The sequence below is a fragment of the Lolium perenne genome, chromosome 2, assembly GCF_019359855.2.
Source record: "Lolium perenne isolate Kyuss_39 chromosome 2, Kyuss_2.0, whole genome shotgun sequence".
Classification (NCBI taxonomy): domain Eukaryota; kingdom Viridiplantae; phylum Streptophyta; class Magnoliopsida; order Poales; family Poaceae; genus Lolium; species Lolium perenne.
In genome coordinates this window covers 162,074,593-162,218,771 of record NC_067245.2, presented here as the reverse complement: position 1 = coordinate 162,218,771, position 144,179 = coordinate 162,074,593, and the positions used below count along the sequence as shown (strand labels likewise).

Genomic DNA, 144,179 nt, shown 5'->3' with positions numbered 1-144,179 from the left:
TTCTTACCCTTGTTGTAGAATTTCTTGTTGGGAGCCTTTGACACTTTGCTCTTGTCCTTGGGAATGAGCATACCACCACGAGTTTCCCTATGCTCATAGGGGCATTGGGCGATGAAATGGTTCTTGTCACCACAATTGTAGCAAGTTCTTGTTTTTGGGCCCAATCCCTTGAACCACTTGAGTTGTTTCTCTTGATATTGACTTCGTTGGCCTTGTATGGATCAACCAAAAAGGTCTTTGCATGGAATGCCATGTGGTAATTGTAGTGGTATTCCAAATCTTCCGGATAGAACATACTCCAAGATGCCCTATATGGTTCTTGTGGGTTCACTTCTTCCACAGGATTGACTACCAAGGCAAGGTTGGTCCATTTTGACATCCCAATAGCTCGATTGCGAGAATCATGAGAGTTTTGCTCGAGCACCTTGAGAGCTTGCAACTCGTGCACTGCTTGTTGAGAAGTGAGAGAGGAAAATCATTCTCTCCCAACTAGAGTCTTCACATCAATGGGTTCAAACGACATCATGCAATCAATATACTTATCCTTGATCCAAGAGTCATCAATGTGTTTGGCACCCACATTCCGAAAAGCATCGGCAACAGTGATAAGTCTTCTATACATGACTTCATGATCTTCATCCGGTAGCCTCATGAATCCTTCGACTTGATTCCGAAGGGCATTATACTTGTTCCTTCTCATGTTATCACTTCCCAAGCAACTAGCGGCCAAACCATCCCAAGCTTCCTTGGCGGTGGTGAAATTCCGAACCCGAGACAATTCCTTTGTCCCCACACTAGTTTGAATCATGTGCAAGGAAATGTCGTTGAGTTGATTATCAATCGCTTCTCTTCTAGTCAACTTGCCGGGGTTGTAAGGCTTGAACCCTTCCAAGATGATTCTCCAAAGTTCATTGGAGGCACTGCGAACATGAGAGCAAAACTCAAATTGCCATGTATCAAAATCTTTATCATTAAACTTAGGTGGATTTCCCCTAGTGTTTATATGAGGATGGGGAAGCGGAATGTCGGGGGAAAGGAAAGATGGAGGCACATTATGGTAGCTTCCACCATCACTTGTTGCCTCAGGAGAAGTAGTGGGGAGTTTATTAGTTTCTAAGTTATCACTCTCCAAGGGTGAGGTAGAGGAGGGTAAGCCCGAAGCATCTCCCTTTTCTAACCCACTCTTGTCCCGAACCTCTAGGACGGGGATGACGGCGGGAGCCCGTGGCAAAAGCTCGGAAATCATTTTTCCCATGATTTCCATTTGAGCTTCCATAGAGGACCTCAAGGATGTTTCCATCGACTTGAGATCATCCGTAGAAATTGGCTTTGGGGCCCCTTCCGAAGGTGCGTCACACGGCATACTCTTAGGCGGTTAAGCTCGAAATAAGAGCCGAGGCTCTGATACCAATTGAAAGGATCGTATGCCGCACCTAGAGGGGGGGTGAATATGTTCTAACCAATTTTTAGTTCTTTTTCAATTTCGGCTTGACACAAAGGTAAATTATCTAGATATGCAACTAAGTGAATTTACCTATATGACAAGGTCAACGAGTAAGCAAGATATAGCTACGAAATATATAGAGAGAGATAAAGGATAGAGGTAACCGAGAGTGGAGCACGCGGAGACACGGAGTTGATTCCCGTAGTTCCCTTCCTTTGCAAAAGGTACGTCTACGTTTGGATTAGTGTGGTTGCTACGAAAGCCAAACCAACTCCACGAAGGCTTCACTCAGGTCTCCGGTGAGCAACGCCACGAAGGCCTAGCCCATTTCCACTAATGGATTTCCTCGAGGCGGAAATCGGGCCTTTACAAGGTTCTTGGGGCACACATCCACAACCAAATTGGAGGCTCCCAAATCTGTAACAACACAACAATCAACAACAATACATCAACAACAAACAACTAGAGATTCCAAATAGGAACACTAGCAAGAGGGCCCTCAAGCATATGAGGGGGAAATGTAAATCTCTTCAGTGAGGATGTAGATCGGGGTCTTCTCCTTCGAATCTCCAAAGATTAAGAGCTTTGGATGGGTGGAGGAGGAGATCTTGCAAATCTTGTGTTCTTTGAGGTGGCTCTAATGGTGGTGAGGCTTGGCAGAATTTGAGCAATGATTGAGCAGGTTGGAAGGAAGAAGAAGGGGGGTATAAATACCCCTCTCAAAATCCAGCCGCTGGGAGCTTTCGAGGGCCGGATAATCCGGCCTAAGTTGGGGTCGGATAATCCGACCCCCCCAAAATATCTGGCCCTAGGGAATTTCCGGTCAAAAGTCCGACCAAAAATCCGGCCCCATGCCAGGGTATTACTGAGCCACATCGCCTCAAGTCCTTAGCCAAATTTTGGGGGCCGGATATTTTGCAAATATCCGGCCCGGATTATCCGGCCTGGTAAAACATTGTCAGCTTCCTTTTGTCTTGTATTTCCACACAAGATACTCACAAACATGTATATATGTAATCTCTGCACCACTTCATCAAACATTAGTGTATCCCATATATTGACATCAAACACTCCAAAACATAATGTGAGAGATGTTCTTTCAATCTCCCCCTTTTTGGTGTTTGATGACAATATACGGATTTGCAAGAAAAACATTATAGAGAACACTCATGTTGGCAAAAAATAGAGGCACTCCCCCTACATGTGTGCATACAAGTAATTTTCATTTGAATACAAATGCACAACATATAGGTGCGAGGTGCCTCAACACAAGAGATATCCAACATGAGCTCAAACATGAGACATAGGCAAATATATAGATGAGACAAGGTGAGAGAGATCACCTTTTCCCCTCTTTCTCTCTCTGTCTTTTTCACCAAATTAGTATCAAATCTAGAGAAGCTTCTATTTCTGCCTTTTGGCCCTCGTTTTTTGCCCAATATAGCAGCAAATCTAGAAGCTAGTATATGATAAATTCACAGCACCATAACCAGAAAACTAAGTATAATAAACAAACTGCATACAGCAGTGAAAAGCAGCCAATAACGTTGTTAATGTTCACGACAAACTAAGCTGGAAAAAAATACAAGACGCACGCAATGTATGGCCAACAAGAAGATTCCTCATTGCTCATATATTTCTTCATCGCCCCATTCGTGCATTATCCCAAGGAAATATTCATTGAACTCCTTCCGTCTGCAGTGTGCGGCCAATACATCCTCCAGACGGTATGGCATGTGTTCATTTCTTAGACCGTAGTTTCCCATTCTATCCACATATCGTGGCCACTCATCCCAGGCCTTTGTATCATGAATGTACTCTCTGATATAACCCAAATCGGCGTAGTAGATGCAGCCAGGTCGAAGTGTCTGGTGTACTCTGGTGTCGACGGAGATACACCGGATATAATGCACGAAGAAGGCATGACTGCCAATGTTACTGACCGGATGGAGAGAGCGGCTCTGAGTGTCCACACGGTACACCAATGGTTGGTCCTCCAAAAGCATGTTGTCCAACAACACAAGCAGCAGATCACCATCCGACTTCACAAGATAGAACTTGTCATTTCCAAGTTGTGGAAATGAAATTAGTGTCTCCATCTTGACAGTGCTCGCGCGCTGCTGCAACTGTACATTGGTGCACACTATTCTTCCGAACTCAAAATTGTCCACAGCTATTGCATACAGTTCACCATTGAACGGGGTAATGCAACGCAAACCATGGTTCTCGATCGAAAAACTTACATCTCCCCAATCTTCATATATATCCTTAGTTGGAGTGCTCTCATCGACCCAACTAATTTTGTTCGGGTAATGTGAGCAAACGAAGACCATAGTCGGGGATTTGATTACAGTGACTGAATCCAGAAAAACAGATGGCATATGCGCCTCAAACATAGTGTTCGATGCCTTTGTGAGTGGGTTCAGAAGCCGTATCTTGTGCGGCGGGTTCTTCTGGGCAAGCACGATGACGCCACGGCAAAAGCCGCCAAAGTAGTATCTAAAATATATTGATGAAGATAATATTCAGCACTAAGATTGAAAATAAGAATAGATTAACCCTATAGATATGGAGGAATTTGGAGGAATTTGAACCTTGCACGAACTTCCGATAGATCTATGGTGACGTAGCGGGATGTGCCGAGTTGGAGGAAGGTGAACTCAGCGGCGCGTGGAAGGGCGTGGTCTACCATGATCCATTCATGCAGGTGCACGTCGGGCTCAGGTAAACCTGAGCGCCAATTTCTACATACTTTCCTCATAGCAGAGTAGGCGTTCGCGTACTCCTCATTCGCCAGTAAGCATTCGCCGATCTTGTGAAGTGGTCCGTCACCCATGAGAGAGGCCCAGCTCACGGAGGCGCCGCGCTTGGATGCGCCGCCCTCGGAGGCGACGGGCTCGGCGGCGACGGGCTCGGAGGCGACGGGCTCCGAGGCGGCGGGCTCGGCGGCGATGGGCTCGGCGGCGACGGGATCGGAGGCGACGGGCTCAGAGGCGACGGGCTCGGAGGCGACGGACTCGGCGGAGATGGGCTCGGCAGCGATGGGCTCGGATGCGATGGGCTCGGAGGCAACGGCCTCGGAGGCGACGGGCTCGGGGGCGATGGCCGCCGGCGCATTCTTCTTCTCCATCGCCGGCAGGTCTCGTACGGCGGTTGGGGTTTTTCCTTCGATTTAGAGAAGTTGATGGGACGTGAGAGGCATGGTTTCGTGCGTGAGAGAGAATAAGACGTATTGTGTGCATGTGGAGGGAGAGAGGGGCTTACGCGTCCTAAATGCGACCCGCGTCCTACGCGTCCAGTAGTGCACGTTTGCACCGCGACACGCGTCAACAATGGCACGTCTTCCACTTCTGCACCGCAACACGCGTCCTCGAGTCTAACCCTGGAAATTTAGATATACTCAGGTATACCCTCGAGTCATATACTAGCATTTTTTGTGTGCTCAGTTTTCCCCTTGAGTGCTAATACTGGCTAGTGCAATATACTCAGTTTTACCCTCAAGTGGCTGGTCAACAGAGAGTCAACAAATGGGATTAACCAGTTAAATGAGTTATTTAATGTGCAAAAAATTCCGAAAAAGAGTGGCACTTACTCATGGAGTCTTTACCACAAACTGCCACTTCTCAAATCATAGATAAATCATAGATAAATCAAGTTTTACCACAAATTGCCACTTCTCAAATCACCTAGTAGCTATGAAGGTGCATGGTTTTCCACAATAAGCCCTACCCAAAATAGCTTTCCCCAAAATATACTTTGTCGGAATGAGGCCATAATTTTCACACTCATGTATATTTGTATTTCAAATAGTTTGAGGTAGGCCAAGATGGTTTTCATTGTACAAAACACGCATTTTTCATTTTTTATCTCATATTTGAATCCCTTAGTCTGTTTACTACTCACTTGCCCTTGATTTCTTGATACTGCCCAACATTGCCCTGATTGGTCTAGCCCATGTCACGCGGATCGTGCCCGTCGACCGTTGATCGTATGATTTAACGGGCAGGATAACCCCTATCTCTCTCTGGTCGGGGCCACCACCCTCTCTCTCTGTCGGCGGTTAGCTTCCACCCTCTATGTATTCTAAAGGGCGGTTACCCAGTACGCTAAAGTTTGGTTTTCTGCATTATTTTTCACGAGCTAAATTATAAACTATTTTAGGCATTATTTTTCACGCAAAAAATGATAAACCATCACAAATTTGTACTTTTCACGCAAAAAATGATACACCATCATCCATTTGTTGTAGCCATTACTTTTCACGCAAAACATGATACACCACCACCAATTTGTTGTAGCCATTACTTTCCACCCAAAAAATGATACACCATCACCCATTTCTTGTAGCCATTACTTTCCACGCAAAAAATGATGAACAATCACCGATTTCTTGTAGCCATTATGGTAAAATGATAAACTATCATGAATTACCATTTCTTTTAGGCATTACTTTTCACGGTAAAATGATAAACTATATCACGAAGTTCCATTTCCATCAAGATAGTCTGCATTACTTTTTTGTTGAGATATACTCCCTCCGTCCACAAATAAGTGTACTTTTAGCTTTTGTACTAAGTCTTGACCAACCATAAATAAAAAAGTAGCAACATATATGATGAGATTTTGGTATAATTTGAAACTACATTTCAAAACGAATCTCGGGATACTAAATTAGTGTCATAAATGCTACTACTTTTTCCTATATATGTGATCAAAGTTTAAAAAGTTTGACTAAACACAAAACCTAGATGACTACCCCCACAACGGTCATGTCCTCCTTAATTTATTGTGTAAACCCCCACAACGGTCACCTCCTCCTTAATTTATTGTGTAAACCCCTACAACGGTCATCTCTCCCTTATAAACACCCACAACGGCCATCCCTTGTGTCAATAGGTTCTGCCTCTCTCTTCTTCGGTCACATACACTTGATCCATTGCCATGGCTTCCACGTCTTGGACGCGAACCGGAAGGGGAAGGGGCGGCCGGGGTGGTGGATCATCATCATTGCCACCACCACCATCAACACTGCCATTGATCATAGAGGAGTTCTTCATAGTCGTCTATGAAGACCCTTTGGTCAAGAAGGTACGTACGCGTTCCCACATATATGATGCATGTGATTAATTATGGGCATGTTCTAAAAAACCTTTAATTTCAAACGATCGACGCTCGATCTCTTTGCAAGCACTCCCAAAAAAAATTGCGGACTATCTTGACGGTCAGGAGCCAGCTAAGGTGTATCTGCGAGCAGCTGACTGTGGTCCTCGTCTCTGGACCGTGGAGGTCCTATTTGACGGTCAAGGCCGGATGTACCTCGACGAGGGCTGGGAGAATTTCGCCATCGCGCACGGTGTGGATTTCGGCTGCTTCGTACACTTCAAATATGAAGGCTATGATGTGCTCACAGTGAAGGTGTTCGACGGAACAATGTGCAGGAAGTACTACTACTCGGACGACGAAGATACTAACCATGAAAGCGACGACGACGTGAAGCCATGCATCCATCCCCTTTAGATAAGGGGATTATGACCAAGAATATATATGTAGCTTCATATGCATCGATTTAGAGATCTAGCTATTTTTCTATATATTATGCATTTAAAAAATTATATCGCAATTTCCACCATGATTCGAGCACCACAGCCTCCAAATGATGCCGATATCGGCATGGTCAGAACGGCTATGCTCGCCGCCACTGCTAGGTCACCGTCGGGAAGCACCATGTTTAGCATAAGATTCACTTTAGATTAAGCTGCGAAAATAGTCACCTGCCATTGGCTGAGGCGGCCCCACAGAGTGGCTCTATATGATATTCTCTAAATAAATAGACGACCCCAGTGGTCATTGGCTGCGGAGGCCCCACAGAACGGGAATATATGATTTTCTCTAAATAAATAGAAGACCCCACTGGTCATTGGCTGCGGCAGCCCCACAGAGCGGCAATATATGCCTTTTCCTGAAAAATATACGACCTCACTGGTCATTGACTGTGGCAGTCCCACAGAGCGGTTATATATGTATTTTCCTGAAAAATAGACGACCCCACTGGTCATTGGCTGCGGCAGCCCTATAGAGCGGCCCCATTTGTCATTGGCAGCACCGCGTATACTATCAGGAAATAAAATGGCCCACGCGTCAGCGACAGATGGATGGCTACCCGTCAGCATGAGACGGTCAGAGAGGAACTGCCCTCTGTGCAGCCCCACCCGTCAGATTAACGGTAACGGTAAGGTCTCTGACCTGACGGCAACACTCCTGTCCGAGCGTCTACGAGGGGTTTCAAACTGGAGGGAGGAGAAAACTGAGGAAAATTTAAGAGGCTGGGGAAAACTGAGCACAACTAACGAACCAGGGGAACGAAAATAGAAATCCCTAGAAAATTTAGGTATGAAGCTATAGAAGCAAGAAAAATATTTGATCATTATGGTATGCTAGGATCAAGCATAGATATTCTAAAATTATTTGGTAAGGTTAGTAAAGTTAAACTAGAGGAAATCAATATATTAATACCTCTTAAAATTTCAGCAGTGCATGAAGCTTACGATAGGAATTTTGATTGGATTGTTCCTGAGAATTTATTTGATGAAGAAAGTAAACCTAAAAGTGCTGAGAGAGGAACTTCAAAAACCACTATAGATAGCATAGAATTCCTGGTTGAAACTACTTCCATTCCCGATCTTAATGATTTCTCTCTTGACAATACTTGATTTGCACCCTTTCTGCGCCTAGCTCAAAGGCGTTAAAGAAAAGCGTTTATGGAAGACAACCCATGTTTTATTTCTGTTATTTTTGCTTTATTGAGTCTTGAAAGTTACTGCTACTGTAATAACCTCTCCTCATCATTTTTATTTCGTTTTTGTGCCAAGGGTAGCCTCTAATAGAAAGAAAGCAGTGTTTGGGGTATTTGCAATTCTGAAACAGATTTTGTGCTGGTCACGAAAAATTCTTAAATATCGCCAGAACGTTATTTTGAGCTGCAAATTTTTGTGCTTATGCCCCAGTATGTTAGCTAACTTTCGTTAGTTTAGCGTTTTTCGATTTGAGCAACAAAAATATTTTTTTAATTTCGATATCTGCTTGTTGGTCTGTTTTGACAGATTTCTGCCATGTTTTGCATTTGCGTCTTATGCTTCGTCTTTTTGAGTTCTTTTGTGAAAAATAGCTTTGGGAAGAAGTAGCTACAGTAGCATATGTTAAAATGAGTATTTTATATGTGCCATTACTGAAGCCTTGCTGGTTTGATATATTTTTATTTTTTGCACTAATGTTGCTAATCAATTGTGCTGAGTTTTGTGTGAAGGAAGTATTCAAGTGTAGGGAGAGAATAATGATGCAATAAAATGAAGCATGGAAAAGATCTCAAGTTTGGATATGTCCCCTGGCCCCCCTAAGAAATATCCAAGAAGTACAAGCGTCAAAGCTTGGGGATGCCCAAGGCATCCCCTCTTCATCAACAAAAAGCACCAGGTCATTTTTCAACACACTATATTTTTATTCCTTCATGTGATATGTGTTATCCTTGGAGCGTCTTTACTTTTTCCTGTGTGTTTACTTTCAATAAAGTTGGATCCCATCATTCATGTTTATTTTGGAGTGAGACACGCTCCACCACTTTGCATATTTACTTTGGAGTGAGACACGCTCCGCTGTTTTGCATATTTATTTTGGAGTGAGACACGCTCCACTGTTATGCATTTTGCGTTGGAGAGAGACACGCTCCACTTTTACATTTGTTTGAGTTTCAATAGCTCTCTGGACATTTACTTGTTTTTCATATATGAGAGTTGTTTGGTTTCATTTGGTTGGCGTTGGAAGCATGAAAAAAGTTTTATGTATATGTGATGCAAATGGAAGCATTTTTAGACTATGGCATAGTTATTTTTGCATATCTTGCTAGATGTTCTTCGCATGATGAGCTTGTTAATTATGTTTTCATTATGGTTAGTCTCAAATACTGAGAGTGTTTAGTGTGCCATTGAAGGTTTCATTCATTGTTTTTAGCATACAATACAAAAGCATAATATTGTGGTATCTATACCCCTGCGAATGTTTTTATTTGGGTCGACTTGGCACATGTTTTGCAACATGTTATGACTACATTCCAGTCAATTCTTGCCTCTATGGCCATTTAGTTTGCAACTTGTGTATCACTTTATGCTTTTATTAATATATTTTGTCGATGTGCATGATTATGGCCATTATGCTCTCTTAGTTGGTCGCACCCGGTCTTTTTCTAGCCTCCATTTGTATGAGTATTTTATTCATGATCCAACCACCAAAAACCAAATATGCCAAAGTGTCCACCATATCTACTTATATGTGGTATTTCATTGCCATTCCATAGTAGTTTCCTCGTGTGCTACCTTTAAAACATTCAAATAGTTCCTCGTTTTGTGACATTGTTTTTAGCTCATAAGGAAGTAAATTAAAATTGTGGTTGTCGTCTTACATGCTAGTTAAGTAACTCAAAGACTCGCGAGCTTCATCTTGCTTGTCACATAAAAAAAGTATATAAAAAAAGAAGAGCTGGTTTGACCACAACTTCCAATAGGGGAAGAAAATAGAAAAATTATAAGAATAGGGCACTCCTCCATGGTTTGTGATTGCTTGGTCGGCACCCGAGGATTCGGTTAGCCATGGTATGTGTAAGAAAAGGTTGGGAGGAGCGTCACAATTTTATAAGTAGTATAAATGAAAAGAGGCTTCGCCCAAATATTTCGGAACCGCTCTCAAACTTGTTTAGTATGGAAGATGAAAATAGCTCTTTTAACTACTCATTGACATGAACAACCACCTCTCAAAAGTGCATTTTATACTCTTGTTGTTTCAATAAAAAGCTCTAGCACATGAGTGATCTTACTTGCCTCTCAAAGAGAGACCTTCTTTTACTTTTATGTTGAGTCTCCACCTTCTAGTTTATGCACCACTTATGAGAGCATAATTGTCATTCTTAGTTTTATGTGCATGGTCCCAAGATTTTATTGATTGATTCATAATTATGGTATTTCTTGTTCAAACTTTTTGTTTCTATTCATCCTTATAATGTTTTAAAGGTGTCCAAGCATTTATGTTTTGCTTCCACTTATGGGACAAGCTGAGTACCACTTTATTATGTATATATGCTATGCTCTTGACAATCACTTTGCTTTCCATGCACGCTATACATTGTCTTTTGTTTGATTACTATTCATGTTTTAGCATGGGTATTAAGTTTCATTGTTTGATTATATCTAGCATGCTTATGTTAGGATTCTATGGTTCCAGCTATGTTTGCTTTTACAATTAGATTGATCAAAGTAGTGTGACAGCATGTCACCTAAAAAATTATTTGTTTGTTATCACTTACCTACTCGAGGACGAGTAGGAGTTAAGCTTTGGGATATTGATACGTCCCAAACGTATCTATAATTTTTGATGCTCCATGCTTGTTTTGTTACAATTTTTATATGTTTTATGTGCATTTTTCCACACTTTTTAGCATTTTCTGGGACTAACCTATTAACGCAGTGTCGTAGTGCCAGTTCCTGTTTTCTGCTGTTTTTGTGTTTCAGAAAAGTTGTACATGAAAGTTTCTCGGAATTGGACGAAAAAAAGCCCAGAGTCTTATTTTTCCGGGACAAAGAAGGAGCCAGAAGGACAAGCGCGAGAGAGGTGCCATGTGGCAGTACATAGAAAAGGCGCGGCCCCACCCTTGGCCATGCCTGGCCCATATACTGGTGCCTCGTCGCCTCGTTTGCTCCGTCCTTCCGCCTATTTATTCCTCGTATCGGGAAAACCCCAGGGACCCCAGCCTCCATCCACGAAAAGTTCCGACGCCGCATCAACCAAAACCATAGTTCGGGAGGGTTCCGCAGTCCATCCCGGCACCCTGCCGGAGAGGGAAATCACCACCGGAGGCCTCTACATCATCATGTCTTCATCCGAGGTGATGCGTGAGTAGTTCTCCACGGGACCATGGGTCCATAGTGGTAGCTAGATGGATGTCCTCTCTTTGTTGTGCTTCATGTATAGATCTTGTGAGCTACCTAACATGATCAAGATCATCTATTTATATTTGCTACATGTTGGTTTGATGTGGATCCGATTTATAGAGAGATTGCTTTGGTTGAGATTATGTATTATGTTATTATGATCTTGCATGCTTTCCGTTTCTAGTAGATGCTCTGGCCAAGTAGATGCTTGCGACTCCAAGAGGAAGTATTTATGCTCGATAGTGGGTTCATGCCTCTATTTAACCATGGGAAGTGACCTTGTTCTCTACGGTTGTATATGTGTTGTTGCTACTAGGGATAAAATAGCGGTGTTCTATTCAAGGGTAGTTTCATCGTTTACTTCACACACATTGCTTAAAGCGATAGTCCGTTGCTTGCAACTTAATAATGGAGGGTGCCGCGGATGCAATCCTGAAGGTGGATTATCAGTCATAGATGCAGTTGGATTACGGTCTATGTATATTGTTGTAATGCCCGCATACTTTCATACCATGTATTCTGCACCAACCATTAGCGTATAATATCTGTTTGTCAATTGTCCATCTGTAATTTTTTACCCAGCATATTTACTTTACTGGGGAGACGCCTCTAGTGAATTGTGGACCCTGGTCCTTCTTCTTTTAATTGCAATCTTCTACATTATTTTTTGTTCTGTTATCTGCAAAAAAATCTTTTCCACACGGTTCGTTTAATCCTTTGTTTTCAGCGAAACCAGTGAGCTTGACAACCTCACTGAAAGTTGGGGACAAAGTACTTGGTTGTTTGTTTGCAGGTATCCACGCCGCTGCTGATGCCGGCAGTGCGCCCTGCCACGAGTTGGTTCGCAACACCTCGGGAGAGAACGTTTTTCTCCTACTGATCGATAAACCTTGGTTTCTTACTGAGGGAAAACTTCCTGCTGTGCTCATCATACCTTACTCTTGGGGTTCCACTCGACGTTGCGCATAAATTCTCCTTCATCAACTCCGCGCCCAGCACTACACCAGCCCCCTGATACGTCCAAAACGTATCTACTTTCCCGAACACTTTTGCTATTATTTTGCCTCTAATTTGTGTGTTTTGGATATAACTAACGCGGACTAACGCTGTTTTCAGCAGAACTGTTCTGGTGTCTCGTTTTTGTGCAGAAATCCAACTTTCAGGAAAATCCTTGGAATTTATGCGAAAGGTCTTATTTTTCCAGAAGACTCACGGAGCCAGAAGGGCAAGCCAGGTGGAGGCCCGAGGGCCCCACACCATAGGGCGGCGCGGCCCAGGAGGGGGGCGCGCGGCCCTAGCGTGTGGCCCCCTCGGCCAGCCTCCGACGCCCTCCTCTGGACTACTTAAGAGGTTTCGATCTAAAAATCGCGACCAAGAAGTCGAAGTTGCCAGAAACCCTCCAGAACGCCGCCACATCGCGAAACTCCGTCTCGGGGGCCAGAAGTCTCCGTTCTGGCACTCCGCCGGGACGGGGAATTGGAGGAGATCATCGCCATCATCACCACCGACGCCTCTCCATCGACCAGCCATGTTTCCCTCATCCATGTGTGAGTAATTCCCCCGCTGTAGGCTGAAGGGGATGGTAGGGATTGGATGAGATTGGTCATGTAATAGTATAAGATTGTTAGGGCATAGTGCCTAGTGTCCGTAATTGGTACTTTGATGATATTGTTGCAACTTTTTATGCTTAATGCTTGTCACTAGGGCCCGAGTGCCATGATCTCAGATCTGAACATGTTATTGTTTCATCATGATATTCATTGTTTTATGATCTTACCTGCAAGTTGTATACACATGTCGCTGTCCGGAACCAATGGCCCCGAAGTGACAGAAATCGGGACAACCGGAGGGGATGGTAGTGATGTGAGGATCACATGTGTTCACGGAGTGTTAATGCTTTGCTCCGGTACTCTATTAAAAGGAGTACCTTAATATCCAGTAGATTCCCTTGAGGCCTGGCTGCCACCGGCTGGTAGGACAAAAGATGTTGTGCAAGTTTCTCATTGCGAGCACGTACGACTATAATTGGAACACATGCCTATTGACTGCTTTGTACTTGGACACCGTTTTATTATTATCTGCAAATGCCCTGCTTTGATTATTACATGAGTTTCTCTCATCCATGCAACGCCCGTTATCCGTCCCCGTGCCTACAGTATTTTAATCCTGCTGTTTACTATAATTACTACTGATGTCTCTGTTACTCTGCTGCTGTTATTTCACTACTGCTACTGCTATAAAACGGTTACTACTGATAAACTCTTGCGAGCAAGTCTGTTTCCAGCTGCAGCTGAATTGACAACTCCGCTGTTAAGGCTTTCAAGTATTCTTTGTCTCCCCTCGTGTAGAATCAATAAATTGGGTTTTACTTCCCTCGAAGACTGCTGCGATCCCCTATACTTGTGGGTCATCAAGACCGTTTTCTGGCGCCGTTGCCGGGGAGCATAGCTTTATTTGGAAGTTCACTTGGATTGATATTGTTCGCTGCAAATTCTCCATCATGGGTAAACCTCGCGATCCTAAAGTCGCCATATTACCATCCACTACAAGAAAAGGTACAACTCTGAGTACCTCTGCTACTCTTGATTCCCCATCTGTGATAAGTCAACTTGTTTCACCGCCGCAAGCTTCACTTGCTGGTACTTCTGCTGAATCTGAAAACTCCCATAATATTGATAATGTTTCTGCTGTGCTTGATGATAGTGGTTCATTGGGATCCTTTCTAGATGCTACAATTGCTAGGTCTAGACAAATTGAAAATACTGAAACTCCTAATGCTGCTACACCTGTTAATTCACCTGAACTTGATTATTCTAGTGATGATCCTGATGAAGATTATGTGGAGCTTAATGATGATTTTATTAATAGATGCAATGCTACTGCTGAGGCAAGTAAAATTAAAAAGTTTCTCACACAATATACTGTTAGACATAAGCTATCTCCTGATCCTAAATTTGCCACATCTCCTATATGCATTAAAGATAAAGATTATGATTTTTCCCTCGATCTATCTCATATAGCTATTGTAGAGAGAGCACCCTTTTGTGGTACTGAAAAAGAAAGTGCTGTAGAACACATGATTGAACTTTCTTCTATGAGTAGCTTGTTTTCTGATGATGTCAAGATGCGTACTTACTTTGTCGCTAAATTTTTTCCTTTCTCATTAAAGGATGATGCTAAAGCTTGGTATAATAATTTTCCTCTGGGTTCTATTAAAAGTCCAACTGATTTGCGCGATGCTTTCTTTCAAAAATATTTTCCTGCTAGTGCTCAACATATTGCTTTACAGAAAATTTATAGATTTGACCAGGGAGATGAAGAGAAATTGCCTGAGGCTTGGGCAAGATTTTGTTCTCTTATCAGAGCTCGACCTGGACATGATTTAGAAAAACATGATTTACTTGATATATTCTATAGTGGACTAACCGTTGAGTCTAGGGCATATTTGGATAGTTGTGCTGGTTGTGTTTTCAGGAAAAGAACTCCAGACGAAGCTGAAGAATTATTGGCTAAAATAGGCCGGAATTATGATGATTGGACTACACCTGAACCAACTCCAACACCAATATTGAAGAAGAGGGGTTTAATTAAATTGAATGATGAAGATATGAGGGAAGCCAAGAAGTCTCTCAAGGAGAAAGGTATTAAATCCGAAGATGTGAAGAATCTACCTCCTATAGAAGATATATGTGAGATAATTCCCCCTTCATCCATGATTGAGGTAAATTCCCTTCAACGCTTTACTAGGGAAGATATTCCGTATTCAAAACCTCCTGTTCAATGCTTAGATGAGTTTGACAATTATATTGTTAAGCAAGAAAATTTTAATATGAGAGTAGAGAATCATCTAATGGAAAATTCTCAAGCTATTAGCAATTTGCATGATATAGTGGAGGGAACCTCCAATGATGTTAAGATGCTTGTTAAACATTTTCAAATGATTCAAACTCAAATTGATCAACTCACTAAAGTGCAAAATGACTTGTTAAAAAATAATTCTAAAGAGAAACATGCTTATGAAGTAACAACTAGAGGTGGTGTCTCTACCCAGGATCCTCTATATCCTGAAGGGCATCCCAAAAGAATTGAACAAGATTCTCAACGCATTGAACCTAGCGCTCCTTCTAAGAAAAAGAAGAAGAAACATAAAAATGTTGTAGAATCCTCTGAACCTGTTAATGATCCTAATAGTATTTCTATTTCCGATGCTAAAACTGAAAGTGGTAATGAACATGATAACAATAATGATAATGATAAGAATGATGCTTCTGATAAAGAAGAGGTTGAAGATGAACCTGAAAAGCATGCTAAAAATAAAAAGTATACTAAAGAAGATTTTATTGCTAAGAAACATGGTAATGAAAGAGAACCTTGGGTGCAAAAGCAAATGCCTTTTCCTGCTAAGAAATTAAAATCAAAGGAAGAAGAACACTATAATAAATTTTGTGATTGGATGAAACCTTTATTCTTGCAAATCCCTTTGACTGATGCTATTAAATTGCCTCCTTATTCAAAGTATATGAAAGATATTGTTACTAACAAAAGGAAAATCCCCAATGAGGAAATTTCCACTATGCTTGCTAATTACTCTTTCAATGGCAAAGTTCCAAAGAAGTTGGGTGATACGCGTACAGCACGCGTCCGTTGGGAACCCCAAGAGGAAGGTGTGATGCGTACAGCGGCAAGTTTTCCCTCAGTAAGAAACCAAGGTTTATCGAACCAGTAGGAGCCAAGAAGCACGTTGAAGGTTGATGGCGGCGAGATGTAGTGCGGCGCAACACCAGGGATTCCGGCGCCAACGTGGAACCTGCACAACACAACCAAAGTACTTTGCCCCAACGAAACAGTGAGGTTGTCAATCTCACCGGCTTGCTGTAACAAAGGATTAGATGTATAGTGTGGATGATGATTGTTTGCAGAAAACAGTAGAACAAGTATTGCAGTAGATTGAATTCGATGTAAAGAATGGACCGGGGTCCACAGTTCACTAGTGGTGTCTCTCCCATAAGATAAATAGCATGTTGGGTGAACAAATTACAGTTGGGCAATTGACAAATAGAGAGGGCATGACCATGCACATACATGATATGATGAGTATAGTGAGATTTAATTGGGCATTACGACAAAGTACATAGACCGCTGTCCAGCATGCATCTATGCCTAAAAATTCCACCTTCAGGTTATCATCCGAACCCCTTCCAGTATTAAGTTGCAAACAACAGACAATTGCATTAAGTATGGTGCGTAATGTAATCAATAACTACATCCTCGGACATAGCATCAATGTTTTATCCCTAGTGGCAACAGCACATCCACAACCTTAGAACTTTCTGTCACTGTCCCAGATTTAATGGAGGCATGAACCCACTATCGAGCATAAATAATCCCTCTTGGAGTTAAGAGTAAAAACTTGGCCAGAGCCTCTAATAATAACGGAGAGCATGCAAGATCATAAACAACACATAGGTAATAGATTGATAATCAACATAACATAGTATTCTCTATCCATCGGATCCCAACAAACACAACATATAGCATTACAGATAGATGATCTTGATCATGTTAGGCAGCTCACAAGACCCGACAATGAAGCACATAAGGAGAAGACGACCATCTAGCTACTGCTATGGACCCATAGTCCAGGGGTGAACTACTCACTCATCACTCCGGAGGCGACCATGGTGGTGAAGAGTCCTCCGGGAGATGATTCCCCTCTCCGGCAGGGTGCCGGAGGCGATCTCCTGAATCCCCCGAGATGGGATTGGCGGCGGCGTCTCTGGAAGGTTTTCCGTATCGTGGCTCTCGGTACTGGGGGTTTCGCAACGAAGACTATATGTAGGCGGAAGGGCAGGTCAGGAGGCGTCACGGGGGCCCCACATGCTAGGGCCGCGCGGGCCCCCCTTGGGCCGCGCCGCCCTACTGTGGCGGCGCCCCGTGGCCCCACTTTGTCTCCTCTTCGGTCTTCTGGAAGCTTCGTGGCAAAATAGGCCTCTGGGCGTTGATTTCGTCCAATTCCGAGAATATTTCCTTACTAGGATTTCTGAAACCAAAAACAGCAGAAAACAGCAACTGGCTCTTCGGCATCTCGTTAATAGGTTAGTGCCGGAAAATGCATAAATATGACATAAAGTATGGATAAAACATGTAGATATCATCAATAATGTGGCATGGAACATAAGAAATTATCGATACGTCGGAGACGTATCAGCATCCCCAAGCTTAGTTTCTGCTCGTCCCGAGCAGGTAAACGATAACAAAGATAATTTCTGGAGTGACATGCCATCATAACCTTGATCATACTATTGTAAGCATATGTAATGAATGCAGCGATCAAAACAATGGTAATGACATGAGTAAACAACTGAATCATATAGCAAAGACTTTTCATCAATAGTACTTCAAGACAAGCATCAATAAGTCTTGCATAAGAGTTAACTCATAAAGCAATAATTCAAAGTAAAGGTATTGAAGCAACATAAAGGAAGATTAAGTTTTAGCGGTTGCTTTCAACTTGTAACATGTATATCTCATGGATAATTGTCAATGCAAAGTAATATAACAAGTGCAATATGCAAGTATGTAGGCATCAATGCACAGTTCACACAAGTGTTTGCTTCTTGAGATGGAGAGAAATAGGTGAACTGACTCAACATAAAAGTAAAAGAAAGGCCCTTCGCAGAGGGAAGCATTGATTGCTATATTTGTGCTAGAGCTTTGGTTTTGAAAACAAGAAACAATTTTGTCAACGGTAGTAATAAAGCATATGTGTTATGTAAATTATATCATACAAGTTGCAAGCCTCATGCATAGTATACTAATAGTGCCCGCACCTTGTCCTAATTAGCTCGGATTACCTGGATTATCATCGCAATACATATGTTTTAACCAAGTGCCACAAAGGGGTACCTCTATGCCGCCTGTACAAAGGTCTAAGGAGAAAGCTCGCATTGGATTTCTCGCTATTGATTATTCTCAACTTAGACATCCATACCGGGACAACATAGACAACAGATAATGGACTCCTCTTTTATGCATAAGCATTCAACAATTATTAATTTTCTCATATGAGATTGAGGATATTTGTCCAAAACTGAAACTTCCACCATGGATCATGGCTTTAGTTAGCGGCCCAATGTTCTTCTCTAACATTATGCATGCTCTAACCATTTTAGTGGTAAATCTCCCTTATTTCAGAAAAGACGGACATGCGTAGCAACTCACATGATATTCAACAAAGAGTAGTTGATGGCGTCCCCAGGAACATGGTTATCGCACAACAAGCAACTTAATAAGAGATAAAGTGCATAAGTACATATTCAATACCACAATAGTTTTTAGGCTATTTGTACCATGAGCTATGTATTGTAAAGATGAAGAATAGAAATTTAAAGGTAGCACTCAAGCAATTTACTTTGGAATGGCGGTGAAATACCATGTAGTAGGTAGGTATGGTGGACACAAGTGGCATAGTGGTTGGCTCAAGTATTTTGGATGCATGAGAAGTATTCCCTCTCGATACAAGGCTTAGGCTAGCAAGGTTATTTGAAACAAACACAAGGATGAACCGGTGCAGCAAAACTCACATAAAAGACATATTGTAAACATTATAAGACTCTACACCGTCTTCCTTGTTGTTCAAACTCAATACTAGAAATTATCTAGACTTTAGAGAGACCAATTATGCAAACCAAATTTTAGCAAGCTCTATGTATTTCTTCATTAATGGGTGCAAAGTATATGATGCAAGAGATTAAACATGAGCACAACAATTGCCGAGTATCACATTATCCAAGACATTTTAGAATTACTACATGTAGCATTTCCCGATTCCAACCATATAACAAATTAACGAAGAAGATTCAACCTTCGCCGTGAACATTATGAGTAAAGCCTAAGGACATATTTGTCCATATGCAACAGCGGAGCGTTTCTCTCTCCCACACAAAGAATGATAGGATCCATTTTATTTAAACAAAACAAAAAACAAAAACAAACCGACGCTCCAAGCAAAGTACATAAGATGTGATGGAATAAAAATATAGTTTCACTAGAGGAACCTGATAATGTTGTCGATGAAGAAGGGGATGCCTTGGGCATCCCCAAGCTTAGACGCTTGAGTCTTCTTGAAATATGCAGGGGTGAACCACCGGGGCATCCCCAAGCTTAGAGCTTTCACTCTCCTTGATCATATTGTATCATCTCCCTCTCTTGACCCTTGAAAACTTCCTCCACACCAAACTCAAAACAACTCATTAGAGGGTTAGTGCACAATCAAAATTTACATGTTCAGAGGTGACATAATCATTCTTAACACTTCTGGACATTGCACAAAGCTACTGAAAGTCAATGGAATCGAAAAATCCATCAAGCATATCAAAACAGGCAATGCGAAATAAAAGGCAGAATCTGTCAAAACAGAACAGTTCGTAAAGACAAATTTTATTGAGGCACCAGACTTGCTCAAATGAAAATGCTCAAATTTAATGAAAGTTGCTTACATATCTGAGGATCACTCACGTAAATTGGCATAATTTTCTGAGTTACCCACAGAGAATTAGGCCCAAATTCGTGACAACAAAGAAATCTGTTTCTGCGCAGTAATCCAAATCTAGTATGAACCTTACTATCAACGACTTTACTTGGCACAAAAATGCAACAAAACTAAGATAAGGAGAGGTTGCTACAGTAGTAACAACTTCCAAGACTCAAATATAAAATAAAAGTACTGTAGTAAAAACATGGGTTGTTTCCCATAAGCGCTTTTCTTTAACGCCTTTCAGCTAGGCGCAGAAAGTGTGTATCAAGTATTATCAAGAGACGAAGTGTCAACATCATAATTTGTTCTAATAATAGAATCAAAAGGTAACTTCATTCTCTTTATAGGGAAGTGTTCCATACCTTTCTTGAGAGGAAATTGATATTTAATATTACCTTCCTTCATATCAATGATAGCACCAACAGTTCGAAGAAAAGGTCTTCCCAATATAATGGGATAAGATGCATTGCATTCAATATCCAAGACAACAAAATCAACGGGGATGAGGTTATTGTTAACGGTAATGCGAACATTATCAACTCTCCCCAAAGGTTTCTTTATAGAGTTATCAGCAAGATTAACATCCAAATAACAATTTTTCAATTGTGGCAAGTCAAGCATATTATAGATTTTCTTAGGCATAACGGAAATACTTACACCAAGATCACATAAAGCATTACAATCAAAGTCATTGACCTTCATCTTAATTATGGGCTCCCAACCATCCTCTAGCTTCCTAGGAATAGAAGCTTCGCGTTCTAGTTTCTCTTCTCTAGCTTTTATGAGAGCATTTGTAATATGTTTCGTGAAAGCCAAGTTTACAGCACTAGCATTAGGACTCTTAGCAAGTTTTTGTAAGAACTTTATAACTTCAGAGATATGGCAATCATCAAAATCCAAACCATTATAATCTAAAGCAATGGGATCATCATCCCCAATGTTAGAAAAAATTTCAGCAGTTTTATCACAGGAAGTTTCAGCAGTTTTAGCAGTTTCAGGCAGTTTTTCGCGCTTTGCATTAGAAGTGGAAACATTCCCAACACCAATTCTTTTACCATTATTAGTAGGAGGTGCAGCAACATGTGAATCATTAGCATTACTAGTGGTGGTAATAGTCCAAACTTTAGCTATATTATCTTCTTTATCATTTTCTTCTTTCTCCCACCTAGCACGCAATTCGGCCATCAATCTTATATTCTCATTAATTCTAACTTGGATGGCATTTGCTGTAGTAACAATTTTATTATTATGATTTTCATTAGGCATAACTTTCGATTTCAAAAGATCAACATCAGCAGCAAGACTATCAACTTTAGAAGCAAGTATATCAATTTTCCCAAGCTTTTCTTCAACAGATTTGTTAAAAGTAGTTTGTGTACTAATAAATTCTTTAAGCATGGCTTCAAGTCCAGGGGGTGTGTTCCTATTATTGTTGTAAGAATTCCCATAAGAATTACCATAGCCGTTGCCATTATTATAAGGATATGGCCTATAGTGTAGGATAACGTTGCATAGAAAACAAAAATTTTCCTACCGCAAACACGAAATCCAAGTCAAGATGCAATCTAGAAGACGGTAGCAACGAGGGGATTATCGAGTCTCACCCTTGAAGAGATTCCAAAGCCTACAAGATGAGGCTCTTGTTGCTGCGGTAGACGTTCACTTGCCGCTTGCAAAAGCGCGTAGAAGATCTTGATCACGATCGGTTCCGGCGCCACGAACGGGCAGCACCTCCGTACTCGGTCACACGTTCGGTTGTTGATGAAGACGACGTCCACCTCCCGTTCCAGCGGGCAGCGGAAGTAGTAGCTCCTCTTGAATCCGACAGCACGACGGCGGTGTCGATGGCGGTGGAGAAGTCCGGCGGAGCTTCGCTAAGCTACGCGGGAGATATGGAGGAGAGGGGGGCGGCTAGGGTTTGGGAGGGGGTGGCCGGCCACTTCAAGGGGGGCGGCCAGCTTGTGGTCTTGGGGTGGCCGGCCCCCTCCCTTGGCCCCTCATTATATAGGTGGATCCCCAAGTGTTGGTGTCCAAGTCTTCGAATAAGACCCGAACCAAAAACCTTCCATAAGAGGGGGAAACCTAGCCAAGCTAGGACTCCCACCAAAGGTGGGAGTTCCACCTCCCATGTGGGGGGGTGGCCGGCCCCCTAAGGGGAAGTCCACTTGGGACTCCTCCCCCACTAGGGTTGGCCGGCCATGGAGGTGGAGTCCCATGTGGACTCCACCTTCCTTGGTGGTTTCTTCCGGACTTTTCTAGAACCTTCTAGAACCTTCCATAGAACCTTCCGCGATATTTTAATTCACATAAAATGACATCCTATATATTAATCTTATTCTCCGGACCATTCCGGAACTCCTCGTGATGTCCGGGATCTCATCCGGGACTCCGAACAAATATTCGAACTCCATTCCATATTCAAGTTCTACCATTTCAACATCCAACTTTAAGTGTGTCACCCTACGGTTCGTGAACTATGCGGACATGGTTGAGTACTCACTCCGACCAATAACCAATAGCGGGATCTGGAGATCCATAATGGCTCCCACATATTCAACGATGACTTTAGTGATCGAATGAACCATTCACATATAATACCAATTCCCTTTGTCTCGCGATATTTTACTTGTCCAAGGTTTGATCTTCGGTATCACTCTATACCTTGTTCAACCTCGTCTCCTGACAAGTACTCTTTACTCGTACCGTGGTATGTGGTCTCTTATGAACTCATTCATATGCTTGCAAGACATTAGACGACATTCCACCGAGAGGGCCCAGAGTATATCTATCCGTCATCGGGATGGACAAATCCCACTGTTGATCCATATGCCTCAACTCACACTTTCCGGATACTTAATCCCACCTTTATAACCACCCATTTACGCAGTGGTGTTTGGTGTAATCAAAGTACCTTTCCGGTATGAGTGATTTACATGATCTCATGGTCATAAGGACTAGGTAACTATGTATCAAAAGCTTATAGCAAATAACTTAATGACGAGATCTTATGCTACGCTTAATTGGGTGTGTCCATTACATCATTCATACAATGACATAACCTTGTTATTAATAACATCCAATGTTCATGATTATGAAACTAATCATCCATTAATCAACAAGCTAGTTTAAGAGGCATACTAGGGACTTCTTGTTTGTCTACATATCACACATGTACTAATGTTTCGGTTAATACAATTATAGCATGATATATAAACATTTATCATAAACATAAAGATATAAATAATAACCACTTTATTATTGCCTCTAGGGCATATCTCCTTCAGTCTCCCACTTGCACTAGAGTCAATAATCTAGATTACATTGTAATATACCTAACACCCATGGCATTCTGGTGTTGGTCATGCTTTGCCCTAGGGAGAGCTTTAGTCAACGGATCTGCTACATTCAGATCAGTGTGTACTTTGCAAATCTTTACTTCTCCATCTTCGATGTACTCGCGAATCGAGTGGTAACGCAGCTTGATATGCTTCAGCCTATTGTGTGACCTTGGCTCTTGTGCATTGGCGATGGCACCCATGTTATCACAGTAAATGATTAATGGGTCCAATGCACTAGGAACCACACCGAGCTCTACAATGAACCTCTTCATCCATACCGCTTCTGATGAAGCCTCTGAAGCCGCTATGTACTCTGATTCTGTTGAAGACTTCGCCACCGTGCACTGCTTTGAGCTTGCCCAGCTTACTGCAGCACCATTCAATATAAACACGTACCCAGATTGTGACTTAGAGTCATCAGGATCAGTGTTCCAACTTGCATCGGTGTAACCGTTTACAACGAGCTCTTGGTCACCTCCATAACAAAGAAACATATCCTTAGTTCTTTTCAAGTACTTCAGGATATTCTTGACCGTTGTCTAGTGTTCCATTCCTGGATCACTTTGATATCTGCTAGTCAAACTAACAGCATGTGCTATATCCGGTCTAGTACATAGCATGGCATACATGATAGATCCTACTGCCGAGGCATAGGGGATATTACTCATCCTTTCTCTTTCTTCTGCCGTAGCCGGTCCTTGAGTCTTACTCAATACCTTGCCTGGTAACATAGGTAAGAACCCTTTCTTACTTTCGTCCAGCATTCTAAACTTCTTTAGAATCTTATCCAGATATGTACTCTGTGATAGCCCTATTAGGCGTCTTGATCTATCTCTATAAATCTTGATGCCTAATATATACGATGCTTCACCAAGGTCTTTCATTGAAAAACTATTATTCAAATAACCTTTAACACTGCTTAATAGTTCTATATCATTCCCGATCAATAATATGTCATCTACATATAATATCAGGAATGCTACAGAGCTCCCACTCACTTTCTTGTAAATACAGGCCTCTCCATGACACTGTATAAACCCGAAGTCTTTGATCACCTTATCAAAGCGTCGGTTCCAACTTCTTGATGCTTGCTTCAGTCCATAGATTGAACGCTGAAGTTTGCATACTTTGTCAGCATTTTTAGGATCAACAAAACCTTTGGGTTGTACCATATACAACTCTTCCTCAATGTCTCCATTAAGGAACGCCGTTTTGACATCCATCTGCCAAATCTCATAATCGAAAAATGCAGCTATTGCTAACAAAATCCTCACAGATTTTAGCTTCGCTACAGGTGAGAATGTCTCATCGTAGTCAACTCCTTGAATTTGTCGGAAACCCTTTGCGACAAGTCGAGCTTTATAAACAGTAATATTACCATCAGCATCTGTTTTTCTCTTGAAGATCCATTTATTTTCGACAGCCTTTCGGCTATCAGGTAAGTCTACCAAAGTCCATACTTTGTTATCATACATGGATCCCATTTCGGATTTCATGGCTTCTTGCCATTTGCTGGAATCTGGGCTCATCATCGCTTCTTCATACGTCGCAGGGTCCTCATCATTGTTATCCACAATCATGACATTTAGACAAGGATCATACCAATCAGGAGTGGTACGTTCCCTTGTCGATCTGCGAGGTTCGATGGTTTCCTCGTTCGAAGTTTCATGATCATTATCATTAGCTTCCTCTGTTGCCGGTGTAGGCGATGCAGTACAAATTCCAGATCGCGCTACTCTGATCAACGAGTATAGATTCATCAATCTCATCGAGTTCTACTTTTCTTCCAGTTACTTCTTTAGTGAGAAATTCTTTCTCAAGAAAGGTTCCGTTCTTAGCAACAAAGATTTTGCCTTCGGATCTGTGATAGAAAGTGTACCCTATAGTTTCCTTAGGGTATCCTATGAAGACGCATTTCTCCGCTTTGGGTTCTAGCTTGTTCGGTTGTAACTTCTTTACATAGGCTTCGCAACCCCAAACTTTTAGGAACGACAGCTTAGGTTTCTTATTAAACCATAATTCATACGGTGTCGTTTCTACGGATTTTGATGGTGCTCTATTTAAAGTGAATGCGGCTGTCTCTAATGCATAACTCCAAAATGATAACGGCAAATCAGTAAGCGACATCATACTACGAACCATATCTAAGAGAGTTCGATTACGACGTTCGGACACACCGTTACGTTGAGGTGTTCCCGGCGGTGTCAATTGTGAAAGTATTCCGCATTTCTTTAAATACATGCCAAACTCATAACTCAGATATTCACCTCCACGATCAGATCGTAGAAATTTAATCTTCTTGTTACGTTGATTTTCTACTTCACTTTGAAATTCCTTAAACTTCTCGAAAGTTTCGGATTTATGTTTCATGAAATAGATATACCCATATCTACTCAAATCATCTGTGAAGGTTAGAACATAACGATAACCACCGCGCGATGCTACGCTCATTGGTCCACATACATCGGTATGTATGATTTCTAATAAGTCAGTAGCTCGCTCCATCATACCAGAAAATGGAGTCTTTGTCATTTTTCCCATTAGACATGCTTCGCATCTATCAAGTGACTCAAAGTCAAGTGATTCAAGTAATCCATCAGTATGGAGTTTCTTCATGCATTTCACTCCAATATGACCAAGACGACAATGCCACATATAAGTAGAATTATCATTCAATTTAATTCGCTTAGCATCTATGTTATGTATATGCGTATCACTACTATCGAGATCTAACAGAAATAAGCCATTCTTTTGTGGTGCTCGACCATAAAAGATATTATTCATAAAAATGGAACAACCATTATTCTCAGACTTGAATGAATAACCGTCTTGCATTAAACAAGATCCAGATATAATGTTCATGCTCAACGCAGGTACATAATAGCAATTATTTAGGCTTAAAACTAATCCCGAAGGTAGATGTAGAGGAAGTGTGCCGACTGCGATCACATTGACCTTGGATCCGTTTCCAACGCGCATCGTCACTTCATCTTTCAGCAGTTGTCGTTTATTCTTTAGTTCCTGTTTCGAGTTACAAATATGAGCAACCGAACCAGTATCAAATACCCAGGTACTAGAACGAGAACCAGTGAAATGAACATCTATAACATGTATATCAGATATACCTTCTTTCTTCTTCTTGACAAGGCCGCTCTTCAGATCAGCCAGATACTTGGAGCAATTACGCTTCCAGTGTCCTTTCTCCTTGCAGTAATAGCACTCAGCATCAGGCTTAGGGCCATTCTTAGGTTTCATAGGAGGCGTGGCAGCTTTCTTGCCACCCTTCTTGAATTTTCCCTTAGACTTGCCCTGTTTCTTGAAACTGGTGGTCTTGTTGACCATCAACACTTGGTGCTCTTTCTTGATCTCAATCTCAGCAGCTTTTAGCATGCCAAAGAGTTCAGGTAACTCCTTGTTCATGTTCTGCATATTGTAGTTCATCACGAAGTTCTTGTAACTTGGTGGCCGTGATTGAAGGACACGATTAATCCCGATCTGTTAGGAATCACTATTCCCAAGTCACTGAGTTTCTTCGCATGCCCGGTCATGGCGAGCATGTGCTCACTAACGGAGCTGCCTTCTTCCATCATGCAGCTGAAGAAATGTTTCGATGCTTCATAGCATTCCACGGCCGCATGAGTCTCGAATATAGCTTTCAGCTCATTCATCAACTCATGAGGATCGTGGTGCTCAAAACATTTTTGAAGATCGGATTCCAGACTGCACAGGATGGCACACTGAACTTGAGAGTACCGAGTTTTCCGAGTCGCGTAAACAGCTTTTACTTCATCGGTTTCAGTTTCTGCAGGAGGGTCACCTAGCGGTGCATCAAGCACAAATTGCAGATTTCCGCCAGAGAGGAAGATCCTCACATGACGGAACCAGTCGGTGAAGTTGCTACCGTTGCTCTTAAGTTTCTCTTTCTCTAGGAACTGATTAAAATTGATTGAGGACGCCATCTCTACAACATATATTTGCAATAGTTTAGACTAAGTTTATGACAAATTGAGTTCAAATTTTAATTCAACATAATTAAAAATCTAGGTGAACTCCCACTCAAAACAATATCCCTCGCATTGTCTTAGTGATCACACGAACCAAATCCACCGCACCTAAACCCGATCATCACGAGAAAAAGTGTGATTTCAATGGCGAACACTCAAAGTGTTCATCATATCAACCATATGATTCATGCTCTACCTTTCGGTATCACGTGTTCCGAGACCATGTCTGTACATGCTAGGCTCGTCAAGGCCACCTTAGTATCCGCATGTGCAAAACTGTCTTGCACCCGTTGTATGTACTTATTGAATCTATCACACCCGATCATCACGAGATGCTTCGAAACGACAAGACTTGGTAACGGTGCTACTAAGGATGAACACTTTATTATCTTGAGATTTTAGTGAGGGATCATCTTATAATGCTACCGTCGCGATCTAAGCAAAATAAGATGCATAAAAGGATTAACATCACATGCAGTTCATATGTGATATGATATGGCTCTTTTGTCTTTGTGCCTTTGATCTTCATCTCCAAAGCACGGACATGATCTCCATCATCTTTGGGCATGATCTCCATCATCGTCGGCGTAGCGTCAAGGTCAATGGCGCCGTCTTCATGATTGTCCTCCATGTAGCAACTATTACAACTACTTTGAAATACTACTCAACATGAAATTTAAAGACAACCATAAGGCTCCTGCCGGTTGCCACAATACAATAATGATCATCTCATACATATTCATCATCACATTATGGCCATATCACATCACCAAACCCTGCAAAAACAAGTTAGACGTCTCTAATTTGGTTTGCATATTTTACGTGGTTTAGGGTTTTCGAGAGAGATCTAATCTACCTACGAACATGAACCACAACGTTGATACTAATGTTTTCAATAGAAGAGTAAATTGAATCTTCACTATAGTAGGAGAGACAGACACCCGCAAAGCCTCTTATGCAATACAAGTTGCATGTCGAACGAGGAACAAGTCTCATGAACGCGGTCATGTAAAGTTAGTCCGAGCCGCTTCATCCCACTATGCCACAAAGATGCAAAGTACTCAAACTAAAGATAACAAGAGCATCAACGCCCACAAACCATTGTGTTCTTCTCGTGCAACCATCTATGCATAGACACGGCTCTGATACCACTGTAGGATAACGTTGCATAGAAAACAAAAATTTTCCTACCGCAAACACGAAATCCAAGCCAAGATGCAATCTAGAAGATGGTAGCAACGAGGGGATTATCGAGTCTCACCCTTGAAGAGATTCCAAAGCCTACAAGATGAGGCTCTTGTTGCTGTGGTAGACGTTCACTTGCCGCTTGCAAAAGCGCGTAGAAGATCTTGATCACGATCGGTTCCGGCGCCACGAACGGGCAGCACCTCCGTACTCGGTCACACGTTCGGTTGTTGATGAAGACGACGTCCACCTCCCGTTCCAGCGGGCAGCGGAAGTAGTAGCTCCTCTTGAATCCGACAGCACGACGGCGTGGTGTCGATGGCGGTGGAGAAGTCCGGCGGAGCTTCGCTAAGCTACGCGGGAGATATGGAGGAGAGGGGGGCGGCTAGGGTTTGGGAGGGGGTGGCCGGCCACTTCAAGGGGGGCGGCCAGCTTGTGGTCTTGGGGTGGCCGGCCCCCTCCCTTGGCCCCTCATTATATAGGTGGATCCCCAAGTGTTGGTGTCCAAGTCTTCGAATAAGACCCGAACCAAAAACCTTCCATAAGAGGGGGAAACCTAGCCAAGCTAGGACTCCCACCAAAGGTGGGAGTTCCACCTCCCATGTGGGGGGGTGGCCGGCCCCCTAAGGGGGAGTCCACTTGGGACTCCTCCCCCACTAGGGTTGGCCGGCCATGGAGGTGGAGTCCCATGTGGACTCCACCTTCCTTGGTGGTTTCTTCCGGACTTTTCTAGAACCTTCTAGAACCTTCCATAGAACCTTCCGCGACATTTTAATTCACATAAAATGACATCCTATATATGAATCTTATTCTCCGGACCATTCCGGAACTCCTCGTGATGTCCGGGATCTCATCCGGGACTCCGAACAAATATTCGAACTCCATTCCATATTCAAGTTCTACCATTTCAACATCCAACTTTAAGTGTGTCACCCTACGGTTCGTGAACTATGCGGACATGGTTGAGTACTCACTCCGACCAATAACCAATAGCGGGATCTGGAGATCCATAATGGCTCCCACATATTCAACGATGACTTTAGTGATCGAATGAACCATTCACATATAATACCAATTCCCTTTGTCTCGCGATATTTTACTTGTCTAAGGTTTGATCTTCGGTATCACTCTATACCTTGTTCAACCTCGTCTCCTGACAAGTACTCTTTACTCGTACCGTGGTATTGGTCTCTTATGAACTCATTCATATGCTTGCAAGACATTAGACGACATTCCACCGAGAGGGCCCAGAGTATATCTATCCGTCATCGGGATGGACAAATCCCATTGTTGATCCATATGCCTCAACTCACACTTTCCGGATACTTAATCCCACCTTTATAACCACCCATTTACGCAGTGGTGTTTGGTGTAATCAAAGTACCTTTCCGGTATGAGTGATTTACATGATCTCATGGTCATAAGGACTAGGTAACTATGTATCGAAAGCTTATAGAAAATAACTTAATGACGAGATCTTATGCTACGCTTAATTGGGTGTGTCCATTACATCATTCATACAATGACATAACCTTGTTATTAATAACATCCAATGTTCATGATTATGAAACTAATCATCCATTAATCAACAAGCTAGTTTAAGAGGCATACTAGGGACTTCTTGTTTGTCTACATATCACACATGTACTAATGTTTCGGTTAATACAATTATAGCATGATATATAAACATTTATCATAAACATAAAGATATAAATAATAACCACTTTATTATTGCCTCTAGGGCATATCTCCTTCATATAGTTGTTACTAGAATTGTTCCGATAAGCATTGTTGTTGAAATTATTATTTTTAATGTAGTTTACATCAACATGTTCTTCTTGAGCAACCAATGAAGCTAACGGAACATTATTAGGATCAACATTAGTCCTACCATTCACAATCATAGACATAATAGCATCAATCTTATCACTCAAGGAGGAGGTTTCTTCGACAGAATTTACCTTCTTACCTTGTGGAGCTCTTTCCGTGTGCCATTCAGAGTAATTAATCATCATATTATCAAGAAGCTTTGTTGCTTCACCAAGAGTGATGGACATAAAGGTACCTCCAGCAGATGAATCCAATAGGTTCCGCGAAGAAAAATTCAGTCCTGCATAAAAGGTTTGGATGATCATCCAAGTAGTCAGTCCATGGGTTGGGCAGTTTTTAACCAAAGATTTCATTCTTTCCCATGCTTGGGAAACATGCTCATTATCTAATTGTTTAAAATTCATTATGCTACTCCTCAAAGATATAATTTTAGCAGGGGGATAATATCTACCAATAAAAGCATCCTTGCATTTAGTCCATGAATCAATACTATTCTTAGGCAGAGATAGCAACCAATCTTTAGCTCTTCCTCTTAATGAGAAAGGAAACAATTTTAATTTTATAATGTCACCATCTACATCTTTATACTTTTGCATTTCACACAATTCAATAAAATTATTGAGATGGGCAGCAGCATCATCAGAACTAACACCAGAAAATTGCTCTCTCATAACAAGATTCAGTAAAGCAGGTTTAATTTCAAAGAATTCTGCTGTAGTAGCAGGTGGAGCAATAGGTGTGCATAAGAAATCATTATTATTTGTGGTTGTGAAGTCACACAACTTAGTATTTTCAGGAGTACCCATTTTAGCAACAGTAAATAAAGCAAACTAGATAAAGTAAATGCAAGTAACTAATTTTATTGTGTTTTTGATATAGCAAACAAGATAGCAAATAAAGTAAAACTAGCAACTAATTTTTTTGTGTTTTGTTTTAGTGCAGCAAACAAAGTAGTAAATAAAATAAAGCAAGACAAAAACAAAGTAAAGAGATTGGATTGTGGAGACTCCCCTTGCAGCGTGTCTTGATCTCCCCGGCAACGGCGCCAGAAAAAGAGCTTGATACGCGTACAGCACGCGTCCGTTGGGAACCCCAAGAGGAAGGTGTGATGCGTACAGCGGCAAGTTTTCCCTCAATAAGAAACCAAGGTTTATCGAACCAGTAGGAGCCAAGAAGCACGTTGAAGGTTGATGGCGGCGAGATGTAGTGCGGCGCAACACCAGGGATTCCGGCGCCAACGTGGAACCTGCACAACACAACCAAAGTACTTTGCCCCAACGAAACAGTGAGGTTGTCAATCTCACCGGCTTGCTGTAACAAAGGATTAGATGTATAGTGTGGATGATGATTGTTTGCAAAAAACAGTAGAACAAGTATTGCAGTAGATTGAATTCGATGTAAAGAATGGACCGGGGTCCACAGTTCACTAGTGGTGTCTCTCCCATAAGATAAATAGCATGTTGGGTGAACAAATTACAGTTGGGCAATTGACAAATAGAGAGGGCATGACCATGCACATACATGATATGATGAGTATAGTGAGATTTAATTGGGCATTATGACAAAGTACATAGACCGCTATCCAACATGCATCTATGCCTAAAAAGTCCACCTTCAGGTTATCATCCGAACCCCTTCCAGTATTAAGTTGCAAACAACAGACAATTGCATTAAGTATGGTGCGTAATGTAATCAATAACTACATCCTCGGACATAGCATCAATGTTTTATCCCTAGTGGCAACAGCACATCCACAACCTTAGAACTTTCTGTCATCCGTCCCAGCATTTAATGGAGGCATGAACCCACTATCGAGCATAAATACTCCCTCTTGGAGTTAAGAGTAAAAACTTGGCCAGAGCCTCTACTAATAACGGAGAGCATGCAAGATCATAAACAACACATAGGTAATAGATTGATAATCAACATAACATAGTATTCTCTATCCATCGGATCCCAACAAACACAACATATAGCATTACAGATAGATGATCTTGATCATGTGAGGCAGCTCACAAGACCCGACAATGAAGCACATAAGGAGAAGACGACCATCTAGCTACTGCTATGGGCCCATAGTCCAGGGGTGAACTACTCACTCATCACTCCGGAGGCGACCATGGCGGTGAATAGTCCTCCGGGAGATGATTCCCCTCTCCGGCAGGGTGCCGGAGGCGATTTCCTGAATCCCCCGAGATGGGATTGGCGGCGGCGGCGTCTCTGGAAGGTTTTCCATATCGTGGCTCTCGGTACTGGGGGTTTCGCAACGAAGACTATATGTAGGCGGAAGGGCAGGTCAGGAGGCGTCACGGGGGCCCCACACGCTAGGGCCGCACGGGCCCCCCTTGGGCCGCGCCGCCCTACTGTGGCGGCGCCCCGTGGCCCCACTTCGTCTCCTCTTCGGTCTTCTGGAAGCTTCGTGGCAAAATAGGCCCCTGGGCGTTGATTTCGTCCAATTCCGAGAATATTTCCTTACTAGGATTTCTGAAACCAAAAACAGCAGAAAACAGCAACTGGCTCTTCGGCATCTCGTTAATAGGTTAGTGCCGGAAAATGGATAAATATGACATAAAGTATGCATAAAACATGTAGATATCATCAATAATGTGGCATGGAACATAAGAAATTATCGATACGTCGGAGACGTATCATTGGGCGACCCAGGTATACCTACTATTCCTTGTTCTATTAAGAATAATTATGTTAAAACTGCTCTATGTGATTTGGGAGCCGGTGTTAGTGTTATGCCCTTTTCTCTTTATAAGAGACTTTATTTAGATAAGTTGATACCTACTGATATATCTTTGCAAATGGCTGATAAATCTACTGCTATTCCTGTTGGTATATGTGAGGATGTTCCTGTTCAAGTTACTAATAACTGCTTGATATTAACTGATTTTGTTGTGTTGGAAATGCCGGAAGATGATAATATGTCTATTATTCTTGGGAGACCTTTTCTTAACACCGCAGGGGCTGTTATTGATTGCAATAAAGGAAAGGTTACTTTTAATGTTGATGATAAGGAGCATACCGTCTATTTCCCCAAGAGGATTGATAAAGTATGTGGAGTTAATACTATTTCTAATGTGAGAACTATCAAAGTGGGGACTATTGATTGTCCTATATATGAGCCTAAAGAAGGATATCAAAGTCTTATGATTGGATCCATATCAATACAATTCAAGGTAACATGATTGATTTGAGGTTTATTTCTTCTTATGCTATGTAAAAATTATTCGGTGGCAAGACTTGATCAACCTTGTTAACGAATACTTTTTATATGCATAGAGGAGGTAAACAACATCTCTTTCTTCCTCCACTTGCTTTACTTGCTGTAGCACTTTTGATTTGCAAAGTTCCTTAGTTAATTAGAGATTTCAAAAAATTTCCTGTCCAGTAATAATAAACTTAATGCCCAGAAATGTGCATTTTTCAAAGTTTTCAAAAATTCACAAAAATTATACCGTTGGTCCTATTTTTCGAAAATGCACCTGGGAGCACCTGGGGATGACCAGTGGGGCACCCCAGTGTGGCACCCCATAGGCCGGCGCGGCCAGCAAGGGGGGCGCGCCACCCTGGTGTGTGGGTCCCCCTTTGCCCCACTTCAGCATCTCTTCCTCCCACACACTTCTCTCTCCCGAAAAAATCAACACCAGCTTTCTCTCACTCGCGTTTTTGCTCAAGAGCTCAGGATTTCTCGATCTCTTTGCTCAGCTCAGATTTCTGTCTGAAATTTGGCACATTTGCTCTCCGGTATGTGACTCCTCCGATTATCCAAGTAGACTTTTGTTTGGTTGAGTATATCTTGAATATTTTGCTGCTGTAGGTAACATGTTTAGTGAGCTTGCATGCTTGTTCTAAGATGTATAAATTAGTTTTGATGCATGATTAGTACTCTAGCAAGTTCCTATAGTAGTTTCCCTCAATTATATGTCATCAAATCAAATTTTATATTGTTTGTTGAAAATTTCAGAAAATGGAGTGGAATAGACATCAACTAAACCAACAAGAATTGGAGGTGCAACAAGTCATGAGAGTGAACCACGAAGAGGGAGTATACCCCTCTTACTACCCGTGCACAGATTTCATGAGAAGTGCAGGAATCTTGGGAGACGTTCAGAATCTAATTCCTCGTGCAGGGTTGAATGATTTTGTTGACGGAGAACCATGCCAATATGCAAAATTGACTATGTCTGTTGTGCAGGATTTTAAGTTCAATTGGTCGCAATCTAACCCCATGGTTCAGTACAAGATTTATAATAAAACTGTCAACTTGCCATTCAATGATTTTTGTACAGCAATTAGAGTACCGCAATGGGGATCATGCGAGAAGATAAGGGGATCGCCGCGAGAGCTCTTAAACCTCTTCGAGATGATTTGTCATGGAAGGAGTTTCTCAGAGGATGGTGGTAAAATCAGTAGCATTCAATTCCCAGCTATCCGCTACTTTGCTTATTTCATTACTAAATGTGTTCTTGCTAGAAAGAATGGTAGTAAATTATCTATTCAGGATTTAGCTTTTCTAGCTGCTGCACTGCAAAGCAATAGGGCTTATAATCTGGGTGCATTGATAGCCTACAGACTTGCTACTAACCGTGAGAAAGGCGGAATTTGTGGAGGTCTCATCGTCTCTCGTTTACTAGCCTTGCATGGTGTAGAACCTCATCATCTTGATATTCAACTTTCCATAGAAAAACTTGACATAGTCTCTATGATTAAACATGAATTTGTTTCTGATTCATCTAATTTGGGTAACCTGTTCTACAAGATGACATTTTATAAGAAAGCTTGGAGAATAACTAAGAAAACTGAAAACATAGTAAGATTACCTGCGCCGGTTCTATTTAACCTTGATTCCAGGGAGGATTGGTCAGTCACGGAAGGTGCGTTGAATGCGTACATAGAGGGGGAAGGCCATCATGCAAGAGATGACACGGAGGCGGAGGAACACCTCGACTCGTCATCCGATGCAGCAAGTTCCTCACATCAACATTTTGGACATGTGGAGCCTCCACGCTTCTCTTCTGCACGGGGACCTCACTATGACTACGCCATGCGGGATCCACCGGCGCGGAACAGCGACCCTCGATGGGTTGAACTCCACTTAGGCCAAAAGCCTAAGCTTGGGGGGAAGTATACCGGCATCACTCATTCTTTGCGTATTATGGTTGCTGGATACTTGTATATACTTGTTTAGTTTCTTTGAGTGGTTTTCTAATGAGAGGAAGATGATATTTGGGGAAGTGCTGCCTGAAAACAGATTCTGGGCGGTTACCAAAAAAATTCTCAAAAATATCCAGAACGATATTTTGCGAAGCCAATTTTTGTGCATGTTCCCCAGGTTGTTATCTAACTTTCATTAGTTGAACACTTTTCGATTTGAGCAGTGGAAGAATTTCTTAAAAATCGAGTACTGTACTGCTGTCAAGTTTGACGAATTTCTGCTGCTTTGTGTTTATGTGACTTTTCTAGTTTGCCATTTCTTGTTTTTTGCTTTGTTTCCTTCCCAAAACACAAAAAGACCAAAAATATTTCTGTTGTTTCTCTTCCTCATTTGTTTGCTTTGGTTTCTTGCATTTATTTTGCTTTATTTGCTATTGTTAGTTTGCTACAAGAAAACCCAAAAAGATTTTGCTTTGTCTGCTTGTTTCCTTTTGTTCTTGTTTCCAATTCGAAAACACCAAAAATATTTGCTGTTCTTCTTTGGTTTGTAAAGTTCATTATGAGTTGAATGGTCTTCGGTGGCTGGAGCGTGGTTTTCATTTCATATTATCCAAGCTACACAAGTGAAAGGCAATAATGATGATCTACGACAATTGGATTGTGGTGAGAGGCTGGTATGAACTCTATTTGTTTTCATTTTTTTTCATATACTCATCCATGTGAGCATGCTTAGTTGGTTCATGTGAGGTATATGTCATTTAAGAAAGTTTAGTAGTTCATGATCTCTCATGTTTAGCTCCAATTTATTAATATGAGTAGCATGTCATGGATGTTTGCTTGCATTGTTTTATTCATAAGTAGGTATGACATTGTGGTATCCTCCTCTGAATAATTCATTTGAATTAACTTGGCACATGCTCACGCATGCATATTACTGAACAAAAGTCAATTAATCCTCGATGATTTACATTGCTTCAGAGTTCTTGTATCACTTTTATGCCTTAGTTAATTTATTTTGCCGCAAGCATGATTATGACAGTGACTGCTCTCTTGATTTGTCGCTCCCTAGTCTTTTGCTAGCCTTCACTTGTACTGAGCGGGAATGCTGCTCGTGCTTCCAAACACCTGAAAACCAAGTTGTTCCAAAGTGTCCACCATAAATACCTATGCATGGCATTTCAAACCATTCCAAGTAAATTCTCATGCGCTACCTTTAAACCTTCAAAATGCTTCTCAATTTGTGTTAATGTTTCATAGCTCATGAGGAAGTATGTGGTGTTTAACTTTCAACCTTGTCATTTACTCTTGATGGACTTTCAATACGGACTAGTGGCACATCCGCTTATCCAATAACTTTGCAAAAGGAGCTGGCAATGGGGTTCCCAGCCCCGATTAATCAAACTTCATTAATAATTCTCTTCACATGTTTTGCTCTGATTCATCAGTAAGCAACTTAATTTTGCAAATAGACACTCCTCCATGGTATGTGATTGATGGAAGGCATCCGAGGATTCGGTTAGCCATGGCTTGTGTAAGCAAAGGTTGGGGGAGTGTCACTCATAATAAAACTAAAATACGTGTGTAAACAAAAGAGAAGAGGGATGATCTACCTTGCTGGTAGAGATAATGTCCTTCATGGGAGCCGCTCTTGAAAGTCCGGTTGGCGAGGTAGTTGGTGTACCCATTACCATTCGTTGACAACAACAAACACCTCTCAAAATGATTTTACTCCTGTTTTAAAAAGATGAAAAAGCTCTAGCGCATGTTAATCCCTGCTTCCCTCTGCGAAGGGTCAATCTTTTACTTTTATGTTGTGTCTCCATCTTTTCTTTGAGCACTTTCTTGAGAGCACAACTGTCATTCTTAGTATAATATGCTTGTCTCAAAATATGATTGATTGCGGTATAACTTTGATGCTTTTATCTTTGACAATCACTATTTCTAGTCTTTCTATGAACTTCAGAGGTGCCTGAGCATTTATGTTTTGCTGATCAAATATGGGCAAGCGAGATACCATTCTATCATACTCTTTTATGAAAATTGCAATCCTGCTTATAGACATGATTCATGATGCTTATTATTAATTGTTGGTACCTTTCCATGATTGAAATAGCTATTAGATGATCTTACTTGCATGTATCTTATTATGAACTGCCTAAGTGTTAGCCATAGCATGAGAATATTTACATCATATGAACAAATGTGTTCGTGAAAGTTCTTTTATCGCTCAGTTGTTAACTGAATTGCTTGAGGACAAGCAATAAGCTAAGCTTGGGGGGAGTTGATACGTCCAAAACGTATCTACTTTCCCGAACACTTTTGCTATTGTTTTGCCTCTAATTTGTGTGTTTTGGATACAACTAACGCGGACTAACGCTGTTTTCAGCAGAACTGTTCTGGTGTCTCTTTTTGTGCAGAAATCCAACTTTCAGGAAAATCCTTGGAATTTATGCGAAAGGTCTTATTTTTCCAGAAGACTCACAGAGCCAGAAGGGCAAGCCAGGTGGAGGCCCGAGGGCCCCACACCATAGGGCGGCGCGGCCCAGGAGGGGGGCGCGCGGCCCTAGCGTGTGGCCCCCTCGGCCGGCCTCCGACGCCCTCCTCTGGACTACTTAAGGGGTTTCGATCTAAAAATCGCGACCAAGAAGTCGAAGTCACCAGAAACCCTCCAGAACGCTGCCACATCGCGAAACTCCGTCTCGGGGGCCAGAAGTCTCCGTTCTGGCACTCCGCCGGGACGGGGAATTGGAGGAGATCATCGCCATCATCACCACCGACGCCTCTCCATCGACCAGCCATGTTTCCCCCATCCATGTGTGAGTAATTCCCCCGCTGTAGGCTGAAGGGGATGGTAGGGATTGGATGAGATTGGTCATGTAATAGTATAAGATTGTTAGGGCATAGTGCCTAGTGTCCGTAATTGGTACTTTGATGATATTGTTGCAACTTGTTATGCTTAATTCTTGTCACTAGGGCCCGAGTGCCATGATCTCAGATCTGAACATGTTATTGTTTCATCATGATATTCATTGTTTTATGATCTTACCTGCAAGTTGTATACACATGTCGCTGTCCGGAACCAATGGCCCCGAAGTGACAGAAATCGGGACAACCGGAGGGGATGGTAGTGATGTGAGGATCATATGTGTTCACGGAGTGTTAATGCTTTGCTCCGGTACTCTATTAAAAGGAGTACCTTAATATCCAGTAGATTCCCTTGAGGCCCGGCTGCCACCGGCTGGTAGGACAAAAGATGTTGTGCAAGTTTCTCATTGCGAGCACGTACGACTATAATTGGAACACATGCCTATTGATTGCTTTGTACTTGGACACCGTTTTATTATTATCTGCAAATGCCCTGCTTTGATTGTTACATGAGTTTCTCTCATCCATGCAACGCCCGTTATCCGTCCCCGTGCCTACAGTATTTTAATCCTGCTGTTTACTATAATTACCACTGCTGTCTCTGTTACTCTGCTGCTGTTATTTCACTACTGCTACTGCTATAAAACTGTTACTACTGATAAACTCTTGCGAGCAAGTCTGTTTCCAGGTGCAGCTGAATTGACAACTCCGCTGTAAGGCTTTCAAGTATTCTTTGTCTCCCCTCGTGTCGAATCAATAAATTGGGTTTTACTTCCCTCGAAGACTGCTGCGATCCCCTATACTTGTGGGTCATCACCCCCCAAGGCCCATGCGGCTGGATCAAGTGGATAAGATAAAATCCCTTGAAAATAGGGACTTAACTTGGGAGGAACGTTGCCCCCCTTTTTTGGCTGACCCTAGGGCTTGGAGGAGGGTCCAAGGCAGCCCCCACGCCTATATAAGAGGGAGGGGAGGGTTGGGGCGCATCACAACATCCCCCCAAACCCTAGCCGCCCTCTCTCCCTCCTTCTTCATGCGTAGGCTTGGCGAAGCCATGCAGGAAATCTCCTCCTCCACCACCACCACCACACCATCGTGCTGCTGGGATTCCGAGGGGATCTACTACATCCGCTACCCCGCTGGAATGGGGATTGGGCTTCATCATCGACACCGTACGTGTGATCGAGTATGGAAGTGCTGCCCGATCACAGCACTAGAAAGGACTGCAACACGAACCAGAGTTCGTCAAGTGTACATCTACATCAACCACGAGATCTGATCTCGTTAATACTTTGGATCTACAAGGGTTAGTTTCTCATCTATCTCGTTGCATAGATCTCATAGATTGGATCTTGGCTTTTCCATAGATTGGATCTTTGTTTTATTCGTTCTTGCGGTAGAATTTTTTGTTTTCTATGCTACGAACCCCTACAGCCTTCACACTATTCCTTAGTAATAAAACAAAAACATGATAAACTCTAAAAATAAGTATCTTTTATTTCAAGTCTTTACTCATCAATTTATAAGATATTCCAGTTAATTCAAAACCCTAATAAGTACCTTGAGTGTGACACCATGCTAAAAGTGCACCACATCAAAAATAACTCACACAAAATAAATCAACACCAGTGTCGGGGTTATGCTAGGGTTTACGAAATGCATAGCATATCTTATGCATAACAACATCTTGCAATTATTTAAACATTATCCTTACCGGACGATGCTGCTATTTCCAGAATTTGGAGTTTCACCAAGAGTAGAAGCTTTTGATTGCACTCTACCACGATCACAAGGCAATCATCACTTGCTCATGCCACTTGGTTTTTCTCATCAAATTAATTGCAAAGTACTATTTGTATCATTCCTGCATTGAAAAACAAGTACTACTTTTACAATTATGAATATGACTATATGGTGGATGATGGAACCAGGGTTTGAGTGATGGTGGAGGTTCCATTGCAGCTGAGTTTATACTCATCTAGGATCAACAACAAATGTCGTTCAGTGATTCGTTCGATGTATATTACGCATTAACCATGAGATCTATAATGGCTCTGGAGAAGTCAGATGTAACTTTTTTCCTTTCGCATATGAACGGACACTAGGCCTTGCTGCAAGTCTGAGAGGCCCAACGGTTGGGATATCCTTTAAAACCCCATCCGATAGGATGACTGTTGTCTTTAGTGTTTATGATGGATTGTAACGGGCTGACTCGAGAATTGATAAGAGAATCAATCGGTAGCCAGTGGTTTACAAAAGGGTGGGTATGTGGGGTCGCAGAGAAGGACAATGATTGGCTTGGATATTATATTGGGCCCAACACCAAGGAAGTTTGGACGAGCTCGAGACTCGGTTGTCAACGAGGATAAGTTCTCTTATGGGAAAAGTACGCACTTGTGCATAATGTATTGAATTGTGGCTTGTCACTCCTGGTTTCGGATGGAACTGCGAACGCGGTAGGAAAGGAACTCTGTGAAGTTCTAGTCAACCTGTGAAGACTGACGGATATAGCTCTTCTGAATAAAATCAATCTTTTGAAAAAATAATTATGAAAGCTTCATTTACCACTCTGAGGGATGTAATACTAGTGGAACGGTGTTTCATTGGTGTTATATCAATAACTTGTATACTACAACATGCAATGGTATGTTGGGTCATCGTAGCCTTTATATTATTTTAAAGATATTAAATATTACAACTCATGTGTCACATAAAGTGGCTACAAAAATTAACCATCGAAATAATAAACATGATATGCCTCTATGTAGCGTGTATCCTTTTAGAATGCAGCCAACCACCCTGGTTGAATATAACCTCTACAACCTCCATTAGACGATTAAATCCAATATCCATAGGTCCTCGCAACTCTACATGAAGGAGGTAAACATGTGTGAATCGACGAGGCATCCCTGAGAACAACTTGATTTTTTTAGTTTTGCAACTATGTTTAAAACTACATCATTTTGGTAATTTCAAATTCCCCAAACTAAATCACATACTCCCACACGAATGTGAATCTTAGTTTCCTTATAGATCATGTTTAGCCATTTACCACAAAAATTAGTAGCATTAGCCGGAGGAGGGATGTTATAAGTAAACTGCACTACTCTCCAAACTAGAAGAGAGAATGGATACGAAATAAAAGTATGATCAAACATTTCCTTACAACCAAAGAAAACACAATCTGTACACTCATTCAAATTTTTTTTTGCAAGGTTAGCTTTGGGTTGATAACAACTTCTTATAAAGGGACCACATCAAGATATAATCTTTAGTGGTACTTTAATGATCCAAATGTATCTTTTAAGAAAAGCAATATCCCCATTTATATAATCGGCATACATAGACTTAATTGAAAAGATCTCATTTGTAGTTAGGCTCCATTTAAATTTATCCAATTCATTAGTTAAAGTTACTCATCTTCCTCTATTAGTCACCATTTTCAAACTATATTTTTTGGAGGAATAAGATCATATAAGATCTGATATCTTGGCACTACACTATACTTCTGGAGGAATATGCATGAAATCTGGGTTACCCGCCTCTTGGCACTACACTACTAGAAAAACAACTAACCACAATATCGCTAACAGTGACACACTCTAGTTTTGGTGCACCACTGCTATGTACCAGTGGCGCACCACAAACCTGTGCGCCACTGGAAAAACTTAGCAATGGCACACCATTACTTGTGGTGCACCACTAGTAAGTTTGGGCATGGATTGAAATTTTGACACACTTCGGTGCCTCATGCTACATGTGTCAAGATGGGCAAATTTTGGCCCCCCTTATCAATGGCGCACCATGGCATGGTGCAGAGCTGCTAGTTGAGATAGAAATGGCGCACCATGCCATGGTGCACCGTTGGGAAGGGGAACCAAAATTCTGCCCACGTCCTCTGGATCGTCTTTTTAGTTTTTTAAAAAATAAAAGAAAATGATAAAAAATTTAAAAATAAAATCGTTCGAGATGTCCATGTGTTAGGTCATGTAGTTGTAAGAAAAATCAATAAACATAAATTTTGACTCTTTTTTGCAAAATCGCCTCATGCTTGGGTAAAACGGCTTTTCTGGTTGCATACAACCTCTGATGAAAAAAATTCATATGAAATGTATCTACGGAAAATTTTACATCCGATTTTTTAATGATTTTTTGGATTCTTCAAAATCAAAAAGCAAGTAGAAGTTTTTTTCTTTTAGATTTCGATGGCAATTTTAAGAAAAAAATATCAATGGTGCACTCGTGCGCCATTAGGAAGGAGGAGAAAAAAATCCTCTCCGGTGGGCTCTCCCCCTCCTCTCATCCTTCCTCTCTGGCCGACTCTCCTCCTTCCTCTTCGACCTTCTCACCCTCCTCCTATCCTCCTATGCCCCTCTATCCTCTCCTCTCCTCCTTCTCCCATTCATCATCTCCCTCCTCCGGCCTATGGCTAGGTTATGAGTATGAACGTGAACAGAACAAATAATTCGGACAATAAAAACAAACAAAAAATTTAAAAAATTCCATATCTAGATCCAGATTTCAAAAATCAGCAGTGGCACACCTATTTTTTACTAGTGGAGCACCAGACAGCCCGTAGTGGCGCACCACATGGTGCGCCACTGGTTAGCCAGATACTAGTGGCGCACTACATGGCGCGCCACTACTACTTTTAGCATAGGTGCTCTAGTAGTGCCGCACCATGGTGCTCCACCACTAGCCTTTTTTTGGTGCGACACTGATTGGATTTTTCCTAGTAGTGCTAGATCTTCCATTGGACGTGAGAGTAACCAGAAAGGACTACGACGAAAAAACCCTGACACCATGGCGATGGGTTTTCTCCTTTCGTTACGGTGTGGTAAGGTTTTTATACTCCCTCCATCAATATGAGGCACATTTTCGCACGGTCTTTGACAATGCAAAATTATATAGTTTTAGAATGCATCTGACAAATCTCTTTTATTTCACATATATTTATAAATTTTTTGTAGACATATTGTTGATACAAATTAGAGTAAAAAAAATTTAAGTTGTCAACCAGCAAAATTTAAGAACTGTCTTAATTTTTGGACGGTGGGATAATAAAGAATTGGTAAATACTATACATCGTGGTCCGATATGAAAAGAAACAACGGACTAGCATCTGGCCATTCGTTCGCCCAGACGCATCGAACGTCTCGTGGTTGGGCTATATAATGGCATGCACCACACCCTTGCTCGAGCCCTAATGTTGCCGCCGCCATGTATGTCAACTCTCCCCAGTCTCCACTCTCCATTGCCGCCGTCTCCGCTCCGGCCCTCTCCTCGACGCCGCTCGAGCTTCTTGCGGGGCGCTCGTCGATACTCCATGGTCTGTGGCCCAGATCTTGTGCAGGGGGCTTCCAGGCCGACGAGGGAGAGGAGCGAACAGCAACAGCCACATGGGCGCACGACGGCGGAGTAGCCTGGAACGTATGGCATCAACGCGAGGAAGCGTTGTTCATTGTTCTTCTCAGCCAGCTCGTGGGTCTCAACCTCGACGAACGCATCGAGCCTAGGGACGCTCCCTTCTCCACTGAGATTGTGGAATCATGTGATGCCGGACGGCCGCTGCTTCTACCGCTGGCCTCGTGCTTCTACCGCTGCCCGCATGCTTCTTCGGCAAATCTCTTTTCTTCATTCTTAAAAGTACATTCCTACATTAAAATAACAGTGCTTCCGATGGATCATATATACGCTTCTTGGAACCAATGGATGTGCTTCGGAAAATAAGACATTGCTTCCCCTCCCTGGCCAGGAATTGTACTAGTGTCACATAATCACATGTATGCTTCCTTGTACAAATTTAATTGCTCCCAAAAGCCAAAAGTAAATCACTGTATATCATCCTAAATTTCAAAGCTACCTCTGTAATAATACCATGCTTCTTGTATAAAAAATTGTGCTTCACATTTTTAACGCAAACTCTCCATCGAACTCAATCTCATATGTCCATTCCCTCCTTGTGTCGAAGAAGCAACTCCGAGGAAGAAGAAAGGCAGGAGAGATTGGCGCTATATGTGGACGTGTATTACGGGAGCAGTTACGAAAAAGAAAGGCCAGAGAGATCAGCTCCACGTGCATTACGGGAGCAGTTACCGGGGAGGTGTTTCTATGAAGCAGGCATGCAATCTTTCGCTAGAATCACCGGATAGAGCCCACCGGGCCTATTTTAAATCGTACGGTTAAGGTGCCCGCTTTAGATCCTATGGCTAAACGCTAGTCCGATGGAAAGACACAAATCGGCATCCGATTTCTAGTGGTGCCCTAAAGAATTAGCGTAGCGGTGTGTGTCCAGCTTAGTTTAGTTTGAACTTTGAACCAAGCCCAGGGCCATCTAAAAGGCCCAAGACCGAGTCCATCACTAAACCGACATCCGCACCGTCCCGACCCATACAAGCTGAAACAAACCCCCACGAAAACCCTCTCTCCTCTCCGCTTCTTCCTCGCCGCCGAAACCCTAACCTAGCTGCGCCGCGCCGCGCCGCCGCCGGCGCACCAGCCGCCATGTCGAACCCCAAGGGGTCCAAGATGCTCCAGTTCGTCAACTACCGCATGCGCGTCACGATCCAGGACGGCCGCCAGCTCGTGGGCAAGTTCATGGCCTTCGACCGCCACATGAACCTCGTCCTCGGCGACTGCGAGGAGTTCCGCAGGCTGCCGCCCTCCAAGTCCTCCAAGACCACCGGCGACCGCGAGGAGCGCAGGACGCTCGGCCTCCTCCTGCTCCGCGGCGAGGAGGTCGTCTCCATGACCGTCGAGGGGCCCCCTCCGCCCGACGAGTCCCGCGTCAAGTCCTCCGCCGCCGGCGGCGCGCTCTCCGGCACCGGCGTCGGGCGCGCCGCCGGCCGCGGCGTGCCCACAGGCCCGCTCCTCCAGGCCCAGCCCGGCCTCTCTGGCCCTGTCCGGGGCGTCGGCGGCCCAGCCCCTGGCATGATGCAGCCGCAGATCTCGCGGCCCCCCATGCCCAACCTCTCGGCGCCGCCGGTCGCGTACCCGCAGGTCGTCCGCCCGCCCATGAATATGCAGCCCATGCGCCCTGGTGGCCCGCCGCCGATGCAGATGCAGTTCCAGCGCCCGCCGGGGCCGCCGCAGCCCTACCCAGGTGGCCCGCCGCAGCAGTTCATGAGGGGACCACCCATGGGACCTCCACCAGGGAGGCCAGGGATGCCCGGCATGCCAGGCATGCCGCCTCCACCGGGGATGAGGCCCCCAATGCCACCGCCGCAATTCGGACAACCACCCAGGCACGGGATGCCGCCACCACCTGGTCCACAGCAGCCTGGACAGAACCCCCAGTAATTGAACCTTCCAGGTAAGCTTCAATGCTACAATTCCTTGCATCTTAATTCTTATTCCCAAAGTTCTTAAATTGTATTATTGATTGCGATCATGTTCTTGTATTGATGCACTTGAGATGGATGAACTGGTTGTAGTTTGCGTTCAGTGTTCTGGTCATTCTCTTGTGCAGATTCTAGTGCGTGAACTATGCTTAGCTCATGAGATCCGACTGGTTTATCTACAACTTGATAGTTTATCTTCTACGTTAGATGCATGCTAGAAGCTACCATCCCTTGTGGCTCTCCACCTATTAGTTTATATATAGTTTAATTTGTGTTCAGTTACTTGTACAACTTTGAGAAACAGTGTTAAATTGTCAGCGTTGAACATCACTTTTGTTTGCTCACTTGTGCTTTATAATGAAATTGAAATACATCAACCTTTATATGTGTGTTCATCTTTATAATGAAATTGAAATACATCAACCTTTATATGTGTGTTCATGAATCACCTATTGCTGTATCTTCAATATGAGCTTACTAGTATTAGATATTTATATCTCAAGTCATTAAAATTTTAGCATGCTAGAACTTTGATATAGTTACTGTCTCTTATTATTGATGGAAATAGAAATTTAGAATGTAGGAGCTAATACAAAAGCCTGGGAACTCTTCTTTGTAGTGTTTGTTAGGAGCAATCTGATGCTACAATCACAAATACATTAATATTTACTCGAGAAAGTGTTGTAGGCATCAAGTATTCAGTGCTTGCTTTATTTTTCTATAGTTAATTGTTGTAGTATGCCGATGAATATATTCATATGACTATTAAGTTCTCCATTACTCACTAATCATCAATCTGAATGTGGTGCTGGTGCCATATTGCTAGCTTGCTGGTTTTGCTCTTTATCGTACATTTAGTTGGTCTACTGTGAGTGCCAGTGTATCTTTTCATGCAATCTTTTTTATGCATAGACCTTTATCATTTATAGGGATAGGTCAGAGAAAGATATTGAATAACATGCTCATGCAACTCATATGAACACCTTTAACCTTCAAGAACAATGCTTATAGCTAGCCTGCAGGGGTGGTAGACACTCAGTTGCAGTCTGTTGTTACATATTTGTAGGTATAAACAGTTTGAAGTTGCATTCATTCTGGAATACAACAACAATGTTAGCATAGTTCTAGGTTTTCAACTTGACTCCTTACATTCCTCATTATATCTTTTTTATTTTGATCTGACTTCACAGTTCGGACACATGTTCACTACTGAATTTGCAATGTCCTTCCAGGTATGGTTCTTACCTATCCCACATATGGAAGATTGTCTTGAGAAGGGAGAAAAATCCTCGTCTGCGTATCACTCTTGCTTTTGATGGGAGGAGATGGACTGTTTTTCGATGCAATGTACGTAAAGAGGCCGAAGCTTGTTTTAACTGTTGGTCGTTAAGCTAGGGACATGTTTAGCCTGTTTCATTGTGTCGGGACCTTGTTGCTGGATGTGTTTGCACTGGTATCGTGGAATCTTATTTCGCAACAATTAACTTGAGATCGTAAATTGTTTTGCTTCTTGTATCAGTTTTGTTTGTTCTGACTTCTGTGTACTTGTGTGATCTACATAGGAAACTTTGCAGTGCCGTTGTGGAACCTAACTTTGATTTCCACTAGCACCAGTGATATTTTGCTGGTACCCATAACAATTTGCTTTAAACATAGAAAAATAGAAGTGGACAATTTATATCGTGGAAGCCACTTCTGCAGCTTGGTGCTAGAGTGGAATTGTTTCTGGCAGGTTAGTTGAGTAATTTTATGTGGTCAGGTTCAATGGCATAATATATTTGTGAGATCTCTATACTTGTTGGACAGCGCACTTTGGCTTACTTCCTCCTTGCTCTGTTTTTATTTGTCCCTTAGATGAACTTCCACTCTCCCCCTCTAACGCAAGGTCTTGCACAAAAATAATATCCCAAATTAAAACAGGAGTACTTTTTTTTTTTTTTTGGTTCTCACGGCTGCCCGCAACATTCATCGGCATTACTTGGTAGGTTTGTTGTAGCACCTCTCCTATCAGATAGAAATACTGTTAGTCCTGGCACCAGCCCGCCTGACAAGCATTTGTCACTAAGACGGAAGGCGAGCTCGGTTTTGAATTAACGAAGTCATCAACTGGCTAGAAGTTACAATAACGGTTACAACACACACCAGCGCAAAGCGCACACTAAACTTGCAAGAAGTTACAATAACGGTTACAACACACACCAGCGCAAAGCGCACACTAAACTTGTAAGAGAAGACAAAACAAAAAAACCGGCAAGCCCAAGTGCTAGCATGAACAAAGATGAGCGAGCCTTGTCTTCTGTTGCACCGGAGAGAGCACCACAATGTCCACACCAACAAACCTCCACCTCTCCAAGATTGCAACCCAAAGGGGAACTCGATGACGGGCCAACAGCCTAGCAAAACTTGAGGGACCAAAGGAGAGGGGTTTTGCAACGACGCTTCCAAGAAGGTGGATGACACAAGAATGCGTCATCATCGTCAGCAGGGGCTGAGGTCCCGCAAAGTTTTCACCCAGACCCGAAAAGCACCACCACTGGAGCTCGGACTAGGCGCAACCCAAAACACAACATCATCCCCTAGTGTTACGCACACCGACAACAGCTATGGCCAGACTCCGACCTAGCAAAGCCCTCCAAGACGCTAGGGAAGACGTCAGCTACCGCAACAAAAACGTGTAAGAGCAGCCGAGCAGCCAGGCCGATGTTGCATGAGGCATGCGACACCAGCTAGAGGTCCCAGGGTGATCCACAAGACACTACCAGAAAAGTTTACACGAAGCGAGGCCCCAAGGGAAGCAGATTGAGGCGGAGGGACAGAGTCCAACATTTCAAACAGGAGGGCCATCATTGGGACGCCTTCAACAAGGAAATGACATGCCTCCAACCTAAGCCCCACTATGAGCTAGCCCCAACTAAAATAGGAGTAGTTTTTTTTTTGGTTCTCACTGCTGCCCACATAATTCATCGGCATTACTTGGCAGGTAGAAAACACCGTTAGTCCTGGCAGCAGAGCCCACCTGTACGGTTCACTGGCTTGCTCCCGTGGCAGGACAATTTGACAAGCACCTGTCACTCCCAACGAAGAAACGGGTTTTGTTTCATTGCCACAGCTCTGATGAGTGATGACTCACATTGGCAAATGACATAGCGGACAAAAGCAACAAGCAATCACACAACACTGTTCAGTGACCCCAAACGCTATGTATAGCTTTTGTCCGCTAATAATCTCTATAAGCAAATGAGGAAATTCTCGCATTTTAATTGGATTGCTTTATTTTCCCTGGAGGAACATTTGGCGTGGATAAACAACTTATTCATGATTAACCCGAGAAAACTTGAGATAGTGGTCATAGGTTACATCCTCATAGTAGCAAATGACTTGTTCATTACCCGTCGTAGTTGTAACCACCTTATTTTCCATGTGAACTACTCCCTCTGTTTCATGTAACTTACCTCAATTTTATCAAAATTTGGATGTATCTAATACTAGTTATTATTTAGATATATTCAAATTTGAACAAACTTGAGACAAGTTTAATGAGATGAGTATTACATCTAATGCTTTTTAGTTAAGTCCGAGTCGGTGTTCAATTTTGCTACAACCAAAAGGACCAGACACACGTCTAACTGCCTACACTAGTAGAAAAAGGGGCTTCCGTCCAGGCCTTTAGTACCAGTTTACTTACGAACCGGTACTAAAGAGTGCATTAGTACCGGTTGCACTGCCTAGGCCTTTAGTACCGGTTCGTGCAGGACCTTTAGTACCGGTTCGTGCAGGACCTTTAGTACCGGTTCGTGACACGAACCGCTACTAAAGGGTAGACCTTTCATACCGGTTCGTCCTGCTGCCCACGCACCTCCACCCCCACCCCCCCCCCTCCCCCGCGTGGATCGCCTTTTTTGCTTTGTAAAATACAAATGAAAATGATAGAAAATTTAAAAAATAAAATGTTTTCAGATTCTTATATGTTATGCAACCTAATATTAGGTGAAATTAAGAAATTCAAATTTTGACTTTTTTTTGCAAAAAAAGTTTGAAAAATGGTAAAACCGCATTAATTTTTGCATACGACGTCGGGAAAAAAAAGTATAATATATCAAAATTATCGTGGGAAAAAGTTACATCCGAATTCACCTCGGTTTACCCGGTTAGCCAATTTTTAGATTCTCAAAATTCCAAATAAAAATATAAAAGCAGGAATATTTTAGTTCTTTTCCAGAAATTTAGAATTTATATATTTTTAATTTATTGAAAATTAAAATTAATAATTATAAGATTTTTTTAATCCCAGAATATTACTATTACTTTTAGCAAATTATAATATTTTCAAATTTTCAGGTTTTAGGTTTGGCAAATTTTTTTTAAAAATAATACAAATTAAAAAAAGTTAATTTTATTTATTTATTCAACATTATTATTACATCATTACTTTTTTTATTAAAAAAATATTAGGAATTTAAACAATAAAGAAGTGTGACATCGATCAACATGTTAATAGGATTGATATGATACTACTATCAACAACATGCGCGCGAAACACTTGTAAGTGGGACGGGAAGGAACTTGGAAGTTAAACGTGCTAGTGCTGGAGTAGTGTGATGATGGGTAACCGACCGGGAAGTTTGACCACGGGTAAGTAATTTGACTAGAGATTAAGTGTAGTTAGAGACTAACGGAAATACTAGAAATTCTGAAAACGAAATAAAAAAGAGGGAGTGAAAAAATTAAATAAAAGAGGAAGTGAAAAATAATTAGAAAAAATGGATAAAAAATTAAACGAAAAATAATTACCAAACATCTCCAGCCCCGCGGGCTCCTCCGTGCCCACGTGGAGGCACCTTTGTACCGGTTCGTAAGGAACCGATACCAAAGGTGGGAGGCTTTAGTACCGAATCTTTAGTACGGGGTTTCTCTACTAGTGCTAACAAAGCCAGGAGCAGCAACGGAGGGCTTTTTTTGTCGGCTGAAAGTCTAAAGCACATAATTGGGTTCCATATAATGGCAACACTACATAATCGAGTTAGATAATACATGAAACATCTCTAAGGGTTCAAAACCTCCAAAAGCCTTACGATCGAGTTCCTTTGAATCAAAGAAGCTCTCATGAATAAATTCTATTCTCTGCTTATATGAACCCCCATATACGAAAAATATACAGCGTGATTCAGTCATACAATCAAAAGCCTATATACGAAAAATTAACTCGAGAGTTCAGTCCTTGAAAATATGTATGAATATCTTATGAATCAAGGATACCATAAAGGAGATAGAAAAATCATGACTATGACTGTATCTACATTATATGATGCAAACTATGCTACATCGACAATTAGGTTAAATACGTGCCAATACAGTATAATTGAAAACGAAGGATGGCCAAGAAATAAAGAAGCAATAGGGCGAAGAAGCTACACACCCATTCCCAACAGAGAGATACAGCAAAGTAGTCATCCCACCAACAAAATTAAATACTTTTTAGTTTCCCCGATGTCTCTAACCACTACACTTTTTCTTCACCTATGGCGTGCTAAGCTACATAATATTTTCCCTTTGGAAATTTATGTTTTCACATAGAAGTAACTTTATTTTTCTGGTGAAGATGTAGTAGGCGACAATACTATACGATGTTAGAGCATCTCCAGTCGCGTCTCCCAAAGCGTCCCCAAAGGGATTTGGGGGATGCCGGCCAAAAAAATGTCCCAGTCGGGCCGCTTCGGTCCAGACGTCCCTCAAATGTTGTCCGGCGTCCCTAGCCCATCTCCTGTGTATAGAGTCTCTATCAGGGACGCCGAACACCACTTTTACACTTACTTTTTGTTTGGAGGTCGCGTTTGGGGGACGTGGCTGGAAAAGGGACCTCCTCCAAACGCAAATTCCGTCCGGACGTCCCCCAAACGACCAATCCGGCGCTTTAGCCGGACGTTGTTTGGGGGATACGACTGGAGATGCTCTTACATGCCTAGGTGACCATACCTTCTCAAACTAGGCAGCTGTGTGGTCCTCGTGGATATTTCATCTACTATTATGAATTTGTGCTGGATTTGTTCCTCGCATAGGGATCATGATGTTATCTGTTTGGTATTGGTGGGAGGCCGTCGGTGTATAGGCTTACGGCTAGTTGTGCCAATGTTTGTGCGAGTTTGGCCCTGCTTGTATCATTTTTTGTTTTGTTTTCCATTAATTAAATGCATAACCAAGCCTTTCCCTCAAGTAAAAAAAAATCCAGATATCCTAGCCACTTTCTGGAGAGAAAACAATATATTGTCACATAAACAGTTCACTTCTCATAAGAACAAGAACATTTGATGTGAACCACTGAAGCTGGATTGAAACTACAAAATAATTCAGTTCAGATGGGAAACCCCGTGGTATTTAATTATCATGCACATGGATGCTACTCCTACTAATATCCAGCTGTGGACACACCTATAGTAAAACCAGCTGAAATCAGGTCGGCAATCAGCCTGAAAAGCATCTGCTGCTGTGTGTTAACTTCATTTTGTCTCACGTGCATGAAGTGTGTGTGCCCTCCTAATAGGACATCTCATCCAGTACCATTCTGAATCTCTGATGATACATAGTTTTAATCCATGGGCCCCACAAAGGTTGTTGAGAAAACATGTCAATATTTATTTTTAACACAAAACAACACCAAATGAGTGGTCACCAAATCTGACAAACATCCAGGTCTTGGGTGGCACACATGCACCTAGGATTCCAAGCATATTTGCATTGTTAACCTCTTATGTGTCTCTTACCCAATGTTACAATGTAAATATGGTTGATACCTTTACCTGGAAAATCTTTCACCCATGAAGTGAAAGTGAGGATGGTTGGTGCATGTTTGCCACCTAAAGAGAAAGTGATGCTTCCATTTTTTTTAATGGTTGCATTGTCTTTCCTCCTTTAAGTAAAGCAGTGGTATTTTGTGGCAAAAACAAGCAAGCAAAGAAAAGAGGAGGTGTACAACAATCCATATCAATGTTTGATAAGACATGAAGTTATGACACGAGTAACAACACCTAAACACGCCTTTTTGCTATTTATTTCATTTTTTCATAAGAGGAATCCCCTCTTACTAAAAACACACTATCAAATTACTATCTCATTCTTCTATTTGTGTTGGTATCTTACTGTTTTATATGGGTTGAAGAATTTTGTGCACAAGTTGACAGTAGGCATTGTTCTTGCTTGATATTTTTCTTGTCATTTTAGGTCGGGAAACAACAAGCCATACTACTTCAACGTGTTCCAACAGTCGAGAAAATCAATTTAATGAATAAACCAAACGCAACTACTGATCACAATGTCATGTCCCTATCGACTGCACTGAAAACATTGATACCAGAAAACGGCAGGTTGTTACACTCCAGCTTTTTTACAAATCTATTCAACCAACCTGAAAACAACAGGTACACATTGTTAACTACACATCTCCTTTAGCGGAAACTTAAGAATGAAAACGAGATCGGGAAAATAATGTCATCCCAGGAAATAAAGCAGCCACTTCCCTGCTGAATCCTTTCTCATCGTACCACTGAATTTCTTTTGGAGAGCGCTGCTTCTCCTGAATTTCATAGGAGTAAAGGGGGAGGAGAAAGTTGTCACTGGGCTCACACCTGATTGTCCCTTTGCCAGCCTCCATTTTCCTCCAGCTCAATCATGCTGAGAGCGAAAGATCCCTATTTGTCCCTTTGTCCCATGCTTCAGCCACCCGTGATGCTCAGCGACAGTAGAGTATAGTGGAGTGGTAGACGACACTAAGCATATGATTCCCTTCACCCACGGACCCTCAAAACTTCAACCTTTTCATGCTGTTCCATGCACTTGCATTCATTCATCTTCAACAATCCGCACTGCTGCACTATTCAGATTGCAAGGTGCACTGCTGCTTCAGTGGTTAGGTCAAAGGTGAGGCTCCTTTCTTGCACTTAATTTAGGTCATCTGGTTTTTGTGCAGTGTTCGTGGTGAAATGATACTTATCTGTGGTTAATTTCTCTTGCCAGTTCTTGAAGAAAGGAATGCAAATCTGGTGAGGTTTTTTCAGTGAGACGTAGTATTAACTGTCATTGGTATCTTGTTCTTCCTTGCTTGGGGTGAAAAGAACAAGTCAGTCAGATATCCCTGTGCTGGGGCTGGACTGCACATTGTGCCACATTGTCATTCTGGTGACAAGTTGCTATCTCCATTAACTGTACGAGCCCCTCCCATCTTAACTTTTCTGGGCTCAGCCGAGTTCCGTGCTACCTGCACGCTCTCAAGCTCAAGCTCAAGCTCATCTTTTTTGCTCCCAATGTCCAAGAACTTCGGTTAATCTGCTTTGCTCCTGCACCACAATCCTAGATTAGTTCTAGATTCCTGGAGTTCTTAATCGAGGAGGCTGAAAGAGATTGGAGCTGGGCTGAAGCTGAAGGAATCTTGGGAGAAAAAAGAATGGGTGGAACTCATGGCCATGCTCTGCTCATCTTGCTGTCGGTGGCGTCGCTGGCATTGGTGCCGGGGACCACCTCGCTGCAGCCCTCGCAGACATGGTCTCTCTTCAAGCTCCGGCAGCTGCTGGCCGACCCGCCGGTGCTCGGAACCTGGCACAACTACACCGACTTCTGCTACGGCGGCGACTACAAGACCGCATCCGCTTTCGTCGAGTGCTACGAGGACAGCGTCACCCAGCTCCACATCATCGGCGACCCCGGTCCAGGCGGCGCCCGCGTTCGCCCGCTCCCAAAGACCTTCTCCATCGACGCCTTGTTCACGACGCTGGCGAGGCTGCCGGACCTCAAGGTGCTCACGCTCACCAACCTCGGCCTATGGGGGCCGCTGCCGGGGAAGATCTCCCGGCTCGACAAGCTGGAGATCGTCAACGTCAGCTCCAACTACCTCTACGGCGAGCTCCCGCGGGGTCTCTCCCAACTCGGCAGCCTCCAGACGCTGGTCGCCGACAACAACATGCTGAGCGGCGAGGTGCCGGGCTGGCTCGGAGGCGGCGGCCTGCCGCTTCTCGCCGTGCTGAGCCTTCGGAACAACACGCTTCAGGGGACTCTGCCGGAGTCCGTGAAGCAGATGCCGTCGCTGAGGTCGCTCGTGCTCGCGTCCAACAACTTCTCCGGGAACCTGCCGGACCTGAGCGGCTTGAAGAACCTCCAGGTGATCGACATGGCGGACAACGCGCTCGGGCCAGTGTTCCCAAAGCTCGGACGGAAGGTGGCGAGCGTCGTGCTCGCCGGCAACAAGTTCAGCGACGGCCTCCCCGCCGACCAGCTCGCATCCTGCTACCTCCTGGAGCGCCTGGACGTGTCGGGTAACAGGTTCGTCGGGCCCTTCCCGCAGGCGCTGCTCTCCCTGCCGTCCATCGAGTACCTCAGCATCGCCGGGAACAGGTTCACGGGACGGCTCTCCAGCAACGCCTCCTGCGGCGACAACCTCCGGTTCGTCGACCTCTCCTCGAACCTCCTCACCGGGAGCCTCCCGGCCTGCCTTGCTATCCCGGCTAAGAACTCCGACTCCAAGACGGTGCTCTTCTCGGCCAATTGCCTCTCCACCGGCGACGACTCCCAGCACCCTTCGCCGTTCTGTCGGAACCAGGCTCTGGCCGTGGGGATAGTGCCTGAGCAGGGACCCAAGAAGCATGGCGCGAAGGCCGGTCTCGTGGTCGCCATTGTCGCCGCTGTTCTTGCCGGAGCATTAGTTGTGGGCGCCGCGATCTTCTTTGCGGTGAGGAAGGCGAGCAGGCCGAAGAAGAGGCCTACCCGGAGATTGGTGGAGCACGCGTCGAGCGCTTACCCATCCAATTTGCTCGCCGATGCGCGTAAGATCATCACAACATCCAGCTGCGCCTAATATCTCTGAAAATTTGAGCAAACAAAAAGATACTCTTGCTAACTTGTTTTCAGTGGCTTTGTACAAACAGGTTACATATCTCAGACAGTGAAGTTGGGGGCTCTCGGCATTCCGGCATACAGATCGTTCTCTCTGGTCGAGCTCGAGGCTGCCACCGATAACTTCGAAGTCTCGAGTCTGATGGGGCAAGATGCTCATGGCCAGGTAAATCATGTTCTAATTGTTGCAGATTTCTTCCATTTTGGGGTAGTTGTTCCAGACAATGTCTTCTTTGGGCAGTTAGTGTTTGCTATTTGTGCCCATTAGACACATTTTGTGTACATGGTGCTTTCACTAGTTTTCTTGTCATTCAAAGTACTGCACAATGTACCATTTCAAGTGTAACATTGCGTTTAGCATATTGTTGATCATTGTACTAAAAATGGTTGTTCTATATCTAACTCTCAGATGTACCGTGGAAGGCTAAGTAACGGGACCCCAGTGACAATCCGGTCACTGAAGGTGAAGAAGAGCCAGTCAACACAGAGCTTCAACCGACACATCGAGATGATATCGAAGCTCAGGCATCGACACCTGGTCAGCGCGCTCGGGCACTGCTTCGAGTACAACCTCGATGATTCCACAGTGACGCAGCTGTTTCTCGTGTTCGAATACGTGCAGAACGGCAACCTGAGGGGCAGGATCTCACGCAAGTTTCCATCTCCTCATTGGTTTATCACTTGACAGTCTCCCATATCACTACTGAGCTAACACTGAATCATGTAACTTGCTCATCTTCAGAGGGAACGGAAGGGCGAAGGCTCACCTGGGGGCAGAGAATATCGACCACCATTGGGCTCGCCAAGGGTATTCAGTTCTTGCATGGAGGGATCATACCTGGTCTGTTTGCAAATAACCTCAAGATCACCAACATTCTTCTGGATCAGAATCAGGTTGCCAAAATTGGCAGCTACAATATCCCCATCCTATCTGAGACTGTGAAATCTGAGGTATTTTATATATTTCAGCCAAATTAAGCATCATGAACTCATTGCTGAAATGTGATCTAGTTCAGTTTTGGCTAACAAATGTTTTTGGCACCCATGTTTTGTGGATGAATGCAGGGAGGAGCTGGAAACAAGTACCATTCTGATAGGTACTTGAATAATCACCAAGTTATCTCATTTCCATTGTATACTTGATGAAATTGGTGTTACTAAAAACTTATTTTTTGCAAACTGCAACTTGCAGGGTACCCAATGGTGATAAGATTGACATGTACGATTTCGGTGTGATACTACTCGAAGTTATCACAGGCAGGCCCATCAGTTCTATATATGAGGTAGAGATATTGAAAGAACAGGTATGGTCCCTCTTAACCTTTGCACTGCACAATGGACTACTGCGGTATTGCCACACATTAATTACCTAAACCTCGCTGCACCACAGTTGCAATCGGCGTTGACAGCGGAAGGACCAAGCAAGCGGCGGAGCTTTGTTGACCCAGCAGTGAGCAAAGGGTGCTCCGACGAGTCGATGAGGACTGTCATGGAGATCTGCCTGCGGTGTCTGGCCAAGGAGGCGATGCAGAGGCCTTCGGTCGAGGACGTGCTCTGGAACCTGCAGTTCGCTGCGCAGGTGCAGGATGACTGGAGAGGGGACTCCAGAAGCAGCGAGGAGTCACCGCTCTCCCCGTCTCAGGTCCAGGAAGAATCAGCACTGTACTGACCACTAAGCAGGTAGGCTCCTCTTCCGTCCAGTGTGCCACTTGCACATCTAAATTCAGACTTCTCACACTAATATGTAACCATAATCTGAATTCTGAAATGATATGCTGTCCATGTTCTGGGGAATCTAGCAGGCTGAGAAGAATCATAGGCAAGCACGCAGTGGGGACGATGCGATGCTTACCTATGATCTTCCGATGATCATCGTGGCTGCAGGGAAGAATTAGAAAGGATATTTTCAGGCCAAGCAGCTGAAGCTGGACCTCGTGATGCATATACCCTTACTTGCATCCTGTAGTCGATCTGCACCAAGGGCCACTAGATATGATGAGTTTGAAATTCTGACTATGTAAGTAGGGTCACCGTGCTTGATTTTCTCCACCAATAGAACAAAAAGTAACATATTAAGCAATTGTAATATATTTTTGTTATGGGCTGGAATGCAAAAACAAGGGGAAAATACTTTGTAATGGTTCTGTAATATTCCAATAAAACCATTATGAGTTCAGACCTTGCGTACTAAAATTTGTAATTTGTAAATTTTCTTGCGTACTAAAATTAATCTTAAATTTTTATGTGAGAACGAGAATGGACCTGCGTTTTGCAAAGATTCTTATCGGGGTGACAATCAACATGGACAGACCTTAATAACAACATCGACTTCGTGTTCATGACATGATGTGGTCTTCAACGGTGTGGTAGCATCTCAAGTGGTGATCAAGGCGAAGATCAAGGAGGAGTTTGAAAATTGGAGGCGTGCCAAGCTCTTCCGTGGCAGCGCTTTCGACCTCCTCGGAGCCATTGCTATGGCGGCGCTTTCGACCTCCTCGGAGCCATTGCTATGCAGCGCCAGCAAATAGATGCTAGGTATTCATTGTAAACTTTTTTCTCAATGTACTATATCAACTGTAACAGCTAGTGTCCCAAATTAACTCTTATATTAAGTCAATCGGATTTTTCTAGTAACTAAGACGTCTATATACATATAAATTTAGATGAATACGAGTCACTTAATCTGGAAGTAGTATATAGAAGATAAGACCTTAATTGACAGTAACAATTTTTTAATCAAGTAACAATACATAACTGACAATGCATCTAGAGATTTCAATCCTCTAGTCTAGTAGTCTACTATGATGAACAAATAAATTGTAATGCTATTGGTAATCTGTAGACTAATATGCGGATGCGGCTGAGAAAATTATTGGTTAAGAGCTCAAGATTACTTGGCCGCGCAGTCGCCTGCCCACCGGTCGCCGCTGCAATCGCCTGCTCCGCTGGCCGCTGCTCGCCTGCTCCGCCGCAATCGTTACTTGCTTAGGGCTTCCGCGGCGCTGCCTGTTGTGAGCGTTTTTCTTATGGAAGCCTGCTGTGTGCGTGAATGCGTCTGGTCGAGACGGTGCGAGCACATTGCGGGCGTGCGGCTGTGGCCTGTGGGCTGGCAGCAATAATCCTACACCTACGGACAGTTTAGCTTACAAAAGTTTCTATGGACTGACGTGCAATCAATTGGTTGGCTGAGCTTTGATTCACCCCTTGAATCATGGGGCACGTTCTGCTATCGTAACGTTGCTAGCTGATGTCCGTAAGAAAATTCTGTAACAATTTTATGTATGTGTAGCATTACTGGGCTGGCAGTGGGCTGTATTCTGTATGGGACTAGGCCCTTCAATTACGTGACTACCAAATTTCCTTAGAAAAAATAAACAAATTTCCTCAAAATCTTGGGTATTCAAATATACCCCTGGCGAGCAGACGATGCCGTAGCAGTATGGAATAGACTCGTGGAGCTGCCACTGGTGTTGTGATACACCTCATATGGTGTATTTTCGAAAAAAAAATACTATTGCACTCAGGGGCGGAGCTCCCAGTAGGGCAAGGTAGGGCAGCCGCCCTACCTTGATTTTTGGTGAATACACTTAGATGCGCGTGTTTTTTCTGAAAATTTTGAGTGGTCATACATCGAAAACGGACTTCGTATGAGAAAGTTATGCGTGTTTCAGTAAAAACACTACGCAAAATCGATTACAGGCAAAAAACATAGACTATTTTTACCTCCAAATATAAACTCGTATTCTAGATTCAATGTGAATAATATTGCTTGTATTACAGAGATTTATCATTGAATGTACCCTAGTATATACAAGATAAACTCGAGTTATCCATTATACATACTTGTAGAATTGAAGATTTTTAGATGTTTTAAAGACAAGTAATACTTTCTCCGACCGCGTTATTACTCCATTAAGATGACATAGGGTTTACCCGTGACGACATCAACAATTGAAAGGAATTTTCTAGCAACAAAAATAATCAAAATCGAGTCGCACATTGAACGAGGGATAATCAAACGTCTTATTATTTGAATTACATCATATTTTTTAAGAAGATGTAAAGCTTTGTTGTTGAGTTAGCATTATTGGTATGTTTTTTAGGTTATACTTATAATCAAATATTTTTTGTTTTTATTGTATTGAGAAATTACTACTTTTTAGGACTATTGGATATGTGCATCATTCAAAGTTCGCCCTACCTTAGATTTTTGGGATTTCTATTTTCGTGCCCTCGGTTCCTTAGTTGTGCTCAGTTTTCCCCAGCTCCTTAGTTTTTCCTCAGTTTTCCCCAAGACCTTGTCTGAAACCATCACAGATGCTGTAACGGCCGGTTGCCCGAAGGTTGACCGTTATCTTCTGACTAGTGGGGCCACGTAGAGCCCGCAAAGACACGTCAGACCATCCATCTTTGTTTGACCGTAAGCATCGCTGTATCCCTGACCAAAACACGCACGAGTGGGGCTTCGGTATATCGAATGACAAGTGGGCCATGGCGCTGATACAAGGGGCAATACACGGGTAGGAATAGATTTTTAAACGGAGCTCTACAGCGATGGCACGGAGGAGGTGGCCTGCGGAGTGCCGAGATGAGATCGACGTCCACAAAGAACTGCATGAGGCGAGACCAGACGCATTAGATAGATATGAACTAGACGCGTTTAACCATGCAAAGAAGAGAAGAAATGGTCAACGACATCGACGACTACCTCAAAACTTTGACTGACCGTGTCCGACACGAACGCGAGCAATGTAGAGAAAACTAGTGTCTCTCCTTTCTGGCGTGTATAGATGGGTGCTAGAAGAGTGTGGTGGCGAAGGGAAAGACCTCGCGGTGGTCTGTGGCGTCCAACATAGCGGGGCGGCGTGGCCGTGCCCACATCGGCGTGGATGCATGTTCGGCATTGGCATCAACATGTACGTTCGGCATTGGCCTCGGTGGTATCTCTGGTGTGTCAGTGATCGAATGAGGGGACGGGATTGAGGGTGCATCCCGACGGTGACCTAGCAGTGGCGTCGAGCATAGCCGTTCTGACCATGCCGATATCGGCATCGGCAAAGTTTGGAGGCTGTGGTGCTCGAATCAAGGAGGGATTTGTTTCTTGTACGCCAAAAGTGATTTGAAACAAGTTTCGTGTTGAAGGTTAGGTAACGAAAGTTTGTAACTAAGCCCAAAATTATACTAGCGCCATGGTGAGGTTCTTTTTGATAGAGCTATACGGTTGGGCAAACTTTTTTGACACTTTTTAGATAGGGTTCCTTGTTGTTACACGTATGGCATCATGTATGGCAAATTTGGGATCATTTGGAGATGTTCGAAAAAATCACTTTGCTTAAACGCATGCCGTTTCGTCTCACTGAAACCAACTTTTCTAACAAGGTGATTTATTCTACCTCCTCTAAATGACTTCAAATTTCATACAGCTGATCTTCTATACATAGATAGATAGATTGTTTCGTTTTTATATTTTTCGAACTTTTTATTTCCCTTTATAATATCCAATTGATTTTCAGGTCAAAACCTCGAAAAACTGCATCATGTATGGCATCATTTTCGCCATAAATTTCAAATTTTGTGAAACTTTCCCTTTTAGATATTCCTTGTTGTTATAGATATGGCATAATGTATGCCAAATTTGGTTAGGTCTCACTGAAACCAGCTTTTGTAACAAGTTAGGTTTTTTCGACCTTCTCAAAAGGGATTTTTTTCTACCTTCTCTAAATGACCTCAAAAAATCATACAGACGATCTTCTATACAAAGATAGGTAGATTGTTTCGTTTTTACATTTTTTGAACTTTTATTTCCCTTTATAATACCCATTTGTTTTCAGGTCAAAACCTCGAAAGTTAACATAACTAGATGGTGAACCCTTCCAAACTTCAAATACAGAGATAGATAGATTGGTTCGTTTATCATTTTTACCGTGAATAGTAATGGCTACAAGAAATCGGTGATGGTCTATCATTTTTTGCGTGAAAAGTAATGGATACAACAAATCGGTGATGGTTTATCATTTTTTGCGTGAAAATTAATGGCTACAACAAATCGGTGATGGTTTATCATTTGGGATTTTAGTGAAAATTAATGGCTACAACAAATCGGTGACGGTTTATCATTTTTTGCGTGAAAATTTATGGCTACAACAAATCGGTGATGGTTTATCATTTTTTGCGTGAAAAGTAATGCCTAAAAGAGTTTATAATTTTTAGCGCGTGAAAATAAATACAGAAAACCGCCCTTTAGCATACTTAGAGAGTGGAAGGTAACCGCCGAGAGAGAGAGAGAGGGGTTATCCTGCCCGTTAGATCATACGATCAACGGTCGGCGGACACGATCCGCGTGACATGGGCTAGACCAATCAGGGCAATGTTGCATGTGTGAGAGAATTTGTGGAGGGAGAGGGCAAAACTGAGTAGTATCAAGAAACCAAGGGCACCTATGTAATAAACAGACTAAGGGATTCAAATATGAGATTTAAAAAATGGAAAATGCGTGTTTTGTAGAATAAAACCCATCTTGGCCTATCTCAAACTATTTGCAATACAAATATACATGAGTGTGAGAATTGTGGCCTCATTTAGACAAAGTATGTTTTGGGGAAAGCTGTTTTGGGAAGGGCTTATTATGGAAAACCATGCACCTTCATAGCTGCTAGGTGATTTGAGAAGGCCTTTGAGAAGTGGCAATTTGTGGTAAAACTTGATTTATCTATGACTTATCTATGTTTTGAGAACTGGCAATTTGTGGTGAAGACTCCATGAGTATGTGCCACTATTTTTCGGAATTTTTGCACATTAAATGACTCATTTAACTAGTTAATCCCATTTGTTGACTGTCTGTTGACCAGCTACTTGAGGGTAAAACTGAGCATATTGCACTAGCCAGTATTAGCACTCAAGGGGAAAACTGAGCACACAAAAAATGCTAGTATAATGCTCGAGGTTATACCTGAGTATATCTAAATTTTCAGGGTTAGACTCGAGGACGCGTGTTGCGGTGCAGAAATGAAAGACGTGCAATATTTGACGCGTAGACGCCGGTCGCGGTGCAGAAGTCGAAGACGTGCAATCGTGGACGCGTGGCGCATTGCAGAAGTCCAAGACGTGCAGACGTGCAGCGGTGGACGCGTAAGACGCGGGTCGCATTAACCACCCCTTGCCTTTATAGACGCCTCCTCCCACTATCTCTGTCACTCTCACTCGCCTACGCAACGCCGCCTCTCTCACGTCCCATCATCTTCTCCAAAGCAAAAAACCCTCTCCCTCTCCCTCTCCTCTGCCGGCGAGATGGACAAGGAGAATGCCAATCCCATCGTCCACGGCGCCGTCGGCTCCAAGCGCGACGCCTCCCTCTTCGACGCCGTCCCCTCAACGGACGTCGCCGCCGTCCCCTCAACGGACGTCGCCGCCGCCTCCGCCGGTGCATCGGAGGCTGCTGCCGCCGGTCGCGGTCAGATCCCGCCGGGATGGGACCCCTACGAGCCGGTGCCGTACGTCCCGCCCCCGAACCGCTACGACACCTCCATAGAGGACCCATGGAACGAGGTAACTACGGTTTGCTTCCTTTTTTGTTCCCCATTCCTTTTTGAACCCTATTTGTGCTGGTGTAGATGAATCTGTGGATGGATGAGTATTGGGCTAATATTTGCGCCGATTTTATTCCATTTTGCTTTGATCCCTCCTTGATTTCGTTCAAGATTTGGGTTTCGGCCGTTCGGTTAATTTATGCAAGTAATAATGGGATCTCAATCAGTTAATTTATGCAAGTAATCATAGGATCTCAATCAGTTATTTTATGCACGAATCAAAAGATATCAACCGTTTAATTTTGCAAATAATCTGGAATGTGTTCAAGTTCAGATCTGGAATCTGTTTCTTTGCCTATGATGAATCGGTGGGCACAGATTTTTACAGGGAGGGTTCAACGAACCATTTCTGTGTACAAATCTGTTGTGCATGAGCTTTGGTTCGCTTACACCGTCCCTGTAGACATATAATCGTGTCCACTCTAACTGAGGCTGCCTCTGTTTTTCCTAACTTTGATATCATGCACGTTTGCAACTCATTCACTAATAAATTCCCGTTTGATATGGATCAGCTGTCTGCAGCAGCGACGTCGGCGGCGGCAGCGAGCACCATGACGTCAAGACTCGCCGGTGCTGCGGAGGCTGCAGGTCGGCCGATATGTCTCCTACCTCGATGTCGCCAAGGGTGTCTACAGGTGCCCCTTACGCACTAGGAGGCTCGGCGGCACTGACTTCAAGCTGCGTCCTCACGCATGCCGAGAACATCGGCCACACCAACCCCAAGGTCGGCGCGTCGGTGAACCCCAACTCCTTCCGCGCCAAGCACTTGGCGCTCGGCATGCACCTCCCGCGGCATCCGGCGGGTGGAGATCTCCGGCGGGCGCATGCCTCCGCTCAAGCCCAAGGCTCCCAAGGGGAGCAACAAGTGGAGCGAGAGGCGGATGGGGTAGGCGGAGTCCTGGACGTGTCTTGCTGCTGCCTCCTCCATTTTGTTGTTGGGATCCCTTTGTTGTTAGCTAGGGATCCCTCGTTGTTATGTTGTTAGTATGATGGTGCTGTACTGCTGTGAAGAACCTCGAACCCTACTATGTTTGGCTGCTGAATGCAGCTTATTATCTATATTATCTATCCCTATTCTACTATATGACCTTGTAAATTTATCGTACATTCCCTGTAGATTTGCTTCTAGATTTAACTACATACATATGGACCAGATGGAGTACTAGATTGGGCTCCCTACTAGATTTGCTGCCATATTGGGAAAACAACCAGGGCCAAAAGGCACAAATAATAATTGAAGAAAGACAGAAATGCAAGCTTCTCTAGATTTGATACTAATTATGTGAAAAAAGGCAGAGAGAAGGAGGCAGAAAAGGTACTCTTAAAAGGGAAATGCCAATGGCCGAGAGAGACAAAACCCAGCTCCTGCTCACGTGCAACCAAACGCTATCTCGTCCTGTCCCACGCGGTCCCTTTCTACCAGCCCCACGCGATGCGGGCCCACACGACGCGGCCCCACACGTCAGCGCGGAGCGGTCAACTTAACGGGAATCCTGCCGTCTGAGCTGCCTTCTGCGGGTTTCAAACAAGCACTTGGGGAAAACTGAGGAAAAACTAAGGAGCTGGGGAAAACTGGGCACAACTAAGGAACGGAGGGCACGAAAATAGAAATCCCTAGATTTTTTTCGTCCTTCGCCACTGATTGCACTCACACTTTAGAAGGTGTCTGATATAAAAAATTAGTTCTACAAGGGTGTGACATGTTGGATCGGCTAGCAAGTTTGGATAATATTCAAGAAAAAACTCAAGATGGTGGAATGAAAAACACAACAAACTTTCAAATCAATCCACGAGAGGAACATTACACACAAAGATATCAAGAAAAGGGAAGAATGGGAACCCTAAAATGCTCGGTCAATAGCCGCAAGAACTTTGTTCGAATCTGAGCGCAAATCCGACGACAATTGTGTTGTGGGGCACACACCCCATGAAAACGAATTCCCTCTTATCGAATTAGATACCACAAAATCTAATGGAAAATTATCATTATATCATTAGATTCGTCCCATTCTCATCCACCTCATGTGCCTATAATACACTGCTCACACATGGCAGGAGAAGATGAAAACATGGCGACGGAGGATGGCTTGGGCGATGATGGTGGTGAGGACCGCGGAGAAACCCTCCTCTCCTACATGGATAGAGGAACGAATTTGACCTCAAAAGTAAATCATAGAGGCAACAACTCTCTAGTTTTCGAATAGTCATGCCCTCCTAGGACGAAGAGTTCACATCCCGTATGTACATGTACGTCAAAGAGGGAAGGTCAATAGAGCTGATCCCAATGGAAACGACCATTTTGAACCAATTTGAAGATGAAGTATTTTGCTTGGAAGCTCCTAAAGATTTGTATGCTTTGTCTCCCGGTTTTGGCACTTCTTTGTTGCACCGCAAAGAGGGTAAGGGTTGGGAAAAATTCTATTTTCATGTGGGCTTCCTTTTTTAAGCTGACCAATTATGCATTCCTGAGTCTCACCATCAAGAACCTTCAAACATGTTTCGCACACAATTAAAGTTGGCCTCGTGAGCTTGTAAGAGCAAGAACAATAGTAGAGCTAGCAGCTGGCTATATAAGTTGGACATGTCATCAAGAGTTAGCTGTGTACAATAGAGTTGGATGTAAGGTTGTCTACTGGGTTAGTACATTTTCTCCCTTTCTCTCTTTCTCTTTCATCTCATTTAATGCATTTTTCTAGGAGCATGTGTAGAGGTTGGCTCTTGCATGAGAGCACACTCCTACTCTTTTTGCTTATCACTCTCCTCCACATAGGCAAAAGTGTCATGTAAGCTGGCTTATAGCCCAAAACTGGCTTTCTTTGGTTCATGGGATTTTCAAATGAACCAACTTGAAATCCTATGATGATTTTCCTACAATCGTTGTTTGATTCAAAGGATCAATACACACGGGAAATAACCCCATAATAATCTTATAGTGTAAAGTTCGTAGGAAAAAAACATTAGGTTTAGATCTCATGAAAAATTTCTTCACCACAATCAAAGGGAATTGCTGTTTCCATATGATTTAAATAGACATGGCATCTAAATAGTCGACTAAATTTTTTTCCCTACTGACAATTTTTTTAGCAGAGTTTCCATGGATTTCCTTGAATAAAAATGCCCTGAAATCCTTCAGCCGATGAAAGTGGAATCTTATGTGAATTGGTAGTCGAGATGATCTAGTAAAACAATGAAGTGTGTCTGCATGGCCGCAAACATCTCCCCATGCATGGCGCATCTACCTCTGCTGCCGGTGCACCATGTGTGACTACTCGATCCACAAAACGTCACGCGCACGGTCGGCCCCTCCCGTCCTCTGCTCGCCCCATGGCCCTATAAGAAAGCGCGAGGGTGAGCACAAGGGGATCATCAGATCAAACACACGCAGTAGCTGCGAAGACACGCTCACCTAGCAGTCAGTAGACACCGCCGCCCGCGCCACAGCATGTTCACCGTGAAGCCGTCCGCGACCACCACGGCGGCGGCAGCCCTGCTTCTGCTGCTGTTGTTGGCGGTGGCGGCGAAGTCGGCTGAATCGGCAGGCCAATGCGGGACGTTGCCATCATCCTGCAAGCACGCGGTGACCAACTATTGGATCGACGCGGCGCAGAGGACATGCTGCGACGGCCTCTTCAATTCCCCAGCGGAGTGCTATTGCGAGGTCGTCGCGAGGATCCGCGCGGAGGGCCTTGACGTAGCCACCGTTTCGTGCCTCGGCGACGCCAGCTGCCCGGGGAGCAGCAGCCTCCGTGGATCCGACGACTCCTCTTCCACCGCCTGATTCTGGTTCCGGCAGCCGGCGCCGGAGTCCGTTTCTGTTTCCCCGCGTACGTGCGTTTCCAGCTCAGTTTGGAAGAATAAGAGTTAAGAACACAGGTCGGTCAGGGTCCCGGTCTGTGAGTCTAGCTAGCGCGCTGTTTCAGTTTCTTCTTACGTGATGTAGGGACAGATTGTGAACTTGTAATCCAATCGTGTTCGTGTCCTTCTGCTGGCTGTTGACTAGTGTTTTTTTCAGATATGTTATATTGTGTTGCCATATCGGCTCGGCCGCACTCAAGTTCGATCAGCCTTCACAAACCGCACTTGATGTCGGCAAAAATCTGCACTCCCTTATTAAGGCAGTATCAGTGGGAAATGGCAACTTAGTCGTAGTTGCTTTCTTTCAAATCTTGTAAGGAGTTTCTATATATTATCATCCATTCATTTACACATATGTAAAATATAAGATATTTTGTTGGTACTGTTGAGATCTTGTTTTGTTCAAAGAAATTTCATAGAAACTTTGGTGGATTCAAAATTTTCCTATAAAGCTTATTTGGTTCGTAGGATTTGAATCCATAGGAATAGTTTCTATCATCAACACTTTGCATGCAATTTCATAGAAATGTTTCGCTTGGGTTCCAACCTGCTTATGGTAAATTTTCTTTGTTTCTACAACAACTATGGTAAAAACACGAGATCCTTCACAACGATATTGTGTTTCTCGGGATGCAACAACCCACAACATTCAATGTAAGCTACATTATCAGTTCATGTATGACTGAACATGTCACGACTTCTATTTTCTACATTTTGCAAACCAAACAACTCTAAGGTATGGCTGTGCGCATATGGAGAGACTGAGAACCAAAGGATTGAAAATAGAAGAATGTTTAATATATAGCTATTGAGAAATTCGATTGCTATCTCAGGTGCACATCCTAGCTACACCACCCCGAGGACACCGCACCACGCAAGACAGGAGGCTGTGAAGGTCACTTTCTCGGCTTCTTCCCAAACCAACCGTCGGTGGATTCGTACAGCGCCTCGCCGGCCCAGACCTTCATCAAAACACCGGCTATCTTCATCCACCCGCCATAATTTTTCCGCACGAAGAACACTAACGTTATGGTGGAGATCATGACCGCGCAGATCACAAGCCTTCGGTGAGGCGCGGTCGTCCGGTGGCCTAGAGCTTCGCGCTATCGCTCTCTTCATATTCTTCTTGCGGAGTAGATGCAGGGAGTGGAAAAGGGGAGGAGCTCTTCGGTGAGGCACGGATGTCCTGCATGGCACTCTCCGGCTAGGCATAAAATTGGCACATAAGAGCACACGGTATAGAAGGGGCAATAGCTTTGGTGACGAGCAAGCCTCGCCGAGCAGCCACTCGACAGTTGCGCTCGCTATCTAACTCTCCCCTGCAACCACTCGACAGTTGCACTCGCTATCTAACTCTCCCCTGGCTGCCGGGGAACTCTCATTTGCAACTAGTTGCACCTATACTCTATTGTCGGATGTCAAACTTTCAAGTTTTTAAAAGAAGATAGAAAACGGGTGCTGCCTGCCTGCATCCTGAAGAAGACAGAAGGAGGGAGAAGGATTTTCTCAAAGTGATCGGAAACCAGGTCATAATTGCTAGTCTTGATTCTACAGGGTTGTTTTTGCAAATAAAAATCACCGTTGACAACATGACTGTGACCTATTTGCTCATAAATACGGCTATAAGCAGACTACTCTTCTGAAGTATGGCCAATGAGGCAATGACAATTTGGCCAAATAAAACGCTCTACTGGGCGAACACAAACTTCACAAACACATAGAGCAGCACCACAACCCATCTAAAGAAAAGGAGCAGGACTGACAAATGCGACGAGATTGTGAAGTCAACCAACCATTTCCAGGCTATAACTTTTTACATATTGCAGATGCCAATGTTGATGAGATGGACAGCACAACATAAAAGAGCAATGTCAGGAACCAAAACACAAAATGACCACGGACAGGACAACAGACAGTCACTAGATTTTTCACCTACAAACAATCACTGGAGACATTTAATGTTTTGACAGTGAACCAACTACAGCCAGGCCAGATAGGTTTCCAGTTGCTTATTATAACTTTCTGACAATGGCACCCTTGCCCTGCCTTAATCAGCAGTCCAGCTGTGCTCGACAATCTCACGGACTTTGCGGTTGTACTCTCGCTTGTTCTCGCTGTACATTCTGGCAGCTTCTGAGTTTGCTGGAGAGTTGGGATTTGGATCACACAGCAGGGACTGCAAAGGAAGTACAGAATGAGGTGTCAGTAATCCAAGCACGCATATGGTGGCATGATGCACGCCGAACTTGTAGCCTACAGTCATTGGGAGATGGCAGCGTGTACAAGGTAAACAACCCAGCACATATCATGACATGGGTCTGCTTAACTTTTTTCCATCTATGTTGGGAGCATGGCAACACTATCTCATTCGTAAGAAGTGTACCACCCTGTATGGATGTGGAGCCCAGATTTGTAAATAGTGGTAAATGTAAAACCTAACTCTAATTTCATTCAAATATATCCCTTACGATTTCTATCTGGCGAGCTGTATAATTTAGGTCAAGTTTGCCTTTTCTAGTTCCAGGTCAATAAGCTGCAAGGAGAAAAGTTTCCTCTATCTCTACAAATACAACTTCCAAATCCAGTATATATAGGAGCACCCCGCTTGGTGCAACTAAGCCCAAAATTCAAAAACATATTTAACTGAAAACTGTAAACCAATGCAACTAGAGATACTAGGTCTGACCACTCAATAAATTTCCTTAGATGTCATGCTTTCCAAAGATTAGAAGTGAAGGTGTGGAAGAAAACCCCTACCACACAATTAACTGAAGGACGGATGAGGGTCGAGCCTGGGTTGCTTAACCAGCATGCCAGGTGCTAACCTAATACTAACATGATACCAGGGTTGGCCAGCGCTCCACATTGTGGGCTAGCAAACTGAGTTCAGAAGACTTCAACTATCAACAATATTAAGGCAAGCGACTGAACATGATTTACAAATTAGCACTATTCTCTTCAATGGGAATCATACATAAAGTTTGGCTAGTCTGATCAACATGGTACCTGAATAGAAGTCAATATAGCAGCAACATCATATATAGGGCTCCACTGATTCTGTAGAATATCCAAGCAGATGCTCCCATCTGCATAAACTGCAGAAATGTAGCAATATGTTAAACCATTTCTCCAGAACTTCAATTTAGGATGATATGAATGGTATATGAATCACATCAAATCAGAGAAATGGATAGAGAGGAGGTGAGCGAGATTACTATTTGGGTGAAACATCCTAGAGACAAACCGAACAACTGGTGGCTTGTTGGGGTAATCTTCTGCAAACTGCATGCTAAGCTTGAACGTTCCTAAATATGTGAGACAATTAACTGTCAGCAAACTTTCCAGTGCACCACAATAGCATTATTCAAACTGCAGCAACGAAAAGATGCAACTTGACTACTTGAGACTTTTTGGTTGTCCTATATCATGAAAACTGATGTGCGGCAATACAAATGGATTGATGATAAACATGATACTAACATACTAAGAAAATAGGCACTGAAAGTTTAAATAAGCAAAACTAAACAACCAAAACATTAAACACTCCATGTGTTAAACTCAAGACACAACATGCGGACAACAATGTGCGGAAAAATGATTTCATAACAGAAATGATGAGCCCAGTGACTAGGTTCTGCCTTGAGGGGCCCAGCTGATTTATCGGTAGATGCCCGATAAATCGTTTGCCAGACCGATAATCGGTCCAAATGACAAACACAGACGATATGGCTTTATCTTATTGGTGACTTGCCAGTTGCGATAAATTGGCACATAAATCAGCATATCGGCCGATATTCTTAACATTGTTTGTACCAGCAGTATTAAAACTGAGCATGTATTGGGTAAGACCTCTTTATTAGGAAGAAGAGAGTGGAATAAAATCAGATGCAACCCAGGCATCCTTGCAGTGTATGCTACCTAACCAAGTTTCAAATAATGGGACTTAATGTAACATAACAGGAAGACAGGTATTAATTACCTAGCCCAACAAGCTGGTAGACATATGGAGTACTAGTCCCTATAACTTAAATGTAATATAAATCCAATCAATATTGCTATTCGTAATCCATGAACTAGTGGTTCTGGTTTTTTGCGAGCAAAATCATCATAGCAATTTCGAGGGGACTTGTGGACTAAATAAAACTAAGTGATATTTTAACTTTTAAAAATAAGATCAAGGTTTCAGGAATGCCAATTTATCACCAAAAAAAGTAAAACTGATAATTATGAACAACCCTGGCCATAGCACAACTGACTCATAGAACAGCGCATCATATTAATAGCAGAATCTTGATTCTAAAATGCAAGCTGAAGTTTTGTATGCCATGATGAACGATAAAAAGGAGAAAGGAAGGGCCTGATTGGTTGGCTTGCCCTGTGAACCAAACATGCCTAAGGAGACTGGACTCAGCAAGATGATATATTCATTTCCATCATTCCATATAAGAAATATAACTTCAATGCTACTAGTGCTAAGATTAAAGCAGAAATTTGGCTAAAAAGGTCAGTCACAATTACAAAGTTTCTCCAAAATCCTGACTATTGTCATATTGAGTGCCACGTCCACCAATAAAAATGCATAATGCACTGAAACTTACATGCACCCACATGGTTGACTCCATACATGGTTCTATTTGGTTACGTGTTACTTCATGTCTGTCATATGCCAACGTGTATACCGATGGCCACTCAGAATCTATGGTGTGGAACATATCCAGCTTTAAGACGGGGATGGGGCTGCCTATCTAAGATGTTCACTTGCTGATAACTACAATGATGCATCTGCTGCAAGCTGGAGTTTTCCTACAGTTGAAATGTGAATGAACACTGAGTAATGCTGTCAAAATAGGTGATGTTTCTGGAACGCACCAGCAAAAATAGTGATTCGGTTTATGCACAAAAACATAAATTTGTGAATCTTCCAAACTAAAATGAGACACAAAGCCCCGATGAAATAAGGAGCATTAAGAGGAACTAAACTAAGCAGCGAAGTTTGGATGAATGAGTTTGTTGTGTCCTCTGAAATAAATATCATTAAGATGATGCATGAAAGATATGAACTTTTTCTTTATCTAATCCCTCAGACACAATACTCATCCTTATGGAGTAATAATATTTAACAGACAATAAAAGCATATGATCTTTCTTGATGCAGAACTCCATTTATACAAAGCTAAATAGGAAACCTGCTTCTAGATGCAAGTCCAAGGCTTTTTCGCCAAAGGAATTAATACTAATGCATCTGCGACAGCTACGGCAAGGTTCGCTGATATACCAAAGAATATTTTTGTGCAACTTCAAATCAGCTATGGGCATACACTCCCATAAGTGACAAAAACTTTTTTTGCAGAATTCATACAAATCCCATAATTCCGGCATAACTGTTTTGTTGCACATTGAATGGAACTAGTTCACGTAACGGATGCTTTTAATTCTACCATGCAGATTTTGTCGTTTGCGACTAAAGGAAAACCAAAACCAGTAGGGAATGGCCTAAAATGGACAATTCTAGCAAACCCTCAAGTGATGGAAAAACGCCCAACAGAACGTATAGTACAAATCTTGCAACAGAATTTCCCGCGAAAAGCTAAAGACTAATCGACGTAAATAGCTCAGCCTCAGTACCAGGACAACCAAAATTCATCAACAACACCTAAGATACCTACAGTTCGACTTTACAATTTCCAAGGAACTATATATCAACCACGCATAGAAAATAAAAGCATAAGATCTTTCTTTATTTAACCCCTCAAGACACAATACTGAACCTTACGGAGTAATAATATTTAACAGAAAATAAAAGCATAAAATCTTTCTTGATGCAGCAGAACTCCATTTCCAAAGCAAAATAGGAAACCTGCTTCTAAATGCAAGTCCAAGGCCTGGTGCCAAAGGAATTTCTACTATTGCATCTCCGATAGCTATTGCAAGGTTTGGTGATATACCAAAGAACATTTTTGTGCAACTTTAAATCGGCAATGACCATACGCTCCCGTAAGTGACTAACACCATTTTTGCAGAATTCATACAGATCCCCTTAATTTTCGCATGACGGGTTTGTCGCACATTGAGTGGACCTAGTTCACGTAACGGGTGCTTCTAAGCCTACCATGCAGATTTTGTCGTTTGCGATTAAAGGAAACCCAAAAGCGGTATGGATTAGCCTAAAATGGACAATTCCAGCAAACCCTCAAGTGGTGTAAGCTGCTATGGAAAACGCCCAAGAGACAGTATGGTACACATCATGCAGCAGAATTTCTGCCAAAAAAAACTACTAACATATTAACAGAGTAATCGACACAAGTAGCTCAGCCTCACTACCATGGCAAGCAAAATTCATCGACGACACATAAGTTACCTACAGCTCCCCCTTACAATTCAGAGTAGAACTACTCCCAAGGAACTATATATCAACCACGCATAGTAGAAGGATAAATAAATCAGCTAGAGACCAGACCGAGGCGCCTCACCTCCGTCCCACGGCGTATCATCCGGCCTGCAAAAACAACACGAGACACAATTAACTCAGAAACTAGTAGTATTAGAAAGTAACTGAAACAGGGCGACGCCGGGCGGCCGATCTAGAGGTCCCCGGAAGGGAAACCCTAGAACGGCGGCGGCGGCGGGGTCCAGCGACCGCGCGGGAGGGAGAGGGGACCGGAATTCCCGGGCAGGGGGCGGAGGACGCACCCGAAGATGACGGCGTTCCAGTGCATGATGTCGTTGTCGTAGGGCGCGCCGCTGATCCCGGCGGGCGGGTCGTGCTGCAGGCGCTTGAAGTCCCGCATGAGGCGCTTCCTCGCCGGCGTCGACATCGCCGCCGCCGCTCCCCCTGGAACCCGAACCCTGGCTAGGGCTGCCCGGCGCACGCAGTCGGCGCTCTCCCCCCACCGCTCGCGTCGGGGGAAAGGTTGGATGTGTCCGGTACTGGAGAAGCTTCTAGGGAGAGAGAATGTGAGGCACGATAAATAAAGCGTTGATCGATGCTTCCTTGTGTGAAAAATAAATGTATAGAGAAGGGAAGCCACGTCAAACCACGCGTAGCCGTGGGCCTTTCCGCTGTGGGCTTCTGCACTCGCTACGCGGTTAGTGGGCCGGCACGACAGGCCGGCCCGTTTGATCCTCGACGACACAGCGGTTGACGCCTAACTTGATCCGGACTCTTGTCTCAAAAAAAAAAAAACTTGATCCGGACTCGGATTACAGAGTCTGATTCTTGCTACGAGGAGACATCCAGGTTGGGGTTCCAAGCATAAAAGGCCACCAATCGTGCGCGAAATCCAGCAGCTCAGTTCAGTACCAGCCTAGATCGTCCTGCCGATCGATCGAGGGGCGACGAGCAAGCTACGTACGATGGCGGCGAGGCAGCTGACCGGCGGCGCGGCCCCGTGCGCTAGCGGCTGCGGCTTCTTCGGCAGCCCGGCGACCCTCGGCCTCTGCTCCAAATGCTACTACATGGAGCAGCAGCGGCTCGCTTCGGCAGCCGCCGACGAAGCCCTCGTGTCCAGCGTCAGCTCGCTGGCCATCAGGTCGTCGAAAGAGAGGCCCGAGGAAACGGCGATCGAAGAAGAACCCGTGCGAGGCGAGCCGAGCCGGAAGGAGGTGGGGATGCTAGGATTCAGGAACTAAACCTGGCGGGCGAGATACGTTGTCTACTACTGTGCTTTATTCATTCATCAACCAAATACAGAGTCAGTATAAATTGTTTTCCGCGTCACACTAGTAGAGAAACGCTATAGGGACATGCTCATGGGCAGCCCAACCATCTGAACACACTCAACTGCTATTATTTGTCGCGACCCGAAAACACGCACGCGACTGGTATGCTCATATTGGTAGGGTAGCGGAGAGTAGGACACACGACTACTAGATAGGCCCCCGGTGGTATAGGCATCCCAATAAGCCTGCCGAAGATGGTACCCGGGGTTTATGGAAGACCCACGATCCGATGTTTATGAAGCCCGGAAGCCCAGTTATGGAATAGTTTAGAAATATAGAGTTGTATTAGGAATATTTACTTGTAAACTATTACGGGACGAACTCAAAGAGTCTCCCGGACTTTGTAACTTGTACATCACGAAACCCTCGGCTCCGCCTCCTATATAAGGGAGAGTCGAGGGACAAAGAAAGGATTGATTTTATTGTCAACGTGATCCTAGTTTCTTACCAGTCGAGTACTTTTCCGGCTGAACCCTCGAGATCTACTTGCCCTCTACTTCCAACTAAATCCTAGTCTATAATCCGTAGGCATTTACAAGTCGATACCTTGTCAATTGGCACCATCTGTGGGAACTAGAGGCAACAAAGAGCTGATCTCGATGACACGTTCAAGATCGTCGACGTCTTCGGTGGCAAGCAACGCGATGGATAGAGGTAAACGGATCGAAACTGATCTAGTCAATTTTGTTCCTCACCCGCCCTCCCGTTTGGATGCATATGCGTATCTGGAGGAGCCTATGGAGATGACGTTCGGAAAGTTACACTTCCGCGTCGGAAAAGAGGGATCACATCGTCTCGAGGTTCCGATTTCGTCGGGATCATCGGCGGTCGTTTCCGATCTTTCGGAATCATCGTTCGAGACGGGCGACGAGGAGATTTCACCGCCACGCTTCGTCAAGACTGCAGCAAGCGAAAAACTCGCCAAGATCTTCAGCAGCATGTCCTTCGAGTCGTCTGCGGACTCCAATATAAGCAGCGACTCAGAAAGCGTCGACAGCTTCAGCTTCATCGATAGATCTACTTCTGTCAGGGAGGTCTTCTCCGTCCCGACGAAACTCAAACTTCAAAATATCATCAAATCTATGCGATCGAGGAAGCAAGTCGCCCACAAGAGCAAACATCAGAGGATTTCGATAACGCGGGAAACCCGTAAGTCGATCCCGCTGATCTTACGCGAGGCTTGGGAACCAAATATGTCGGACCTGGAACACGACAGATGGTGCAATTTCCGCAGGCAGTTTGGGACAGAGTCGCAAGAGCTATTGATGGCACAGAACCAATGACTGTAACCGTCACAGCTGAAGACTTGCAAGCATACCAATATAGACTCGCCCGTGCTAGACGAGACCTTGAAAAACAGAAAGCTGAGCTGGATAGGAGGCAAGCCGTGGCTTCCGAGTCAAGCAGGCGAAGAGCTGAGTTGAGTCGACAATCAGGCACTTCGGGAGGAGATAGTCACAGAGCAGCTCGAAATAGGGCAAGGTCTCGGTTGCAGCATATACCTGAGACTGAGAGGGAGAACCTAGTCCAAAACCTCGACATGTCCTTTATGACGATAGATACGAGGGGGAATATTATTCGAAAGACACCAGAAGCTGGATATATGGCGACTCAAGTTTTCATCCTGGCGTCCAGGCCACCTCCCGGAGATCCAAGAGAAGCACTGTATAACATGGCCATGGCAGGAGATGGAGCCATGGGAACGGCGTTTGAAAGTACAAGCACTCCTCCCAAAGGATCTGCAAGGCAAAATAGTCCACGACCTACCGTAGTGGTGCAAGACCCTGCGAGAACAAGTGGGGCAAGAGATACAGCGACTCAAGCAAGGGTTGACAGAGCGCGGCAAGAAAGAAGAGAACGTCGGCACTCCCCAGAGGTTGACGAGGAGGATATGTGTGGACTCCCGTGCTTTACGAGGCGAGTTCGTAAAACTCAGGTCCTATCAGAGTTTAAGCTACCCGATAGTTACAAAAAATTCGATGGCCTGCAAGATCCCGAGGACTGGTTAATCGGCGATAACCCCCCCCCCCCCCCCCCCCCAGGTCCTATCAGAGTTTAAGCTACCCGATAGTTACAAAAAATTCGATGGCCTGCAAGATCCCGAGGACTGGTTAATCGGCGATAACCCCCCCCAAGTTGGTGCGCCTTCCATCATATGCCCCCCTTGTGTCACTGATCTTCTTTGCTTTTTTGGACATTACTCTGAAAGATGATGATCTTGTTGAAGGCTGGATGCCTTGGAGCCGTGACTTCCCGAAAAATTGAAATGGAGATGGTTTCAGAGCCATAGAAGCCATGACCGAGGTCCCCATACGTACGACAGTAAGTTCTCTGCTGCTAGTCTTTTTTTTTAGTTTGCTAAATCATATGCAATGCTTCCTTTAAATACAAGAGCGTAGGTCGGATGTAGCAGAAAGCGATTAAGCTCAGTTTGACAAGTGTCAGTTGCTGTGTGGTGCCGATAGGCTCATGGATCACTACTGTGTGATCTGTCGTTGTCTTCACGTGACCAACTGAACATGATAGAATTTGAAGGAAACATCTAGCAGGTGACCGTACAATCCTGACAATTCTGCTTTCATGTTCCCTGATCGAGAAATTTAGTTTGTTCTTTTGTGACTAACTTCATGTAGCTTGAGTTTTGGATTACTTATCTTCAATTGTAGCATCATAATTCAAATGTTTTCTTAGTGTCTAAAACTAAAAGTATATCTACTAATTCTTCTAGCGTGTACTCGTGTCCATGTTTATCTGGTGCATCTTATAATACTCCCTCTGGTACATGAAGAAGTGACGATTTGGACAGTGAAACAGTCTTCCAATATTTGTTTGGTGGGTTAACCCGGCAGTCTTCAAAATATAACTTTGATTAGTTTCTATCGCAATATATATAACTCCTGTAATTATATAGTTAACAAGAGCAGTATACATGTGGGTAGAAAATTGGAAAGCGTTAGTATTTTGATCTTGAACCCAGACCGCGAGAATCTGCCATTATCATGATGGGCAATTGATGCTATCGGGAGAAGCATCCCACACAGCATTTGTGAACTGAAACAATAGAGCCTATATTTCTTACTTTTTTAAGCCATTGACGTGCGTAGACCTGTACTTCACTGATATGCAGAAAACTTTATGACAGGTTTGGTTAATTTTCCGTAATACCCAGCCATTATTTAATAGCTGGGATATTTTGTCAGGCCATCTTTATTACAGAATAAGGTCGTTAACTCTATGATCAATAAATTACTACTAAGTTTGTAGAACTTAGTTTGTCAGAGGGCCCATAAGCATGCCAGTGATAAATAAAGCATCTCCACACTATACTACTTAGAACATTAATATTTTGCGGTATTATTCATTGTGGGTACTCATATTTACATCCAGTTACATACGTCACCACATTTGTAATATTATACTATTATACACATAGTTCGGTTTGCTGCAGGGTTCAAGAAGCCAAGGCGCTAGTATTATAGACGAGGAGAGCGCCACCCAGCAGAATTAAGAGATATAATAGATGCCCCCCATAGGGGGACTCACAGCGATCCTTGCTTGTGGGCCGTCGGATCACTCTTACAGCAAATCTTGACAGTGCAAATTTTTCGCTCTATCATATAAAAGGAAGAAGCCCAGCCCTAGAAAACCCTAGCCGCCAATCGACTGTGGCGCCTCTCCTCCCCAATCCCCTTTCTGCCCAACCTCCAGCCCCTCCCTGGCCCAATCCCTCGTCGCCGTCGCCGTCGCAGGGCTGCCCGGCGGAAGCAGCGCCGCCTCGTCATCTCATCCCCTCCCGTGCTCCTCCCCAATCCCTGCCCTCCACTCCATCTCAGGTGAGCCGCCGTCGGCCGCGTCCGCTCGACATGGGGAGCAGGCATGGAAGATGCAGACCGATGAGGGTGTTCTGCCTCCAGCTCAGCTCCGGTTTGGCCGGAAGGACAACGGCCAGCAGCGCAAGGACCTGACCTCCTCCGCGTTAGCACACTGGCCGGCCCTCTTCTTCTTTTTCTAAAGATCTACACGGTTTTCCTCTCCTCTCTCTCTCTCTCTCTCCTCGAGTCTGAGGTAAAAGTGGAGGCCGACTCTGCATGTTTGATTTAGCCGCTAAAGCATCGCATCTTGCTTTGTGCAGATCCGTTTTTACTTGTGCCTGTAAAGTGTTTGATGAAAATCCTAGCCAAGATTAATGTATGCAATATCTATGCTCCATCTAGCTGTTTGCAGTTTTGCAATTAAGGTATGCGCTTATGTTCCATACTTCTGTCCAATTTCACTGACAATGACCGTGTTGTATTTTTGCATTGGCTAGGCTCTAATTACGTTTGCTATGATTTTTTATTTTGTTTGGACCGTAATGCATAGCTAGCTGTTCATGTGTTTATCTGTTTGTGTATTATTATGTCTGTTGGACAAAGAAAGGCGAGAGCTTGTTACTCCCCTTTTAGCCCACACAATTGTTGATGAATGCAGTGTTACTCCATTTTCCTAAGAAAGAAACATGTGTTCTTTGGGCATTGCTGATTGTAGGTCTTAAAAAGTGCTCAACTACCAATATTGGAAAGGGAGGAGGATACGGGCTGGGCAAGGATTTGGGGTAGCTAACTGTCAGTGCAGTTACACATGTAATGTCTATCTTTTCCACTGTTCATTTTTTTGAAATTTTAGCGAAAGCGAGCTGCTAACATAATTGATTGATACACCGGATTCGTGAAGAAGAAACCTGCAGAAGTTGCTACTCGATGGAGTGAAATTGGCAGGGCAGGGATTTGGGGGAGCAAACTGTAAGTGCAGCTACCTATGTCAATGCTAATTGATTTTACGCTTGAAAAACAAGACGCTAAGATATTAGAACTTTCAGCCTTTTTTATCCCGCAGATAAATGTATAAGGCGGTAAGATGTTGGTGGCTTGCTGGATAAGAGGCGGGAGCGACAAGCTTTGCGTTTCTGCTCATCTGTGCAAAGGTTTCACCTCCTAAATTTATTTTCCAGCTTATTGTCGTCTCTTATATGGACCAAACAAATGCTTCCTTTGGTTTCTCTTATAGTGTACATCCAGTTGTTTTTTGTATGGCTAGAAAAATGTGATATTTTTGGCAACTACGATGGTTTAGTTTGGTACTGGTTCACCAGCTGTAGTTGCAAGCGTATTTTTTTTTGATGTGATCGACACCACCGTGTCGGAATTCATGCCAAACTTTGGGTCTCTGTTTACATTTCACAATTAATCTGTTGTTGCTATTGCTTTAGGCTAAAATAGCTTAATATATTATGCCTTCCATTTATCCCCGGTTTACACACCCAACGTTTATTTGTGCATTCCTGTATTTTAGTTTTACTATGTGTGCACATGACTTCAACTCAGGAATAGTGCGAATTGGGAGCCAGATCTTGTATCCTCGTAGTTTATTAGTGTACATCAGTTTCTTCTGTCTTTCCTTGTTGGATATTCTATTGCCATTTTTGACATTACTTAATTATGCTGCATGAATGCCATGCATAAACAACAAATGGTTGATTCACAAAACACAACTATATGTTTTGTAAGTTCCGAAACAAACGGTTGATTCTTTATCTGCATTTTTATTCATTTTCATTCTTCATGATTCTTTTGGTTATGTAAAATGCAGTGCATATTAGGCAGCGAGACGTTGGTGATGAAGACGGCGGTGGAGGAGTTGGGCCGGTCGTCGTCGTCTCCCAAGCCACTACTCCCTACTCCATCATTTGCTCGACCCTCACACTTTAATATCATGCCCGGCCACGAGGAGGTCATACCACAAGATTTTTGCTACGCCCGTGCCTTGCTCAACCGTGTAGAGGTTGCGCCTCCGCTGCTTTTTCGGTACGCCCTTGCCTTGCTAGCTCTAGCTAATTTTCCTTGATTGAGTTTTCATGTTGTTTGTTGGAAAGTATTAATGCTTCTCATGTGCAGGCAACTCACTTGTGTGGACATAAAAATGCAGAAAGTATGCATAGGGACGAAGGTCAAGTAAATAGCACAGTGGAACTTAACTGGAGTTTTGATAAATAGCACGATAAGGTATTGTTTCCCTCGTATACATATGTATTGAAGAAAAAGTTTTTCTGCTTATGTTAATTATATATACGTATCATACCCTGAGTTTTACTGTGTTTTTTCTGTTTCTTTTATTATGCCCAGCCATGGACATGCTACCGCGTTCCCTTTATTATTTTGATGGACTTAGATTGGTGATGAAACTGAGAGAGTTGTAATTCTGTGTGTGAATAGCTGGGTGGACTTGCCTGCGGATCTATCCAAAGTTCATGGACTCAAGCGCTACTTGCCGCAATAGGTTGAGAGAAATTGCATACTGTTCGCATGTCCTCTGTTACAGTCAAGAGAACATACAAAATTCGGTCGATGTTTGATTTGGTCGATGTCGATGTTCATCATTTCAGGGCCATATGTACTCTCAAGTTTCAACTCCTACTTCTTCATCATCATAGATGGCTCATTGTTTAAAAAATAAGAATATACAGCTACAATTAAGTTGAGAGAATGCCAACCTGTTTCAGGAATAGCTTTTTCTCCTGAACTCAACTTCCGGGTGGGGGTGGAGGAATTCAGTAGCCTTTATTTGGGAAGTTGGGGCACAATCTATAACGGATATTAGTTTTATATCTTTTGCAGTCATTTGCGAAGTTGGCGAACAAGGTAATACTTTTATGAATGAATTCTATATTTAGATTTCGGCCACATAACCTGTTGTCTAAATATTCATATGAACGCTTCTTTTACAGTTGTTGTCCTTTTTACAAAGGAAGAGATGCAACACTCCACTACTACCTACTATATCCAGGATGAGCAACCTCTAGAGATACCGTGTGACAAGACCAGGTTCTCTACCTCCAGCCTGTTTAGCTGGCTACACTTCAATGTCAGGCACATCTATCTTTTTAGATCATCGAACTCTGTAATCTCCCGAGTTGTTTAAATATGTTTACCTTGTCATCTTTTGAAAGAAAAAATGCATGCTTTCATCTCACTGGTATTTCTCCTTGGCTATTTGTTTATGACATTCATATCATTTCTCAACTAGGTTTCCCCTGACATATGTGTTGCTACAAGATCTTCTTCAATTATCAAACAACCTGGTCTTAGGTACTTACGCAGCCAACCCATCATTCAGAAGAATTTACTGTATTGATGTCTTTCAGGTAAATTCATCTGCTACGTTTCTATTGATGTATCCATACCCTTACACGGTACCAAAGGCATTTCCCTGTGTAAGAGTTTGTTTGTCATCTTAGGTAGGGAGGCAATGATCAGGTAGTCACTCTCATAAAACGACATGTAGGTGACCGGCAAAAAGAATTTGCCCTATCTGAAGCATTATATTCTCTTATAGACCTTACCAAAAAAATTGTCTCTTTGTAGGTTTATATCAACCATGAATTTAGTTCTCATTTTCTTTATTTTTTTCATTTTTGACTGAAAGTTTGTTATATAGGTGCTTCTGACGTTACTTTTTTTAGAACATGAAAGAAGGTAGAGGACACCTCTGCCTTATGGTTACAAGACTATAGAATAGAGAGAGGGTAAGGGGAATCTAGAACTCGGACGCAACCAGGGAATTGCTGTTAAATGCCATGTCGTTTCTTAGCTTTGTAGGTTTATATCAACCAGGGAATCTAGAAGGTGAGTTCTAAGCTTGTTGTTAAATGCCGTGTCGTTTCTTAGCTTCCAAGGTCCCAGCAAGCAAGCCGAGAGGTAGATGAAACAAGTTTCAGAGTTCGCGTTGTGACTCGCCTGCCAATTTGGTAATTATGCTAGAAGCAGCTGCTTGCTCTGTTAGGCCAACCTTGTCTCACAGCCAGCTAGAATATTTGCAGCGAAGACCTAGATGATGGATCAATTCCACTGCTGGGCCAACCATTGTCTGAACACCAAGCGTTGGAGACCATGTTGTCCCTAGCGTTGAGTTGCCCCTAATAGACTAACCAGAGAAAGATTTTGTGTCTATGTGGGTATTTTCTTTACCCCAAACCCATCGATATGGTCACCACCTCTTGTGTTGTCGTTTAGAACTCTGTAGAGATCAGCCATTGTAGTATTTTTTTGCCAGGTATAAGCAATGTCCTGCTATCATTGCTGGTGTCATTATGTGGGGTAATGTCACGTATGTATGTAAAAAAGCAAATCTGCATGAACCTGCGTTGTGTGAGATAGATGCATTAAAAGTTGAATTGTCCGTTGGGTGCTGTTGAACTGCAAGAAAACTGTGCATTGTTGGTCAGTAGCAAACGTATAAAGAACCGGGAGTGTGCAGTTCAGTATTCCAAGTGGGCACTAATATTCAGTCCAAAAGACACCAAATTGTTGGAGCCAATTTGACATTTTGTTAGGCCTTGCACACCTGGTAGCATTGTCATTAGGGAACCCCACAATGGTGAGTCGTGTGTGCCACGCTTAGGAGTGTCTGTTTTCGGTCCACTTTTTCTCATTTTAATTTTGCACATCTAAAATTCATCTTTTAATGTCAGTATATATGTTCGAAACTTTTTCTGATAAAATTCATAAAAGTACTCATATATCGATGATATATCATATGATTCCCTATTAAGTTTCTTTACTTTAATCTTGGCATTCATGCATTCAAGAATCTTCTTTTAACAATTGCAAGCTCTCATTTCAGTTTACCCTTTCGCTAGCCTGTTTTTGGATAGTGCATGCAATTTTTGTTTTTCAGATATGTAAAGTCCGGCCAATGTTGGGTGAAGATTAGTCTCTCCAACTTCTATGCATGATCCACAAAAGCTATACTTGACAAGATAAAAATGGATTTGATGTCATGCATGGAAGCCCATAGCAATGTCAATCCTTAGATTACCGATCAAGGCATGCACAGTTAGAGATCTGATTCTGTTAGCGACACATTATATTGTCCTTGGTTACATATACTCTAATAATTGTGTTAGTATTTAGTTGCTGAACTATTTCTGGTGATGCACTATTTACTGCTGATAGGTGCAACCTACCGGTTTATAAATCATAAGTATGTTGTGAACATGCCTTTTTGCATACATAATGTCATGTGGTTTTATAGTATGCAATGGATAATTCGTGAGAATATTGCATAAGCCATAATACGTGTTTTCCAAAGAACCGCCCACCTTTACATTGTGCACCTTATATTTTGTGCATGTACTTCTGCTACCTCTTTTTGTAACTATCACATCTGACCTATATGACAACACTTTCCGTTCTATATCTATTGTTTGTTATTTTGAAATGTCAAAAAAAATTAACAAAAAATTCTACATGTACATCTCCATAATATATGTGCATTCGTCAAGTTTCGTGAGTAACCAATATTTTGTATGGTCTATATAAAAAGGGCCACATGAAAAATTGATTTTTCATGAAATGACTTTGTTAACGCGTATCAAGATGTACTTGCGAATTTTTCGTTTCAATTTTTTAAAATTCAAAATATATGTAACATGCATTTCAAAATAGAGGGAGCCAAAACACTACTCCCACTCATGTATTTGTGATGCACATGTATTGCTAAGAGTGCTTGTTCTCTTATACTATAAGTTTACAAGATGTTTATCAGTGCAAAATATTGGCCCGTTTGCTGCTCCTAATCGCTTTCAATAACTGAGATTACGAGCTTTTGTAATTATGGAGATTTTTACCTTAATTGTTTCCATTAAAACCTAACAAATGTATTAGTATCATATTGATAATTTATTTTAATCATAGTTATACAAAATAAACATTGGCACAAACTTCACGGGATCGTGCGCCAAGGCGCACATATAAATCTAGTTCCAGCAAGAGTGACTGCCCAGAGAAACAGCCCTGTTTTTCCTACATAAATCAAGAAATGAAGTTAACGAGTGTCACAAATATAAAGAAAAAAAACCTCAATGTAAACATTTTTGTTTTGAGATGCCAGTTTGCGTGTACCTCCAACATAAACGTCACCACCGGGTGAAACTAATGGGTGGAACTAGAGCAACAGCCATGCAAAGCATCCAAGTACACTTGAGTGGTGCCGCACGATCGTGGATAAAGAAGCTGCCTCCTGGTTCTATCGACAGCTGGGAAAGTTTCGAGGATATATTTGTGAAAAACTTCCGATCCACGTGTAAGAAACCCGCATCGTTGGAGCAGCTGAGGGCTAGCAGACAAAAGTATGATGAACCGATGAGGTTGTATATCCAGAGATGGAACATCATCAAAAACTCGGCAGAAAACATATCTGACGAGAGAGAAACAGATGCATTTGTTGCTGGAATCCGAAGGAGAGACTTTGTCGAGGATTTGGGAAGAACCAACCCGAAAACAATAGCAGCACTCATGGAAATAGCGAATCGTTGGGCGGATGGAGAAGATGTTGGTCATAATAAACGGCACAGGTCGCCTGAGGATGAGCGCAACCGAAACTTTCAAAATAGGCGACGATTCTCTCGACACTTCTCAGATTATGATGCTCCCGACCAAATATCGGCTGGTTTTCGAGGAAACAGCGGGGGAACAATCGAGATGATTATCAAAAGAGTGGCAAGCAACGAAGCGATTACAAGGACGGCTCCCATCCCAATAAGCAAAATAATGGACCAAGGTTTCAGAGGCCGTATGTATCACCCGAGGATCTCTTAAACGGTCCATGCCAAATGCACTTTTTCCTCGACAACAATGGAAAGAGGCAGTCAGGGCATCTGCAGAAGGACTGCCAAACTTTTCTAGCACTACATAGATATGCAGGGCATACCAGCACGCAAGCAGTAAACAGAAACCCCCAGGGGCCAAGGAGTGAGATTCACCTTCCACCTTCACCCGCAATCACGGACGAAAATCGGCACCAGTTGCAGTTGGCGACAGCTCCACAACCAGGTCCTTATATCGACACCAGTGGTGCGGTCTCGATGATTTAGAAAGGCAGGCCATCTAACAGAGCTCAGAAAGTAATCTCGCGGCAAGTTTTTATGGCAGAGAAGATGCCTCCACCAACAATCGAGTACCTGAACTGGTCAGGGCAAGACATCGGCTTCACCATAGCTGATCACCCGCAACAAGTTCCACGGCCAGGACAGTCTGCTTTGATATTACCAGCGGTGATTGCGGGATTCGATGTTTCACGAGTATTCATTGATGGCGAGAGCAGCTTAAACCTCATGTACGCAAATACATTGAGGAAGATGAACATATCCTTGGCAAACTTATTACCAACTGATACGCGTTTCCATGGTATTACACCGGAGAAACTGAGCTATCCGCTGGGAAAGATCAATCTCGACATTCAGTTTGGAACCCAAGAAATACAAAAGGGAGAGGTTGGAGTTTGAAGTTGTGGATTTCCCATCATAATACCATGCTCTGTTGGGACGACCCGCCTATGCTAGGTTTATGGCGGTACCACATTACACATACTTGTTGTGGAGACTCACTGGATCCAAGGGTCCAATCACAATGAAAGGCAGTTTCGCGATAGCTGATAAGTGCGACAAGGATTTTTATCGACTGTCAGAAACTTTCGGAATGCAAGCAGAGTATATGGCATCAAGGCTAACAACTGATTACGACGTGTTGCCAGGCGTAGGGAGGCCGCTCAAGGAGCCTACCTTTGACACCACTAAAGATTCCAAGGAAGTGCAGATTCACCTGACAGATCCCAAGAAAACGACGTCTATCGCAACAAACATGGACCTCGCATAGGAAAGCGCGCTCGTCGAGTTCCTCCTTGAGCACTAGTAAATCTTCGCATGGTGTCCAGCTGACATGCCAGGAGTAACCAGGGAACTTGCCGAGCACCACCTTAACTTGGATCCATGGTGAAACCAATCAAACAAACTTTGCGGCTTTTTTCGGAACCAAACCGCAAAGCTAAGCTGTCAGAAATCAATCGATTCAGAGAGGCTCGTTTTATCAAGGAGTTACATACAGAGGCTACGTGGGTAGCTAACCCATTGCTCGTCCCGAAGAAAAACACAGAGGTCCTTCGCATGTGCGTCGACTTCACGTGTCTCTTCCCCTCCCAAGGATCGATCAAATTATCGACTCCACGGCAGGTTGTGAACGTCTTTCCTTTCTGGATGCATATTCTGGTTACAACTAGATCCGATTAAAAGAGGAAGATGAGGTCAAAACAGCTTTTATAACACCTTATGTCGTGCTCTGCTATAGAACAATGCCCTTCGGTTTAAAAAACGCGGGAGCAACATATCAGCGGATGATGCAGAAGTGTCTTGCCACACAGATTGGCAAGAACGTCCAAGTGTACATCGATGATGTCGTTATAACAACAAAGAAGGTTCAACCTTGATCGAGGATCTGAAGGAAACTTTCGACAACCTTGACAAGTTCTGCCTTAAGCTGAACCCGACGAAGTGCTCTTTTGGTGTTTCTGCAGGAGAACTTCTCGGTTTTATGGTGTCAGCAAGAGGAATCGAGGCTAACCCGGAGAAAATTCTAGCTATCGTGACGATGCGGAAGCCAACAAAGTTAAAATAAATACAACAGCTAACTGGGCGAGTCGCAGCTCTAAGCAGATTCGTCGCGAGGCTGGGAGAAAAGGCGTTACCGTTCTACGCCTTAATCAAACAAGGAGAAAAGTTCGAGTGGAATGACGAAGCAGACAGAGCTTTCGAGGACGTCAAGCGCACAATCTCAACACCACCAATTTTGGTGGCGCCTAAGGAAAAGGAACCTCTCCTGTTATACATCGCAGCCACGCCTCAAGTGGTTAGCACAATACTTGTGATTGAAAAAGAAGAAGAAGGAAAACTCCATGGAGTCCAGCGGCCGGTATACTTCATCAGTGAAGTTTTGTCGCCTTCAAAACAGTGATACCCGCAGTACCAGAAGTTAGCATATGGAGTGTTCACAACCGCAAGAAAACCGCGACACTGTTTTTTGGCGCATCCGATAATAGTGGTCAATGAGGCGCCTTTATCCAATATACTAAACAACCCAGAGGCTACGGGTCGTGTTTCCCTTTGGGGAATAGAGCTTTCCCCTCGGAACATTACATATGTGAAAAGAAAAGCAATAAAGTCACAGATCTTACCAGACCTCGTCGCAGAGTGGATGGAGCTGCAAAATACAGGACCCCCAAATTTGTCGAGAACTGGACCATGAACTTCGACGGGTCCAAGAGGTTAGAAGGAGCTGGATCAGGCGTGATACTAGTGTCACCTCAAGGCGACAAGTTGAAATACGTGCTACGGATGACGTTTCCAAACGCATCTAATAATGAGGCGGAGTACGAAACACTCATACATGGGATGAAGATGGCGAAAGCCTGCAGAGCAACCCGATTAAAAATCTTTGGTGATTCACAACTGGTGGCTCAACAGGTGATGAATCAATGTGACGAAGTTAATGACAGCATGATTGCATACAAAGAAGTATACAATGAACTCGAGAGACTTTTCGACGGGTGCGAAGTAAATCATATCAGCAGACTTAGCAATGACGAAGCCGATGTTCTAGCAAACATCGGATCGCAGTGTTTAGCAATACCGCCCGGTGTATTCTGGGAAGAGATATCTGAAAGATCAACCAAGGCGAAGAAACAGAAAAGAAGAAGGAGAAGGCTGAAAAAGCCTCGGGGGCTCCAGCAGCACCAGAGGCAAATACATCGAAAGATGAGGAGCAACCGCACGTAATAATGATGGTACAAATTCCTTGGATGCAGGCCTACGTAGCGTATATCCTAAGAAAAGAACTGCCAGAAGACCCAATCGAAGTAAGGCGGGTTATCAAACGATCCAAAGCCTTTACTGTGGTCAAAGGAGAGCTCTACAAACGATGTATTTCGGGAGTACTACAGAGATGTGTCACACCCGAAGAAGGAAGGCTTATTCTGAAGGATGTACACACGGGGGTGTGCGGACATCACGCAAGCAATCGAGCTATAGCATCCAAGATTTTCAGAGCAGGATTTTACTGGTTGACAACAATAGAAGATGCAAAGGACGTAGTACGCACTTGCGACGCGTGTCTACGATTTGCGGCAAAACCTCACTCTCCGGCAGCAGAACTGATGCCAATACCCTTGTCATGGCCTTTCGCTCAATGGGGCCTTGATATGGTGGGGAAACTACATAAAGCGTGGCCAGGAGGTTAAGAGTATATGTTGGTAGCTGTCGACAAGTTCACCAAGTGGATAAACTTGGCAGACGCATCATCGGTGGTCAGCTTTGTCAAAGGTATCATTTTTCGGTTCGGCGTTCCAATAGTATTATCACAGACAACGGCATCAATTTCACTTTCAAGGAGTTCAAGGCATACTGCGCAGAGGTAGGCATCAAACTACACTTTGCGTCAGTAGCGCATCCGCAAACCAATGGTCAAGTCGAGAAAGCAAATGGTATCATCTGCAATGGTATCAAGAAACGATTGATAACACCTCTGGAGAAAGCTCGACACACCTGGCCAGAAGAGTTGCCAAGTGTCTTATGGAGCATACGAGCAACACCCAATACAACAACACAGGAAACCCCATTTTTTCTGGTCCATGGATCGAGCCGAGGCAGTGCTCCCGATAGAAATAGAACACAATTCACCGAGAATGGCGGAATATGATGAAGAAACCTCGAGAAAGGTGCTAGAAGATGATGTCGACGTACTGGATGAAGCTAGAGACGAGGTGTTGTCAAGGGTCACTAACTACCAGCAAGATCTGAAAAACTACCACAGTCGACGTTTGCGACCAAGGTCTTTTCAAGTGGGAGATCTAGTTCTTCGACTCTCCCAGGATAGCCATGAAAAATTCGAATCACCATGGGTCAGGCCATACATCGTCACAGGTAATCGCGGGAGGAGCGTACAGGATAAAGGACAAGAAGACAGTGGTCCCAGAGAAGAGTCCATGGAACGTGGCGCAGCTTAGGCGTTTCTACACGTAGAATTCAACATAGACACATACATGTAAACATACAATGCACTGAAACGTCCGCGAGTTTTCAGACGCACTCTTTTCCTTTCAGGGCACCGAGTGGGGCTGGAAGGTTTTTAATGAGGCGGGCTCGCGGTGCTGCAATATAATAAAGATATTGGTGATATACATCTTTTTTTTCGACAGGGCTCGGGGGCTTGCAACCCGCAAAATCAATATATATACACAAAAATCTTCGCAATATACAATCTACAAGATAGTTGCCTTGGTTCAAAACACCTCGCAAACCAATAAAGATAAGAACACTGGCCATCGAAAAAAGCTCGGGGGCTAGAGGAAAGAAAAAACATACAAGTTGTTTTACAATATACATAGTGCTTACAATATACAAGTTTCCTTTGTCAAGAAAAATTTCAACAGAAGAAAGAAGACTTTCAGTCACATCCTATCAAGTCATCTATATTTACTCTTTCATCGTCAGCAGGGGCACCCATGTGCTCAGCATAATTACCCTTCACGAAGAATTCAGCATCCATCCGAAGTAGATCATCCATCATTTCTTTGGCTACGGGGGTTACAACATCGTTGATTTTGTCGATATTCCTCCTCCGTCTCTTCAGTTTGGCATGGCAAATTTCAAAGATTTTGGTCATATCTAACTTCGGGTAGCAGGTCTGCAACATAATCACAACAAACCTAGCTCCAGCAGTCAATTGGGCCTTGATGTCTACGTTCCCCCTCCTTTCCTGTAGACAGTGTTGGGCCTCCAAGAGCAGAGGTTTGTAGAACAGCAGCAAGTTTTCCCTTAAGTGGATCACCCAAGGTTTATCGAACTCAGGGAGGAAGAGGTCAAAGATATCCCTCTCATGCAACCCTGCAACCACAAAGCAAGAAGTCTCTTGTGTCCCCAACACACCTAATAGGTGCACTAGTTCGGCGAAGAGATAGTAAAATACAGGTGGTATGAATAAGTATGAGCAGTAGCAACGGTGCCAGAAAATAGCTTGCTGGCGTGTAGTTGATGGTGGTGGTATTGCAGCAGTAGTAACACAGTGAAACAGTAAACAAGCAGTAGTAACGCAGCAGTATTTAGGAACAAGGCCTAGGGATTACACTTTCACTAGTGGACACTCTCAACATTGATCACATAACAGAATAGATGAATGCATACTCTACACTTTTGTTGGATGATGAACACATTGCGTAGGATTACACGAACCCTCAATGCCGGAGTTAACAAGCTCCACAATAATGCTCATGTTTAAGTAACCTTATAGTGTAAGATAGATCAATAGACTAAACCAAGTACTAACATAGCATGCACACTGTCACCTTCATGCATATGTAGGAGGAATAGATCACATCAACATTATCATAGCAATAGTTAACTTCGCAATCTACAAGAGATCATGATCATAGCATAAACCAAGTACTAACACGGTGCACACACTGTCACCTTTACACACGTGCAGGAGGAATAGAACTACTTTAATAACTTTGCTAGAGTAGCACATAGATAGTAGTGATACAAAACTCATATGAATCTCAATCATGTAAAGCAGCTCATGAGATCATTGTATTGAGGTACATGGGAGAGAGATGAACCACATAGCTACAGCGAAGCCCTCAGCCTCGGGGGTGGATTACTCCCTCCTCATCATGGAGGCAGCGATGGCGGTGAAGATGGCGGTGAAGACGGCGGTGGAGATGGCTCCGGGGGCAATTCCCCGTCCGGCAGGGTGCCGGAACAGAGAGTTCTGTCCCCCGAATTGGAGTTTCGCGATGGCGGCGGCGCCCCTGGAGTCTTTCTGGAGTTTCGTCAATTGGTACTGCGTTTTTAGGTCGAAAGGGCTTTTATAGGCGAAGAGGCGGCGCAGGGGGCACCTAGGGGCGCCACACCCTAGGCCGGCGCGGCCAAGGCCTGGCCCGCGCCGCCATGTGGTGTGGTGGCCCCCTGGCCCCTCTCCGACTCTTCTTCGGTGTTCGAGCCTTCCGGAAAAATAGGAGGTTTGGCGTTGATTTCATCCAATTCCGAGAATATTGCCCGAACAGCCTTTACGGAACCAAAAACAGCAGAAAAAACAGAATCGGCCTTTCGGCATCTTGTTAATAGGTTAGTTCCAGAAAATGCACGAATATGACATAAAGTGTGCATAAAACATGTAGATAACATCAATAATGTGGCATGGAACATAAGAAATTATCGATACGTTGGAGACGTATCAGGCCTTCACAAACTCATGGATTCGAGGAGCATCCCTGAATTTATTCATCGAGTCAGGAAGGGTCTTCGGTTGGGAGTTTCGAGGAAACATGGTGTTATAAACCAGGGCTAGCGTCCTTGTGCAGAAATCAAGATAATCACGAACTTGGCCTGCACGGTCTTGAAATCTGACGATTTGTCAGGTACGATCAGGTGTAGCCCAAAAATTAGAGCCATGATCCAGAGCAAGTTTGACAAGCACATTTGATCTGGCATCAACTCGTTGGTCTTCGGCAGCAGCATCCAAAAAAGAACCTACTCGACGGAAGTATCATGGTGTTAGATGAAAAAATAAGTAAATAAAGTGGAGAGGAATTTCAAACTTATGAAGCATACCTGCCATATCCAGGCTAGCATCAGTCATCAACTGAAGCATATAATCTTCTCGGGAGGTAGCCCGCGCAGAATCAGCGACTGCAACTTCTTTTAAAGCTAAGGCTTCTTGGGCCTGTTGAAGAGCAATTTTCCCTCTCGGTTGATTTTTGGGATTGTTCCATTATCACAAGTGCTTGTTTCTTCATCGATTGGAGTTGTTGTCGAAGTTCGTTCAAATCTTGTACTGGATCAGCGTTCGAAGAATCCTCAATGAAGTCATCAGCGGAAATTTTCTTCGAGCAGGAAGAAGCAGGCAAAGCATCCGAGGAACGAGGAGTCGAAGTATAGTTGTCAAAAACCAACTTGAAAAGAAAATCACGACATCAATCATTTGGCAAAATAGCTTTTCATTAAGTCATTGGGATATTTACATGTCCATTACAAGAATTGGTTCCTAGTGAACCAACGGCAGGCTGTCGCAAAAGACTACTAAGGCGACAACATCAAAAGAGGAAGAAAAGAAAAAAAAACAACAAAGACAGGATGGTCTACTTGACCTCCGGCTTGGTAGAACTGGAAGGAGTAGCTGTCTTGTATCCGAGGAAGGAGAGGATCTTCTTCGAATGAGGCTTGGCAGCCTTGATCAAAGTTTGCCACTTCTCCTTGCCGATCTTCTTCGTCTCGCCAGCTTTCGCCCAGTCGACGTTTTGTTGACTCTCGGCAACCAAAGCTATGGTACCTTCGACTCCAATCTTCAGGTTTTATTGCCGGAAAGCTAACCCAAGATCTTCCTCGGGAGTATAGCACTTTGCAAGCTCAGAGAAATGCTCTGGCGCGCTTTTCTTCGGGAAGAAGTAGGGAAAAAGGCGCGTGAATGCCGTTCGTGCATCAGCAATACTGCGGCGCGCCAAGTCCCCATGAATCTCAAGGAGAGAAAGGGCGTCGAGAAGACGGTCCCCTTCAGGCCTTTCAAGTTCAAAGTCTTAAACCATTTTTCCTGCTGAAACGAATGTTGGGTTATCGACAAATACATGGAGAGCTAATCTTGGAAGGAATTCGAGCAAAGGGATTAACTAACTTACTGACAAAGCGCCGATTCTGCGACTCCAGACGGCCAATGACATCTTCTTCGCGAGCAGTTTGTTGGGTTATATTCTCGCTTAAAGCGGTTTCCGCTTGATGGAGTCTCTTCCGAAGATCTCCAACAGAGGCAGCCTCCTGTTCGGCCTTCTCGCAAGCTTTCTCACTCAGTTCAAGCTTGCTGGCGAGGTCATCGGCTTGCTTGTTAGCTTTGGCGAGAGCCTCTAGAGGACGGGAACATGGTCACAGTAAGATATACAGCAAGATAGATCATTACGTAAAAATAAAGACAATAGAATGGTGTACCTTTTAAATTATCGACAGTGTCGCGGTACCCAATGAATTGAGTACCAAGGCGAATGAATTGGTTCATAAGAGGCTGATCAAAAAAGAAAGTTCCGAGAAAAGGTTAAAAGGACAAAAACCCGACAAAAGAAAAAAATAGTTGCAAGGATACTTACGTCATGCAAAGGAGGAGGAGTCAAACTCCCGGCCAAGAGGCCCGGTTCTTTCCCAAGTTCAACCCTCGCTCTCTTCGGCGAGGGGGCTCGGGGGCTGCTGACAGGAGTCGACTTTTCTAGGTCCTGCCGAGGAGGCGAGGTTTCCTCCATCGCACGGCGAGTTTCCGAAAGAACCAAAGTTTGCTACGTGCTCGTGGGAGCAGTCACATTGGCAACAGGTTTTTCTTCTTCTTCGTCACTACCCACAAAAGATAGTATGAGAAAATTCACAAGTAGTAGGCAAAAAAGGAAAAAAGGCAGGGTAGCTTACGAGCCAACGAGGGCCTCCTCGTAAGGATTGAAGGCTTCCTCCTCCTCCTCCTCAGGATCACTTACTTCGGCAGGTGATTCGTCGGCTTTGGAGGTGCCGGAGTCTTCGACATCGCCCCTCTTCCTCTTGCTCCGGGGGGAAACAGCGGAAGAGAGAGAATGCACTGACTCGGAAGCCTCCGATTCAGTCTCTCTTTCAGAGGAACCCACGGATTTGTGAGATCCAGCGATTTCACTCTCAGGGCGAGAAGTACCCTGTGCATCGTCTGCAATGATGGCTCGATCATCGCGCTCCCCACCTTCAGGTAAGGGAGGCAAAGAAGAGGTGACTTGGTGGTTCTACAAAAGAAAAGACAATAACAAGAGACAGTTGAGGACGGAAGTCAACAGCAAACTAACAAGATAGCAATCGCAGTTTGAATCAAAGTCGAGAAAAGCAGGATAAGCGATATAGGAATCAAAAACTCGAGAGGCAGGTTACTTACTTTGGGAAGAGCATGGGTACCACTGTATGGTTCCACGCGATAGGAGGTTGGCACTGAATCCTTTTTTGCTTAACGACGAAACACGCCGAACAAGCTTCTCCAAGTCCTTCACAGAGAGATCTTTGGATAGGCGGTCAACATCTTTCTCGCCAGCATACAACCACATAGGGTTTTTGCGAGCTTGTAGAGGCTGCACCCTAATCCTAAGGAAATAGGCGGTGATTTGGATACCCGACAATTCTTTGCCTCGTGTATTCTGCAGCTCATGGATACGCTTCATCAGCGCCTCTATCGCCGTTTTCTCTTATTCGGTGGCCTCTGCATCCCAGGATCGGCGGCGAAGGATTTTTGCACTGCCATCAAAGGGGGGCGATGTTGTATTCCAGCGAGTCGGAGCACTCCTCGTGGACGTATAGCCATCTTTTGCGCCACCCTTGGACGGAGTCAGGAAATTTGATGTCAAAATACTCGACGTCAGGGCGGACACAGATAACAACACCACCTATGCACTACTACAAACAGCCTTACCGCCGGCGACCTGGATGGGCTTACCGCCGGCGTCTTTGCATTCGCTGGCGATCACCTCGCCGGTGGTAATGCCTCATCGCCGGCGCCTTCTGATTTCGCCGGTGGTAAGGGCTGTTACCGCCGGCGTTTTATGCAAATCACCAGGGGTAAGTGTTTCCACCGGCGCCTTCTGATTTCGCCGGTGGTAAGGGCCGTTATCGCCGGCATTTTATTCAAATCGCCAGGGGTAAGTTGTCTTACTGCTGGCGCTTACCGAATACATGTAGAATTTCGCCGGTGGTAATATTAACAGGAGCAAAAATTAAAAAACTCGAATTACACAGCATATACACCAGAATTCATAGCATATACACAGAATATACAGGCAAATACCAGAATGACAGCAAGATATACATCATTAGCAAGATACACATCACTAGCAATGATACACATCATTAGAAAGTCCCGAAATGTCCCGAAATGTCCATAGCATGTATGCATGCATCAATAACACAAGTGTCGACCATATGGTTCAAACATCACGACTCAAAGTAGCACATATTACACAAATACATACAAGTCCAGTCGACGACCTAGCTAAACAATAATGACATAGTAAACTATAGAGGCGGTGGCGGCAAGCATCATCACGATGAAAGGGGTCCTCCACATCTCCCTCCTCTGTCCTGCTCGAAAGTTGGCGTATCGAGCTTCCGCCTCCTCCAAAGTGGTGTACCCCTTTTAACTGTTGCCGCTGAAACGGTGGACCTGCCTCCTACAGTCTTCCCAGTCCTCGTAGACTCCAGGAACCCTGCCGTGGTAGACGATATAGTACGTCATCTATGCAAACACAGGAAAAATAAATGAAAGTTGTTAGTACATTAGTAGAGAGAGATATAACATAGAGTACTAGTGCAAAGAAAAAGCATGGAAATTACTTAAGTAATTTTATGACTAACATTTGCAAAGGACAATAGTTTTTTAGTCAAGTCGGCTTCGGCGGGAAGGGACGGAAGCCCTCGAGCGTGTTGAATGTTTTGTCGTCACATCCATCTTCTAATCGGCCTTCTATCTCGGCCTTAGAAAGTGCGGGACCATAGTGGAACAAGCCACCATTACCGCAGACATCCCTCCAGAGTATTGTGCAAATGGTCCGCTGGATGGCACGGAACTCAGCTCTCACGTTTTCATCGGTGGTGTCCGCCATGTTCACGAACATCCGCTGAAGACTGGATCGCAACAAGAGATCGTTCTGATACCTTACAATCGACCTCATCTGTAGGATGGCAAACCAGGCCTCCATCCCATTGTCATGCGCCGATTGCTTGAGGCAGGGGAACTTGGTTATGTGGTTGCACACATAGCAACCTTTAACTTTCTTCTCATGCCTGATTTTGTCAATGCCAACCTCGGCTATGAAGCCGCTGAGGGCTTTATCAAGTGTAGACTTAAGGTCGGTGAAGTCCTTGTTCGGATCAAGCCCGGAGTCGAGGTAACTGACATGTGAATGATACGGGTGAAAGAGGAGGAGGGTGCAGTACTTGAATCTGCGCAAAATGGAAATAAACCATCATACTCGATCAACTATGAAGGAAATTCATGAAAGAATGTAATAGAGGGTACTCTAGTAACCAAATACTTACTCGCGGAAATATGGTATGGCAAAGCATTTCTTATCCTTGTTTAACACCAAGAAATCCTTGATGTACTTCGCTAGAAACGCTTGTTCGTTCTGGACGACAGTTGGAGTCATGTAGAAGGGGTCCATGATAGCGATGTCCGCTGTGTTCTCCATGGCGATATCGTGCGCCATGCTGAGCGATAGGAGGCGGACCAAGTTTCGGTCGAGCTGTTGCATGTTCAAGAGCCTGAAGATGTCTTCATATCGAATGAACATCAAGTCCGCAGGGTATGTGGTGACAAAGCAAAAGCCAGTGGGCACCTTGGCCGTAAAAACCGGGTACGAGGGATTTCTATCTCGAAGAAGTAGGTCCTCCTTCATTAGAACAGCATCATGCAAGCTCCTCATATCCGGCGTCACCTGCTGGACAATGTGTGCCGGCAGCATAGGCTGGCCTAGGTGATGCATCTTCCTCCACGGGGTCGGCAACTTGTCATTAACCACTTTCTTGCTTGCGGCAACATCTCTGGACTTCTTTCGCTTCCTGACCTTCTTCTTACTGCAACTGGGAGTGGCGTTTTGTTTCATACCCTCCGTGGTCGCACCAAGGAGTGTCCTCGGGGTAAGCCCAACTCGGGGTGGAGCGGTGAAGGCGGTAGTGTCTCCCTGCTCGGGAGTTTCTTGTGAAAGGAACAACTTCTTCTTTAGCGTACGATCGGTGGGTGGCTTGTAAGGAGAAACCCCGTCGCCCTCCATCTCAGCGATGAACGTATCGATTGGAGCTTGATCGATGTCCAACGCGTTGCCGTGCTGACTCTCGGGCTGACTGTCGGGCTGGCTATCGGGCTCAAAAGGACCACCAGCCGGTGGAGGACTCGGGGCAGCCGTCGCATCCTGAGGAGTGACCATGCCATAGCTTGCCTCCGAACCTGAGGCGGCGGTGTTCAGCCGAATTAGGGCTTTCGGTCATAGAAGGATGTGATTCTTGAGGTCCCCGAGAGTGAGCGGGGTTTCCGTTTCTGGGGGTTGATAAGGAGGATGGAGGTCTTGGCATCCCGGTAACGACCGGTTCACGCGAACCCGGTGATACGTCTCCGACGTATCGATAATTTCTTATGTTCCATGCCACATTATTGATGATATCTACATGTTTTGTGCACACTTTATGTCATATTCGTGCATTTTCTGGAACTAACCTATTAACAAGATGCCGAAGTGCCAGTTGCTGTTTTTTGCTGTTTTTGGTTTCAGAAATCCCAGTAAGGAAATATTCTCGGAATTGGACGAAATCAACGCCCAGGGTCCTATTTTGCCACGAAGCTTCCAGAAGACCGAAGAGGAGACGAAGTGGGGCCACGAGGTGGCCAAACCACAGGGCGGCGCGGCCCAAGCCTTGGCCGCGCCGACCTGTAGTGTGGGCCCCTCGTGACGCCCCTTGACCTGCCCTTCCGCCTACAAATAGCCTTCGTCGCGAAACCCCCAGTACCGAGAGCCACGATACGAAAAACCTTCCAGAGACGCCGCCGCCGCCAATCCCATCTCGGGGGATTCAGGAGATCGCCTCCGGCACCCTGCCGGAGAGGGGAATCATCTCCCGGAGGACTCTACGCCGCCATGGTCGCCTCCGGAGTGATGTGTGAGTAGTCTACCCCTAGACTATGGGTCCATAGCAGTAGCTAGATGGTTGTCTTCTCCCCATTGTGCTTAATTGTCGGGTCTTGTGAGCTGCCGAACATGATCAAGATCATCTATCTGTAATTCTATATGTTGTGTTTGTTGGGATCCGATGAATAGAGAATACTTGTTATGTTGATTATCAAAGTTATGTCTATGTGTTGTTTATGATCTTGCATGCTCTCCGTTACTAGTAGATGCTCTGGCCAAGTAGATGCTTGTAACTCCAAGAGGGAGTATTTATGCTCGATAGTGGGTTCATGTCTCCGTGAACTGGGAGTGACGAAACCTCTAAGATTATGGATGTGCTGTTGCCACTAGGGATAAAACATTGGTGCTATGTTCGAGGATGTAGTTCTTGATTACATTACGCACAATACTTAATGCAATTGTCTGTTGTTAGCAACTTAATACGGAGGGGTTCGGATGATAACCTGAAGGTGGACTTTTTAGGCATAGATGCATGCTGGATAGCGGTCTATGTACTTTGTCGTAATGCCCAATTAAATCTCACTATACTCATCATAATATGTATGTGCATGGTCATGCCCTCTTTATTTGTCAATTGCCCAACTGTAATTTGTTCACCCAACATGCTGTTTATCTTATGGGAGAGACACCTCTAGTGAACTGTGGACCCCGGTCCAATTCTCTATACTGAAATACAATCTACTGCAACTATTCTACTGTTTTCTGCAAACAATCATCATCCACACTATACATCTAATCCTTTGTTACAGCAAGCCGGTGAGATTGACAACCTCGCTGTTTCGTTGGGGCAAAGTACTTGGTTTGTGTTGTGCAGGTTCCACGTTGGCACCGGAATCCCTGGTGTTGCGCCGCACTACATCTCGCCGCCATCAACCTTCAACGTGCTTCTTGGCTCCTACTGGTTCGATAAACCTTGGTTTCATACTGAGGGAAAACTTGCCGCTGTACGCATCACACCTTCCTCTTGGGGTTCCCAACGGACGCGTCTTTGTACGCGTATCAAGCGACTTTTACGCGCCGTTGCCGGGGAGATCAAGACACGCTGCAAGGGGAGTCTCCACATCCCAATCTCTTTACTTTGTTTTTGTCTTGCTTAGTTTTATTTACTACTTTGTTTGCTGCACTAAATCAAAATACAAAAAAATTAGTTGCTAGTTTTACTTTATTTGCTATCTTGTTTGCTATATCAAAAACATAAAAAAATTAGTTACTCGCATTTACTTTATCTAGTTTGCTTTATTTACTGTTGCTAAAATGGGTACTCCTGAAAATACTAAGTTGTGTGACTTCACAACCACAAATAATAATGATTTCTTATGCACACCTATTGCTCCACCTGCTACTACAGCAAAATTTTTTGAAATTAAACCTGCTTTACTGAATCTTGTTATGCGAGAGCAATTTTCTGGTGTTAGTTCTGATGATGCTGCTGCCCATCTCAATAATTTTGTTGAACTATGTGAAATGCAAAAATATAAAGATGTAGATGGTGACATTATAAAATTAAAATTGTTCCCTTTCTCATTAAGAGGAAGAGCTAAAGATTGGTTGCTATCTCTGCCTAAGAATAGTATTGATTCATGGACTAAATGCAAGGATGCTTTTATTGGTAGATATTATCCCCCTGCTAAAATTATATCTTTGAGGAGTAGCATAATGAATTTTAAACAATTGGATACTGAGTATGTTGCACAAGCATGGGAAAGAATGAAATCTCTGGTTAAAAATTGCCCAACCCATGGACTGACTACTTGGATGATCATCCAAACCTTTTATGCAGGACTAAATTTTTCTTCGCGGAACCTATTGGATTCAGCTGCTGGAGGTACCTTTATGTCCATCACTCTTGGTGAAGCAACAAAGCTTCTTGATAATATGATGATCAATTACTCTGAATGGCACACGGAAAGAGCTCCACAAGGTAAGAAGGTAAATTCTGTTGAAGAAACCTCTTCCTTGAGTGATAAGATTGATGCTATTATGTCTATGCTTGTAAATGATAGGACAAATGTTGATCCTAATAATGTTCTGTTAGCGTCGTTGGCTGCTCAAAAAGATTATGTTGATGTGAATTTCATTAAGAATAACAATTACAATAACTCTATGCCATATCCTGCTAATGGTAACTCTTATGGTAGATACGCTTCACCTAATGAGGAAAAGATTTTAGAAATTGAAAGATCCACTAAGAATTTTATGCAATCACAATATGAGCAAAATAAATTGTTTACTAAAACTATGAATGAGCAATCTACCTTGTTGAAGAATATAGGAAATCAACTTGAAAATCTGAATATGGAAATCTCTGGGTTGCAAACTAAACTTGCGAATGCTGAAAACCGAATCTCTTATATGTCTACGTCACAATCTTCTTTAATTAATAAAATGGCTGCTAAACCTGAGGATATAGATAATAAAATTACTACTACAGCAAATGCCATCCAAGTTAGAATTAATGAGAATATAAGATTGATGGCCGAATTGCGTGCTAGGTGGGAAAGAGAAGAAAATGAAAAATAAGATAATATAGCTAAAGTTTGGACTATTACCACCACTAGTAATGCTAATGCTACACAAGTTGCTGCACCTCCTACTAATACTAATAAAAGAATTGGTGTTAGCAATGTTTCCACTTCTAATGCAAAGCGTGAGAAACTACCTGAAACTGCTAAAACTGCTGAAACTGCCTATGATAAAACTGCTGAAATTTTTTCCAACATTGGGGATGATGATCCCATTGCTTTAGATTATAATGGTTTGAATTTTGATGATTGCCACATCTCTGAAGTTATAAAGTTCTTGCAAAAACTTGCTAAAAGTCCTAATGCTAGTGCTATAAATTTGGCTTTCACGCAACATATTACAAATGCTCTCATAAAAGCTAGAGAAGAGAAACTAGAGCGCGAAGCTTCTATTCCTAGAAAGCTAGAGGATGGTTGGGAGCCCATCATTAAGATGAAGGTTAAAGATTTTGATTGTAATGCTTTATGTGATCTTGGTGCAAGTATTTCTGTTATGCCTAAGAAAATCTATAATATGCTTGACTTGCCACCGCTGAAAAATTGTTATTTGGATGTTAATCTTGCTGATCATTCTACAAAGAAACCTTTGGGGAAAGTTAATAATGTTCGCATTACCATTAACAATAACCTTGTCCCCGTTGATTTTGTTGTCTTGGATATTGAATGCAATGCATCTTGTCCCATTATATTGGGAAGACCTTTTCTTCGAACTGTTGGTGCTATCATTGATAGGAAGGAAGGTAATATTAAATATCAATTTCCTCTCAAGAAAGGTATGGAACACTTCCCTAGAAATAGAATGAAGTTACCTTTTGATTCTATTATTAGAACAAATTATGATGTTGACACTTCGTCTCTTGATAATACTTGATACACACTTTCTGCGCCTAGCTGAAAGGCGTTAAAGATAAGCGCTTATGGGAGACAACCCATGTTTTTACTACAGTACTTTGTTTTATATTTGTGTCTTGGAAGTTGTTTACTACTGTAGCAACCTCTCCTTATCTTAGTTTAGTGTTTTGTTGTGCCAAGTAAAGTCGTTGATAGTAAAGTTCATACTAGATTTGGATTACTGCGCAGAAACAGATTTCTTTGCTGTCACGAATCTGGGCAAAATTCTCTGTAGGTAACTCAAAAAATTATGCCAATTTACGTGAGTGATCCTCAGATATGTACGCAACTTTCATTCAATTTGAGCATTTTCATTTGAGCAAGTCTGGTGCCTCAATAAAATTCGTCAATACGAACTGTTCTGTTTTTGACAGATTCTGCCTTTTATTTCGCATTGCCAGTTTTGTTATGTTCGATGGATTTTTCGATCCCATTGACTTTCAGTAGCTTTGTGCAATGTCCAGAAGTGTTAAGAATGATTATGTCACCTCTGAACATGTATATTTTGATTGTGCACTAACCCTCTAATGAGTTGTTCTAAGTTTGGTGTGGAGGAAGTTTTCAAGGATCAAGAGAGGGAGATGATACAACATGATCAAGGAGAGTGAAAGCTCTAAGCTTGGGGATGCCCCGGTGGTTCACCCCTGCATATATCAAGAAGACTCAAGCGTCTAAGCTTGGGGATGCCCAAGGCATCCCCTTCTTCATCGACAACATTATCAGGTTCCTCCCCTGAAACTATATTTTTATTCCATCACAGCTTATGTGCTTTGCTTGGAGCGTCGTTTTGTTTTTGTTTTTGTTTTGTTTGAATAAAATGGATCCTAGCATTCACTTTGTGGGAGAGAGACACGCTCCGCTGTAGCATATGGACAAGTATGTCCTTAGGCTCTACTCATAATATTCATGGCGAAGTTTCTTCTTCGTTAAATTGTTATATGGTTGGAATTGGAAAATGATACACGTAGTAAATTGCTAAAATGTATTGGATAATGTGATACTTGGCAATTGTTGTGCTCATGTTTAAGCTCTTGCGTCATATAGTTTGCACCCATTAATGAAGAAATACATAGAGCATGCTAAAATTTGGTTTGCATATTTGGACTCTCTAAGGTCTAGATAATTTCTAGTATTGAGTTTGAACAACAAGGAAGACGGTGTAGAGTCTTATAATGTTTACAATATGTCTTTTATGTGAGTTTTGCTGCACCGCTTCATCCTTGTGTTTGTTTCAAATAACCTTGCTAGCCTAAAACCTTGTATCGAGAGGGAATACTTCTCATGCATCCAAATACTTGAGCCAACCACTATGCCATTTGTGTCCACCATACCTACCTACTACATGGTATTTCTCCACCATTCCAAAGTAAATTGCTTGAGTGCTACCTTTAAATTTCTATCCTCTACCTTTAAAATATATAGCTCATGGGACAAATAGCCTAAAAACTATTGTGGTATTGAATATGTACTTATGCACTTTATCGCTTATTAAGTTGCTTGTTGTGCGATAACCATGTTCCTGGGGACGCCATCAACTACTCTTTGTTGAATATCATGTGAGTTGCTATGCATGTTCGTCTTGTCTGAAGTAAGGGAGATTTACCACCAAAATGGTTAGAGCATTGCATAATGTTAGAGAAGAACATTGGGCCGCTAACTAAAGCCATGATCCATGGTGGAAGTTTCAGTTTTGGACAAATATCCTCAATCTCATATGAGAAAATTAATTGTTGTTGAATGCTTATGCATAAAAGAGGAGTCCATTATCTGTTGTCTATGTTGTCCCGGTATGGATGTCTAAGTTGAGAATAATCAATAGCGAGAAATCCGATGCGAGCTTTCTCCTTAGACCTTTGTACAAAGTGCATAGAGGTACCCCTTTGTGACACTTGGTTAAAACATGTGCATTGCGATGATAATCCAGGTAATCCGAGCTAATTAGGACAAGGTGCGGGCACTATTAGTATACTATGCATGAGGCTTGCAACTTATAAGATATAATTTACATGATACATATGCTTTATTACTACCGTTGACAAAATTGTTTCTTGTTTTCAAAATCAAAGCTCTAGCACAAATATAGCAATCGATGCTTTCCTCTTCGAAGGACCATTCTTTTACTTTTATTGTTGAGTCAGTTCACCTATTTCTCTCCACCTCAAGAAGCAAACACTTGTATGAACTGTGCATTGATTCCTACATACTTGCATATTGCACTTATTATATTACTCTATGTTGACAATATCCATGAGATATACATGTTACAAGTTGAAAGCAACCGCTGAAACTTAATCTTCCTTTGTGTTGCTTCAACGCCTTTACTTTGAATTATTGCTTTATGAGTTAACTCTGATGCGAGACTTATTGATGCTTGTCTTGAAGTACTATTCATGAAAAGTCTTTGCTATATGATTCACTTGTTTACTCATGTCATATACATTGTTTTGATCGCTGCATTCACTACATATGCTTACAAATAGTATGATCAAGGTTATGATGGCATGTCACTCCAGAAATTATCTTTGTTTATCGTTTACCTGCTCGGGACGAGCAGGAACTAAGCTTGGGGATGCTGATACGTCTCCGACGTATCGATAATTTCTTATGTTCCATGCCACATTATTGATGATATCTACATGTTTTGTGCACACTTTATGTCATATTCGTGCATTTTCTGGAACTAACCTATTAACAAGATGCCGAAGTGCCAGTTGCTGTTTTCTGCTGTTTTTGGTTTCAGAAATCCTAGTAAGGAAATATTCTCGGAATTGGACGAAATCAACGCCTAGGGTCCTATTTTGCCACGAAGCTTCCAGAAGACCGAAGAGGAGACGAAGTGGGGCCACGAGGTGGCCAAACCACAGGGCGGCGCGGCCCAAGCCTTGGCCGCGCCGACCTGTAGTGTGGGCCCCTCGTGACGCCCTTTGACCTGCCCTTCCGCCTACAAATAGCCTTCGTCGCGAAACCCCCAGTACCGAGAGCCACGATACGGAAAACCTTCCAGAGACGCCACCGCCGCCAATCCCATCTCGGGGGATTCAGGAAATCGCCTCCGGCACCCTGCCGGAGAGGGGAATCATCTCCCGGAGGACTCTACGCCGCCATGGTCGCCTCCGGAGTGATGTGTGAGTAGTCTACCCCTGGACTATGGGTCCATAGCAGTAGCTAGATGGTTGTCTTCTCCCCATTGTGCTTAATTGTCGGGTCTTGTGAGCTGCCGAACATGATCAAGATCATCTATCTGTAATTCTATATGTTGTGTTTGTTGGGATCCGATGAATAGAGAATACTTGTTATGTTGATTATCAAAGTTATGTCTATGTGTTGTTTATGATCTTGCATGCTCTCCGTTACTAGTAGATGCTCTGGCCAAGTAGATGCTTGTAACTCCAAGAGGGAGTATTTATGCTCGATAGTGGGTTCATGTCTCCGTGAATCTGGGGGAGTGACAGAAACCTCTAAGATTATGGATGTGCTGTTGCCACTAGGGATAAAACATTGGTGCTATGTTCGAGGATGTAGTTACTGATTACATTACGCACAATACTTAATGCAATTGTCTGTTGTTAGCAACTTAATACTGGAGGGGGTTCGGATGATAACCTGAAGGTGGACTTTTTAGGCATAGATGCATGCTGGATAACGGTCTATGTACTTTGTCGTAATGCCCAATTAAATCTCACTATACTCATCATAATATGTATGTGCATGGTCATACCCTCTTTATTTGTCTATTGCCCAACTGTAATTTGTTCACCCAACATGCTGTTTATCTTATGGGAGAGACACCTCTAGTGAACTGTGGACCCCGGTCCAATTCTCTATACTGAAATACATTCTACTGTAACTGTTCTACTGTTTTCTGCAAACAATTATCATCCACACTATACATCTAATCCTTTGTTACAGCAAGCCGGTGAGATTGACAACCTCGCTGTTTCGTTGGGGCAAAGTACTTGGTTTGTGTTGTGAAGGTTCCACGTTGGCGCCGGAATCCCTGGTGTTGCGCCGCACTACATCTCACCGCCATCAACCTTCAACGTGCTTCTTGGCTCCTACTGGTTCGATAAACCTTGGTTTCATACTGAGGGAAAACTTACCGCTGTACGCATCACACCTTCCTCTTGGGGTTCCCAACGGACGCGTGTTGTACGCGTATCATCCGGCTCATGCTATCATCCATCCTGGCACAGTGGAACGTCCGATTTTTTGGCAGGAGGACACTGCCGCTCGCTACATCCTTCAACTTGTTATCCACATTCAGTAGGAAGGTGCAAGGAGTCACGCCCTCCTGTGAAAACATGTGTACGTAGGTCAGAGAGGGGCGATAACAAAGTATCTAATTTGTAGAGGCCGCTGCTTCCGTTTCCTCTTGGCCAGATTCAATATAGTGCGTGCCCCATGTCGTGGTGGAATTGTTACATACACAGGAGTACAACTTGCGACTCACACAGAACGGTAGACTTGACAAATTACAAGCTAGTAAATTCTGCTTGGATTATTTATTTTGTACATAGAGGTAGTTCTATTTTGCATGTGGACACACTATTTTCCCCAGCTAGCAAAGCACCGACTCGACCAAACAAGCATCATACTGTACATGGGCTGCTGTGTCAAAACTCTCGGTAATTTACAATGGCATCAGTTCTATCTGTCCTCAGGGAAGTTTGCTACCCAAACAAGACAAATTCTAGCTAAGCAAACCAGCACGACACCATGATTTTCTAATGTATAAATTGCAGAGTACGGGAACAAATTGCAGAGTAGCTAAACACATCTAATTCCCGTGGCTTGATCATGGCGACAGAACCGCTGCAATTAACAATGAGATGTGTAGTAGTAGGAGCAATGGAGGGGGTACGTACGGGCGGGGTGGTGGTAGAAGCGCGCGGCGAGGGAGTCGAAGCCCCGGCGGATGGGGAGGAGGAGATCCGACGGGACGGGCACGCCTGCGACGAGGTACTTGTAGATGAGCGCCTGGTGCTCCAGCTCCTCGTACTGCGCCGCCGTGAAGGGGAAGAGGGCGACGGGTCGACGACGGCGGCAGATCTACGGCGGCTGGAGATGCGCGTGGAGCCGCAGCAGCCTGAGGGCGGGGAGCCGCCGCCGTGAAGGGGAAGAGGGCGACGGAGATGGGGGAGGAGGAGGCCGCGGTGGGGGATTTGGGGGAGGCAGCGGCGGCAAATCGACGGGGGATTTGGGGACGACGGGGACGCGGGGGGATTTTTTTGGCTAAGTCCTAGTCGACTTACCCCCGGCGAATTCGTGAAAACGCCGGCGGTAAGCTTTCTGTCACTTACAGGTGGGCCCAAGTGCAGCTATCACCGGCGAAAGTGTCTAATTCGCCGGGGGTAACTAGTTTTTTTTTACAGGGCGCGCGATACAATTTGTTCTGTAAACCATATTGTTTTTCCAAACCGAATCAGTAACAGAGTGGTTCCACTCACTTGGGCATAGCTACAGCATCAGGAGTTCGAATCCCACAGGGCGCAAAAAAGCCACCCATTTTTTTATCCCTTTCCTAGACCTCTTTTGTTGTTTCAAGTCATTTTTAGGATATACTTGAAGGATAATCAAATTGCAAGACATAAATTTAGGATTTTAATTCTTGATTGACTTCAAAGTCCTTTCGGCGAGATCCGATAAAAAACCAAGACATAAATTTAGGATACACTTGAGAAGGACAAATGGTTGTTCGAGAGATAATTATTATAAATACACAAATGACTTCAAAGTCCCTTCCGCTTGGTCCTTGTGACCCCACCGGTATCGTCGCGACTCCTTGTGTACGGAGGAACACTTGACCTAGGTAGCGTCGTCCTTCTTCTTCTTAGTGTGTAGGTTCTATCGTCTTCATCGGGTTCTTCCATCATTGGGTCTCCGACGAGGCCGTCGAAGTCTTGCTCATCGGCAACTCCATCCATTCCGACGAGGGCCCTTTTTCCTCTCCTTACGACAACACGGCTGGGCCTTGACGGGTCAGTTATGAAGAAGCATTGCTCGACGTTCTTAGCCAATACCCAAGGCTCATTTTGCACGGTGGGGTTCTTGGTCTTGGATTTGGGGGGCAGTCGCATGGTGGTGATATAAGCATCTTCTTTTGTGACGTCCGTAGCCCATCTGACACGAAACATCGGTAGCTTCTCCCCGACGTAGTCGAGCTCCCAGATTTCCTCGATCCTTCCGTAGTACCTTTTCTTCTCTTCACCCGTGTACGATTCCATCGTCACACCCGAGTTCTGATAGTCGCTTCTTTTGTCTCTCTCCTCTGTGGAGAATGTGTAACCGTTGATGTCGTATTTCTGATAAGTCATGAGGTTGGGGGCGGGCCCATAAGACAAGGCCAATATCATTTTGTCTACGTCGCTTGCCATTGGTGGGGGATTGGCATCAATCTGGTCTTTGAACCAGCTCGCGAAAGAGGAGTTGTGCGCTCTAAATACCTCTTCTTCCGTCATCGGCTTGTCAGCCCTGCTCTTGATCATGTTTATGTGCTGATCCACCCAAGGCTCTACCTCGTTCATGTGCTGTAGTGCTACTAAGTGGGCCCTGTTGAAGTCTGTTCTCCTATCATCTTGATCCGCGTCGAGTTCTCTCTTGCCAGCGTTGTGGCCTACTCCCTCGAATCTGCCGAGGTGCTTGTTGGCGGGCAATCCAACCGGACGTGGGTCGTCCTCGTTTAAATAATTCTTGCAGAAAGAGATGCACTCCTCGGTGAGAAAGCCCTGGACGATGCTTCCATCCGGATGTGCCCTGTTACGAACGTATCCTTTGATGAAGCCGTTCATTCTTTCTAACGCCATCATGTTGTGAAGCCGATCTCTTCCTGCAGCCTCCCGAGTTTCTTGACGGTTATCGACTTTTGAGTGATGACGTCGAAGACGTTACACAGGCCAGTCAGCGTCGCACAAACGTGTGGTTCCATTATCCCTCGGATAGCAACCGGAAGTATCTGCGTCATCATGACATGACAGTCATGAGACTTCATCCCGCTGAAGATTTTTTTCGTCGGGTCCAGCCATCTGCGTATCAGCCCCGCGTAGCCTATGGGAAATTTGACTTCTAGGAGGCACTTGAAGAATTGTTCGAGCTCATCGGGATTTAGAGTGAAGCAGGAGGGGCGAGGAGTTTCGCGCTGCTTGGCCACCCTTTTGCGTTTGCGACCATCCATCTCCTCCTCCTCCTCAGTTTCCTGGTCAACCTGCGCGAAATGAAGCTCTTTTCTGATATCAAGGGCCATCAGGTCGTGTCTTGCTTTCGACCCGTCTTTGGTCCTCTCCGGCATGTTGAGCACAGTGCCAAGCAAGCTCTCGCACACGTTCTTCGTGATATGCATGACATCAAGGCTATGAGGCGTACCGAGGATCTTCCAGTACGGCAAGTCCCAAAACACGGACCTCCTTTTCCATACCCCCAAGAGCGGCCCGGGTTCCTTTTTCTTTCTCTTGTCTCCTTTCTTCCGCTTCTGGATCTTTATCTTACCTGCCGGAGGGCAGTCTTTCCAGTTTTTCAACAGAGTATCTATCTCTTCGCCGCTTCGCCTAGGTGGAGGTCCCGCGACCTCATCCTTCCCATTGAACAGGTCTCCACGCTTCCTCCACGGGTCATTCTTGGGAAGCCACATTCGATGCCTCATGTAGACGGTTTTTGAAGACCCGGGATCCTTACCCAGCTGTAAAAACGGCGTCTTTTCCATGCACCTCACACATGCCTTGTGTCCGTGGCACACCTGGCACGCGATATATCCGTATCCAAGATAGTCCTGCACCGTCGTCAACAGTGCGGCTTTCATATGGAAAGTTTCTTGTCCGTAGGCGTCCAAAGTTTCTATCCCTTCCTCCCACAGAGTGACTAGCTCCTGCTTCAATAGCTCCAGATACAGGTTGATATCGCTCCCTGGCTGCGTCGGCCCTTGGATTAGCATACTCATGTGTATGTACTTCTTCTTCAGGCATAGCCATGGAGGGAGGTTGTACATCCACACAAACACGGGCCAGGTGCTGTGCTTGCTGCTTTGGTTCCCAAACGGATTGAGTCCGTCGGTGCTCGCACCCAACCTGATGTTCCTTGGTTCTTTCCCGAATTCTTCGTAATACTCATCGTCTAATGTTTTCCACTGGCTTGCATCCGAAGGGTGTGTTAGCATTGGGTTTTCAACCCGTTCTACATCACGCATCACCGCCTCCTTTCTTTCCACGTGCCAGCGCATGAGCTTTGCTTCCTTAGGGTCCACGAAGTACCGCTGCAGACGGGGCGTGAGCGGGAAGTACCACACAACTTTTCGAGGAGATTTTCTTGTCCCTCTCTTGTATCGAGATTCTCCACACTGTGGGCATGTATCGAGATTGGCATGCTCGTTCCGATATATTACGCAGTCACTGATGCATGCGTGGTATTTCTGGTGCGGTAAATCGAGAGGGCACACGATTTTCTTGGCCTCCTGTAGGCTACCGGCACACGTGTTATCTTTAGGAAAGTGGATCTTCAAGTATCCAAAGAGTTCGTCCACGCTTGTGTCCGTCCATTTGTGCTTTGCCTTCATCTCCATAATATCGAGAGCGTATCTCAGACGGCTCTCCTCCGTCCCACGAGCTGCGTCGTACAACGGAGTTCTCGAGTCTACCTCGAGTTGATCCAGCTTAGCCTTCCGTCTACCAGCGATTTTGGGGTCGGTCGATGTGTTGCTGAGAAGAAGTTCTTGAACATGACGGTCCTGCACGGCCGCGGTTAGCGGGGTAATTCTACTCATGTCCTCGTCGGCCGCATGTTCTTCCCGGCCTTCTTGATCACCATCAACGTGTGCGCCATCCTCTTCAACCTCGTCTCCATTGCCGTATGGGGCATCCTCTTCATCACCTTCGTTATCATCATCTCCACCATCATCATCTCCATCATCATCACCTTCGATATCATCATCTCCATCATCACTCATCCACTGAGTATGCCCCTCCATGAAACTATACCTGAGCAGGTGCTCATTCACTATGCCTGAAAAGGGGTCGAACAACGACCCTAGCTTGCATCTTCGACAAGGACACATTATATCCTTTCGCTTTTTTTGATACATGTCGGCCGTCGCGCGTTCCACGTATCTATCCACGACGCTTTCCCTCATCTTGATGACCATCGTCGCCTACATGACAAGATAATTGATTACAACCGCCGCCTCGGTTTTCACGAAAAAATTCGGCATGACCTTTGCTAAATATTGTCATGCTGGAGTTCCAAAAATTAGCCGGAACGGAAGTTAATCAACATTCCGGCAAAACATTGGCAACTCAATGTTCCTGCACACGTCAACAAATGCAAAACAATGCATTTACATATATGGAACCGCGTCTTTTCCCATCACTAGTGACATAACTGTGACTTTTCACCAACTCATGAACATTCCACTCATTAGTTATATACCTATTAGTTGACGCGACGTCCAAAAGCACCGGAGAGACGCCACACGTCGACTTTTATGCTCGAGAGATCTAGAGATCTAGTAATAGAGAGATCTAGCTAGATCTAGTGGAAAATGTGGTGGGAGGAGATAGATCTAGATCTAGATCATGCAAATCATGCTAGAGGGGCTAGGTAGTGCATGATTTGCTCAAATACATCATATTTTGTTGGTTGAAATAGCTAAAATGGGTGGGGGAATGAGATAACAAGTGCTTGGGTTGATTTGCCATCACATATGAGTGTGTGAGGGTGGTGGTAGGTGGCTGGTCGGGCTAATTAAATGGCCAAGCCTAGGTTACCGCCGGCGCCAACATGCGCGTTTGCCAGCGGTAGGGCCCATTACCGCCGGCACCTACAGCCCACAAGCGCCGGCGGTAAGTGCAGGATGGGTGGCCCACCCAGCCACTTGTTACCCCCGGCATTTGCATTCTCGGGTTCGCCGGTGGTACAGCCCGCTAACCCCGACGATTTGGGCATAAAACGCCGGCGGTAAGTGCAGGCTGGGTGGCCCGTCGAGCCACTGATTACCCCCGGCATTTTCGTTTTCGTGTTCACCGGCGGTAAAGCCCGCACCCCCGGCGCCTTGCGTTCAACTCGCCGGCGGTAGGGTTAGGCCACCCTGGAAGGTCTTACCGCTGGCATTTTCAAACCGTACTCGCCGGCGGTAAGGAGTGCTGCTATAAGGCTTTCCCTAGTAGTGATGTTGTAGGCAATGTTGTGGGAGCCGTTGCGGCGAAGATAGAAAATGCGCTTCCACAGGGCCCAATTCGGTTGGGTCCCGAGGAATCACTCGCAGAGGGTGAGAAAGATAGAAATGTGGAGGATGGAATTGAGAGTCAGCTGGTGCAGCTGCAACCCATACACAAAGAGTAATCCACAAAGAAAATCATGGATAGGAGCAGAGAGACCGCGGATGAGGTGCTCAACGAAGCTAACCCGATATTTGATGGGGGGCGTCGGATAGCTCTCCTCGCTGGGGAAGATTAGCGCCTCCTTCTTCTTCACCAGGCCGAGCTTCTTCATCAAGTTCGCGTCTTGATTTGAGATCTTAGATCTCCCCCACTCGGAAACCCCAGATCTTGCATCGCCATGCTTGCTTCGGGGGTGTTGTGCCTTGTGAGTCTCGCCCGCGGTGGCATCAACAAATGGCGCTGGAGAGATTGAGGATGTGGATGAGCGCAGGAGATTTTTGGTTGTAGTGGAGGTTTTTGGTAGAGAGGGGATATGAGCGCGGCGCAGCGAAGGGGATAGCAGGAGGAAGAAGAATATTATTTATAGCAAGCCAAGCAAAACGCCGCGCCATTGGATGATGCGAGAATGGATTTGATGCTCTACACGTGGTTCCAGGGGTAAAAACGTATTTTTACTATGAGGGAACAAGACAGGCGCTACAGCGCGCATGCCAGAAAAAGTGGAGGACGTGTGTGCCCCACTTGCGTAACGTGTCAAACATCGCAGACTTTCAGTCCCACAGGTCAGTGACAGGACAGGACTCGCGTTTTCCCGATACAGTGATCGTGGCCATCGTCAGCACTGGTGTCACGATAAAGAATACTTCGGCTGCGGTGTTCTGAGGATTGGCGACATAGCAGGATTAATGATAACTTCGGGAGCCTTTGATCAAATACAAATTTTTGTTCAAATGCTCGGGGGCTACTTTTTAAAGAGGTTTGGTATAGAAATTGCTTTCGAGGGATAAACATTAGTATAATGCCAAGTCATCAAAACCAACGTCGTTGAAAGAGAACTTCGACAAGTTTCATCAAGAATATCGACAGGGAAATCTCGAGTATTTCAAGAAAGAAAAGGCGAGAGCCTATGATCAAGTACAAGTATTTGTTCATATGCCCGGGGGCTACTCCCATTGGGAGCGCTGGTCGCGCACCCGATAAAAGATGAGAGAATTTAAAGAGATGACAATATAGCGATTCCCATAAAAGGTGCTAAAAAGGTGAGCCTATGATACGTCTCAAACGTATCTATAATTTCTTATGTTCCATGCTACTTTTATGATGATACTCACATGTTTTATACACACTTTATGTCATTATTATGCATTTTCTGGCACTAACCTATTGACGAGATGCCGAAGAGCCAGTTGCTGTTTTCTGATGTTTTTGGTTTCAAAAATCCTACAAAGGAAATATTCTCAGAATTGGACGAAATCAACGCCCAGGGTCTTATTTTTCCACGGAGCTTCCAGAAGACCGAAGGGGATACGAAGTGGGGCGACGAGGCGCCGACACCATAGGGCCGCGCGGCCAGGGTGGGCCCTGTGCCGCCCTATGGTGTGGGGCCCTCGCACCGCCTCCAACCCTACCCTTCCGCCTACTTATAGCCTTCGTCGCGAAAACCCCTGTACCGAGAGCCATGATACGGAAAACCTTCCAGAGACGCAGCCGCCGCCAATCCCATCTCGGGGGATTCAGGAGATCGCCTCCGGCACCCTGCCGGAGAGGGGAATCATCTCCCGGAGGACTCTTCATCACCATGATCGCCTCCGGATTGATGTGTGAGTAGTTCATCCTTGGACTATGGGTCCATAGCAGTAGCTAAATGGTTGTCTTCTCCTCATTGTGCTATCATGTTAGATCTTGTGAGCTACCTATCATGATAAAGATCATCTATTTGTAATGCTACATGTTGTGTTTGTTGGGATCCGATAAATATGGAATAATATGTCAAGTTGATTATCAATCTATCATATATGTGTTGTTTATGTTCTTGCATGCTCTCCGTTGCTAGTAGAGGCTCTGGCCAAGTTGATACTTGTAACTCCAAGAGGGAGTATTTATGCTCGATAGTGGGTTCATGCCTCCATTGAATCTGGGACAGTGACAGAAAGTTCTAAGGTTGTGGATGTGCTGTTGCCACTAGGGATAAAACATCGATGCTTTGTCTAAGGATATTTGTGTTGATTACATTACGCACCATACATAATGCAATTGTCTGTTGTTTGCAACTTAATACTGGAAGGGGTGCGGATGCTAACCCGAAGGTGGACTTTTTAGGCATAGATGCATGCTGGATAGCGGTCTATGTACTTTGTCGTAATGCCCTGATTAAATCTCATAGTAGTCATCGTGATATGTATGTGCATTGTTATGCCCTCTTTATTTGTCAATTGCCCAACTGTAATTTGTTCACCCAACATGCTATTTCTTATTGGAGAGACACCACTAGTGAACTGTGGACCCCGGTCCATTCTTTTACATCTGAATACAATCTACTGAAACATTGTTCTTTACTGTTCTTCGCAAACAAACATCATCTTCCACACTATACATCTAATCCTTTGTTTACAGCAAGCCGGTGAGATTGACAACCTCACTGTTACATTGGGGCAAAGTACTTTTGATTGTGTTGTGCAGGTTCCACGTTGGCGCCGGAATCCCTGGTGTTGCGCCGCACTGCACTCCGCCACCAACAACCTTCACGTGATTCTTGAATCCTACTGGTTCGATAACCTTGGTTTCTCACTGAGGGAAAACTTGCTGCTGTACGCATCACACCTTCCTCTTGGGGTTCCCAACGGACGTGTGCTTCATGCGTATCAAGCTCTTTTTCTGGCGCCGTTGCCGGGGAGATCAAGACACGCTGCAAGGGGAGTCTCTCACTTCCAATCTCTTTACCTTTTTTTTTTATCTTGCTTTACTTTATTTTATTTACTGCTTTGTTTGTTCATTATATCAAAAATACAAAAAAAATTAGTTACTTGCTTTGCTTTATTTACCCTTTGTTTGCGTTCTCCATATTAAAAACACAAAAAAATTAGTTACTTGCATTTACTTTATTCTATTTCATCATGTTTCCTCTTAAGTTCACTCTGAAAAATATACTGGTAGGACGAGGGTCTATCATTGGAAGAGATAATATAGAAGATTTTTTCACTCATGTTAGTACGGTTGAAGATTTTGAAGATAGACACTTGGTAGAACTAGCTCCTACTTATGAAATTGCGGTTGCTTCTTTAGTACACATCTTAGACGCTAGATTTGTTAATCTCAACCCCGTAATGCAACATATGTTTCTTACACTCTATGATATGGAAGAAGGAGAAAAGAAAGATTTTGTCTTAGAAACCCTTCTTAAAGAATTTGGTGATGTAGCAAGAGAAGCTAGAAAAGTCTTTATTAAATATAAGATGCTTGGTTTTTATACCAACTTTGCTAGTACCATTGAAAAGATGGAAAAAGATAGACTAAAGTATGCTAATAAAGTTAATTGTGAGGGGGAGATTAAAACGTCAATACCTTGCAAGCTCTTAGGAATGTGCGAGGCACTAGAAAAGAATTTTGATTGGATTGTTCCTAAAAATTTGTTTGATGAGAATAGCAAGCCTAAGAGTAGTGAAAAAGGAGCCTCTGAAATTTACATAGATAAGATACAATGCATAGTTGAGAAAACTCCGAACCCCTCTGTTGACGCTTCATCTCTTGATGTTACTTGATTCACACTTTCTGCGCCTAGCTGAAAGGCGTTAAAGAAAAGCGCTTATGGGAGACAACCCATTATTTTAGTTCTGCACCTTTGTTTTATATTTGAGTCTTGGAAGTTGTTACTACTGTAGCAACCTCTCCTTATCTTTATTTTATTTCATTGTTGTACCAAGTAAAGTCTTTGATAGTAGGGTTGATACTAGATTTGGATTACTGCGCAGAAACAGATTTCTTACTGTCACGAAATTGAGCAGCCCCGTCTGCAGATAATTTATAAAAACCTGCCAATTTACGTGCGTGATCCTCAGATATGTACGCAACTTTCATTAAATTTGAGATTTTTCATCTGAGCAAGTTAAGTGCCCCAGAAAAATTCGTCTTTACGGACTGTTCTGTTTTGACAGATTCTGCCTTTTATTTCGCATTGCCTGTTTTGCTATGTTTGATGGATTTCTTTGTTCCGTTAACTTTCAGTAGCTTTGTGCAATGTCCAGAAGTGTTAAGAATGATTATGTCACCTCTGAATATGTGAATTTTTGATTATGCACTAACCCTCTAATGAGTTTGTTTTGAGTTTGGTGTGGAGGAAGTTTTCAAGGGTCAAGAGAGGAGGATGATACAATATGATCAAGAAGAGTGAAAAGTCTAAGCTTGGGATGCCCCCATGGTTCATCCCTGCATATTTTAAGAAGACTCAAGCATCTAAGCTTGGGGATGCCCAAGGCATCCCTTCTTCATCGACAACTTATCAGGTCACCTCTAGTGAAACTATATTTTTATTCCGTCACATCTTATGTGCTTTACTTGGAGCGTCTGTTTATTTTTATTTTTGTTTTTGTTTGAATAAAATCAGATCCTAGCAATCCATGTTTGGGAGAGAGACATGCTCCGCTGCTGCATATGAACACATGTGTTCTTAGCTTTACTTTTCATGTTCATGGCGAAGGATGAAACTGCTTCGTTCATTGTTATATGGTTGGAAACGGAAAATGCTTCATGTGGTAATTGGTATAATGTCTTGAATAATTTGATACTTGGCAATTGTTGTGCTAAAATAGATCATTTTTAAGCTCTTGCATCATGTACTTTGCACCTATTAATGAAGAACTACATAGAGCTTGTTAAAATTTGGTTTGCATGATTGGTCTCTCTAGAGTCTAGATATTTTCTGGTGAGGTGTTTGAACAACAAGGAAGACAATGTAGAGTCTTATAATGCTTGCAATATGTTCTTATGTAAGTTTTTCTGTACCGGTTCGTACTTGAGTTTGCTTCAAACAACCTTGCTAGCCTAAGCCTTGTATTGAGAGGGATTACTTCTCGTGCATCCAAAATCCTTGAGCCAAAAACTATGCCATTTGTGACCACCATACCTACCTACTACATGGTATTTCTCTGCCATTCCAAAGTAAATTACTTGAGTGCTACCTTTAAAATTTCATTCCATGTCTTTGCAATATATAGCTCATGGGAAAATAGCTTAAAAACTATGGTGGTATTGAATATGTAGCTTATGTATCTTATTTCTTATAAGTTGCTTGTTGAGCGGTAACCATGTTTCTGGGGACGCCATCAACTATTACACCTTTGTTGAATATCATGTGAGTTGCTATGCATGTTCGTCTTGTCTGAAGTAAGGGTGATTTATCATGATCAAATGGTTTGAGTATGCACATTGTTAGAGAAGAAAATTGGACCGCTAACTAAAGCCATGAACCATGGTGGAAGTTTCAGTTTGGACACTAATCCTCAATCTCTTATGAGAATATTATCTGTTGTTGAATGCTTATGCATTAAAGAGGAGTCCATTATCTGTTTTCTATGTTGTCCGGTATGGATTTCTAAGTTGAGAATAATCAAAAGCGAGAAATCAAATGCGAACTTTCTCCTTAGACCTTTGTACAGGCGGCATAGAGGTACCCCTTTGTGACACTTGGTTGAAACATATGTTATGCAATGATAATCCATGTAAATCCAAGCTAATTAGGACAAGGTGCGAGCACTAATGGTAATCTATGCATGAGGCTTGCAACTTATAAGATGTCTTATGCATAACACATATGCTTTATTACTACCGTTGACAAAATTGTTTCTATGTTTTCAAAATAAAAGCTCTAGCACAAAAATAGTAATCCATGCTTCCCTCTGCGAAGGGCCATTCTTTTACTTTATGTTGAGTCAGTTTTCCTACTTCTTTCTATCTTAGAAGCAAACACTTGTGTCAACTGTGTGCATTGATTCCTACATACTTGCTTATTTGCATTCATCATATTACTTTGTGTTGACAATTATCCATGAGATAAACATGTTGAAGTTGAAAACAACCATTGAAACTTATATCTTTCTTTGTGTTGCTTCAAAGCTTTCTACTATGAATTTATTGCTTTGTGAGTTAACTCTTATGCAAGACTTATTGATGCTTGTCTTGAAAGTACTATTCATGAAAAGTCTTTGCTATATGGTTCAGTTGTTTACTCATTGTCTTTACCATTGCTTCGAATCACTGCATTCATCTCATATGCTTTACAATAGTATTGATCAAGATTATGATAGCATGTCACTTCAGAAATTATCTTTGGTATCGTTTATCTACTCGAGGGCGAGTAGGAACTAAGCTTGGGGATGCTTGATACGTTTCAAACGTATCTATAATTTCTTATGTTCCATGCTACTTTTATGATAATACTCACATGTTTTATACACACTTTATGTCATTATTATGCATTTTCCGGCACTAACCTATTGACGAGATGCCGAAGAGCCAGTTGCTATTTTCTGCTGTTTTTGGTTTCAGAAATCCTACAAAGGAAATATTCTCGGAATTGGACGAAATCAACGCCCAGAGTCTTATTTTTCGACGGAGCTTCCAGAAGACCGAAGGGGATACGAAGTGGGGCGACGAGGCGCCGACACCATAGGGTCGCGCGGCCAGGGTGGGCCCCGCGCCGCCCTATGGTGTGGGGCCCTCGCGCCGCCTCCAACCCTACCCTTCCGCCTACTTATAGCCTCCGTCGCGAATCCCATCTCGGGGGATTCAGGAGATCGCCTCCGGCACCCTGCCGGAGAGGGGAATCATCTCCCGGAGGACTCTTCATCACCATGATCGCCTCCGGATTGATGTGTGAGTAGTTCATCCTTGGACTATGGGTCCATAGCAGTAGCTAGATGGTTGTCTTCTCCTCATTGTGCTATCATGTTAGATCTTGTGAGCTGCCTATCATGATCAAGATCATCTATTTGTAATGCGACATGTTGTGTTTGTTGGGATCCGATGAATATGGAATACTATGTCAAGTTGATTATCAATCTATCATATATGTGTTGTTTATGTTCTTGCATGCTCTCCGTTGCTAGTAGAGGCTCTGGCCAAGTTGATACTTGTAACTCCAAGAGGGAGTATTTATGCTCGATAGTGGGTTCATGCCTCCATTGAATCTGGGACAGTGACAGAAAGTTCTAACGTTGTGGCTGTGTTGTTGCCACTAGGGATAAAACATCGATGCTTTGTCTAAGGATATTTGTGTTGATTACATTACGCACCATACTTAATGCAATTGTCTGTTGTTTGCAACTTAATACTGGAAGGGGTGCGGATGCTAACCCGAAGGTGGACTTTTTAGGCATAGATGCATGCTGGATAGTGGTCTATGTACTTTGTCGTAATGCCCTGATTAAATCTCATAGTAGTCATCGTGATATGTATGTGCATTGTTATGCCCTCTTTATTTGTCAATTGCCCAACTATAATTTGTTCACCCAACATGCTATTTCTTATTGGAGAGACACCACTAGTGAACTGTGGACCCCGGTCCATTCTTTTACATCTGAATACAATCTACTACAAATATTGTTCTTTACTGTTCTTCGCAAACAAACATCATCTTCCACACTATACATCTAATCCTTTGTTTACAGCAAGCCGGTGAGATTGACAACCTCACTGTTACGTTGGGGCAAATTACTTTGATTGTGTTGTGCAGGTTCCACGTTGGCGCCGGAATCCCTGGTGTTGCGCCGCACTACACTCCGCCACCAACAACCTTCACGTGATCCTTGACTCCTACTGGTTCGATAACCTTGGTTTCTTACTGAGGGAAAACTTGCTGCTGTACGCATCACACCTTCCTCTTGGGGTTCCCAACGGACGTGTGCTTCACACGTATCAGCCTACAACCAAGTACGAGCACTTGGCAGTAGCCTCGGGGGCTACTCCCAGCGGGAACACTGTTCGCGTGCCCGATGAAATTCAAGAAGACATGGTGAGCATATTCCGAGTTGAAAAATAACTCTTCATATACTCCCATCGGGAGGACAAAATAAAAATATATAAGTCATCCGTTGACTCGAATAAATGTGCTATTCCAGCAGCCGAAAAAATGCACTCGCCAATTTATTCTCAGAGTGCCTTAGTCGCGAATTAATCTTTGAATGCTGCAATACTTTGCGAAGGTAAGTCCCCAGGATCCGTCCTGCGCGGCGTGGCACCGCCTCTGACGATGCTTTGCTACTTTTTTCCGTATCAACAGGTACGAATAAAAATCCTAACAGACGCGTTAGATACCCGATAAAACATGACTAGAATTCGGCATTTGGTAAGACCTTAAGCGGCACATGTCGAATTACGCCAGTATCCCAAGATCATGTCCAGGGAAGTGATCTTGAAGTAGGTTGAATGGATCGTAGCGAACAAGAGGGGGAGGGTGAATGGCGCTACGGCAAGTTTTAGCCTTTTTTTCAATTTTTATGCAACGGAAGGTAAAGGTGAGAACTTTAGCAATAGGGGTGATCCTACAATGAATATCGGACAAGTGCAACAAGTAAAGGAATCAACAAGATAACAAGAGTAAGGAGCGAGACAACCGGGGGCGCGAGGCGAGTCGAGGTTTGTTTCCCGCAGTTCCTTCTACAATAGGAAGTACGTCTGCGTTGAGGAGGTGCTAGTCTCACACAAGAGACTAGACGGCCACACCACGAAGGAAGGCCTCACCTTCTTCCTCGAGAGAGCTCCACGAAGGTGCTCTCCCTCTTCCACTAAGGCACCGGTCGAGGCGGTGATTCCTTCACAAGGTTGGGGCGAGCTCCACACCAAGGATGCTCCCAACACCCTATGGAGCTAGTACATCACCAAGCTAGACTCCATAGATGCACATCTCCAATGCTCCACCATAGGAACCCTTCCAATGCTCCACCAAAGGAACCCTTCCAATGCTCCACCAAGGAACCCTTCCAATGCTCCACCAAGGAACTCTTCCAACGCTCCACCAAAGGAACCCTTCCAATGCTCCACCAAGGAACTCTTCTCCAATGCTCCACTAAAGGAACCCTACCACCAAGATCCACTAAGGAATAGCTAGTATTGGTGAAATCTCTCTTGGTAGAACTATAGATCGGGGTCTCCTCCACCAATCCTCAAAGTTTGGGTAAGATTGGTTGGATGGTGAAGGAGATCCTCAAGGATTAAGCTCAGCAACACTGGAGGAGAGAGAGGGGGAAGAGATAAAATCGTGTTGGGGAAGAAGGAGCCCTTAAGTAGGCTCCTCCAAATCCAACCGTTATGTCCAGTTTTTGCCTAAGCGGTACTACCGCTTTTGGGAAGTAGTACTACCGCTCTGAGTTCGAATTTCCCTAGATCTGGTCAAAGGACGCAGAGCGGTACTACCGCTCGAGGTACCGCAACATGGTCCAAACCTTACTGGACTCGAAGCGGTACCGAAGCGGTACCAGGGCGGTACAGCCATAACTAGTTTACGGTACCTAGGCGGTACCGTGAGCGGTACTACCGCTCGTGAGCTGTACTACCGCTCCAGGTACTGCAGAGGTACCGCAACTCGTTCTGTGGGTCAATTTCATCTCAGAACTCAGAGCGGTACTGTGGGCGGTACCTATAGGGGTAGCGGTACTACCGCTATAGGTACCGGTAGTACCGACCTGGCTAAATCTGGTTTCTTCCCTTTTTCTCTCCAACCATGTCACCTCGCTAAATACACACAAAACCAGAAAACCTATCAACTACGCTTCAGTCTTCCGATCTTGACGTGTCCGGCGAGGTCACCGTACTCTTGCAAATCTAACAATGATACTCAAGGCACACGGTGAGATTACTCAAGTGTTGTCATCAAACACACAAAACTTGGGGTTTAAAGTTTGCTCTTACAATCTCCCCCTTTTTGGTGTTTGATGACAACACAAGAGTTGATAATAACATATGATATTATGATGAGTGATACGTCTCCAACGTATCGATAATTTCTTATGTTCCATGCCACATTATTGATGATACCTACATGTTTTATGCATACTTTATGTCATATTTATGCATTTTCTGGAACTAACCTATTAACGAGATGCCGAAGAGCCAGTTGCTGTTTTCTGCTGTTTTTGGTTTCAGAAATCCTAGTAAGGAAATATTCTCGGAATTGGACGAAATCAACGCCCAGGGGCCTATTTTCACACGAAGCTTCCAGAAGACCGAAGAGGAGACGAAGTGGGGCCACGAGGTGGCCAGACAACAGGGCGGCGCGGCCCAAGCCCTGGCCGCGCCGGCCTGTCGTCTGGGCCCCTCGCGACGCCCCCTGACCTGCCCTTCCGCCTACAAATAGCCTTCATCGCGAAACCCCCAGTACCGAGAGCCACGATACGGAAAACCTTCCAGAGACGCCGCCGCCGCCAATCCCATCTCGGGGGATTCAGGAGATTGCCTCCGGCACCCTGCCGGAGAGGGGAATCATCTCCCGGAGGACTCTTCACCGCCATGGTCGCCTCCGGAGTGATGAGTGAGTAGTCTACCCCTGGACTATGGGTCCATAGCAGTAGCTAGATGGTTGTCTTCTCCTCATTGTGCTTCATTGTCGGGTCTTGTGAGCTGCCTAACATGATCAAGATCATCTATCTGTAATGCTATATGTTGTGTTTGTTGGGATCCGATGAATAGAGAATACTATGCTATGTTGATTATTGATACGTCTTCGACGTATCGATAATTTCTTATGTTCCATGCCACATTATTGATGATAACATGTTTTATGCACACTTTATGTCATATTCGTGCATTTTCTGGAACTAACCTATTAACAAGATGCCGAAGTGCTAGTTGATGTTTTCTGCTGTTTTTGGTTTCAGAAATCCTAGTAAGGAAATATTCTCGGAATTGGACGAAATCAACGCCCATGGTCCTATTTTGCCACGAAGCTTCCAGAAGACCGGAGAGTCAACGAAGTGGGGCCACGAGGTGGCCAGGAGGTAGGGCGGCGCGGCCCCACCCTTGGCCGCGCCGACCTGTCTCCTGGGCCCCTCGCGACGCCCCCTGACCTACCCTTCCGCCTACAAATAGCCTTCGTCGCGAAACCCCCAGTACGGAAAAGCCACGGTACGAGAAACCATCCAGAGCCACCGCCATCACGAAGCCAAGATCTGGGGGACAGGACTCTCTGTTCCGGCACGCCGCCGGGACGGGGAAGTGCCCCCGGAAGGCTTCTCCATCGACACCGCTGCCATCTCCACCGCCATCTTCATCAACGCTGCTGTCTCCCATGAGGAGGGAGTAGTTCTCCATCGAGGCTAAGGGCTGTACCGGTAGCTATGTGGTTAATCTCTCTCCTATGTACTTCAATACAATAATCTCATGAGCTGCCTTACATGATTGAGATTCATATGATGATGCTTGTAATCTAGATGTCATTATGCTACTCAAGTGGATTTTACTTATGTGATCTCCGGAGACTCCTTGTCCCACGTGTGTAAAGGTGATAGTGTGTGCACCGTGTGGGTCTCTTAGGCTATATTTCACAGAATACTTATTCACTGTTATGAATGGCATAGTGAGGTGCTTATTTATATCCCTTTATGATTGCAATGTGTTTGTATCACAATTTATCTGTGTGCTACTCTAGTGATGTTATTAAAGTAGTTTATTCCTCCTGCACGGTGTAATGGTGACAGTGTGTGCATCGTGTTAGTACTTGGAGTAGATTATGATTGTGATCTCTTGTAGATTATGAAGTTAACTATTGCTATGATGGTATTGATGTGATCTATGCCTCCTTTCGTAGTGTGAAGGTGACAGTGTGCATGTTATGTTAGTACTTGGTTTGGTTATGTTGATCTGTCATGCACTCTAAGGTTATTTAAACATGAACATCGAATATTGTGGAGCTTGTTAACTCCGGCATTGAGGGTTCGTGTAATCCTACACAGTTAGTGGTGTTCATCATCCAACAAGAGAGTGTAGAGTCTAGCATCTATTTATTTATTCTGTTATGTGATCAATGTTGAGAGTGTCCACTAGTGAAAGTATAATCCCTAGGCCTTGTTTCCAATACTGCTATCGCTGCTTGTTTACTGTTTTACTGCGTTTCTACTGCCTGCAATATTACCACCATTAACTACACGCCAGCAAGCAATTTTTTGGTGCCGTTACTACTGCTCATATATATTCATACCACCTGTATTTCACTATCTCTTCGCCGAACAGTGCACCTATTAGGTGTGTTGGGGACACAAGAGACTTCTTGCTTTGTGGTTGCAGGGTTGCATGAGAGGGATATCTTTGACCTCTTCCTCCCTGAGATCGATAAACCTTGGGTGATCCACTTAAGGGAAACTTGCTGCTGTTCTACAAACCTCTGCTCTTGGAGGCCCGACACTGTCTACAAGAATAGAAGCTCCCGTAGACATCAATGATCAATCTATTATCTATGTGTTGTTTATGATCTTGCATGCTCTCCGTTACTAGTAGAGGCTTTGGCCAAGTTGATGCTTGTAACTTCAAGAGGGAGTATTTATGCTCGATAGTGGGTTCATGCCTCTGTTGAATCTGGGGGAGTGACAGAAACCCCTAAGGTTGTGGATGTGCTGTTGCCACTAGGGATAAAACATTGATGCTATGTCCGAGGATGTAGTTATTGATTACATTACGCACGATACTTAATGCAATTGTCTGTTGTTTGCAACTTAATACTGGAAGGGGTTCGGATGATAACCTGAAGGTGGACTTTTTAGGCATAGATGCATGCTGGATAGCGGTCTATGTACTTTGTCGTAATGCCCAATTAAATCTCACTATACTCATCATATCATGTATGTGCATGGTCATGCCCTCTGTATTTGTCAATTGCCCAACTGTAATTTGTTCACCCAACATGCTATTTATCTTATGGGAGAGACACCACTAGTGAACTGTGGACCCCGGTCCATTCTTTTACATCGAATACAATCTGCTGCAATACTTGTTCTACTGTTTTCTGCAAACAATCATCATCCACACTATACATCTAATCCTTTGTTACAGCAAGCCGGTGAGATTGACAACCTCGTTGTTTCGTTGGGGCAAAGTACTTTGGTTGTGTTGTGCAGGTTCCACGTTGGCGCCGGAATCCCTGGTGTTGCGCCGCACTACATCTCGCCGCCATCAACCTTCAACGTGCTTCTTGACTCCTACTGGTTCGATAAACCTTGGTTTCTAACTGAGGGAAACTTACTGTTGTACGCATCACACCTTCCTCTTGGGGTTCCCAACGGACGCGTGCTGTACGCGTGTCAAGCATAAATTTCTGGCGCCGTTGCCGGGGAGATCAAGACACGCTGCAAGGGGAGTCTCCACATCCCAATATCTTTACTTTGTTTTTGTCTTGCTTTACTTTATTTACTACTTTGTTTGCTGCATTAAATCAAAATACAAAAAAATTAGTTGCTAGTTTTACTTTATTTTACTGTCTTGTTTGCACTCTATATCAAAAACACAAAAAAATTAGTTACTTGCATTTACTTTATCTAGTTTGCTTTATTTACTATTGCTAAAATGGGTACTCCTGAAAATACTAAGTTGTGTGACTTCACAACCACAAATAATAATGATTTCTTATGCACACCTATTGCTCCACCTGCTACTACAGCAGAATTCTTTGAAATTAAACCTGCTTTACTAAATCTTGTTATGCGAGAGCAATTTTCTGGTGTTAGTTCTGATGGTGCTGCTGCCCATCTCAATAATTTTGTTGAATTGTGTGAAATGCAAAATTATAAAGATGTAGATGGTGACATTATAAAATTAAAATTGTTCCCTTTCTCATTAAGAGGAAGAGCTAAAGATTGGTTGCTATCTCTGCCTAAGAATAGTATTGATTCATGGACTAAATGCAAGGATGCTTTTATTGGTAGATATTATCCCCCTGCTAAAATTATATCTTTGAGGAGTAGCATAATGAATTTTAAACGATTGGATAATGAGCATGTTGCACAAGCATGGGAAAGAATGAAATCTTTGGTTAAAAACTGCCCAACCCACGGACTGACGACTTGGATGATCATCCAAACCTTTTATGCAGGACTGAATTTTTCCTCGCGGAACCTATTGGATTCAGCTGCTGGAGGTACCTTTATGTCCATCACTCTTGGTGAAGCAACAAAGCTTCTTGATAATATGATGATTAATTACTCTGAATGGCACACGGAAAGAGCTCCACAAGTTTTCAAGGATCAAGAGAGGGAGATGATACAATATGATCAAGGAGAGTGAAAGCTCTAAGCTTGGGGATGCCCCGGTGGTTCACCCCTGCATATTTTAAGAAGACTCAAGCGTCTAAGCTTGGGGATGCCCAAGGCATCCCCTTCTTCATCGACAACACTATCAGGTTCCTCCCCTGAAACTATATTTTTATTCCATCACATCTTATGCACTTTGCTTGGAGCGTCTGTTTGTGTTTTGTTTTGTTTGAATAAAATGGATCCTAGCATTCATTGTGTGGGAGAGAGACACGCTCCGCTGTTGCATATGGACAAATATGTCCTTAGGCTTTGCTCATAGTATTCATGGCGAAAGAATCTTCTTCGTTAAATTGTTATATGGTTGGAATCAGGAAAATGCTACATGTAGTAATTGCTAAATGTCTTGGATAATGTGATACTTGGCAATTGTTGTGCTCATGTTTAAGCTCTTGCATCATATACTTTGCACCTATTAATGAAGAAATACATAGAGCTTGCTAAAATTTGGTTTGCATAATTGGTCTCTCTAAGGTCTAGATAATTTCTAGTATTGAGTTTGAACAACAAGGAAGACGGTGTAGAGTCTTATAATGTTTACAATATGTCTTTTATGTGAGTTTTGCTGCACCGGTTCATCCTTGTGTTTGTTTCAAATAACCTTGCTAGCCTAAACCTTGTATCGAGAGGGAATACTTCTCATGCATCCAAAATCCTTGAGCCAACCACTATGCCATTTGTGTCCACCATACCTACCTACTACATGGTATTTCTCCGCCATTCCAAAGTAAATTGCTTGAGTGCTACCTTTAAATTTCTATCCTCTACCTTTAAAATATATAGCTCATGGGACAAATAGCCTAAAAACTATTGTGGTATTGAATATGTACTTATGCACTTTATCGCTTATTAAGTTGCTTGTTGTGCGATAACCATGTTCCTGGGGACGCCATCAACTACTCTTTGTTGAATATTATGTGAGTTGCTATGCATGTCTGTCTTGTCTGAAGTAAGGGCGATTTACCACTTATTTAATGGTTAGAGCATGCATATTGTTAGAGAAGAACATTGGGCCGCTAACTAAAGCCATGAATCATGGTGGAAGTTTCAGTTTTGGACATATATCCTCAATCTCATATGAGAACATTAATTGTTGCTACATGCTTATGCATTAAAGAGGATTCCATTATCTGTTGTCTATGTTGTCCCGGTATGGATGTCTAAGTTTAGAATAATCAAAAGCGAGAAATCCAATGCGAGCTTTCTCCTTAGACCTTTGTACAGGCGGCATAGAGGTACCCCTTTGTGACACTTGGTTAAAACATGTGTATTGCAATGACAATCCCGGTAATCCAAGCTAATTAGGACAAGGTGCGGGCACTATTAGTATACTATGCATGAGGCTTGCAACTTGTAAGATATAATTTACATGATACATATGCTTTATTACTACTGTTGACAAAATTGTTTCTTGTTTTCAAAACCAAAGCTCTAGCACAAATATAGCAATCAATGCTTCCCTCTGCGAAGGGCCTTTCTTTTACTTTTATGTTGAGTCAGTTCACCTATCTCTCTCCACCTCAAGAAGCAAACACTTGTGTGAACTGTGCATTGATTCCTACATACTTGCATATTGCATTTGTTATATTAGTCTATGTTGACAATATCCATGAGATATACATGTTACAAGTTGAAAGCAACCGCTGAAACTTAATCTTCCTTTGTGTTGCTTCAATACCTCTACTATGAATTTATTGCTTTATGAGTTAACTCTTATGCAAGACTTATTGATGCTTGTCTTGAAGTACTATTCATGAAAAGTCTTTGCTATATGATTCATTTGTTTACTCATGTCATTTACATTGTTTTGATCGCTGCATTCATTACATATGCTTACAATAGTATGATCGAGGTTATGATGGCATGTCACTCCAGAAATTATCTTTGTTATCGTTTACACGCCGGACGAGCAGAAACTAAGCTTGGGGATGCTGATACGTCTCCAACGTATCGATAATTTCTTATGTTCCATGCCACATTATTGATGATAGCTACATGTTTTATGCATACTTTATGTCATATTTATGCATTTTCTGGAACTAACCTATTAACGAGATGCCAAAGAGCCAGTTGCTGTTTTCTGCTGTTTTTGGTTTCAGAAATCCTAGTAAGGAAATATTCTCGGCATTGGACGAAATCAACGCCCAGGGGCCTATTTTCACACGAAGCTTCCAGAAGACCGAAGAGGAGACGAAGTGGGGCCACGAGGTGGCCAGACAACAGGGCAGCGCGGCCCAAGCCCTGGCTGCGCCGGCCTGTCGTCTGGGCCCCTCGCGACGCCCCCTGACCTGCCCTTCCGCCTACAAATAGCCTTCGTCGCGAAACCCCCAGTACCGAGAGCCACGATACGGAAAACCTTCCAGAGACGCCGCCGCCGCCAATCCCATCTCGGGGGATTCAAGAGATCGCCTCCGGCACCCTGCCGGAGAGGGGAATCATCTCCCGGAGGACTCTTCACCGCCATGGTCACCTCCGGAGTGATGAGTGAGTAGTCTACCCCTGGACTATGGGTCCATAGCAGTAGCTAGATGGTTGTCTTCTTCTCATTGTGCTTCATTGTCGGGTCTTGTGAGCTGCCTAACATGACCAAGATCATCTATCTGTAATGCTATATGTTGTGTTTGTTGGGATCTGATGAATAGAGAATACTATGTTATGTTGATTATCAATCTATTATCTATGTGTTGTTTATGATCTTGCATGCTCTCCGTTACTAGTAGAGGCTTTGGCCAAGTTGATGCTTGTAACTCCAAGAGGGAGTATTTATGCTCGATAGTGGGTTCATGCCTCTGTTGAATCTGGGGGAGTGACAGAAACCCCTAAGGTTGTGGATGTGCTGTTGCCACTAGGGATAAAACATTGATGCTATGTCCGAGGATGTAGTATTGATTACATTACGCACCATACTTAATGCAATTGTCTGTTGTTTGCAACTTAATACTGGAAGGGGTTCGGATGATAACCTGAAGGTGGACTTTTTAGGCATAGATGCATGCTGGATAGCGGTCTATGTACTTTGTCGTAATGCCCAATTAAATCTCACTATACTCATCATATCATGTATGTGCATGGTCATGCCCTCTCTATTTGTCAATTGCCCAACTGTAATTTGTTCACCCAACATGCTATTTATCTTATGGGAGAGACACCACTAGTGATCTTTGGACCCCGGCCCATTCTTTTACATCGAATACAATCTACTGCAATACTTGTTCTACTGTTTTATGCAAACAATCATCATCCACACTATACATCTAATCCTTTGTTACAGCAAGCCGGTGAGATTGACAACCTCGCTGTTTCGTTGGGGCAAAGTACTTTGGTTGTGTTGTGCAGGTTCCACGTTGGCGCCGGAATCCCTGGTGTTGCGCCGCACTACATCTCGCCGCCATCAGCCTTGAACGTGCTTCTTGACTCCTACTGGTTCGATAAACCTTGGTTTCTAACTGAGGGAAACTTACTGCTGTACGCATCACACCTTCCTCTTGGGGTTCCCAACGGACGCGTGTTGTACGCGTGTCAATGAGATACTTAGATTTGCAAAAACTCGACGGAGCTCCCCCTACACATGTGCATATCATAAATATGTATTTGAATACAAATACACATGTTATAGAGACATCGCTCCCCCTAGTTTTTACAAACCAAGCACATATGCAACATAGATAAATGACATGTTCAAGTAGCATATGCACAATATGGAGGCAACATAAGATCATGCACGGAGATTTGGGTGAAGTTATCATACCATAGCCTTGAGAATACCCAAACTCACAATAAGATGCCTCCATAGGGTTGTTGATGTAGCCATAAGAAAAGATAAGCAACTAGAACCAAACGGCTACAAACAACAAAGGTCCCCATCCACCTAGGAACTTCTCCCCCTTTGGCATCGGAACACCAAAAAGGAGGGTGAAGAAACTAGAAGGATGGAGAAAAAGAACATACAACCAAGCTTGCAAAAATCACGAGAAAACAAGCTTGAAGGAGGTTCTACAAAAACAAGAAAAAGAAAGCAAAGAAGAAAGACAAAAGAAGGTCACAACTAAACACAAAGAACCGAAAAACCCCTCAAAGAGGGGGTGTTGGTGGCCGAAGCCACCGTGTAAGAGTATAGTAGTGTGAGGTCGCGTAGATGTATCTAGGACTCACGGACTACAACTCAACATGAAGCTCATAAGTCACTTAATTGACAAATAGCAAATGTTTTGGATTTCTTTATGCATTATGGGGGGAGGGATATCTCAATGGATTTAAACCGCACTCCCCCTATGTTCATGCGTGCCTTTCATCTAGATATAAAGGTTAGGAGTGGTATGTGCGCACGACGGTCAAGCAAAGTTCGATGGATCAATGATATTTAGCTCATGCCTCAACTCAATGAAACGCTTCTCATCCAAGGGCTTCGTGAAGATGTCCGCGAATTGCTCCTTGGTGCCAATATAGGATAGTACAATATCTCCGCGAGCAATGTGATCCCGGATGAAGTGGTTCCGTATCTCAATGTGCTTCGTCTTGCCATGAAGAACCGGATTGTAGGCGATCTTGATTGCGCTCTCATTGTCACACAAAAGAGGCACCTTGCTATACTCGAGTCCATAATCCCGCAAGGTTTGCCTCATCCACAAGATTTGAGCACAACTACTTGCCGCGGCAATATACCCGGCTTCCGCGGTGGAGACGGAGACACAATTTTGCTTCTTCGAGGACCAACACACCAAAGATCTTCCAAGAAAGTGACACGCTCCAGAGGTAGACTTCCTATCAACCTTGTCGCCCGCCCAATTGGAGTCGGTGAAACCAATCAAAGCAAAGTCCGTGTCCCTTGGGTACCATAATCCGAAGTGTGGGGTATCAACTAAATATAGAAAGATCCTTTTGACCGCCACTAGGTGGATTTCCTTCGGACTCGCTTGAAACCGTGCACACATACCAACGCTTAACATTATATCCGGGCGAGAGGCACAAAGGTAAAGAAGCGAACCTATCATCGAACGGTAGAGCTTGGTATCCACCGCCTTGCCGGCCTCGTCAAGAGAGAGTTGACACTTGAGTTGCATCGGAGTCCCAATGCCCTTGGCGTCCTTCATATCAAAGCGCTTGAGCATGTCTTGGAGGTACTTTGCTTGATTGATGAAGGTGCCTTGTCGCATTTGCTTGATCTCGAACCCAAGAAAGTATTTGAGCTCTCCCATCATTGCCATCTCAAACCTATTTGTCATCAACATAGCAAACTCATCATTGAATTTTGTGTTAGTAGAGCCAAATATGATGTCATCTACATAGAGTTGGCATACGAAAAGCTCCCCATTGACCTTCTTAGTAAAAAGAGTGGGATCGATTTTCCCCACTTCGAAACCACGGTCTTCAAGCAACTCCTTGAGATGCTCATACCAAGCTCTAGGCGCTTGTTTGAGACCATATAGGGCCTTTTTGAGCTTGAAGACATGGTCCGGGAAATGGGGGTCCTCGAACCCCAGGGGTTGCTTCACATATACCTCCTCATGTAAAGGACCATTAAGAAAGGCACTCTTAACATCCATTTGTTGCAACTTAAAGCCATGGTGTGAGGCAAAGGCCAAAAGGATACGGATGGACTCAAGCATTGCAACGGGTGCAAAGGTTTCACCAAAGTCCACGCCTTCGACTTGAGAATAGCCTTGTGCCACCAATCTTGCTTTGTTGCGGATGACCATGCCACTTTCATCTTGCTTGTTCTTGAAGATCCACTTGGTGCCGATAATGTTGCGGCAATGATCGGGTCGCTTCATGAGAGTCCACACATCATTCCTCTTGAAGTTGTTGAGTTCCTCTTGCATTGCATTCAACCAATCGGGATCTTTGAGAGCATCATTAACTTTAAGTGGTTCCGCCATAGAGACAAAGGCGTGGTGCTCACAAAAGTTTGCTAGTTGCCTCCGGGTGGTAACTTTTCTCTTTAGATCACCAATGATATTTTGCAAGGAATGAGACTTGAGACGCAAGTGTCTTGTAGTAGGATCTTCACGGCGAGTGTCGGCTAAAGGAGATGATTCTTGTGAGTCCTCTTGGCCTTCATCACGGTTTAGGTCCTCGCCTTGACCTCCATTGTCGTTGAAAGGGGCATCATTTTCATGAGATCCGGACGGCTCGGGGGTATTGGGAATAGTATTGTCCATAAAGATTATCCCCGAACCACTCGGAGAAGAACTTGAAGCTTGACCTTGGTCACTCGATGTTGGTTGTTGAGGTAGATGAGCTTGCGGTGAATGTTGTTCTTGAGCTTGTTGAGGTGAACTTGGACTTGATTGTTGTTGTAGATGTCGAGGTTGATCTTGAGGTTAAGGTTGAACTTGAGGTTGTTGTAGAGGTTGACTTGCATTTGTAGGATCAACGGAAGAAGCTTGGCCTTGTGGTGTAGATGGCTCCACTTGGGTGGAACTTGGTCCTTCCCCGGTACTCATAGAAGGTAGCTCTTGAGGTCGGCGAATGCCAACACCCATCCTTCCTATGGTATCCGGGGGAATTGCATCTCCTTTCTCACAAGAAGCACTTCGCTCCTCCAAAGATCTATCATCTTCATCGAATGTCACATCACAAGATTCTACAACACGTCCACTTGACTTGTTGAAGACTCTATAGGCGTGAGAATCCGTAGCATAGCCAACAAAAATTCCTTCTTGAGCTCTTGAATCAAACTTGGATAGGCGTGTGTCTTTGACAAGTATGTATCATTTGCATCCGAAGACCTTGAAGTATGACACAATTGGCTTGTTGCCGGTGAGGATCTCATATGGTGTCTTCTCAAGACCTTTGCGAAAGTAGAGGCGATTAGTAGCATGGCATGCGGTAGAGATAGCTTCCGCCCAAAAATTGTAGTTAGACTTGTATTCCATCATCATGGTTCGAGCGGCTTCGATCAAGGTTCGATTCTTCCTTTCGGTGACCCCATTTTGTTGGGGAGTATATGGCGTGGAGTATTGGTGTTGGATTCCTTCTTTGCCAAGGAAGTCATCCAAAGTGTAGTTCTTGAACTCCGTTCCATTGTCGCTCCTTATTGCGAGGATCTTGTTGTCGTACTTGCGTTGAACTTGGTTGTCAAACTCCATCATGGTCCGTTGAGTCTCACTCTTGTACTTGAAGAAGAATACCCAACAATAGCGTGAATAGCATCAACGATGACGAGGCAATACTTCTTTCCTCCAAGACTTTCATGAGATGGTGGACCAAAGAGATCAACACGTAGAAGCTCCAAGCATCTTGTGGTAGAGATGATAGTCTTGGCCTTGTGAGGAGCTCCATGCATTTTTCCTTGTACGCAAGCCCTACAAACATGATCCTTGCAAAAAGAGACATCTTCTTTTAGTCCGAGAATGTGGCCACCCTTGTGGAGACTTTGCAAAGTCCTCATGTTGACATGGGCTAGTCGGTGATGCCATAACCAACCCTTGTCACCTTTGGCGAATAGGCAAAGAGCGGAGGATGTTGTCTTTCCGGAGAAATCGACAACATACAAACCGTTCTCTACATATCCAACAAAACCTACATTGAGTGTCTTGCTCCACAAGAGGACCACCATATGTTCATCAAAGAATGTGCATAGACCCATACGAGCAATTTGATGAACGGAGAGTAAGTTGTAACCAAGGTTCTCGACAAGGAGGACATTCACAAGTGAGATGTCGGGTGTTACCACCACCTTGCCAAAACCCAATACCTTAGAGCACGTGTTGTCGCCATATGATACGGTAGAGAGAGAAGGCTCGAGGTCGACAACAATATCCTTGCTTCCAGTCATATGACTTGTGGCTCCACTATCAACCACCCATTTAGCGCCACCGGAAGCATAGTCCTCCAAGGAATCAAGTCTTGGATTTAGGTACCCATTTTTCAAGGGATTTCTATTTTCGTGCCCTCGGTTCCTTAGTTGTGCTCAGTTTTCCCCAGCTCCTTAGTTTTTCCTCAGTTTTCCCCAAGACCTTGTCTGAAACCATCACAGATGCTGTAACGGCCGGTTGCCCAACGGTTGACCATTATCTTCTGACTAGTGGGGCCACGTAGAGCCCGCAAAGACACGTCAGACCATCCATCTTTGTTTGACCGTAAGCATCGCTGTATCCCTGACCAAAACGCGCACGAGTGGGGCTTCGGTATATCGAATGACAAGTGGGCCATGGCGCTGATACAAGGGGCAATACACGGGTAGGAATAGATTTTTAAATGGAGCTCTACAGCGATGGCACAGAGGAGGTGGCCTGCGGGGTGCCGAGATGAGATCGACGTCCACAAATAACTGCATGAGGCGAGACTAGACGCATTAGATAGATATGAACTAGATGCTTTTAACCATGCAAAGAAGAGAAGAAATGGTCGACGACATCGATGACTACCTCAAAACTTTGACTGACCGTGTCCGACACGAATGCGAGCAATGTAGAGAAAACTAGTGTCTCTCCTTTCTGGCGTGTATAGATGGGTGCTAGAAGAGTGTGGTGGCGAAGGGAAAGACCTCGCGGTGGTCTGTGGCGTCCAGCATAGCGGGGTGGCGTGGCCGTGCCCACATTGGCGTGGATGCATGTTCGACATTGGCATCAGCATGTACGTTCGGCATTGGCCTCGGCAGTATCTCTGGTGTGTCAGTGATCGAATGAGGGGACGGGATTAAGGGTGCATCCCGATGGTGACCTAGCAGTGGCGGCGAGCATAGCCATTCTGACCATGCCGATATCGGCATCGGCAAAGTTTGGAGGCTGTGGTGCTCGAATCAAGGAGGGATTTGTTTCTTGTACGCCAAAAGTGATTTGAAACAAGTTTCGTGTTGAAGGTTAGGTAACGAAAGTTTGTAACTAAGCCCAAAATTATACTAGCGCCATGGTGAGGTTCTTTTTGATAGAGCTATACGGTTGGGCAAACTTTTTTGACACTTTTTAGATAGGGTTCCTTGTTGTTACATGTATGGCATCATGTATGGAAAATTTGGGGTCATTTGGAGATGTTCGAAAAAATCACTTTGCTTAAACGCATGTCGTTTCGTCTCACTGAAACCAGCTTTTCTAACAAGGTGATTTATTCTACCTTCTCTAAATGACCTCAAATTTCATACAGCTGATCTTCTATACATAGATATATAGATTGTTTTGTTTTTATATTTTTCGAACTTTTTATTTCCCTTTATAATAACCAATTGATTTTCAGGTCAAAACCTCGAAAAACAGCATCATGTATGGCATCATTTTCGCCATAAATTTCAAATTTTGTGAAACTTTCCCTTTTAGATATTCCTTGTTGTTATAGATATGGCATAATGTATGCCAAATTTGGTTAGGTCTCACTGAAACCAGCTTTTGTAACAAGTTAGGTTTTTTCGACCTTCTCAAAAGGGATTTTTTTCTACCTTCTCTAAATGACCTCAAAAATCATACAAACGATCTTCTATACAAAGATAGGTAGATTGTTTCGTTTTTACATTTTTTTGAACTTTTATTTCCCTTTATAATACCCATTTGTTTTCAGGTCAAAACCTCAAAAGTTAACATAACTAGATGGTGAACCCTTCCAAACTTCAAATACAGAGATAGATAGATTGGTTCGTTTATCATTTTTACCGTGAATAGTAATGGCTACAAGAAATCGGTGATGGTTTATCATTTTTTGCGTGAAAAGTAATGGATACAACAAATCGGTGATGGTTTATCATTTTTTTCATGAAAATTAATGGCTACAACAAATCGGTGATGGTTTATCATTTTTTGCGTGAAAATTAATGGCTACAACAAATCGGTGATGGTTTATCATTTTTTTCGTGAAAATTAATGGCTACAACAAATCGGTGATGGTTTATCATTTTTTGCATGAAAATTAATGGCTACAACAAATCGGTGATGGTTTATCATTTTTTGCGTGAAAAGTAATGCCTAAAAGAGTTTATAATTTTTAGCGCGTGAAAATGAATACAGAAAACCGCCCTTTAGCATACTTAGAGAGTGGAAGGTAATCGCTGACAGAGAGAGAGAGGGGTTATCCTGCCCGTTAGATCATACGATCAACGGTCGGCGGGCACGATCCGCATGACATGGGCTAGACCAATCAGGGCAATGCTGGACGTGTGAGAGAATTTGTGGAGGGAGAGGGCAAAACTGAGTAGTATCAAGAAACCAAGGGCACCTATGTAATAAACAGACTAAGGGATTCAAATATGAGATTTAAAAAATAGAAAATGCGTGTTTTTTACAATAAAACCCATCTTGGCCGATCTCAAACTATTTGCAATACAAATATACATGAGTGTGAGAATTGTGGCCTCATTTAGACAAAGTATGTTTTGGGAAAAGCTATTTTGGGAAGGGCTTATTGTGGAAAACCATGCACCTTCATAGCTACTAGGTGATTTGAGAAGGCCTTTGAGAAGTGGCAATTTGTGGTAAAACTTGATTTATCTATGACTTATCTATGTTTTGAGAACTGGCAATTTGTGGTAAAGACTCCATGAGTATGTGCCACTATTTTTCGGAATTTTTTGCACATTAAATGACTCATTTAACTAGTTAATCCCATTTGTTGACTGTCTGTTGTCTAGCTACTTGAGGGTAAAACTGAGCATATTGCACTAGCCAGTATTAGCACTTAAGGGGAAAACTGAGCACACAAAAAATGCTAGTATAATACCCGAGGTTATACCTGAGTATATCTAAATTTCCAGGGTTAGACTCGAGGACGCGTGTTGCGGTGCAGAAATGGAAGACGTGCAATTGTTGACGCGTAGACGCCGGTCGCGGTGCAGAAGTCGAAGACGTGCAATCGTGGACGCGTGTCGCATTGCAGAAGTCCAAGACGTGCAGACGTGCAGCGGTGGACGCGTAGGACGCGGGTCGCATTAACCACCCCTTGCCTTTATAGACGCCTCCTCCCACTATCTCTGTCACTCTCACTCGCCTACGCAACGCCGCCTCTCTCACGTCCCATCATCTTCTCCAAAGCAAAAAAACCCTCTCCCTCTCCTCTGCCGGCGAGATGGACAAGGAGAATGCCAATCCCACCGTCCACGGCGCTGTCGGCTCCAAGCGCGATGCCTCCCTCTTCGACGCCATCCCCTCAACGGACGTCGCCGCTGTCCCCTCAACGGACGTCGCCGCCTCCTCCGCCGGTGCATCGGAGGCTGCTGCCACCGGTGGCGCTCAGATCCCGCCGGGATGGGACCCCTACGAGGAGGTGCCGTACGTCCTGCCCCCGAACCCCTACGACACCTCCATGGAGGACCCATGGAACGAGGTAACTACGGTTTGCTTCCTTTTTTGTTCCCCATTCCTTTTTGAACCCTATTTTTGCTGGTGTAGATGGATCTGTGGATGGATGAGTATTGGGCTACTATTTGCGCCGATTTTATTCCATTTTGCTTTGATCCCTCCTTGATTTCGTTTAAGATTTGGGGTTCGGCCGTTCGGTTAATTTATGCAAGTAATAATGGGATCTCAATCAGTTAATTTATGCAAGTAATCATAGGATCTCAATCAGTTATTTTATGCACGAATCAAAAGATATCAACCGTTTAATTTTGGAAATAATCTGGAATGTGTTCAAGTTCAGATCTGGAATCTGTTTCTTTGCCTATGATGAATCGGTGGGCACAGATTTTTACAGGGAGGGTTCAGCGAACCATTTCTGTGTACAAATCTGTTGTGCATGAGCTTTGGTTCGCTTACACCGTCCCTGTAGACATATAATCGTGTCCACTCTAACTGAGGCTGCCTCTGTTTTTCCTAACTTTGTTATCATGCACGTTAGTCATCGTTGCAACTCATTCACTAATAGTTCCCGTTTGATATGGATCAGTGATGACCCACAAGTATAGGGGATCGCAGCAGTCTTCGCGGGTAGTATAACCCAATTTATTGATTCGACACAAGGGGAGACAAAGAATACTTGAAAGCCTTAACAGCGGAGTTGTCAATTCAGCTGCACCTGGAAACAGACTTGCTCGCAAGAGTTTATCAGTAGTAACAGTTTTATAGCAGTAGCAGTAGTGAAATAACAGCAGCAGAGTAACAAAGACAGCAGTAGTGATTATAGTAACCAGCAGGATTAAAATACTGTAGGCACGGGGACGGATGACGGGCATTGCATGGATGAGAGAAACTCATGTAACAATTAAGCAGGGCATTTGCAGATAATAATAAAACGGTGTCCAGGTACAAAGCAATCAATAGGCATGTGTTCCAATTATAGTCGTACGTGCTCGCAATGAGAAACTTGCACAACATCTTTTGTCCTACCAGCCGGTGGCAGCCGAGCCTCAAGGGAATCTATTGGATATTAAGGTACTCCTTTTAATAGATACCGGAGCAAAGCATTAACACTCCGTGAACAAATGTGATCCTCACATCACTACCATCCCCTCCGGTTGTCCCAATTTCTGTCACTTCGGGGCCTCGGGTTCCGGATAGCGACATGTGTATACAACTTGTAGGTAAGATCATAAACAATGAATATCATGATGAAATAATAACATGTTCAGATCTGAGATCATGGCACTCGGGCCCTAGTGACAAGCATTAAGCATAACAAGTTGCAACAATATCATCAAAGTACCAATTACGGACACTAGGCACTATGCCCTAACAATCTTATACTATTACATGACCAATCTCATCGAATCCCTACCATCCCCTTCAGCCTACAGCGGGGGAATTACTCACACATGGATGGGGGAAACATTGCTGGTCGATGGAGAGGCGTCGGTGGTGATGATGGCGATGATCTCCTCTAATTCCCCGTCCCGGCGGAGTGCCAGAACGGAGACTTCTGGCTCCCGAGATGGAGTTTCGCGATGTGGCGGCGTTCTGGAGGGTTTCTGGCGACTTCGACTTCTTGGTCGTGATTTTTAGATTGAAACCCCTTAAGTAGTCCAGAGGAGGGCGTCGGAGGCCAGCCGAGGGGGCCAGACGATAGGGCGGCGCGCCCCCCTCCTGGGCCGCGCCGGCCTAGTGTCTGGGGGCCCTGGGCCTCCCCCAGGCTTGCCCTTCTGGCTCCGTGAATCTTCTGGAAAAATAAGACCTTTCGCATAAATTCCGAGGATTTTCCTGAAAGTTGGATTTCTGCACAAAAACGAGACACCAGAACAGTTCTGCTGAAAACAGCGTTAGTCCGCGTTAGTTGTATCCAAAACACACTAATTAGAGGCAAAACAATAGCAAAAGTGTTCGGGAAAGTAGATACGTTTTGGACGTATCAACTCCCCCAAGCTTAGCTTATTGCTTGTCCTCAAGCAATTCAGTTAACAACTGAGCGATAAAAGAACTTTCACGAACACATTTGTTCATATGATCTAAATATTCTCATGCTATGGCTGATACTTAGGCAGTTCATAATAAGATACATGCAAATAAGATCATCTAATAGCTATGTCAATCATGGGAAGGTACCAACAATTAATAATAAGCATCATGAATCATGTCTATAAGCAGGATTGTAATATTCATAAAAGAGTATGATAGAGTGGTATCTCGCTTGCCCGTATTCGATCAGCAAAACATAAATGCTCAGGCACCTCTGAAGTTCATAGAAAGACTAGAAATAGTGATTGTCAAAGATAAAAGCATCAAAGTTATACCACAATCAATCATATTTTGAGACAAGCATATTATACTAAGAATGACAGTTGTGCTCTCAAGAAAGTGCTCAAAGAAAGGATGGAGACACAACATAAAAGTAAAAGATTGACCCTTCGCAGAGGGAAGCAGGGATTAACATGCGCTAGAGCTTTTCATTTTTAAAACAGGAGTAAAATCGTTTTGAGAGGTGTTTGTTGTTGTCAACGAATGGTAATGGGTACACCAACTACCTCGCCAACCGGACTTTCAAGAGCGGCTCCCATGAAGGACGTTATCTCTACCAGCAAGGTAGATCATCCCCCTTCTCTTTTGTTTACACACATATTTTAGTTTTATTATGAGTGACACTCCCCCCAACCTTTGCTTACACAAGCCATGGCTAACCGAATCCTCGGGTGCCTTCCATCAATCACATACCATGGAGGAGTGTCTATTTGCAAAATTAAGTTGCTTACTGATGAATCAGAGCAAAACATGTGAAGAGAATTATTAATGAAGTTTGATTAATCGGGGCTGGGAACCCCATTGCCAGCTCTTTTTGCAAAGTTATTGGATAAGCGGATGTGCCACTAGTCCATATGAAAGTCCGTCAAGAGTAAATGACAAGGTTGAAAGCTAAACACCACATACTTCCTCATGAGCTATGAAACATGTGGTGACCCTGCATACCACTGCATGTTGTAGTATGCCAGTCGTTGATATAACATTCACGAAGTACCATTCCGCAAATATTACATCCCTCAGAGTAGTACAACAGAACATAGCTGGTCCATAACTCATTCATTGATTATTACAATTATCATACACATGTCATCTTGGAGCTCCTCTTGGGTCCTAAGAGGAATACTCCTGGGTTCGAGGCGAACCCAACTTAGCTTACAATATAAGAGTCTCATTAAGTTATACATTTATTTCCTCGAGCAGCTAAATACTAAGAGTTCGGGCTGCTCGGTTATTACTACTACTGGATGTCTCTAGGCTTGATCTCCTCCGGAAGCCTCCCTGGATCCGTAGACGATGAGGTAGTCTACGCCTTCTATACCTCCAGAGAGGTCTGGTTCTTCATAGCCGATGATCTCGGCTCCTTCATTGTTGTCGTAGTCCTCCTCCAGATGATTCAGACAATCTAAGCATGGGATTTAAGAGTGGTATGAGTACGAGCGTACTCAACAAGTTCATTATAGATAAGAGGTGTTTAATGCACTAGCTACGATATTAGACCAGAAAAATCTAATACCAATGCAAGTTTTGGTAAACATTTCTTCAAGATATTGCTTTTATTCCAAAGAGCTATGTCCGTCAGCCTTCACCGGTTTACTAGAACTTCATGGAGCTCCTTTCCGGCCGCGTTCGCAGTTCCTTATCCCGGAACAGGGAGTGACAGGTCACAGTTCTTTACACTCTGCAGAGGTGTGTTGCTTTACCCATAAGAGATCTTAACCTTGGTGCCAATCGGGCAGCTTTCCCGTCCACACTTCCTTCGGTGTGAGGCCCGGTATAAGGTCTAGCCAATCATGTTCCTCCGCTACCTCGAACACCCACCCGTTGTTGCACGCCCCGACCCTGGGTCCACGTCGGTCCCATTATTCCCGTAATTTCAGGGTGGACCCCGACCACGACGACAGTGCTGGGCTCTACCATACACTCCTACGCCGGTAGCTGCAACCCATCATAGACCGCATTACCGTGGGGAATTAGAATGGGATCCCCACCCTCCGGTTGTTCCGCAAGACACAACTGCTACGGCAAGCAATGCTTTACCGTGGGGAATTAGAATGGGATCCCCACCCTCCGGTTGTTCCGCCAGATACAAATGCTACGGTAAGCGCATCCGTTGATGAACGAGAGGTGGAAACACTTTTGACTACTCCGTCCCACTCCGGATCTTATGGTTAACACGGGTATTACGGCACAAGAATCACTGGCGACATTTGTTGTTTAATCCTAGATGGATATAAACCCGTGCAATGGAACCTCCACCATATCAACACAATCCATGGTTCCATTGCCAACCACATAGTCATATTCATAGTTATGAAAATAGTGGTTTTGCTTTTTATGCAATAGTGATAACCATAGTATTTTGCAAATAATTTGATAGAAATACTCAAATGACATGAGCAAGTGATGAACTTGCCTGAACACTGCAAAGTTTTGCAGTTGGATGGTGTGGACTGACCCTTGTCCTCTGTCTCTGAAAAATAGCATCATTGTCCGATAAGGGCAATGGTTAAAGAAGCAATTATGCATGATTCCAGTTTTAGGGTTTGATTCCCCCCTTCCGATGTTGTTGTTATTTTATGTGAGAGGTTAATACTAAGAATAACTTGTAGATACTTGATTTAGGGTAAATACAACCTTGAAATATTGTCAAGGTGTTTTTAAAGTCCAATTGCATTAATGGACTTATTTTCATTTTAGAAAATAATATATGTGATTTAAATTCTTATTTAAATCAACAAAATAAGACTTATTCTTAATTGTCTTCAAAAATTCTGTTTGGTATTTTATTTAAATAGAGAATTTTATGCTGATTCATTTTCATATTTTTAATTATTTTTTTAGAGCCTTTATCAATTTTCTATTGAATTTCAAAGTTTCAGGTTTTAATCAAATTGTGAAAAGTCATATTTGCCCCTGGGCCCACCTGTCAGTGGAGCCCAGTGGGTTGGGCTAAACCAGCTCGGGTCCAACCGACCCGAGCGGTCGCTCACTCGCCCACCTCCTCGCGCCGCTCGACCTAACCCTAATCCCCTCTCCTCTCTCTGGCGATCTGCGTCGCCCTCACCGTCGCCGGCCGATTCCGGCGATCCCCGGCCGCCATGGCCCTCGCCATGGGGCGCATCTGCACCGCCACGCGACGGCGCACCAGATCCACGGCATCGATCTGGTTCTAGCCGCCCCCTTCGCCGATCCCCCTCTCGTTTGTCCGCACGGTGGTGCGGTGCTCACCGGCGCCTCAGGCGTGATGGCGCCGCCGGGCCTTCCCACCGTGGTGTGGAGTGCTGCGGCGCTAGTCGGGCCTGGCATGGCCTGGCCAGGTGCCGCCGTGCCTTCGGCGCGCGCCGCCGTGGCCGCCACGGCTACGCCTGCCGTCTGCTCGCTCCAGGTACATGCGCCGCCTCTCTCTTACCCTCTGTGCTTGTTCTTCCTTCTCTTCTATGTGCTCTGGCCATGGCTTTCCTCCTTGTGGAGGTCTGCCATGCTGTTGCTGCTGCTCTGCTGCGCTTAGCTCGCTGCTGCTACGTATGCTGCTTGCTGTGTTGCTATTGCCATGCTTGCTCTAGTCTATGTGCTTGTGCAAATCCTGCTGTGATGTGTGCTTCCTTTGATTCTTGTCCCTGCTCACCCTTGAGGTTATACATGCTAACATCTGGCTAGATGCTCATCTGAGCATCACCAGCCACTGCTATTGCTTGCTTACTTGTGCTGTAATAAGCTCTAGCTCCTTTGGTTCATTACTGTGGTTGATTCTTGCTGTTTAGCAAGAGACAGTGTTATTTGTGTGATGATTATTGAGTTCTGGCTCACAGTAGGTTTGGCTTTGCTTAATTGTTGTCCATATACATCAATTTCTTGATGATATGCTTCTGGATACAATCATAAAAATGGTTTATGTGCTAGTCTGTGATTTAATTGTTGCTTATCTGTGGCTGTTTAATTCATAGAATTCATGTGTGATACTGGTGATTGATTCTAGCATGCCTTGGCATGCTCTAGCAGGCTCTGGTGATCAAATGATCATCACTTGCTTGTTGCCTGTGCCTTACTGGTGCTTCTCCTAGTGTCTGTGTGACACTTATACTTGTGCTGGTGTGTGTTAATGCTTGCTCAAGCATCATCTGATGCTTGTAGTGAGCCATTGGTTCACTGGCAAGATGTTGGTGCTTTGGTTACTTAACTGTTTCATTTATCTGTAATTCCTTGCTTTACTAGATGGATAAATGATGTGAACTGTTCATCAGTAATGATCATATGGATGAATTTGATGTAGCTAGAAGGATGTCAACCACTGGTTGGGTACCCTATCTTATACTGAATCCTGTTGGATAATGATGTGATGCTTTGGTGAATTTCCTGTGTGGATAGGTAGCTGCTGTGACCCTAGCACTGCTTGATGTGCTAGTAAAGGTTGCTCCTACCTCTTCTGTATGCTATTATGCAATATTACTGGTAGTCAAATGGCTTCCAGTACAGTTGATGTTGAAATGTAAATAGACATAGAAATGTCTATATTCTGATGGTCTTAAAAGGGCTAGTGTGATCTGGTTGTACTTGGATAGTCTCTGGGATTGTTTGCTTTCCTGTTTCCATTTGGATGATGCTACCACTGTTCTGGTTGGCATAACCATGGGTATAGGCTTGATTGATCCCTGGTCCTTTCCACTTCTTCCAGGTTTCACTTGGTCTCTGACCAAATGATGATCAAAACAGGGTTTACCCACCCTTTTATGCTCC

General features: G+C 43.8%; 3 protein-coding genes and 1 long non-coding RNA gene across 17 annotated transcripts; 3 read left to right on the top strand and 1 right to left on the bottom strand.

The window, feature by feature from the left end:
• The first annotated feature begins 44,703 nt into the window (after positions 1-44,703).
• LOC127333893 (uncharacterized) lies at positions 44,704-47,197 on the top strand. Its single transcript, XM_051360333.1, has 2 exons — positions 44,704-45,651; positions 46,912-47,197. The coding sequence occupies exon 1, from the start codon at positions 44,844-44,846 to the stop codon at positions 45,636-45,638; it is 795 nt and encodes a 264-aa protein (XP_051216293.1). The 5' UTR covers positions 44,704-44,843; the 3' UTR covers positions 45,639-45,651; positions 46,912-47,197.
• A 6,120-nt stretch (positions 47,198-53,317) lies between these two features.
• LOC127333894 (probable inactive leucine-rich repeat receptor-like protein kinase At3g03770) lies at positions 53,318-57,731 on the top strand. 2 transcript variants are annotated; one of them, XM_051360335.2, is made up of 9 exons: positions 53,318-53,590; positions 53,687-55,485; positions 55,588-55,721; positions 55,965-56,205; positions 56,298-56,506; positions 56,621-56,652; positions 56,748-56,859; positions 56,946-57,235; positions 57,355-57,731. In XM_051360335.2, the coding sequence occupies exons 2-8, from the start codon at positions 54,114-54,116 to the stop codon at positions 57,222-57,224; spliced, it is 2,379 nt and encodes a 792-aa protein (XP_051216295.1). In that variant the 5' UTR covers positions 53,318-53,590; positions 53,687-54,113; the 3' UTR covers positions 57,225-57,235; positions 57,355-57,731. The 2 variants fall into 2 exon arrangements, with proteins under 2 accessions (XP_051216295.1, XP_051216294.1); XM_051360334.2 differs by having other exon boundaries at positions 53,320-53,590; positions 57,358-57,731.
• An 11,100-nt stretch (positions 57,732-68,831) lies between these two features.
• On the bottom strand, positions 68,832-73,949 carry LOC127333895 (ubiquitin-conjugating enzyme E2 2). The gene is made up of 5 exons (XM_051360336.2): positions 73,687-73,949; positions 73,467-73,492; positions 70,212-70,301; positions 70,003-70,091; positions 68,832-69,172 (listed from the first exon to the last, which is right to left on the bottom strand). Exons 1-5 carry the CDS (start codon positions 73,809-73,811, stop codon positions 69,044-69,046), a joined length of 459 nt encoding a protein of 152 aa, XP_051216296.1. The 5' UTR covers positions 73,812-73,949; the 3' UTR covers positions 68,832-69,043.
• Positions 73,950-78,320: 4,371 nt separating this feature from the next.
• LOC127333896 (uncharacterized) lies at positions 78,321-84,121 on the top strand. Of its 13 annotated transcripts, none has more exons than XR_011752059.1 (11): positions 78,323-78,738; positions 78,848-78,952; positions 79,243-79,337; positions 79,429-79,496; positions 79,574-79,678; positions 80,344-80,558; positions 80,649-80,756; positions 80,877-81,392; positions 81,479-81,575; positions 81,778-81,895; positions 81,989-84,120. It is a non-coding gene; the product is annotated as an uncharacterized lncRNA (long non-coding RNA). The 13 variants fall into 13 exon arrangements; XR_011752064.1 differs by having other exon boundaries at positions 78,324-78,738; positions 80,877-81,030; positions 81,254-81,392; positions 81,479-81,615; positions 81,778-84,120; XR_011752061.1 differs by having other exon boundaries at positions 78,324-78,738; positions 80,877-81,030; positions 81,137-81,392; positions 81,479-81,615; positions 81,778-84,120.
• The last annotated feature ends 60,058 nt before the right edge of the window (positions 84,122-144,179 follow it).

Bases quoted from the DNA above. Each gene is read 5' to 3' on its own strand.
- LOC127333893 (XM_051360333.1), top strand. From the start codon at position 44,844: ATGTCGAACCCCAAGGGGTCCAAGATGCTCCAGTTCGTCAACTACCGC.
- LOC127333894 (XM_051360335.2), top strand. From the start codon at position 54,114: ATGGGTGGAACTCATGGCCATGCTCTGCTCATCTTGCTGTCGGTGGCG. The intron at 56,206-56,297 runs GCAAGTTTCCAT...GCTCATCTTCAG, and splicing joins CCTGAGGGGCAGGATCTCAC to AGGGAACGGAAGGGCGAAGG. The intron at 56,860-56,945 runs GTATGGTCCCTC...GCTGCACCACAG, and splicing joins TAGAGATATTGAAAGAACAG to TTGCAATCGGCGTTGACAGC.
- LOC127333895 (XM_051360336.2), bottom strand. From the start codon at position 73,811: ATGTCGACGCCGGCGAGGAAGCGCCTCATGCGGGACTTCAAGCGCCTG. The intron at 70,302-73,466 runs GTGAGGCGCCTC...TCACATATTTAG, and splicing joins TGATACGCCGTGGGACGGAG to GAACGTTCAAGCTTAGCATG. The intron at 69,173-70,002 runs GTACCATGTTGA...CTTCCTTTGCAG, and splicing joins CTATATTGACTTCTATTCAG to TCCCTGCTGTGTGATCCAAA.